This window comes from Ursus maritimus, unplaced genomic scaffold (genome assembly GCF_017311325.1).
Source record: "Ursus maritimus isolate PB19 unplaced genomic scaffold, ASM1731132v1 scaffold_22, whole genome shotgun sequence".
Classification (NCBI taxonomy): domain Eukaryota; kingdom Metazoa; phylum Chordata; class Mammalia; order Carnivora; family Ursidae; genus Ursus; species Ursus maritimus.
In genome coordinates, this window is record NW_024424675.1 from 44,042,262 (window position 1) to 44,185,498 (window position 143,237).

The 143,237-nt window shown below is 47.9% G+C and overlaps 1 protein-coding gene across 3 annotated transcripts; it reads left to right on the forward strand.

The window, feature by feature from the left end:
- Positions 1 to 14,539: 14,539 nt before the first annotated feature.
- Positions 14,540 to 109,911, forward strand: ZNF831 (zinc finger protein 831). 3 transcript variants are annotated; one of them, XM_040638538.1, is made up of 7 exons: positions 14,540 to 15,960; positions 39,590 to 39,761; positions 40,414 to 44,148; positions 45,281 to 45,417; positions 61,009 to 61,160; positions 103,651 to 103,814; positions 104,814 to 109,911. In XM_040638538.1, the coding sequence occupies exons 3-7, from the start codon at positions 40,450 to 40,452 to the stop codon at positions 105,657 to 105,659; spliced, it is 4,998 nt and encodes a 1,665-aa protein (XP_040494472.1). In that variant the 5' UTR covers positions 14,540 to 15,960; positions 39,590 to 39,761; positions 40,414 to 40,449; the 3' UTR covers positions 105,660 to 109,911. The 3 variants fall into 3 exon arrangements, with proteins under 3 accessions (XP_040494472.1, XP_040494469.1, XP_040494471.1); XM_040638535.1 differs by having other exon boundaries at positions 39,610 to 39,761; XM_040638537.1 differs by lacking the exon at positions 39,590 to 39,761.
- Positions 109,912 to 143,237: the final 33,326 nt, after the last annotated feature.

The following is a 143,237-nucleotide window of genomic DNA, read 5'->3' on the forward strand; positions in this document are numbered from 1 at the left end:
GCCTCAGGCTCACTGCTCACCACGTGGGGCATCCGTGAGAGTGCCCAGCTGCTACGTCCTCACGGCCTCCGCCGCCCCAGCTTCTCCCTCCGCCAGCTTCCTCTGCCAGCCGCAGTAGCAGCTGACTCCCGCGAAGGTTCCTTGGCGGGAGGGGGCGGGCACGAGGGCGCGTGCGCGGTGTGCGTGCGTGTGCGGCGTGTGCGTGTGGCGTGCGTGCGTCTGCGTGGTGTGATGGATGGCGATGCTGGTCGGTGCCACCGTGCTCTGTGGACTGAGGTCTTGCACACTTTGGAAATGCTGGATTAAACCAGTGAAACAGGATTCTTAATCGCAGGACTTCTCAGAGCCTTTACCTGCTAACGTGCTCTGTGACTCTCTGAGAGCAATACCGGATACAGCGGTTAGCCAAGTAACTTGACCGTGGGACCCTCTTTGTTTTCACGGACCATCTCGTGTCACCATTCGCAGGATAGTCCTTGAGGGGAGGGTCACCCAGCTGTGAGAGTGCATCTCATTTCCCTGCGTCGGCCAGTTCTCAGGTAGCTTAGAGACTAGGAGGGTCGAGAGGTGGCCAAATATGGAAGCCCCAAGCCCCCTTGGGTTTGATGGCTCCCGGTGGCTGGATTCCGAGCGGGACCCTGGAGAAGAGAGTCTTTCTCGAGTATCCGGGCGTCCGCGGAGCTGTGGGGTCTCGAAGGTCCGACGCACCTGTGCATGTCGGCGGGCCCGGGAGTGGGTGTGTGGCTGCGAGAGACGGGGCCCGGGGAGCCCATAGGGCCGTGCGCCCACCCTCGCCCTCCTCCGACGCTCGAGAGGAGAGGTGAGGGGGGAGAGAGTGCAGGAAGAGAAGGGAAAACAGAAGTTTCCATTTGTACCGGATGGTTTTGTTTTTTTATCTGTTTGCAAATGTTCAGTGTAATGGTTTGAAACCCAGCCGTGTAGCTGCCGCCGCCCACACACAGAGCTGCAGTGGCACAGAGCTTCAGCAGGCGAACCATTATCACCAGCGTCGGCCATTAAACCCGAACCCACACCAGGGCAGGCTGCACACCTACCCCCCGGCGTCCCTCTGCCACCCCCCACCGCCCCGGCACCCCCGACACCCACCACCCTCAACACACACAATTTTTTTTTTTTAATTTCCAGCACTCGGTTTTCTCTAGAGAAGGCATAAAGAGAAGCAAAGGCAGAGATGGGACGAGCAGGGAGAATACTCCTGCCTCATCGGAGCCACCGGTTTTCGGGAGAGCGCGGCAGCCCCCACCTGCCTATGGACTGAGCACATGAAGGTGAGAGAGGTCTTTGTGATTTCTTTATGCACCTGGAGGTCTGGGATGCAAGGCCAGATGAAGGGACCTTAATCATTGAGCCTTGTCTGTTGCCTCCCGAGTGATTATATCAGGCAAGCATGATGGATGCTTCCTTCCAAGCACACGTAGTTATCTCTGACACAAGCCCCCACTCAGGTCCCTGTGAGAGCTTTTGAACCAGGGGGCTTCTGATCCCCCCTCCTCCACCTTCCAGCACAGCCTCCTAAGCCTGAGATATGGAGTAAGGTCTGATCCTGCCTTTGGCTTGACCTGTTGATTTCCACCCGAGGCTGCTGACCCTTCCTCCCTGAAGTGAGCACTGACCCATTCTTTTGGGGCCGTGTGGAATGGGGCTCCATCCAAGGGGCTTTGGGAAACCTGTTTCCCCGGTGGCCCCAAGCCCAGTCATCAGAAGCAATCAGACCCAGCTGTCCAGCTAATCTGTATGAAATAGGCTTCCTTCCCAGTAGAAATCAACAAAGTTTAAAATAGAAGGGACCGTAATCGGAAACGAAGCTATGGAGTTCTGTGTGTGATGCAACAGGCAGAAGCATCCGCATGGGAAATATTAAGTACAGATTACATAGCTCCCAACCATGTGAGCCAGGAAAAGAGATGATTTCCTTGCTTATTAAGCATGTTTGTGGGTCGGAGGGTAGCCAAGTGGGGACATCTCTTCTGGAAGGTTTAAACCTCTCAACAAGAAGGAGAGACATAAAAGAAGAACAACAAAGATGGAGGGAGAGAAAAGAGGCCATAATCTAACCTACATGCGGAAGAGAAACAGATACAAAACCTCCGAATTCTGTGCAGTCAGGGGATGAATCAGTTGGAATAGGTCTATTTTTAGTTTCCAAGATCTGCTGTTACATTTTGCCTGGCATTAATTACTGTCACAGGCATGTTTCATCCACTGGTTTGGAAGGGCCTTAGCATGTCATTCAAACTGGGAGGGGCCGACCCTCATGTAGGGGCGCTCTCTGGTCCTACGAGCCTCTCTCTGACACACACGTGTCCAGAATGTTCTGCTCTCTGACCTTGCCCTCTCTGGGTGTATCCGTTAATCTCCTGGCTCCAGCCCTTGGATGTCTGGCCACTGGCCAAGGGAGAATTGTGATTGCTATGCTTTGTTTTTCAAAAAGGAAAGGCTGTACAAGCTGAAATTGGAAAAAAAAAAAAAAGATGTTGGATCATGGTTTGGATAAACAGAAATGGCTTTGGGGGCAACTCTACCGCCACAAAGAAGAAGAGTGAGGCCCCCCTGATCTCCAAACGAGGCTGATTTTGACAAAGTAGATTTCATAACTGAGAAACATCTTCCAATGTAGTTTAGACAAAGTGTAATATTTTAGCAGGAACTAATTATGGGGCTAGGTTGATCGCATGTTGGCTGAAATAGTGTGTGAGGCTAATTACCCTGAAAAAGCCTGTTCGTGTTTCAGAGCTGAGGCTGTAAATCTGAAGAGTGGTTTAAATGTAGGAGTTACCATGAGCGCGGCACCGTGCTTTCTGGGGTGATAACAGGACAGCAGCCAGCTTGAGCAAGAGGCAAGAAGAAGCGGAAGGCCAAAAGGTAGTCGAGCTGTTGGGACAACTGTTTCTGTACATTTGCGACAATTATTAGGTCAATAAGAAAGTGTGAATACATCATGGCCCCTAATGAGAAGAGACATGCCTCCTCTCTCGTACGTTATGCAGAATGTTCTCTTGCTGTCCTAGAGTCAAGACTGAGTCACTGCTAGTTGTTCAGTGCCATTTGTCAAGGCTTATGTTTAGTCTTTCTTCAGTTTACAGATCACTTCTGGCTGGCCCATCCAAGACAGGAGCGCGGACAATCTCTTCAGAGTAGGCAGGGAGAGTTCCCGGGGCACATGGCTGGCCTCTCTGTTGAGTAGAGAAACAGAATGTAGATGAGCACTGGCCATATCAGTTTTCAGTCCTGAAAAAGCAATGCCACCACTGAGTTTCTGAACTTCTCGAGAAGGGTCAGAGGGTATGAGTAAGGAGGGCACTGACTTTGGGTGTTAGGCTGTGAGGCCCCACCCATTCCATCCACCCAGACAGCTGATTCAAGGGGCCTGAGCCCACCAGTCTCAGTTATGTGTGTCTTCCCTCCTGACCACACCATGCTCCTTGAATGCTGCTGACCACGTGCTTCACCCAGGCTTTGGCCTGGCACCTTCAGCAGGCACACTTGGGTCGTTCTGGGCTGGGAAACCCTGTGTTCAGCCATGGCACAAGGTCACGAAGGGGGAGCCAGTGGATGGTCTCTCTATTGGTAATAAGGATCTCTGGCCCCTCTTAGGCCAGCCATGTCTATGGCCATAGATGTACAAGATGAGTGCCCGTCTTAGCATGTCGGAAGAGACAGGTGGCTTCTTGACTTTTGCCCTGTTTGAGACCTGACCACAGGCTGCCATCAGAAAATCAAACAAAATCTTCCTCTGGTGCGCAAAGCCTATAGAGTTCTTTGCCTCATGACTCCTTTATGCACGGGGAGGTCTCATATACACGATCAGATGAAGAGATCTTAATCGCTGCGGTAATCAGAGTCTCAATTAGAGACGGGCCTACTCTTGCCTGATGCTGTGCCAGGGAAAGGCTTTACCTACATTTCTTTATTCAGTCCTTGCAATGGCCCTGTGCCTGTGAGGCTGGCGTGCTCTCCATCAATGCTTTGAGAAGGAGGAAGCTGAAAGTTTTACGTTTTATTTTTATTGTTTTATCTAAAAATATGAAAAATTTGCATGGCACTCTATAGTATATCCATTGATCTTACTATAAAATAACACTTTCCTCTAAAAAAAATCTTGAAAGAAAATTGTCACCCACCGGGGGGGCACATGCTCACTTGTAGTGTCACTAGGTGGTACTTCTGTGGCGCTCTGCCCATTCTAGAAGAATAAGTGCCCCAGCTGGAGAAGCTTGAACTGAGCCCATTGGAGGGTCAGACAGATGCTCTGAGTACAGAGGAGACACTGTCCATGCACATTTCATGCCCGAGCCTTCTGCATTTGATGGCAACTCCCAGTGAAAGGTGGGACTCCCTGAGCCCTGTCCCTTCCTACAAAGGCCAACCCCCAAGCAAAAATTAGGAATTGGACACATGATCACCTCTGTGCTCTGCAAAGGGTCCCAGTCCACTGGTGTGTGATGGGGAAGCTGGGCAAAGGGCTAGGGGGAGGAGGCTTTTATCCCATGGGCGGGGGGCTCTCTAGGGAGCCCCTAGGATGAGAGCCTCCCTCCCAAGCAGTCTCTGCCCACAGGCCCTTCCTCTTCCTCTGTGACCTGCCATGGGCCTCACATCCTGAGAAGAGCCCTAGAAACGGGCCCTGTTGATGCAAACACACGTACCCTTCGCCACAGGAAACGTGGCCTCACGTTTGCAGTGATAACCACCGGGCTCCTCACAGAGACTAAAGAGGAACAGATTTTAGATTTTTAACTAAATTAGGAAACACTTGTCCCTCCCCTCCCTTCCCCCCCTCCCCTCAGCAGTTCTCAGTTCACCTCCCATGTAACCTCTGCTCTCCCCGTCTGACATCGGAAGCTGGACGCTAAGGAAACAAAGTCCGTGTTCTCTGGGTATAGGTAAAAGCGGTGAGAAAACAGACGATCGGTAACAATGGAAGGCAGTGAGCCTCAAGTCCCAGGTAGGATTGTCAGATAAAATACAGGACTCCCGGTTAAAATGAAAATTCCAGGTGTGCAACAGATACGTTTTTGATATGTGTCCCAGATGTTGCACAGGACATGCTTATACTAACATTTTATTCAGATTTAACTAGGTATCCTGCATTTTTATGTAATTGCTACAACTAGTAACCATAGCACAGGGAACCCACCCTTCAAGGCTCAGAAACTGCATCTGGGCAGAGTGTTGGGCCAGCTTCTCCACCCAGACTTGCTTTCTGGCCCTCGAGAGCAGTCGAGCAGCCTGCTGCTCTCTGGAGGGTGCTCGGCTGCAGGCACACCCCAACATTTTCTGTGCAGCAAGATCTCCTTGGTCTGCCTGGTGGAGGCGTAGGCTGTTATTTGTTGTTCAGGGGAGAAACTGAGGCCCAGGGCAGCTGGCGTGACTTGCCGGGCGCTCAGAGTCAGCTCTTGGCCCGTCTCACTGCATAGTACTTTCTGGCAGTGGGTGGTAAGCAGCATGAGTGCTGAGCAAAACCGGGCTTAGGAGGAGCAGTAATAACAGGTTAGCTTAGAAGTGCTCTGTGCAGAGATGGGAAGGCTGTGTCAACACATGCAAATTATATGCAAATATACTTGGCCCCCTCATAGGCTCACCTACCTGCTGACCCCCGGCGAGGTCCACGTTCCCAGGGTGCGCGGGGGCTGGGACAGGAGGCGTGCGTGTGCGTGAGTGATTGCACACACGTGCTCTCTCGGCGCGGTGGGGGATGCGAGGGGGCTGGCGTGGAGGTGGACGCGTGAGGCTGGAGGAGCATGTTGACGTGCGTGACTTGCTGCCTTGAGCTGTGCACGCCCGGCAAGCCGCATGGCTCCTGTCTCCCGGGATGACCTCTACTGAGGCAGGAGTCAGCCCCTGTCCCTGGGCATCCTCCTGCTGAGATGGCCGGTCCCAGAGACGACTGATGAGAACAGTCCTGACAGTGATGCCACTGTTGACGTTTGCTGAGGGTGGAGGTCTGCCTGTCCTCTGGTGAGCACCTTGCACCTCGTCCTCCTGAAGGGGCCCGTGTGCTGATTGTCCCTGCTCGACGCACAGGTGGATACACAGAGGCTGTGGAAGGTAAAGTAACTTGCTCATGACTGGCGAGACACCCAGCCGAGCTCACCCCCAGGTGCCACCTGCTCCCTCCCTCTGCCGCCTGGCCGGGTGCATCACTGCCCACTGAATACAAGACGGCATCCACGCCTTGATCCTGGGCATGGACTCTCTGAAGAGGGAGCCCTGTCTTGGAAAGTTCTTCATGGAGGTTTGCACCAGTAGAACTGAGATGCTTTGGGATTGGTGCTGTCGGTGTCAGTAGGGCTGGCCTCAGATGTCACTGCCAGCTGAGCCCCTCATGCTGGGAGATGCTCTCCAAGACGGCTCTGAGCACAGGGGGCACTGATGGGGAGTGGGTTGCGTCCTGCCCCTCCCGCTTGTTAGCTGAGCGAGGGAGCTTGGTTTCATGACTCCGCAAGCTGGTGGGGCCGGCAGCCTGGGTCTAAAGGGTGTCTTTGCTGATGCCTGGCTGAGTGTTTGGGTCAGGTTGTCTCACCTGTGCGAGCCTCCTTTTCCTCATCTGTGAAACGGTGGGCATGATGGCCGCCTACCTCACACCACAGTTCAGAGGTGTGGTGGCCTATTGCCCAATAAGTTTCTGCTGTTATGAGTCATTGCTGGTGCCACCCCAGGTGCCACAAGGGGCACGGCAATACGAAATGTGTGGCTCTCACCTTTGAAGGTCCTAGAACTCAGGAAACCAAGCTACATTCATTACAGTGGGAGATGGGTGAAGACGTACCCCAAAGTGCCACAGAGGATGTGCTGCTGAGGGGACTGCTTCCAGCTGGGGGGACCCCGAGGCCATTGTTGGGGAGGCAGCGTTTGGATCTATTCTGATGAACAGTAAGCTGTGGGAGCTCCAGGCTGAGGGAGCAGCGTAAGCAGGAGCGGGGGGTGGGGGGTGGTCTGAGCTGTCCACTTTGGGTAGATGATGCGTCCATTTACTCACTCATGCAGGGCCACAGCCTTGGAGCTGGGGACAGAGCAGAAGGGTCCCCAGCCTATGGGCTTTTTGTCATTTAGCAAGTCATGACACATGTAACGCGTCGTTAGAACTGTGGTGAGTGTGGGGTCTGGCTTGGTCTGGGAGTGGGCATCCCAGCAGGCTCCCCCTGAGGAGCTGGGAACTGACTGAGAGCTGAAGGGCTAGTGGGCGCAGTGACATGGGCTGGAGCGTGAGTTGCTGCCTGACCAGTGTGGCTGGGATACGGAAGCAAGATGAGAGGTTTGGGGAGGAACTAGGGAGGTGGTGGAGGCCGGCGCCCATGGATCGTGCAGGCGGAGCAGATGGCTGAGTTCCAAGAGTGATGGGCACCAAGGGGTCATCACCGGTGTGAGGTCATGGAATTGTGTGTTTGAGAATTGTCCCTTTGGCTGTGGAGTGGGGAGTGGATCTGTGAGGGACCAGGGTGAAGGTAGGGAATGGCTGTCATTGACTGTGGCCAGACGGTCTGACCAAAGTCCTGCTTGGCCACCATTGTCATCCTTAACCTGCTGAGTGCCTCACAGCTTAGCACCTGGAGCAGCATGTCATGCAGACCCTGTTCCTGAGTTCACCCCTCCCTTGGTCTCCCCACCACCTTCCTTGGAAGAACACGTGCGTTGGCTGCTAGCCCTCACGCTCTGAGTTCTTCCCCTCTGAGCCAAATTCTGTGCAAGTGGACCCAAGGAGAAGGAGTCCACAGGGTATTAAGCGTGCCCCAGAGCCACTGGCTGACTTTGGAGGAGGTCAGGGCTGATTTCTGTTTGGCTCTCCTCACTGGGCCAGGCACATCTGCACAGGCTGCGCTTCCCAGGGAGCAGAAGGTTTGGCAGGAGGCGCAGATTGCTTCACTGAAAGAGGCCCACAAGGTGAAGAGCTTAGTTGTGCTGGACGCTGCCCAGACAGCGTGGGTCTCCCAGCTGCCAAGCCCTGATTGGGAGGCTGGACGGACATGGTCGATGGTCCCGAGGGCCCCCCAGCACACCCAGTGAAGGGCAGGTCAGAGGTGGGGTGTCCCTGCAGAGGGATGAGGACTCTGTGGGAAGATGCCTGGGCCAGCAGAGCCTCCGGGAGGGACGTCCTGCCCTGCTGCTTGGTGCTGCTGCGAACTCGTTGCAGAAGCCGCGGGCAGCACTGGCTCTCCCTGCACAGCTGGGAGGCCTTGCTCAGCAGTTGCTTACCAAGCACCTACTTGGGGCTAGGCGAAGAAAGTGACGTTTTGTCCCTATTGTCAAGGAGTACATCGTCTAGTGAGAGAAAGTGATGCGTAAACTCATTGTTACGGCACGCAGCGCTGAGCGTGTGAGGAAGGATGTGCCCTCTGCCACGGGAGCCTGGAAGGGGAGGCGGTCCCCACGGCCTGAGCCAGTTGGTTTGTGCCTCATAGAAGAAGGAACATTTAAACAGCCTGGATCCATTCTTCCCACGCAGGGACAGGGAGACATGCGTCCAGTGTGTGGACTTCTCCACCGATGCGCACCCGTGTAGCCACACCTATTGGTACACCCCACGGATGCACGTCTGACCCTTTAGAATGGGCACTGTGCGGTCTAGTCTCCGAGCGGCTCTATGCGCACCAGGTCCGGGGCAGAAAACAGGAAGTGACTTGATAGTGTGCGCTTCTTTGCTTGGATTTTTTCAGCCCTGGGAGGTGGAAGCATGATCCACAGCAGCACTTGTAAAATTTCTTCTTTCTTTTTCCATTCACTTTCTCTCATGTAGACGCTATGGAAGTTCCTTCCTTTGTTCTGACCCTGCTCTTTCTCTTAATTGCTCTCCCCACCTCCACACCTTGTCTGATGCTTCTTAGAATAAAATTTTTCCTGTGGCCTAAAAAGCTCTGCATCATCTGTCATCTGCCTGCCCTCTGGCCTGTCTTCCAGATCTCTCCTCTTTGCTATTACCCTGCATGCCCTTAGCCTTCTGCTGGTCTTAACCTGCCAAGGGAGTGCTTGCCTCAGGGCCTTTGCACGTAGAGCTCCCTCTGTCTGGAACTTGGTGCCCTCATGTTTCCTCATGGATGAATCTTTCTTCTATTTCTTCTCTTCCCAGGCATGCTCCTCCTTCGCTTTCCCTCACCCCTCATCAAACCACTCCAGTTTTCTGCCTTCATCCCGCTCATTTCTGTCTGAGATCACTCCACTCATTGATGTGTTTTCGTAGTTATGATGATGTTTCTCATTGAAATGTCAGCCCCACGAAGGCAAGGACTTCGTCTGTCTCATTTTCCCCTGATCCTCTGATGTAGAACAGCGTTTAGAACCTGGCTGGTACTCAAGCATAGGTGGTGAATATGTACCTGTTGGATGCAAATTCCCAGACACCTGGGAGGGGTAATGGCTTCTTTTTTTCATTGGTTTTTGGGGGTTAGTATCTGCCTGTTTGGACTTTGTCTTTTTCCCACCCCAATTATCTTGATTATGCATCACATGAAAGAGTAAAGAGCTGTTTAGTGAAGAAAAAAGCCTCTCAAGACAGTGGGAAGTGAAGGAACAGATTGGACAAAGCCATGGGCACACGTACCTGGACGTGTGTCTGCATCTACACGTGTGTGCAGTTAACACCGTGACAAAAATAGTGGCAGCCAGAGTTTGGTGTTGGGGGAATGGCGTGGGCTCTGGTGGGAGGTGGGTTCTGGTCCCCCTTCTGTGATCTTTACAATGAGGAGGTGGCCGATTGGTTTCAGCTCAAGTACAGAATCTCAATGGGGATGATCTTCTAGAGGTCAGATAAAGAGGCTTCTGACGCCTAGCTCTGTGGAGAAGGTGCCGTGACCGAGTAACCGTGGGTGCCAGGAGGGGAAGGGACATGCGCACCCGCACTTGACGTTGCTGGTTTCCAGGATCGGTGAGGTAGCTTTATCTCTAAATTCCAGGAACCCTCATCCATTGGGAATGCTAAGAGATGGGTTGGGGACCCTGAGTGAAGGGGCGAATTCTCCCACATTGGGAGACTTCATCCTCAGAGCCTGGTCTTGAGAGAGGTGCTGAAAAAGCTGTCCTGTGGGTAGGGAGTGATGGCAGTCTGAGGAAGGTGTGGACGAGGCCTGTGTTTTCCCTGGTGCTCAACCAAAGCCCCTAAAATCCCCAGCACTTAAATGCAAGTCCTGCTGGGGGCTGGAGGCCTCTGTGCCGCTGGAAGCATGACCTCGAGGTCACGCCCGCTCTTCCCTCTGGATGTGGATGGGACTCTGGACTCGGGCTTTGCAGGGAAATTGGGTGGCTTACTACTCGAGCTCTACTTCCTTCCAAAAAGGCTTTGGGGGAACTTACAGTAAGAACACACCCAAAGGATAGGACAGTGGGAAATAAAGCCAGAACGTGAGATCAGAGGCCACCAAGAGGACGAGAAAACCAAGTCTCCAGGAAGGTCCAGGGTCTCTCAGGCCAGGCCTTGGATTCGAGGAACAATCATCATTTGGTTTCATAAGGACAAAAGGGTTCTTGGCTTGGAAAGGCAGCTGGCAGAGGCTAATATACAAATCTGTGTTTTAATCTGTTTATTGAAATGTTTAAACATATTGTTTTTGTAAATACATCCAGAAGACACTGATTAGCCAGTCTCCCAAGTGGTGGGGTGTGGTGGGGTCTTAACCCTGCCGTTTTGTTCCCCATCTGGACCAGTGAACTCTTCCCTTAAAAAAAAAATAAACAAAAGTCCTTACATAAGAAACTTTTGGAAGTGCGGGGGGTGGGGGGAGCCAGTTTTTCTTATTACAGCTGAAATGTAAGGCTTTTTCTTTCTGCTCTAAAAAATTAATCTACAGAAACAGTGGGTGACGCCAGCAAAATCACTTCAGGTGCTGGAAATGATTTCATTTTTACACTCTGTGATTAAAAGTCTGATAGCGAAGTGCTCCGGAGCCGCATCGCGTCTTCCTAAATAGGGATACAATTTGTAGGGAAACAAAACGCCCTGCCTTCCCCTCGCTTTTCATCTGTCACTCAGGCAGCCAGGGGCGATGGTTTGGGGACATGAACGGCAGCTGGCAATTACTGCAGGAGAACATCGGGTGTAATGGGCCCTGGGAGGCTTTGTACCTTTCCCCCGACGCCGCAATCACAGGCGGTGCGAGGCGGGAGCTGGCTTGATGGAGCCATCTCCATCAGCGTGATGGGAGCTGTTCCGGAAAGGGTCAGGGAAGGGGGGCACTTGTTCCCAAATAGCCTCGCTGCTCAGGGAGATGGGAGCAGGACGGTTCGGGGGAAACTGTCTTGTGAGTCACAAGGACGTCAGTGAAGTTCTGCTTGTTACCTTTCGAAAGACCCTTTTAAAAAAGCATAATGCTTATTAGGAAGTTATTTTAATGGACATCACAAAAATGTATGAGGCCCACGTCCATTATTATTATTATTATTATAGTAATGATACTGCTTGGGACATAGTAAGTGATGAAAGCAAGTCAGTTTGAAGAAATCTGTTATGACTATGCATAAAGGTGCCGTACAGCTCGGTGCTGAGGCGCTCTGCGGTCCGGCCCCTTCCCATCACAGCCCCCGAAGGGAAGGGCGTTGTTCCACGTCCCCCAGAAAGTCAGTCACAGAGTCCTGGCCAGGGCTGGGATGCGGCCGCCAGCCCAGCGCCCCTTCCACGGTCCCACAGCGCCTCTCTCCTCTGCGGAAGGAAGGAAGGAGGTGGGGGAGAGGGAAATTCTCGGTGGGAATCAAGTTTCCATTTCAATTATTCAGCTGATCCTTGACCCCCATTACCATGGATAATCAAAAACTGGCTGGATGCATCATGTTTTAAATAAAAACATTGTTTAAGTGGCCCCGAGGACGTGCAGACAGATAATTGCATGGGGCACTCGCGCAATTACCCTTCGGGGGGGCCGTTTTCTATCTGCACAGAAATGAGAACAGCAGCCGTCAGCACGAGGTCACACATCTGTGGAGTGCTCCTTTCCGAAGGGGCTCGACAGGTACACCTCATTTCCCAGCCCACATGGATTGTGATTACAAACCTCTTCTGACAGGATAGTGTGCGGAGGACGCAGAAGGAAGTTGATCCCCGAGACCACCGGGCTTGAATGCAAATCCAAGTGTGCATGTCCCCAGGGGGACTCGTCGTAGAGCCCCAGAGCTGCCTGTCCCACTGCCCCTTGCCCACTGGAGAGGCCAGCCTTGGGCTTCCCGTGTCAGGCGGGTCCTGCCTGGTGTGTATATTTGTAAGGCTCTCGGTGCAAGGTCTGGGTTTGGCCCAGGGAGCGAGGGATTTGGTAGGGCTCGTCACTCAGCAGGTGCTGCTTGAGGGCTGCCTCTGTGCCCAGCACCGCGCTGGCTATACAGCAGGACGTGCACGAAGCCCTGGCAGAGAGGAAGCGCTGGTGGCACATGGGGCACGCGGCCCGAGGAGGGCTGCACGTGCAGAGCAGGAGATGGGCTGTGCGTGTCCATCTTGGGAGAGTTTGCAGAGAGGAAGGGATGGCTTCTGTCTTGCTTAGCCTTGCGTGGCCTTGGTTCTTCGCATACCATGTTGAAACTAACAGACATTTATTTGGTGCATACTTTTGGGACTGTGACGCTGTGCTAGGTGGGCACTGTTCTAGGTCCATCCAGTGCTTTGAAGAGGGCCGCCGGAGGGGGGCCGAGAACGGCAGGTGGCAGGGCGTGGGGAGAGGGGCAGCAGCTGGGGACCAGTTTGGCAGCCTCTATTGGCTTGACTCAGGAGGCAATGGTATGACTTCTTTGTGCCCTGCTTGCCGGGGAGGCCGGGCCAGTCCCCAGGCAGTCTGGGATGGCAGGGGGCCGACTGCAGCCAGTGCCTCTCCCTTCCTCTTTCTGCCATGGGACGGCACACTCGGGGCCTGGGGAAGGTCCTGAGAGTGAACCCCAGAGGCAGCGGATCATTCTGCTCCCGGCTGCGGCTTCTCAGCAGGAATATGTGCATGTGATTCTTCCGCCTGATCTCACCGGGACCCCCGGGGTGTCCGGTGTCTCCCTCTGGTTCTGCTGCTGCTGCTGCCTGTAGCTGCACACGCTAGCTTTGTCTCAAGAGCAGTCACGGAAGACTGTGGCATTGCCAAGTGAAACTTGCTCCTGGCAAGTGAGGGATAGATCTTTTCTGTTTGTTTCCTTGGGGAAAAAAAGGCTGGAGAAAGCAAGTTCACCATTCTTTGGAAATTATGTTTCTTTTCTTTTTTTGGTGACTATTGCCAATGCCGAGCTCACCGGCTCTCTGCACCCGCTCTAGAGAGTTATGTCGTGGCTCTCTGAAGCTTGGCTGGGGAGTGATTATTGTTACATTGAGGCACGAGTCACACACCATGAAATCATGCTCTGAAAGTGTACAGTTGAGTGGTTTTTAATATATTCACACAGTTGTGCAGTCACCACTATGATCTAGTTCCAGAGCATTTTCAGCACCCCCAAAATCAACCTGGTACCCGTTAGCAGTCCTTCCCCCCACTCTTCCAGCCCGTGGCGACCCCAGATCCACTTTCTGTCTCTGAGGTTGCCTGTTCTGGACGTTGCCTAGAGACGGAAGCCCACAACATGGGGCCTTGTGTGTCTGGCTTCTCTCACTTAGCATAACGTTTCCAAAGGTCGTCTGCATGATAGCACGTGTCAGGACTTCATTTTTTTTTTTTTCTGTTGCCTAACGATGGTCCCTTGTATGGATGCACCCCCTTTTGTTGATCAGGTCATTGTCGACATTTGTTTTCAGTCAACTCCAAAGGGTTTTTTTTGTTGTTACTGTTTTTTAATCAATGTTTTAGCTCTTGTACAGGAATCTTCTTTGTTAGTTTATCTTAATGAAGTGTGTTCAGACTGTTACTTTGGAGAAAAAAGGCAAATTAAAGTCCTTTTAGGATATAGAGACAGATTTGTCCTTGAGGGCCTCCTTAAGCAAGCCTGGTCACACATCTGGGCCAGACCCCGCAGAGAATGGGGGTGGCAGTGTCCCAGGGAGCCTCACCCCTTTCTGCTTTGGTCCCTCCTTTTCCACAGCATTTAAGCTGCCGGGGACCTCTCCGAAGTCAGGCAAGGCCCTTGTCTTCACCATGAGAGCTTGGGTGTCTTATTGGCTCATGCCAGCTTGTGTTTCCAGTATCCCCCATGCTCTCCTCGTCCATGGCTGCCCGTGGCCCTCTCCCTGTTGGTCAGTGGAGCATGCAGAAGTCTTTGGCCTCTGTGAGCTTTCCGGCCTTCCCAGCTTGCCTCCTGCTGCCACTTCTGACCATCAAACTCTTACACATCTGGCAGTGCCCAGCTCATCTGTCATTTCCTCCAGGAAGGCTCCTGAAACCCTCTTCCTCTGGGCTCTGGCAAAGTTTTGTTTGTATGTCTGTTGTGGCCAGGAATCTTTCTTACAATATTTAACAACAGAAGAGGTGCAAGCACCAACAAATCAGAATGGATGGTGTCAGAGCCAGGCAGGTATTTACTCCTGGCTGCTGGGTTCTGGAGATGTCCGGTGGTCTCGGGGGGGGGGGGGGGGGGGGCCGGGGGGGGGGGTGGGGCTGTGTGGCCACAGCTGTTGTTAATAAACTTGTGGCTCAGCCACACATGCCCGCTGAGTTCCGTCTCGCTTGAGTGGACCGCTTGCATCAAAGTTGGCTCTGCGTCAGTCACTTTCCCATTTTGAACTGCATGCTCGCTGTGGCCTCTGGCACAGCCGGTGAGGTGCCTGCTCATTGATGTTGGGTGGATGGGGAGTGGAGGCCACGTGAATCTGTATCATTTGGTTCTTCCAAAGCCTAGATCACTCACCCAGATGAAATTTGCCCCCAAACCCTACCCAGCTGAACATGAGTCTTAGATATTTGACCAGCTGGACTTTATTGATGGTAGAGTGGGGCAAGGAAGCCTCCCTCTCCCAGTGAAAAACCGGCACATTCAGAGCAACGGGACACCAGCCTAAAGGAGTTAATACGCCCCGGTCCACGTGGCCAGAGTTGCATCCGGGCAGCCCTGTCTCTCCTTGGAAGGCACTTTTTTCCAGTAGTGTACCCCATTTTGCTCTCAGCCTCCACCACTTAGAGCAACTGTGTTTTTCCCCCTCCATCGCTGTCATGTTTGCTCCTTCCAAAGTTGTGGGGAGAGAGGGGGACTCACCGTGGGTGCACAACTTAAGGGGCACCCAAAATGCAGTCATTGGGAGAATAGTTCAATGCAGTGTGTTACAAATAAAAATGAATGCACAGAATTCCAGGTTGAACAAAATATCGAAGTTGTAAGTGGAGGCAGCACCACAGAGATCCTTGTGAGGTCTCCCACCATCATCACCCGCAGTGGAAATGCTTGTTCTGGGCCCTCGGGAAGCTCCGGATGTGCATGTGGAGGCTGTGCAGATGCTCTTTCCAAGCCCACAGCTGGGAAGGGGACCATGCTGGCTTTGCTTGCTACTAGCCTGCCCAGAAAACCACCCCCCCTCCGTAGTGCAGGGGGCAGGCTCTGTTTATGGGTTATTAGAGCAATAGTCACAATTACTAGATGTGAGCTGTGGCTCTGTTTTTTCCCCTGTCTGTGTCTATCTCTTCCTGTTTTCTAAGGGCTGCTACTGTGACATTAAGTAACGTATAGAAAATAAGGTACTTCCTATTTCTGAGCCAGCCCGGGTTTCGTCTCTGCTCGAGTCTCCTCCATGCTGCTCAAAATGCTGCTTTTCTCAGTTAAACACAGAGTTGACTCAAAGGCCAAGCAATGGGGGAGCCATCCTCTTTTGCTTTATTTTTCTGAGATGCAGGGAGCATCTCTCTGTGCTTTGAGATGCTGCCTGCAGAGTGGGGATGATGGAAGATGCCTCAGACACGTTCTCAGCAAAGAGTCGCAAACTCCCTACGTGTAGTGGGAGGAGGGTGTTTGATCCCCTCTGTCCTCGGAGGGGCCAGCCCCACGTCTTTTCTGGAACTATGGATATCTTCTCAGTTTCTGGCCGGGTCATTTGTGTTTGACTCGGAGCATCACTGGCTGAAAATCATCATAAAGGTATGTAACATGTCCCATGAGATAAGCATATTGAAGATGACAGCTTAAAAAAACCAAAAAAAAAAATTTTTTTTACCGTGTGTTCTTAATGGTATATTTATCTTCAAGCATGCAGTTAAAAAGAAATACCACATAAAACTGGGTCTGACCCAGTTCAGTAATTCTCTTGTGTGCTTAACAGCACTGCTGCTTTTGTCAAAATATTTATTGCAATTCATAATGGCTGTCGGAAACCAGGTCTACAATCCGTGTTTGACTAAATATAAAAACAACCTATAGGAAATTTGTGGCTTTGTAAGCAGTTTTTTCCAATGGTAGACCTAATTAAAATGAAGGTGTGAATTGTTTAGAAATATTAGTTATGTTGGCCCAAGAGTTTGCAAAACTAAGTGTACAGTAGATTCTAAAAAGGTATTTGATACAGATCCTATTTATAGCACTTGTACTGATCACCCAAGGGTAGCATTTGTCAGTGAGATTTACAAGGGACCATGGACCCTGGACCACGTATTTACACACATATTTGGCTTCCCAGTGTCCAAAATAGCTGAGAGCTGCAGGGTCTGTCAGATAAGCCATGGAGCCGTGCTCTGAGAGGTAATGTGCTTCTCTGTTCCCGTAGCAAATCTTTCTGTAAGAATGAAACCAGAGATGTTATCTACCAAAATGCAGTGAGGGACAGGATGCGAGCTAGAAAAATGATAGCGTCGGCTGGCTGGGAAAAGCAGAATCAACGTCAGGGCAGGTTTAAAATAATGTGCCTAATTCTACTGCCCCAGATAAGAGCAGGCATTTCGGACCCCAAGGCTGATGTCTGTTAGAGCGAGTGTGGAGATCCTGCAGCCATCTTGGGGGCTGTGGGAAGATCCCGAGAAGTCAGGGGATGAAGATGGGCTTCCTTAGTTGCACCTTGGCTGAGAAGTCGGGGGAGGTGTGCGGTCACAGGGGAGGAGATCATGTGATCAGGGTCATCCAGAAGAACCTAAATGATTGCTGCATGGTGGCCTATGGGAAATGAGGCCACAAGAGGCAAATGGGTACCGGGCAGAGACTTTTCTCCTGGTGGAGATTGTAAACACGTACACAGAGAACCAAGCTTGCAGAAGGGAGGTGGGGAATTCTGTTTGATTAAGAGGGAAATTCTAAAACGTGGAGTACCTGCTGTGCACACACCAATCACATCTGCTGTGTTTCCAGTTCTTTAAAAAGTGGACATGAACCCTACCTCTTAGGAATGCTCGCCTTGGAGAAGTTGGGTGGCTTATTCGAAGTCACAGGGTTTGTTGGTTGCAGCAGACTCAAAGACAGGTGTTGTCTCTGGAGTCTGGGGATTCCAGCAGCCACGTGGCCCTTCTGGGTGTGGCACTGCGGTGGTGGCCGAGAGGCCCTGGAATGACCACACCGGTGGGGAGTTTCTGCAAGGCCCGTTTGGGGCGTCAGGAGGTAGCCTTTTCTCTGCTTTGGCTTGCAACCAAGTAAGCAGTCTTTGCAGACCTTCATTGCTTTAGCTGTGGTTTCATGATGACCACTTGGTATTCAGAGCCATGGCGGAGCTTTTCCATATACGGTAGTGATGTCCAATGTCCTTCGAATATAAGAGTACATCAGGAAGAGGGGTTGGTACAAAGAAGACCACTTCAAGGGAAATGATACACATTGAGTCTGTTTCCCCAAGGGGAGCCTTGTGGCACTCCGGGCTAGGGACATGTTTTTTTAGTTTAGGGAAACTACAGGGGCTGCATCAAGTACATTGACTCACACACTGGAAAGGTGGTTCCTATTTCAGTTATTTATTTATTTTCTTACTTAGTATTTATTATTTTAATAAACTAGCCTTTGGTTTTGAGAGAATTGTAGATTCACGTGTGGTTGTAAGAATAATGCAGAAAGACCCATGTAGCTTTTATCCAGCTTCCCCCAGTGGTAATGTCTTGTAGATCACAACGAGGATATTGATGTTGGTCTGGCCAGGTTGCAGACCATTTCCATCATCACAGGTATCCCTCCCTCATGGTCATGCTCACTTTTCTCCTGCCCTCCTCCTCTTAACTCCTGGGAACCACTAATCTATCCTCCAGTTCTAGAATTTGTCACTTCAAGAATGTGACATGAATAGACTCACACAGCGTGTAGCCTTTGGGGATTAACTTTCCATGCTCAGCATAATTCTCTGGAGAGTCATCCCAGCCGTTCTGTATATTAATAGTTCACCCCTTGTTATTGCTGAGTAGTAGTCTGTGATGGGGATATACCACAGTTGGTTTAAACATTCGTCTGTTGAAGGACGTCTGTGCTGATTGCAGTGTTTTGCTCTTATAAATAAAGCTGCCGTAGATATTTGTGTACAGGATTTTTTGTGGACAGAACTTTTCCTTTCTCTGGGATAAATGCCCAGGACTATAATTCCTGGGTTGAGTGGTAGTTGTATTTTTAATTTTTTTTTTGAAGCTGCCCCACGCTTTTTCCAGAATGGCTGTACTATTCCACACTCACATGCCAATGTGTCTAGTGGCTCTACATCCTCACCCGTGTTTGGTGGTGTCACTGTTTTTTGCTCTTGCCATTCTGACAGGTGTGCAGTGATATTTCACTGTGGTTTTAATTTGTATTTCTCTGATAGATAGTAATGTTGAACATTTCACAAGCTTGTGAGTCTGTAGGTATTGTTTTTACTGTCTTATAGGTAGGGGCTTTCACAGAGCAAAGATTTTTCATCTTCAGCTCAGGTCTGAAAACTCTTTTTTTTTTTTTTTTTTTTTTTTTTAGAGAGAGAGAGAGAGAGAGCACAAGCAGGAGGAGGGGCAGAGGGAGAGGGAGAAGCAGACTCCCTGCTGAGCAGGGAGCCCTATGCGGGGCTGGATCCCATGGCCCTGGGATCATGACCCGAGCCAAAGGCAGACGCTTAATCAACTGAGCCACCCAGTTACCCCTGAAAAGTCTTTCCTGTGCCCTAGATCCTGAAGATTTTCTCCAGTGTTTTTTTCTAGAGCTTTCTGGTTTTACATTTTACATTCAAGCCTGTTTCACATTTTGAGTTAATTTTTGTCTACATAAGATGTGAGGTTGAGGCTGACCTTTATTTTTTGTACCTATGCATGTCAGTTGCTGAAAAAGTTACATACTCCCTTTACTGAATTGTCTTTGAACCTTTGTTCACAATCAGGTGGGTATATTCATGTGGGTTTAATTCTGTTTTTTAAGAAAATTCTGTTCTGTTGATCCGCATGTCTGTTCCTCTGAGAATACAATAGTCTTGATTACTGTAGCTGTGTAATACATTTTCAAATCAGGTAGACTGATTTTATTCTTTCCATTTTATTATCCTTTTTCAAAATTGCGTTATTCTAGTTCTTTTACCTTTCTATATAAATTTTAGAATAGTCTTGTCTATGCCCATAAAAAGTCTTACTGGAATTTTGGTAGGAACTGACTTGAGCCTGTGTGTCAGTCTGGAGAGAATGGACTTCTTTGCTAAGGTCAGTTTTCCACTCTGTGGACACAATATCTCCTTCTTTATTTAGACCTTCTTTGCGTTTTTCCATTAGTGCTTTGCACTTTTCAGCAGATAGGTCCTGTACAGGTTTCATTTGACTTATACCTAACTATTTCAGTTTTTTGAGTGATTGTAAATGACATTGTATTTTAAGCTTTGGTTTCCGGTTGTTCCTTGCTAGTTATAAAAGTAAAATTGACTTTTGTATGCTGAACTTTTATCATGTGACTTTGATGAATTTATTAGTTCTAGGAATTTTTTGGTAGATTTCTTGGAATTTTCTACATAGACAATCATGTCATCTGCAAAAAGGGACAGTTCTATTTCTTCCTTTCCTATCCATATGTCTCTCATTCCTTTCTTGCTTTATCACACTGGCTGGGACTTCCAGTACTGTGTTGAATAGGAATGGTAAGAGAGGCATCTTTGTCTTGTTCCCAGTCTTAAGGAGGAAGTATTTCAGTTTTTTGCCATTAAGTGTAATATCAGCTGTAGATGTTTTGTAGATGTTCCTCGTCAAGTTGAGAAACTTTCCCTCTGTTTCTATGTTCTGAGAGATTTTATCACATTTAGGTTTTGACTTTTGTCGAAAGCTTTTTCTACATCAACTGGTGTGATCATGTGATTTTCCTCCTTTGTTAACGTGGTGGATCCCATCGATATACCCTTGGAAACCTTGGCCATGGTATATAGTTCTTTTTCTGTTGTAGAGTCTATTTGCTAATATTTTTGTGAAGGATTCTGCCTCTATATCCATGAGGGATATTGCTCCGTAGTTTTCTCTTTTGTGCTGTCTTTGGTTTTGGTTTCAGGGTAACGGGTAGATTCGTAAAAGTAGATTAGCTTGTTGGAAGAATAAACATTGTTAAAATGTCTATGCTGCCCAGAGCAATCTATACTTTCAACGCCATCCCCATCAAAATACCAATGGCATTTTTCAAAGAGCTGGAACAAACAATCCAAAAATTTGTGTGGAACCAGAAAAGACCCCGAATTGCCAAGGAAATGTTGAAAAAGAAAAAGCTGGGGGCATCACGTTGCCTGCTTTCAAGCTATATTACAAAGCTGTGATCACCAAAACAGCATGGTCCTGGCACAGAAACAAACACATAGATCAGTGGAACAGAATAGAGAGCCCAGATATGGACCGCCCCTCAACTCTATGTCAACTAATTTTTGACAAAGCAGGAAAAACTATCCAATGGAAAAAAGACAGTCTCTTCAATAAATGGTGCTGGGAAAATTGGACACCTATATACAGAAGAATGAAACTCAACTATTCTCTTACACCATACACAAAGATAAACTCTAAGTGGATGAAAAGACCTCAGTGTGAGACAGGAATCCATCAAAATCCTAGAGGAGAACATAGGCAGTAACCTCTTCGACATGGGCCACAGCAACTTCTTTCAAGACGCATCTCCAAAGGCAAGGGAAGCAAAAGCGAAAATGAACTTTTGGGACTTCATCGAGATGAAAAGCTTCTGCACAGCAAAGGAAACAGTCAACAAAACAAATAGGCAACCCACGGAATGGGAGAAGATATTTGCAAATGATACTACAGATAAAAGAGTGGTATCTAAGATCTGTAAAGAACTTATCAAACTTAACACCCAAAAAACAAATAAGTGAAAAAATGGGCAGAAGACACGAACAGACACTTCTCCAAAGAAGACATACGAATGGCTAACAGACACCTGAAAAAATGTTCAACATCATTAGCCATCAGGGAAATTCAAATCAAAACCACATTGAGATACCACCTTACGCCAGTTAGAATGGCAAAAATTAACAAGGCAGGAAACAACAAATGTTGGAGAGGATGTGGAGAAAGGGGATCCCTCCTACATTGTTGGTGGGAATGCAAGCTGGTGCAGCCACTTTGGAGAACAGTGTGGAGGTTCCTCAAAAAGTTAAAAATAGAGCTACCCTCTGACCCAGCCATTGCACTACTGGGTATTTACCCCAAAGATACAGATGTAGTGAAAAGAAGGGGCACATGCACCCCAATGTTCAGAGCAGCATTGTCCACAATAGCCGAACTGTGGAAGGAGCCAAGATGCCCTTCAGCAGACGAATGGATAAAGAAGATGTGGTGCATATATACAATGGACTATTACTCAGCTATCAGAAAGGATGAATAGTTATCATTTGCATCGACATGGTATCATTTGCATCGACATGGATGGAACTGGAGGGGATTATGCTAAGTGAAATAAGTCAAGAAGAGAAAGACAGTTACCATATGGTTTCACTCATATGTGGAACATAAGGAATAGCATGGAAGCCATTAGGAGAAGGAAGGGAAAAATGAAGAGGGGGACATCTGAGGGAGAGACGAATCATGAGAGGCTATGGACTCCGGGAAACAGACTGAGGATTTCAGACGGGAGGGGGGTTGGGGAGATGGGCTGGCCCTATGGGTTGGCCCGATGATGGGTATTAAGGAGGGCACGTACTGCATGGAGCACTGGGTGTTATACGCAAACAATGAATCATGGAACACTGCATCAAAAACTAATGAAGTACTATATGGTGATTAACATAACATAATAAAAAAAATAAAGAGCCCTGCCTGCAAAAAAAAAAAACGCAGACACACACACACACACACACACACACACACACAAATGGCAAGAGTTACTTCTTGTTGTAGCTTAATAATAATCTGTTTATATATAAAAAAATAAAATTAGTTAGGAAGTCTTCCCTCCTCTTCTGTTTTCTGGAAGAGGTTGTATAGAATTGGCATTGATTCTTTTTTAAACATTATGTAGAATTCTTCAGTGAAGCCATCGGCCTGGAGACTTCTTTTTTGGTAGTTTTAAAATGACAAATTCAGTCTACTTAATAGAGTGCTATACAAATGATCTCTTTCATATTTGGTGAATTGTGGTAGTTTGTGCTTTTTGAGGAATTTGTCCATTTTATCTAGGTTATCAAATTTATCTGAGTATCATGTTTATTCACAGAATTTCCTTTTTATCCATTTGATATCCACAGGATCTGTAGTGATATCCCTGCTTCTTTCCTGATACTGTTAATGCATATCTTCTCTCATTTTTCCTTTCTCAGTATTTGTAGAAATTCTGAAGATCAATTTTATTGATCTTCTGGAAGAACAGACTTTTCCTTTCATTGACTTTATTATTTTTCTCAACCAACTTTATTTATTGCTTTCCTTTTCCTTATTATCTCCTTCCTTCTGCTTGCTTTGGGTTTACGATGCTTTTCTTTCACTAGGTTCTTAAAGTAGGAGCTTAGATTATTGCTTTGTGGCTCTCTTGTCTAATACAAGCCTTTAGTGCTCTACATTTCCCTCTGAGCACTGTGTCAGCTGCACCCCACGAATTCTGAGATGCTGTATTTTCACTGTCATTCAGTGTTTGTTGTTGCTCCCCTTGACACTTTGTCTTTAAACACGTGGTTTACTTAATGATATGCTGATTCATTCCAAGTGTTTGGAGATTTTCCTGTTACCTTTCTGTTATTGATGTCCAGTTTGATTTTATTCTGGGCAGAGAACACACTCTGGATGATTTCAGTTCTTACTAAGGTTTGTGTTATGGCCTGGGAGATGGTCTCTCTTGGTGTGGCATTCTGGGTCCCGGCAGGAAGTGGAAATTACACAGGTTAAACAAGAGAAGGTTAAAACAAGAAGTAATACTTTTGCAGAGAATGACTATAAGATGTAAGGAAACTTTATAGGGTACTTTAGAATTGAGAGGAAGGACAAACTTGGAAGAGGTTCCTACCTCATTGGAGAGGCTATGGCTTGGCTCTCGAACAACAGAGAAGCTGGCTGGTTTAGCCAGACTGGAGCTTTCTGGAGTTGCTGGGTGAACAATAGGGCACTTTGCAGAGTGTAGGCAGTCAGCAGGTTATGAACAATAGGAGACATGAGTGTACACTGGGAATCTGGGCACCAGTGGGGACAGAGCCCTTTGGAGCTAATGGGCTGCATGGGTGGGAGGTGGAGTGGTTCTCTGTGGACGCCCCAGCCAGGTTGGCTGTGCACAGGATGCAGATGGAGCGACACAGCCATGTGACTCTCTGGCCATAGGCGGGGTACATGCAGGCTGAGCAGGAGCTTTGGTTTCCATGTGTGGGGCTGCAGACAGCTTAGTGTCAGGCTGAGGCTGCAAGATTTCAGGGGCAGTGGATCTGGGGACTTTGGCAGGGGTAGGCTCCAGCAGATGTCCTTGCACCCACACCACTGACCCTCTCCTTGGCCCCTGCCGAAAATTGCAGGAAGCCTCTCCTTCCTGGAATGTCCCTTAACATTGTGCCCTCTTTAAAATCTTAAAGGAATTGCACTGTTTATCATATAGCATATGTCGAAGGGTGCATTTGGCGCTGACAGGCAATAAATTAATAACTGACATGGCCTGCCCCCGTGGCCACTCAGCTTCCATGTACATATTGGCACTTCCTTAACACAATGAAACAACTCTATATTTCTGCCTAACAAGATACATCTTTCCTTCCTACAATTGAAGAAGTTTTAGCTCTTTCAAAATGAGAACAAACAGTCGTTACATCCGTCATGGGCTATACTAATTACTACTCAAATTCAGTCAAGGGCTTCCTGAATATTCTCGTCCCTAGAGACCAAGTTATAAAGTTAACCTCCAATAATAACTCATGCATAAAATCTAAATGTATGAAGAAGGATAAAGAAGTAGAGGATGATTAGTGTATGTAAACAGACCCATCGGTACAGCGTGAATAGAGATCACACCTAAAGCTATTCCAGTCCTCATTTCTGCAGTTGGCTGTGAGGTTATGGTCCATTCCAGAGTTCCCATGCCCTTAGGGCAGGACCTCAGCTGCTCTGGGTTCTTTACCCTTGGATTATATAGTATTCCCTGAAAAGTTCGAGTATTTATTTCCTCCTCCAACTACTGTCACTCTAGTATGTGGCCATAGGTCTCTCTGGGGAAGGCTAAGAGGAAGATTGGCAGCGTGTCTTTGTGGCAATAGTGGGGGTCCTCTTTCAGGGGATCTAGCACGCCTGTCATTCAGGGGCCTCTGGCCTGTGAACTGACTTAGGTCTGAAAACTGGATGAAAGGCCACGATTCTCCACTTGGTGACTCAAGTCAGATTGTTTGCTACCACACTTAGAGTGCTTCAAGCAGTGTCCTAGCAGGCTGACTACCTTTTTCACTCTTTTTTTTTTTTTTTTAAGATTTTATGTATTTATTTGATAGAGAGATAGAGAGCACAAGCAGGCAGAGTGGCAGGCAGAAGGAGAGGGAGAAGCAGGCTCTCTGCTGAGCAGGGAGCCCGACACGGGGCTCGATCCCAGGATCCTGGGATCATGACCTGAGCCAAAGGCAGATGTTTAACCAACTGAGCCACTCAGGGCACCCCTACCTTTTTCACTTTTAGGGACACCATGATCAAGCATCCACTGCTAAAGATCTCTGAGGCCCAAAGAATTCTGATTACTGACACGTTCCCTACTGCTGTGTGGTTGACATGGCCTACCTGCCTTTGACGACTAAGTGCTGCTACTTGGCCTCTGCTGTACTGGGGTTGAGACATCACATTGAAATCAAGGAGCCTATCCCAAGGGTGGCATCCCCTACAGCCATACTTGGCCTGAAAAAACAGCAACCACAAAGGTTTTCAGAGACGCAAGTGGCTCCTCACTAATGTATTTCTCAGTGTCCTTAGAATCTGTTCCCACGTAAATAGCACCCATGTTTCTGTGACTGTGTATTAGCAAAGGCCTCCAGCTCTTTTGGTGGATAAGTTATTTCCTCCTGGGTCACAATGTATACCTGTCCACCTGATCATGCTGAGACTTGATTCTCGTTAGGGGTCTTCTGGCAACGGGGTCGTTAGGGTGGGTTCGGAGAAGAAGGAGGAGCTCCTTTCGAGGAGGGTATCACAGGGCTTTTAAGTTGATAGAGACAGGTCTTGGACATTGGAGGGGAATCTGTTGCTGCTGCTAAGAGAGACTCAGGATGACGCAGACGTCAACATTGTCAATTTCTTGAGGTCCAATAAGATGTCCTTATTCCACGTTTCAAGGATCTCATTTTTTCCCCCACTAATGACCTAATTTTCACATAAGAAATGCGGCAAGACTGTGAATTCAGCTGCCATTTTAATTCAGCAACTTGCACCATTACATTTTGTGTTTGATTTTCAGCAATGTCAGCCCTGCAGCTACGAGAAAGAAGAGATTCTTTTAGGGCTGTCTTGGAGGCTGTCTGCTTCTCAGACCATGACTTGAGGTGGGAGTTAACAGACCTGAGCTTGTCATTTTCTCTCCGTAAGCACTGAAGGGCATTCAGAAACATTCATCCCACACCACAGCCCTTGTAGTCATCATTACTGCCATGTGGCAAGAGCCCGAGCCACGTGAACTCCCGAGGCACGTGCTCCAGTCGGCACTTTATCACAGGCAACCACAGATGATAGCTTGATTAATTGTGATGGCACTGCGTGTCAGGGGCTACAAGCAGCACATTTCTCATTGGCAAGGAACTCAGCATCACACTCAAGTCCAGGGGCATGACCAAATCAGTCTCTAGATTCCATCTTTAGGGATCTGTGTCCTGAGACCACTCCTAGAATTCTTTAGTAGTCAGTGTCTAATTAGGAAGAAACCACAGTAGTTCACACTCCAGAAATTTTACATAAAAACGATGAACTGTAATAAAAGACCAACTATAAGATATAAGGCAAGTCTGTGTGGTACCCTAGGGTAGAGAGATTACCCAAGAAAGGGCATACTTGGAATGGGTTCAGACCTCATTGGAGAAGCTGTGGTTTTGCCATTGAACAGCAGAGAGGTTGACTGGGTTAACCAGACGGGAGCTTGTCTGGAGTTGCTGGGTAAACAGTAGGTAAATACCCTGGAGTGCAGGCAGGAAGCTGGAGATGTGGGTGTGCACTGGGAGTTTGGACGCCAGTAGGGACAGAGCTCTTCAGAGCTCATGGGCTGTGTGGAGGAAGTAGGTCTTCTGAGGGAGCAGCCACTTTGTGTAGACCGTCCCCCCCCCGCCGCCCAGCCACAGATGGGCTGTGCTCTGACTGCCGGGGCCCTAATTTCTCTGTCAAGAAGGCTACAGACACATCATCTCCAGTCTTAGGCTATACAGTTGCAGAGAGACCACATTCGTGGCCTGTGGTTTAGGCAGACTCCATCAGCTAGCCCCATATTGAGTGTGTGGTTGTTCTCTGTATGATGTCGTAGACACGTATTTCATCGGAGTCCACTGGTGTCACTATTTTACCATTGGGAGTGAAGTGTACCAACTTTATTTTCATCTACACTCCCCCATTTATGGTTATCTTAAATATTCTACATGAATTTAGAACCATATCAGACAGTGTTATTTTTGTTTCAGCCATCAAACATCATTGAAAAAGTTCTAAAGGAAATTTAGAATTTACCTGTATTTTTATAGGTATACTAATATTACCTGTATTTACCTTTATTTTTACTCTGTTACTCTTTTTCCTTCTTGATGTTCCAAGTTTCCTTCTTTTATTATTCCTTTCTGTTTAGAAAACTTCCTTTAGCTGTTCCTTAGGGTAGGTCTGCTGGTGACAAATTCTCTTGGTTCTCTTTTATTTGAGAATGTCCTGATTTCCCCTTCATTCAAGGGGGATTTTTTTTTTTTCTGGATATAGAATTTGGGTTGACAGTTCTTTTATTTCAACCCTTTCAAAATGTACCATTTTCTTCTAGCCTCCCAAGTTTCTGATGAGAAATCTGCTGTAACTAGATGGTTTTTCCCCTCTAGGTAAGGTGTCATTTCTTTCTCATTGTTTTCAAGATTTTTTTTTTTTCTTTAGAGTTCAGAAATTTGACTCTGGTGTATTTTGGTGAGGGTTTCTTTGGTTTTATCTTGTTTGGGGTTCACTATCTTCCTGAATCTGTAGGTTTTATGTCTTTTGCCAAATTGAATTTTTCAGCCATTATTTAAATACTGTTTGAGCTCAGTCCCCTTTTGCTTCTCCTGCCAGGACTCTGATGACGTGAATGTTACACTTTATGTTAGCCCCACAGGTTCCTGAAGCTCTGTTCATTTTTTCAGCCTGTTTTCTATCTGTTGTTCAGACTGGGAATTTCTGTTCTTTTATCTTCAAATACATTGATTCTTTTCTCTGTCCCTCCCATCCTGCTCTTGAGCCCATTCATTGAAATTTTGAAATTTTGTTTATAGTATTTTTTCAGTTCTAAAATTTCCTTTTGGTTGTTCTTTTCTTTTCTTTCTTTTTTTTCCTGAAACTTTCTATTTTTTAAATTTGTTTCAAGCATATTCATAAGTGTCCATTGAAACATTTTTATGATAGCTGCTCTAAAATCTTTGTCAGATAATTCCAACATTTCTTGCATCTTTGTGTTGACACCTATGGATTTTCTTGTTTTGGTCAGTTTCTTCTTGCTTCTTGGTATGACAAATGAGTTTTGATTGAAATGTGGCCTTTTTTGGTGCTATGTTATGAGAGCCTGGCTCGGTTAAAGCTTCTGTTTTAGCAAGCTTTCTCTGATACTGCTCAGCAGGAGAAGCAGGTGGGTAGAAGACCAGGTTGCTCACTGTCTCAACCCCCAAGGAGGAGCCTCTCGTTAGTCCTTTGGGAGGGTGGTAGTCTAGCTTCCCACAGGGCCATCACTGATATCTCCCCAGGAGAGAGCAGTGCCTGGAAGACAGAGGATGCCTTGTTATTGCTCCCCACATGGCTTCCACTGCCACCGTGGGCAGGGGTGGCCTCCTTCTGTTAGGCAGTGGTGAATGTCCTGACTGCCCCCCCAGACTTTCTCAGACACCACCCAGCAGGCTGGGAAAGTAACTAAACAAACTCCGGCACCCCCACACACTGGAATAGTACCCAGCAATCACAAGGATGAACTCATGAAATGCACAGCAGACTGCATGCATCTCAGAGGCATTAGGGTGAGCGAAAGAAGTCTGACTAGAAAAGTTATACAATTCCGTTTATATCACATCCGAAAAGGCAAAACAATAGGGACAGAAATAGATCTGTGATTGCCAGGCTAGGGAAGGGGAAGAGGCAGATCAGAAGAGGTGTGGAGTAACTGGGAGGAGGAGGTATTCTTCTGTATCTCCGTTGTCTTGGTGGCTACACAACTGTGTCTGCTTATCAAAATTCACGGAGCCAGACGCCAAAAAGGGAAACAGTACCGTATGTAAATTGTAGCTTAATTGACAAAAACAAAGTTCAGTGCAGGCTGGCACTGCCAGAAGATGGAGAAGTTGGAGAAGTACCATCGCCTTTCAGCCAAAGCGTCATCTTTGTGGGTCCTAATCGACATGCCTTTAATGAGTAGAGCCCACAGGCCCCTGTAATGTGGGTCTGTGCATTGCATTTAGTGCACACAGGATACAAACGAACAAAGAATGCCTACCCGTATGCGGCATTCCCAAACTTGGGATAGGTAGGGGCCGTTGAATAGGTAGGGGTTAACTCTTGTAATCTTCTGAATCCCATCAATCTATGGGACCCTGTGTCCTACTCTGCTTTGAATTCAGCACCACATCTGTTTGCAGTTTTCCTGCCTAATTAATATAATCATATAAAACAATAATCATCTCCAATACCATATTCTGAATTATGTTATTTCATACTGTAAACACACAAATCTGTTTATAGCCTGCCGGGCGATCATGAATTGTGGTGTTATGTACCATTTTATTTTATGTGTTCTGAGCTGCAAGGGTCATGATAAGCCTCCAGCGTGGCCAGGCCTGTGGTGCGGAGAACTGGTGTTGGGATGCACGACAGCTAGCAAAGGTGACCTTCGAACTCGTGTTCTGTGGATAAAGGGAGGTGGTCCTGGAGGACGGTTCTCCCCTTTGGGTTATCCCCATCTCTTGGCCAACAAGAGAGCTCTAAGCTGTGCTTTCTCCATCTGCCATAGTAGAGAGTAACAGTGACAACGGTGGTAAGGACAGGCGTCTTGTCATTTAACTGAGAAGGGTGCCTATAGCTACAGTTGTGGGTCATTTTATACCTAGACCTTTTCCTCCCCGCTTTGCAGTTGAGGAAACAAAGGTCCAAGGAAATAGATTTTCCCTGAAAGAATCACAAAATATAGTCGGGCAGGTTGGTATCCGTGAATGTATTTCCGTTTTATTTAGTGTATCATGTCTCAAGCCTGCCAGGCACATTCCCGCCTCAGGGCCTTGGCATTGCTGCTCCTGCTGTCTGAAACCCTCTCCCCAGATACCCCTGTGGCTCAGTCCATCACTAGCTTGCCGGGTTTGTTTAGGCATCACCTTCTGGGTGAGGCTCACCTGACCCATCCCACTTAAAATGGCAACCCTCCCTCCTTGCCTGCCTCCTCCCACACCTCCCCCACCTCACTCCTACCCTTCCTTACATGATTTATTTTTTTCCATAACACGTATTTTCTGATGCATTATATAATTTATTTAAGAAAACTCTCTCACCTGTCTGTGTCCTAGTGTATCGTAAGGGAAACCGGCACGTGAGATAGCACCTGGCATGGACTAGATGCCCCATAAACATTTGAACGGGCGAAAAAATGAATTTTCAATATGTGGAAATAAAATGGGGCTCCTCTATTTACTGTAACCCTGAGCAGTGCTGATACATTCTACCACTTTTTGTTTGAAATGTTCTACTAAAACTGAGTGCTTTGTTAATGTGAACGTCCCGGTCATTTTGGAACAGCGGCCAGCTGATGAGACCGAGGGTGGCAGAGCTTACAGTATTTCTAAGCCAGGGAGAGCAGGAATCCATGCTGCCAACTCGGCCAGTGAGAGCTCTCCTGTGTGTCCTGTGGCCTCTCTCCTAGCTGTTTCTTTTGCATTCCAACAAACAGTGTTGATCTCAAATGGATGTCAAAAAGCATGTGAGTACTTGAGCTGATTGCCTTAAGAACCAGTGGAAGATAATCTTGCTATAGGTTAAAATGCTAATTTATGAGCTGTCAAGGCCTTTCAGAGAAGTGGACAAGAAAACAGAGGGCAAAGATCAGACATACAGGCCATCATCAAAGCTGAGTCAGCCTGGAGGGGTGACCAATGGTGGGAAAAGGGGAGCTGAAGAAACTCTATGTCAAGACCTTTCGATATTTGAAGGAAACAGAGAGGACAGTGCCACTGCCAGAGGAACTAATCAATTCTGACCCCTTTCAATGCTGATGCAGTTGTCTATCCCAGCAATGCATCCCGGGAAAAGTGGGTTATCATGGAGTCAAAGTCTATGAGGGATATAGTAAGGCAAAAATCACCACTGGTCAAAAATCACCCTCAAAATTCCTCAGGTAGGCACCATGTCGCTATCGTACTATTCAGTTAGCTCTTGCTGCCTAACAACCCCAAACGCAGTGGCTTAAGATGACAACCATTTGTTTAGCTTATGATGCTATGGGTCAGTATGAGGCTGGGCTCTGTTGAGTGGGTCTTGTCTTGGCTGGGCTTACTCAGGTGTCTGTGGGCAGTAGCCAGCTCTGTGGGGGACTGGCTGGACTAAGGCGGCCTCCCCAGGAGGGCTTGTCTTGGCTCCCCGCTGTCTCTCGTCCTCCAGGTGGCTAGCTGGGGTTTGTTCTCATGGCTGAGGCAGAGTGGAAGCATACAGAGTTCTTGAGTGCTAGGCTCGGAACAAGATCATGATCACTGATGCCATGCTGTTACCCAGAGTCGAGGGGTAGGGGAAAAGTCTCCAGATCTTAATGGGAAGAGCAGCAAAGTCCCCTTGCAAAGGCTATGGAAAAAGGGAGGTGTGAGGGATCGAGGCTGGTTTTTGCAACCTGCTAACAGTATTTCTCAGTACCTCAAACTCAGTTAGTTTTTCCTTTGGTGTTAAAGCTTATCTTATTTCCTTGCTTGATCACCACATGCAGCAGGGGACTTGTCTATTTGGTGCACGGTACATGAAAATTACCGCTAACACTGGGGTTATGCTCAGTGGTGAGGTGCTCATGGCGTGAGAACCAAGTGAGTTTTACTCTACTGTTTCCTTATGGAGTTGACTTCTAGGGGCATTGCCAAGAGATTGAAATGATTATTTTCATTTTTGCTCCACCTCCTCACGTGTCGTGGCTCCGCTGAACAAACCTTTGGGGTTTCTGAGAGATGAGACACTAGAGCAGCATGGCTTGGTCCATGTCAAGTGAGCAGTCTCTTTACGCTGGAGTTTCGTGGACACGAGTCCCACCTGCCCTCATGCCTGACTGTGTGGGGCACAGGAGCTGGGGTGTCCTCTGCTTTCCTTGGGTCCTGACTACAGTTGAAATTCTTTCTTGGGGGAACAATGTGGGCAGTCACTGGATGGGTCACTGAATCTGCCATGGGCCTGACACAGCTCCTCATCCAAGTTAGGCCATTTTTTTATCGTCTTCTCCAATGCCACACCTCATTCATGCAACAGGTAATTTATTGAATACCCACTGTGTGCTGGGCCATGTTTGGGACACTGGGTTATCTGGGCCACTGGTTAATAATATACAGCCATTAAATGTAATGATTCCCATAGAGTTTCATGGCATGAAGAAACAGAGCTCATTCTGCAGCTCAGACACACATAGAGCAGAGAGCTCCTTTCCTTTGCCTGCAGTTGACTGGCTCTTCTCTAAAGCCCCACTCCTGGTTAACATGTATTTATTGACTCTCTTGAGCTGGTACTTTAGGCCAGGCACACTTAAAATCCATGTAACTCTCACACCACCCTATGGGGGAGGTATTACTGTTCCCCATTTTACAGTGAGGAAACTGAGTCACAAGGAGGTTGTGCAGGTCATCTGGGGTCACAGCACGAATAAGTGCAGGGCAGGATTTGGACCCTGCCTCCCAAGCCCTCTCTCTAACCACTCTGCAGAGCAAATGAAAGTAAATGTCCAGTCCTCTTGGGTCCCCTCATCTCATATCCTTTTGCCCCTCTTCCACCCGCAGTATTTCCAACATGGCATCTGGTGGTCCACTCAGCCCGTTCAGAGGGTTTCATCACAGAGCTACTCTTCCTACCAGGTGCCCCCCTTCCTGGCACCATGTGCCCCAAGCCAGACCCTGTCCAGCCTCCAAGAGGACCAGTGGCAGCTCAGGATGGCTCAGCCCCAGGGGCCTCCCTCTGCCCAGCCTTACCTTGCTCTGGCTTCAACAGAGAGATGGGGGACAGCTTGGTGTTGCCCAGGCTTATACCTTCTGTCCTACTCGCCTTACTCTTTGGGGCCCATGCCCCCTCACTATCTTTCAGGGCCAAGAAAATTGGAGCCTTTTCTTCTGTTTCCTGTATGGATGTCCTGGGGCTGCTGTAACCACGTCCCCCTGGGACACTGGGAGGTTTAAAACAATGGCAGTGTGGTCTCCTACGGTCCAGAGTCTAGAAATCTGAAATCCATGTGTGGGCAGGGCTGGGCTCACTCCGCAGGCTCTTGGGAGGCTCCTTCCCACGTCTTGCCAGGTGGCCAGGTGCCCTTGGCTTGTGGCCGCGCCCCTCTGTTTTTGCCTGGTCGCATGGTCTTCGTGTTGGCTGTCTGCAGGTCATTGGATTTGGGGCCCACTCACCTCCAGGTGCAGGTCCTCTCATATCGGAGCCCAAAACGTCAAACAGAGAGAAGGTAATTGTGAAAAACCTTTTGCCCTCAACAACAGTATCTGCTGTCAAGATTGTTGTCTTACCAGAAATCTGTTGTGCGAGCGGGAAGCGGAAGCTCGCTTAGCTTCTCTGCCTGTCTGCCTTCTTCAGGAGGGAGCACGCAGCCAGGCAGCTTGCCCTGGGGCAAGTCTCTCCCTCCCTCAGCATCCCCCTCCTCTGGAACCCTGCAACGCGCCTTCCGGAGCGGGAGCCTTGTGTGTACTGGGTGACTCAGCCCCTGTAAAGCCCTGGGGCGGCACAGGGCATGGGGTAAGGCTCAGCCGTGCCTGCTCCCGACCTGTGAAAGTCCCCCTCTCTTGAGGCTCATAGACGCCTCAGGCTGACCAAAGCGAAACTGATGAACTTGGAAAAGGAACAAAGAAATGTCAGTAACTGTCAGCGGATTGTTAACCCTTTTGCATTTAGGCTGTGATTAGAGCCTGTGGGGAGTTTCTCTCTTCTCCTTGATTGTCCCCATTCTACAAATGAGAATCCTAAAGTGAGAGGAACTCGCTGCAGCCTGTCAGCGGGTAAGCGGCGGAACTGCAATTTGAGCCTGGGAGATGGGTCTTTCTTCAGCCAGGGACCCCGGGCCCCAGGGATGCCTGACCAGAGATGCCACCTGGCGAACGTGCGGCCTTCAGAGGAGGGACAGAGCTCCCCCGGAACCAGTCCTGGCCCAGCTGTCCTCCTCCCTTGCACTGACCTGCTGGTCCTCACCAGAGGACCAGGGAGCCGTGGCTGCTCCTTTGGGGGCACAGGGCAGAGGGAAGAAGATCTGCAGCATCTAACTGAAGGTGTCCCAGGTCAAGATCTTAGATTAGAGGTACATTCCCCAAAGCGTGGGACCCTGCTGCTTGGTTGTGCAAGATCATCTGAGGGCCCCACAGGTATATGTTTAAAAAGACTGTTATATATTTTAGTAATAGCCCTAAGAAAAAAAAATAATCCTTTTTTTCCCTCCAGTTATTACAAGAATTTATTTATTGATTTATTTTATTTACTGTGATAGGCAAAGCATGGCATCACATATACCCCTTGTGTTTCTTGGCTGATAGGGGTAAAGATCTTTTCACGCGTCTTTTTAAACATTGTTCTGATTTTTTTTAATTTTAAAAATTAACAGACTTCATTTTTTTTAGAGCAGTTTTTGGTTTATGGAGAAACGGGAAAATACAGAGAGCTCCTGCATAGCACTCACCCCAGCCTCCTGTCTGCTTTGGCCTGCGTTTACATCTTGCCTTAGTGTGGAATGTTGTTACGGTTGGCGTGGCAGGATTAATTCGCCATTATTAACTGAAGTTCAGAGTTGACATTTGGGATCACTCTTGGTGTTCTGCATTCTGTGGGCTTGGACAAATGTATAATGATACGTATCTGCCATTACAGTATTAAACAGAAGAGTTTCACGGCCCTAAACCTCCTCTGCGTTCCACCTGTTCCTCCCTCCCTCCCTCCCATCAAATCCTGGCAACCACTCTTTTAACTCTCTCCATAGTTTTGCCTTTTCCAGAAAGTCATATAGTTGGAATCATACAGGACAGAGCCTTTCAGCCTTGCTTCCTCCACGTTGTATGCATTGAAGTTCCCTCCACGTCTTCTCACGGCTTGGTAGCTGATTTTGTTTTAGTGCTGGCTGATACTCCATCGTCTGGATGGACCACAGCTTATCCATTCACCTGCTGAAGGACATTTTGGTTGCTTCTAAGTTTAGCCATTATGATGAAAGCTGCTATAAACATCTGTGGGCAGGTTTTTGTGTGAGTGTAAGGTTTTGGCTTATTGGGTAATGATATAGCCCCCCTATGCCTTTTTTCCCCCCTACCTTTTGAAAGTTGTAAGATACACATAACATACGATTTATTGTTTCAGGTGTTTTTAAGTGTGCAGTCTAGTGGCACTGAGTACACTCACATTGTTGTGCACACAGCTCCCTTTTAAAAGTCACCGTATTCCAGGGGTGCCTGGCAGGCTCAGTTGGAAGAGCATGCAGCTCTTGATCTCAGGGTCTTGAGTTCAAGCCCCATGTTGGGTGTAGAGATTATTCAAATAAATAAACTTAAAAAAAAAAAAGAGCGAGAGAGAAATTAAAAAAAAAAATAAAGTAACTGTATTCCAGCAAACCCCAGTTACCCAGGGACTGGGAGGAAGTAAGGGTCTAAGAGGTCCCCACACCGCACAGCAGGCGACAGACTGTAGCTTGGGAAACTGTGAGCTAAAACAGTGGACTCAGCACCAGGTTCTTCCTGAAAAATTCAATGTGTTTAACACATTGGGTACATTTCTCCATAGCCTTCTCTTTCAGGGCCCCAAACATGCATTTTTAGAAACTATTTGTGGCACTTCCATGCCCTTTCTTTGCCCAGGCCCCTTTGTGGGTTGTTTCTGAAAAAAGGGAGCTTTGGCAATAGTCACTTTCCTGCAACTTTTGCCACCTTTCTGTTTACCTCCCTGTAAAGCTGCACACTCATTCCAAAGAGTATTACGAGCTTGGGGGCTCAGAGGAGGTGGGGGGCTGCACATGTGGCAGAATGGAGGAGGTGAGGGGTCCTTCAAGCTCTCTGCCAGGAGGACCCTCAGGATGGCAAGGAGACCATCACCTAGCAATGAGTCTTGCCAACCAGGCGGTCTTCCCAGAGACTTCCCCGACGTGCCTGCCTTTACCACCTTGTGCCTCAGCTTCCCCGTTAGTCCAGTGGGGATAATAGGACCTGCTACTGCCGTGATCCAGAGTGAGAAAAATTAGTGGCAGCCCTTCGAGGTTTCCCCTGAGAAAAGTGCCATCTCCCTGGAGGAAGGTGTTAGTTGGCTCATTATCTTGCCGGGAGGGCTCAGCTGCTCCTGAAGGGTGTCGACTTTGCTGTGATCACAGAACAGGCTGCAGAGAGCACAATAATCATCGTGGCAGGTGGGTCAGAAATGTAGCACTCTTTTTCTGGAATTTTGTTTGAAGCCCCGTGCCTCCCTGAGGCAGTCTGGGCTGCTTTTCTCCTTCCCGAAAGGGTGGGCTGATTTCAGGGGGCACGTGGTCATCAGTCCTCAGCTCCCCCAGCGGGACCCCTGGGACCCAACTGGAGTTTTCCTGGTCCCTCCGAGGCCCTTTCTGGGGCTCCGGTATTTACTCTGGGGAGTGGGAGCCCTGTAGGCTTCTTCCATCCTGCTTGCCTGGGCACGCACAGTGGGCTGTTTTTGCTCTGTCCTGGGCCCTCGCCTGATTGCCTCAGGGAGTGGGGTCCAGGTCACCCCTCTACCCAACTCCCCCCTGAAGCCAGCTTTGGAAGGCCTCCTTTTCTTCCCACCTCTCCTTCCCACCTCCTCCCAACTCAGGGACCATCATAACTGAGAATGGGAAATGGATTTCCTCCTTAGGGTTTTGGCTCTGGAATCCGGAAGACTTTGCTCTGTTTCTGCCACAGCAACTCCAGTGAGAGCCCTGCCTGCCCATCCCCCCTCCACATGTAGGAGCCAGCTTCGGGCAGCACTGTGGGCCTGACAGCATCTGGGACCCCAGAGCCGTCCGGTGTGTACACTTGGCCAGCTGCACAGCCCGCATGTCACCACTTTCAGGAGGACCCTCGATGCGTGACAGCTTCCTTGCCTGTGGGGTCCCTGAGATGTGTGTTCTGTGTGATCTCTCATCAGTCCCCTCGGGGTCCAGCTCTACCTGCCCCGTGACACACACTTTGTAGCTTCCTTCACCTCGTCTTTTTTCTCCCTTACGAGTGTTTCCTGGGATCACCTCCCAAATAGAATCCTTGTGATGACATCTTTTTTGGGGGAACCCAGCGTGAGACAGCATCTCCTCTCAGAAGCAATGAATGGGGCCTGCTGACTGATGGGGGAAGAGATGGGGTAGGAGGGAAGAAAGGGTGGGGGAGGATTCGCTAGTTAATAGTTCAAAATATCAAGGCCTATCTTTGGAAACCCAAATAAGTGGGTTACTTACTCCACGCTTGGCACCTCGCTCCGTGCTCTCACAGACTATTTCAGGAGCTCTCCCTGTAGCTCTGCCCGAGTGACCTGTTCTCAGAGCTGAGGGATCTGGGTCTCAGGGATATCCACCAGCAAGCCAAGGAAACAGGGACAGGAACTCAGTCTGATGGTTCCCCTGGGAAGCATCTCGAAATTCTTCAGCTAGTAGAAAGGATGCAGAACCTCGAGGTAAGCCATTGTCTTTCTTCGACATCGGCTCTGAGGAATTGCAGTACCCTCTTCTGATCCCTAAAGATTTTCGTCTTCAAATCTTCTCTTAAAAAATTATAACCTGTCGAATGTTTTGAGGCAGGTGGCATGGTGGCTTGAGATCCATAACGTTAGATAGGTCTTTGAGGAACAGAACAGAAGAGTTGGTTTCAGGATTAAAAAAAGACTGGCTTGTGGCATTTGCCGATTTCTGTGGTGTGAATACCCCCACCATGGCCAGTCCCAAGCTGTGAACACGACATCACTGAACCCGAAGTCGGGGCGATACCAGGATGTGGAGTGCCACACCATCACATGACATTTCCGTCATGGCGACACAGTCAACATAAATAACCCCTGGCTCACCGGTAACGGTGAGATGTAATAAAATAGTAAGTGAGGAGCTTTAAGGATTTAGCACCATTTTAATTGAGGTAAAATTCACGTAGCATCAAACTCACCATTTTAATTATTTTAAAGTGGACATCTTGGCGGCATTCAAGTATGTTCATAATGTCGAAGCACTGCCAGAACATTCTCATCACTGCAAAAGGAAGCCCTGTGCCCAGTCAGGCGTCCACCCCCTATTCTTCCTCTCCATCCCTGGCAACCTTGTAATCCGCTTTCTGTGCCCATGGACTTGCCTCGTCGGGCATTTTCATGTAAATGGAGTCACGCAGGACATGACCTCTTGGGTCTGGCTGCTTTCGCACAGCGTCACGTGTTCAAGGTTCGTCCCCATGGTAGCGTGTCAGCCCTTCACTCTCGCTGTGGCCGAAGAATATCCCATTGCGTGGACGGACTGCGTCTTGTTTATCCGTTCATCCGCCAGCGGACATGTGGGTTGTTTCCACCTTTTGGCTGTGTTGAATTGTGCTGCTACAAACGTTCACGTATAAGGTTTTATATTTTCAATTCTTTGGGGTGTATACCTAGACGTTGAGTTGCTGGGTTGTATCGTAGTTCTATGTCTAACTTTCTGAGGAGCCTACAAAATGCTGTTTGCCATCTTGCATTCCCATAAGCAGTGCTCACGTGTTCTGATTTCCCTACGTCCTCAGCAGCGCTTGTCCTTCAGCTGGTGGTTACTGCTGAAGACACGCTGGCGTGAAGTCCTATCTCACTGTGTTTTTGATTTACATTTTTCTAACGACTGATGGTATCGAGCATCTTTGCCTGTGCTTTTGGCTTCGTATATCTTCCTCGGAGAAATGTGTATTCAGGTCCTTTGCTCATTTTGTAGATGAATTGGTTGTCTTTTTTGAGTTGTGAGAATTCTTTATGTATTCTGGACATATCAGATACATGATTTGCAAATACTTTCTTCCGTTCTGTGAGTTGTCTGAATGAAACATGAGAGACTGTGGACTCTGAGAAACAAACTGAGGGCCTCAGAGGGGAGGGGGGTGGGGGAATGGGATAGACCGGTGATGGGTAGTAAGGAGGGCACGTATTGCATGGTGCACTGGGTGTTATACGCAACTAATGAATCATCGAGCCTTACATCGAAAACCAGGGATGTACTGTATGGTGACTAACATAATATAATAAAAAATCATTAAAAAAAAAATCTGAGCAGGATCTGCACCAAAAAAACAAGACAAAAAAACAAAAACAAAAAAAAAAAAAACTTATTATGTTGTTAGCCAACATATAGTACATCTTGGTGTCTTTGATTCACAGAAGTTTAATTTTGGTAAAAAAAATATTTTAAAACTTGGTATGAAATTATATAAAATGTGATTTTGAAAGGTTTTTTTAATTGCTTGTGCTTTTGATGTCATATCTAAGAATTCATTGCCAAATCCAAGGTCATGAAGATTTACTGCTACATTTTCTTCTAAGAGTTTTGTAGTTTTAACTCTTACATGTAGGTCTTTGATCAATTTTAAGTTAATTTTCATATATGAAGTGAGATAGGGAGTTCAGCTTCATTCTTTTGCATGTGAATATCCAGTTGTATACCTTTGTTTTTAATATAACTTATTTATATAATGTAACTTTTAATTATGGCCATGTTTAACACCTGGCTTGCAGAATTCCTGAAAATCAGCTCTCATGAGCCAGCATGAGCTGGTATGAGCCAATATGAGCCAGTACCCGCATGTGCCTACTTCTCCATTACCCAGCTGCAAAAAGCTGCAATATGTATTGTTTTTCTGAAGGAGCTGAGCTGGGGGATGATCGAAGTGTGCTTATGGAGCTCTTAGGGGATGGGTGTCTGAGTAAGAAGCATCTGGAGACCCCCATTCCTATAACCACGGACGTGTCCTTCCTTTTCCCATTGTATTTGGCTTTCCCCCTCCCCCTGCCATGGTTTGAAGAACATGGCTGGGTCTCTCTTGCAGTCTTGCCTAATATTTGCCCAGCTCTTCTCTCTGGCTGACAGGGAACTGATTGTGTCCCAGTTGGATCTGGAGGGGTTTTGGAAGCCTCACCTTTGAGCAGGGACCCAAGCCTGATGCTGAAGTTGAGGAAGTGCTCCTTATCCTGATGGGGTAACCAGATAAAATACAGGCTGCCCTTACATTTGGATTTCAGGTAAATAATACATAATTTTTAGTTAAGCATGACCTGTGCAAGATTGGGATATACTTATACTAAAGAATTATATGTTGTTTGTCTGAAATTCATTTAGCAGGGCATCTTCTATTCTCGTTTGCTAAATCTGTTAGGCTTCCCTTCAAGTCCATTTTCTTCCTTATTGCCCTCATCCAGCGGCATAGACTAAGAACTCCAGGGTGAAGAGGGTCCTAGGGAGGTGCTGATTCTCTGCCCATTTTACAGATCTGGAAACCAAGTCCTGGCATGGAATCACTGTGGACTTAGAAAAGTCAGCACATTTTCTAAGTGTCCCCTCTGCACAGGGCACTGTGCTGGGTGTTGGGGGTGACGGTGATAAGCCTACGTGTGTAGAGGGCGAGGGTCAAGAGTTCCTGTAAGGTGTGTGAAATAAGAGACAGGATTCAGACAGACCTGGGTCCAGATCCTGCTTTTCCATGTATTAGCTGCGTGTCATGTCACTTGTCTCTGAGCCTCTGGCTCCCTTTCTTAATGTGGGGTAACTACTTCTAATGTGGGGATTGTTACCAGGCTCCAGTGGGGTGATGAAATGCCAGGTGGGGCAGGGAAGGGCTTACTGCATGATGAGAGAAGAGAGGTACCTGCGGTGAATTTTGGTTGTTGCCCACAGGTCGCCAGGCATCCTGGACCACCCAGATGATGCAGGATGGAGGTGCCAGAACTCACTCGCCCTGCCTTGCCTGCCAGGCATCAGCCAGCTCCTGCTCCTGGACGCCCGGGGGCCCTAGGTGGGCAGGTCTCACCTCACCTGACCCTGGGCCCTGTCATTCTGCCACCAGAGCAGGGTCTGGCCCCTACCGTGTTCCTGAAGGCCCTGCCCATCCCATTGTACCACGCAGTGCCTCCGGGGGGCCTCCAGCCACGTGCCCCCCTCGTGACATGCAGCCTGGATGGGGGCGGCGTACCCTTTATTCTTAGTCCCGTGCTGCGGCCTGAAGGACCGGGCCCTACCCAGGTGGGGAAGCCAGCGGCCCCGGCACTCACCGTGAACATTGTGGGCACTCTGCCTGTCCTGTCGCCAGGCCTGGGGCCCATGCTGGGGAGCCCTGGCAAGGTACGGAATGCCGGCAAATACCTTTGCCCACACTGTGGCCGGGATTGCCTGAAGCCCAGTGTTCTGGAGAAGCACATCCGATCCCACACGGGTGAGAGGCCCTTCCCGTGTGCCACCTGTGGCATTGCCTTTAAGACCCAGAGCAACCTATATAAGCACAGACGCACCCAGACCCACCTCAACCACTCTCGGCTCTCCTCGGAGTCTGATGCAGGTGGGGGCAGCCTCCTGGAGGAGGGGGACAAGGCTGGAGAGAGCTCCAGAGCAGATGGCATGGGGGACAGCAGCAACCAGAGGGTGGGTGGTGGGGCCCGATCAGAGAGACCCCTTTCTCCAGGCACCCAGGGTCCTGGGCACTGCCCAGCGCCAGCCATGCACCTGTCTTCTGTTGCCAAGACCCTGGGTCTGAAGTTGGAAGCTGTTCCCTGTCCAGGGTCCACATGTGCTGACAGAGAGACCCCCGTGGACTCTGCCCACACGGCCTCCCCTGGGCTTGCCCTGGCTGGCTCCCAGCCGAGGTGGAAGCTGCCAGAGCAGATGTCCCCGACTGCTGGCCGGCCATGCTCCCTGCAGCAGCAGCAGGTGGCCACGTCCTCGGAGAAGCCCTGGGATGCCAAGGCCTCAGAGGGCCGGCTGCGGAAGTGTGAGAGCACTGACTCGGGCTACCTGTCCCGCTCGGACAGCGCGGAGCAGCCTCCAGCCCCCGGCAGCCCCCTGCACAGCCTGTCTGAGCACAGTGCCGAGTCTGAGGGGGAGGTGGCCCTGGGGCCCGGGGGGCCCGGCCTCCAGCTGGAGAAGAAGCATCTGGAGGAGCGCATCGCCTGGCTTATCTCCCACAATCAGGCTGTGGTGGACGATTCCCAGCTGGACAATGTGCGGCCCCGCAAGACGGTCCTGTGCAAGCAAGGCAGCATCGACCTGCCCATGCCCTATACCTACAAGGACTCCTTCCACTTTGACATCCGGGCTCTGCAGCCCGGCCGGAGGAAGCCTGCTGTCCTCAGCTCAGCCCGTTCCACCTTCACCCCCCCAGACAAGGCAAGGCCACTCTTTTTTCACTCCGTCCCCACCCAGCTCTCTACCACCGTGGCATGTGTGCCCATCACCAGGAGCAACTCACTGCCCTTTGTCGAGGGCACCAGGACATGGCAGGAACCCCCGGACCCCCAGGATGCCTGCCCCAGGAGGCAGAAGCCTCTGAGCCCCAGGCCTGCCCCTGCCCGACTGGTAGATGTCCCCAGCAGCCACCCCCGGGCCCTGGTCAGACAGGCTGCAGTGGAGGACCTGCCATGTCCCCCCACTGGAGACAGCCTGACCCCCGCAGAGGACCCGGATGGAAACAGAGCTGCTGCTGGGGAGGGGGCAGCCAGCAAGGGCAGAGCAGCCAGTAAGAAATGCAGCCAGAGGAAGCTGAAGATGTTCTCCCAGGACAAGTGGCAGGTGTATGGGAATGAGACATTCAAGAAAATCTACCAGAAAATGAAAAGCAGTTGCCATGGAGGGAAGAAGGCAAAGGAGGTGACCGTGGGTAGCGGGACAGAGCTGGACCTTCCTTTCCAGGAAGAGTTAGCAGGGAATGAAGGCACAGTCCTGTCCCAGGACGGGAGGACCCCTGTCCATGGGGACACATCTGTGGGGGCCAAGCCAGGGCCTTGCAGAAGTCCACTGGGCCCGGAGGGCTTCTTGGGGATGGAGTCCCCCAGGCAGAGGGAGATGGTGGCCAGAGCAGGAGGCAATGACCAGCCCAGGGTGAACAGGGCCACTTCACCCCCCACCCTCAGCTGCAGAGAACCCCCCTGTTCTGGTGGCAAGAGCCCCCTGCTTTCTCCAAATGGGAGGCTGAAGCTGGGGTGTCAGCTGCCCCCATCACCTGGTCCCCTAAAGGGGGGTGAACTAAAGGCTCCCAAGCTGGTTTTGTCAGACCCTAAGCTGGAAGGAAGCACCCGTGGTGGTGGGGACAAGAAGGAGACCTGTCAGTGGACCCAAACTGTGGCGAGACGGCCCAGTGGTGGCTCTGCAGAGCCCCAGCCCGCAGAGGATAAGCTTCCCTCAGAGAGAAAGAAGCTGAAGGTGGAGAAACTGAGCTTCCAGGAACAATCAGAGCCTCTGGAAACAGAAAGAGAGGTCCCAGGCGGCCCTGTGCAGGCCACGTCCCCGACATCTCAGAACCAGGACAGTGACCCTAGGGATAAGCCAGGGGGGCTGCATGAGAGTGCTGATGGTGTGGTGATGGGCAGGGCTGGGCAGCCAGGCAAGCCCTTGGAGCTTTCTGGCGCCGCCTCTACTGCTCCTTCTGTGGCCCCAAGGCAGGTGGGGCTGAGGGAAGAGATCTTGCCCTGTCCTACAGCTGCGTCCCTTGGGCATCAGTCCCACCTTGCCACTGAGGCCCCCAGTGTCCTCGCTGCCCTGGCAGACACTGCCTTCCCTCCCAAGTACCTCCTCAGGTTGCCTCAGGGAGAGACCCGCCCACCACTTCCCATCCCCCCGGGGCCCGGACAAGGCCAGGACCCTCTCTGCAGGAGAAGGTGGCCTGAGGAACGGGCATCCTTTGTTGGGTCAGGGCCGGGGATCCTTCTGCCTCCCTACCTGGCCTCAGGCTTGGCCCCCAGTGGGACAGACAGCTTCGAGGAGGACCCCGGCTGCTCTAGGCCGTGGGGCAGGAGAAAAGGGGTGCAGGGAGAGGAGAAGAGAGACTTGGACACTGGCACCCCAGCAGTGGGGCCGTCCCCTGGCTCATCCACCGGTGCCCCCAGGGAGACAGCCTCCTTCCTGCCCACCCCAGCGTGTGCCACCTGGAAGACTGGGCCCCCTGACACCCAACACCTCTGCACGGGCAGCTCTGTGGTGGGGACCAGGCCATCTGGGGGTGTCCCGAGTCCCTGTGCACTCAGGAGGGAGTTAGGGGGACCTCCTGAGAATGCCCTGGAAGACCCTCCCTCAGGGCCTCTGGCTGGGCTCAGTTCCTGCTGCTCCTCTCTCATGGCCCCCACGCCCCCCAGCTGGCCAGAGCTGGCCTCGTGTACCCAGTCGGAGACCCTGTGGAGCTTCAGGGCCCACGGCCCTTTCCCATCATTGAGGGCCGAGCCCCGACTCACATGGTGTTGCTTGAGCCGAAGCCTGCCTTTGCCCACAGAGCAGAAAGAAAAGGCTGCTTCTGTGTACTTGGCACTGCACTTCCTTGGTGGCAGCCCCCAGGACAAGGGTCCAGACACCCGGCCCGTGAGCAGGGCGGTGATGGGAGGACGGACGAAGACGGGCCTGGGAGAAGGAGGGCAGGTCCAGACGTCAAAGGTAACATCTTCTTTGCCCGGGGCCCCGGGGCTGGGGGCGTGTGCTTGGCAGGCGGGACGTGTGATGATGGAGACGGGGGTGGGGGGGTGGGGGGGGTGAAGCCACCCCGGGCACAGCTGCTGTTCGTGATACCGGCTTCTCAGCCTGCTCCCAAGGGAAGTGGGGCTGCCAAAGACACGGCAGGGTAGGGTAAAGGCCAGAAATGCAGCACAAGACAAAACAAAATCATGAAAAAGTACATTTCAAAGGAAAGGATTACTGTACCAAGACCCTAGATGAGATACTTTTTATCACTAGACATTAACTCTGAGCTTCCTGGTAACAGCAGCAAAAAGTGAAATGAAACACTGCCCAGGAGAGCTCTGTGGGTGACAGAAGAATATAAACCGGAGATTGTTACTGAAGATAGACTCCGGGTGGAACACCAGCTCTTACTTAGGAGGAGAGAATTTTTCAGGCGCCCGGCTGGCTCAGACGGTAGTGCATGGGACACTTGATCTTGGGGTTCTGAGTTCGAGCCTCTACATTGGGTGTAGAGATGACTTAAAAATAAGATTAAAAAAGAGAGCGAGAGAGAGAGAGAGAGAGAGAGAGAGAGAGAGTTATTGTGCCAGGAACTCGGGAAACAATTACTGTGATCAGATTAAACCTATCTTCCAAGTTCCCTGGGAGCGGCTAAAAGGGAGGGGCCGAGTGCTCTGGAGCTCTCACTTGGTGCCTAGTGCGAAGTTTGCAGTCCCATCTGGATAGCGAGTCCATGCGTCTGTATTATGTCCTGCTCTGGGAAGTCTTGGCCCCGGGCAGCTGAAGAAGGTCCTGGAGCCTCTCTTCTGATATAACCATAGGCAGCAGTGGCAGGGCCGGGACTTCAGAGCCTTGCAGGCTGTTCTTTATCCCGAGAGTGAGAGTGGTGATTAATAAAGAATGTGCTGCCTCCCAGATGAGGAGGTGGAGGAGGGTGGTCTGAGACCCAGTTTGGCCCTCCTTCTTCCAAAAGGCAATTAGGTACCAGGTGCGGGGGTTCCTGGAGAGGTAGAGTTGGGGGCTGGGAGGGGACCTGGCCACAGTGCTCCCTGGGCCTAACACCACAAGGCTTAGAACAACATGAGGCTAACATGCCTGGTATTTTCAGCTCTCCTGCCCAGTGGCCTCAGGGATGGTGTCCCAGGAGCGGGTGTCTGAGCCCGAACGGAAGAAAGGACTGCCATGGAGGAAGGCGAAGATGTTTCGGGGGAGTGGCAAACAGAAGCTGAGCATCCGTTCCAGAAGGTAGGGGGTATGACCACCTCTGTCTGTCTCACGCGTGCCCATTGTGTCAGGAGCTGCAAGGGGCGATTTGCTAACCCCAGGAAAACCTTCACAGGGGTTCCAGAGGTGTCTGTGTAGGAGTGAGGGTCTAGGGGTTTGTTCCCCATCAGCCCATCTGCACAGCACCCCCCCTCCCCCCCGCTGCCGACTGTGTGCTTTTCAGGGGCACCTCTCCAAGGCCAGGAATCCAGTGAATATTTGAAATAACTGCCTTGAGAATACATCCACCCGTTTAAGTCCTGAGGAGAGAGCGTGTTAATTATTTATAGCTTTTATTGCTTTTTTATTTATGCAAGCGGTACATGTCCTTTGCAGAAAAGTTCGGAAATACAGGCCAGCAGAGAGGAGGTGATAAATCATCCTGGTACTGCCACTGCCCCGGGGAGCGCTACTGGCATGCAGGGCGCTCCCTTCCAGACTTTTCTCTGTGACGTGTGCATGTGCAGCATTTGCAGACAACAGACGGGATGCACAGATTTTACTAATACCGTTCTTTCATTCTTGACGGTCTTGCCTCTTTGCTCTAAACTCTCTAGCCATTGGGGATGAGGGGGAAAGGCCACTCTTCCACCAGGCCCCAGCCCCTCTGTGCCGTCCAAGAAGCTGTTGGGTCTGGTTTTCCCGTGGCCTCCTGTCCCACTTAGGGTGACTTCATACTGCCTCCCTGTCTCCTGTCCTTGGATTCCCACTCCGAACCCAGAGTCCTGATGCTTTCTGGAAATCGCCCCCCCCACCCCGGCCACATCTCGGCCCCCTATTCTCCCCTTCCTGGAAGGCACCTGCCTTCTCCCCTCATTGTCAATATTGGACCCAAAGCTGAGATATTCTTCAAGAGGCAGTGCAGATTCCTGATTCTTCCCTGCAGCTGCTCAGAACCTCCATGGCGAGAGATGATGTGCCCTCTAGACAGGCTTTGAGATGAGACCTCTGCCCCTGTTTCAGTTGTCTGCCGGACCACGTGTCCAGAGCTGGCATCACTGAGGGCTTCCTATGTGCCAGGCACTGTACAGTGACACCCCCCCCCCCGTTTTTCCCTTGAGGAATCTGAGACACAGATAGATCAGGCAGCCTCTCCAAGGACCCAGATGTGAATCAGCAAGTCTTTTTTTTTTTTTTTTTTAAGATTTTCTTTTTTTTTATTCCGGAGAGAGAGAGAATGAAAGAGCACAAGCAGGGGGGAGCAGCAGAGGGAGAGGGAGAAGCAGGCTCCTCACTGAGCAGGGAACCCGATGTGGGGCTGGATCCCAGGACCCTGGGATCATGACCTGAGCCAAAGGCAGATGTTTAACTGACTGAGCCACCCAGGGGCCCCGAATCAGCAAGTCTTACTCCAGAGCCCATATGGCAGTTAGCAGCTTGCCCTGTGCTCCCCAGCCCGCGACAGGCATGAGAGTCACCTGGAGTTGCCTGGGTTTTCTTGTGGTGCTGAGACACATTCCTCAGGCCTGGGGTGGGGCCCGAGACTCTACATTTCTAACAGGCTCCCAGGTGATGCTCAGGGTGCCGGCCCCCAGGAGCACTCTTGCAGGAGCTATTCTTCATGCTGCCCCAAACCACATTTCATTCTTCCCAAAAGAAGCCCTGCTGTTCATAGCTGAGCTAAAGAAGGGTCACTGCCCATGTGACAGGGACACCCAGCCCTACCGCAAACCCCTGAGCCGTGCAGAGTGGGGGAGGGATGGCTCCCTCAGGAAGAATTTGGGTGCTGTTCTCAGATGGAATGAACACTAGCCACACCAAAGACTAGCTGCTCATGGATTCAAGGAGCACAGGGATGTTGGCAGGTGGCCTTGTGCCCCGTCAGTATGTCACACATTGGACTGATGCGGAAGAAGCACTAAATTGCATGGAGTGACAGCTGCCAAGCCTGTTTCTGGGCCTCAGTCATGGTCCCAGGAGATGTGGGGGGAGGGACAGGCATGCGTTCTTCACTGACTGCTCCCACCTTCCCAAGATTACATCTTAGCTAATACAGCAGATCGTCCCATGCACTTATTAGGTGCCAGGAGCTGCACGTGGAGGCCAGAGGGGAAATGTCTCCAAACCAGGCTGGTGGTGCCAGGCTGATGCTCCAGGAGGCCAGGACAGGTGTCTGTAACACCTCCTGGGCCAAGCTTAGCCCGGGTGATAATCTCCCGTATTGAAAGGTTTTGACTCTTAGTAACCAAATAAATACCAGGAGATTTCACATAAAAATCTGAATTTCTAGCTTGTCTTGAAATATCTGAAGCTCTGGAGAGGCTGGGCCTGTCTACTTGCATGGCCGCGGCTAGCTGGAGCTGGGTAGTGGCCGCCCCTGTGGGCAGCGCCTGTGCTCTGCACCTGGCCTCAGTTCCCAACCTCTCCATGTTGTGTTATATTCGAGTTTGCAGATCTTGGTCTTAACATCTGGCTTTGTGGGAGCCGAAACACTGCCTCCCCCGTCAATGAGCTTCTCAGCAAGAGCCCATGGGTGGGGAGGTAAGTGAGGGGGCATTGGCACAGGGATAGAATAAGGAGGGGTCTGAATCCTGGATGAGGATGAGGCCATTGAGATTTTTATGTCCATGGAGCGTTTATCGGGTGACCGTGATTGAGCCATCATTTGTGCCTTTATTGGCTTGTGACTGTCCTTTGAGTTCATTCCAGCTTCCCGGAGTGTCCCGCCTTGGCACGTGCAGACCCTCTGCCTCCTCGTGCACAGCTCACCTCTGGCTCCCCCTTGTTTCAGCACAGACAGCAGCACTGCCGTGGGACCTCCCTGACTCTGTACCTCAATGTTCTCCCTCCCATCAGCTCCCTCCCACCATCTGGTTTTATTACCTTCACAGCATGCGGCAGAATTCATGGTTTTGTTTTGTTTTGTTTTTTTTGAGGCGTAGAGTTCATGGTAGCTTGCTTCTTCAACACCAACAGTGGGGAGAGAGTGTGCCTCTGCTGCCTTAAGCCTCTGACCTCGAGATCATCTTCTGATGGTCTAGCCTGATTAGGTCAGGCCCACCCAGGATAATCCACCTCTTGGTTAGAAACTTTAATTGCATCAGCAGAAATACCTTTACCTTTGCCATATTTTGTTAGGAGCAAGTCACAGGTTGCACCACACTGAAGAGGAGAGGATTACACAAAGATGTGACTTGCAGGATCACCCTAGGGTGTCTGCCAGAAATGGTTTTCCCTGGCTCACCCAGCTGATGGAATTACGGCTGCAATCTGACTTTTCTGACCCAGTGTCTTCTGTCATACCATTCATAGTGGTTGCTAAGACTTGTCCTTTTAACAAAGGACACACATCTCTGGGGAGGTGTTCAGAAGGGAATACGATGCTGGGCTTAAAAGAGTTCCCTTTAACGGCAGATTTCTTACTAAGCCACTGGTTTGATAGCATTTGGCCTGTAAAGATTTGATAAAGGAGATGACCAATTTGTTTGACTCACACGAGTTCTCTGACTCAGTTCATTTTCTGGTGGTGGATGGCATAGTTGGATGGTAGGGCTTCTTGGAGAATGTTCTCTCCATTTCTTTCATATTTAGTCCATCTTCAGAAACGGGTTTGGTGCCCAGTCTAAGGGGCAGTGTTGGGGAAATGCTGAAACGTAGGGCCTCGTCTAAAGCGGCTTCGGCTTCGAGTTCCCTGTTCAGGAGGCCATTCACACAACTTGTTTCTTCTCTTTAGTATATTGAAATCCATCCGTTTCTCACATTGTAACTTATGGCCAATTTATAACAGAAGTTAATAGTAACATGGAATTTGTTGAACATATATTTACTTTGCAAATAACCAAACAGGAAAGCTTTTGAAGCGTCTATCATTTATCATCTATCCATCCATCCATCCATCCATCCATATCTCTACTCTCCCACCCCTGTACGTACCGTCTACCTAGTTTTCTGTTGCTGCTGTAACAAATTACCAGTTTCATGTAAATTTTGTTTTGAACAACACCAATTTATTATAGTTCTGAAGTTCAGAATTCAATATGTGTCTCCCTGACAAAATCAAGGTGTCAGCAGGGCTGTGCTCCTTCTGGAGACTCCAGTGGACAATCAGTTTCCTGCTCATTTGGGTAGTTGGCAGAATTTTGCTGCTGGCCAGTGGCTCCTCTTCCGTATCGCAAACCAGCGAGGGCAGGCTGGGTCCCTTTCGCGCTTCACGTCTCTGCTCCTTCTTGTGCAGTCTCACTTTCAGACCCAATCTTCTGCCTCGTCTTTCATCTCTACGGACTCCTGTGGTTAGATTGGGTTTACCTGGATAATCCAGGAAACCTCGTCTTCTTGGGGATGATGCCCTCGGTCACGTTCGCGAAGTCCCCTTTGTCGGAGATATCACACAGACACAGCTCTGGGGATTAGGACACGGACATCTTTGAGAGTGGGGGGCATTATTCCACACCGTCTACCTATCTATCCGTGTGTCCACCCACGTGTGTGTGATGTATGTGTGCAAGTATGCATCAGTTTATGTATCAGTCTATGCGCTCCGTGTGTATGTGTGTGCATGCGTCTTTCTGTCCTTTATCCACCTGTGAGTTCTCTCCTTGAGAAAGAGGCCTGTTTTCTTATTCATGTTCCCATTTAGCTTCAGTTGTCTTCACGTTCACCAGAAAATGAAATAATGTAGCAGAGACTCTCCGTAGGCCTTAGCTCCCAGCACATGTGGTGAAACCTGGGTAGCAGAATATCTGTTCTCTTTTACTCTTGTTTTGATCACATTTAAAAATGCAGAACAGTTCAGAAAATATGTAACAGACTCCTGGGTAATGATCCAGCATTTGCAAATATTAACATTTTGTCATACTTGTTTCTGAGCCTTTAAAAAAATGAAATAAAATATTACTTTATATTTTATATATAAAGTGCATATTATCATATATTTTATGTATATATATACACATATACATATACGTTATGTAGTTTTACATATTTGGCACTGATTCCATCTGTGTTTTCATACTTTGCAAGTCAGTGTACGTGCTAATAATATATACAATTGTTTTCAGTCTTTAAAATGTGTGTATAAATATCATACTGAATTAATCATTCTTCAGTTTGATTTTTAAACTCAGTATCGTGTCTTTGAAGATCTAGCCATGTTGGTCACATGCATTGATCGTAAGTGCTGTAGATCGTAAGTGCTGTAGACTGCTCCTTCCCATGAGTATAACACGTTCTGTTGTCCATTTCCCTAATTATGAGCATTGAATTATCTCCCAGTTTTTTTTTGTTTTTGTTTTTTGTTTTTTCCTAATTTGCAGTGAATGAATGCACATACATACCTGCCTCCTTAGGCACAAGGCAAGAGGTTTTCTCAGAAATACACCTGAAAATGGAATTGCTGGGTTATAAGGTAATCACATTTTCAACTTCACATGTTATTTCTGAATCACCTTCAGAGTGGATGTATCACTTTACACGTCCTCCAGCTGTGAGTGAAAGTTTGCCCTGCTCCCGTATTTCTACTAAGGCTTGTAATGAGCAGATTGTATGCTGTGCCCATCCAGAATTTGTAAGTTTCGGTATATGTTCTAGGTTTGTGTATGTGCTTTGCCATTACACACCCTGCGGATATTTTCCCAAGTCTGTTCTTTTGTCTTTTAAAACCCATTTCTGTATATTTTACCCACATAATTGCAAATGTCTTGTCTCTTCATTCTTTTTTGCATATCAGATCTTACTTCTGGGATTGTTTTCTTCTGTCTGAAGCATGTGTTTTTGAACTTCTCAAAAAGAAGAAAAATCTCTGTTCTCATTAGTCTGAAAATACATCGATTTCTTCCTTGTTGTTGAAAAATGTTCTTGCTGGGTATACAGCCTCAGGCTGACGGTTACTTTCTCTCCATACATCAAAGCTACTCCTGCACTGTCATTTGGCTTCTATTTTGTGGCGGAAAAGTTAGCTATTAGTGTACTCATCTGTCTTCGGAAGGTCCCTTATCTCTGGCTGCTTTTAAGATCTTCTTTTAATCCTTGGTGTTCCATAGTTTTACTGTGATGTATACAGATGTAGTTACCATTATTTATTCCATTAGGAATCCACTGGGTTTTTATGATTTGTGGATTGAGGTCTATGTAGAAAATTCTCAGCCATCATTCTTCAGACATTGTCTCTATCCCATTCTCGTTCTTCTCTTTCTGGAACACTGAAATACTGTATCTTAGATCTCTCTTTTATGCGTCTTAACCTCTATTTTCAATAACTTTGTCTTTCTGTGCTAAAATCTAGATACTTTGTTCAGATCTGTCTTTAAAATTTTACTAATATTCTCAACCCCCTGAGTTATTCTTTTAAAGTTCTATTAAGGTATATTGAACTGTAATGTTATGCATATTTAAAGTAGACAGTTTAGTAAGCTTGGACATAATGTACACACCTGTGAAACCCATAGCAGCATCACGGTAATACATAAAAAATCCCTCAGATTTCCATGTGTCCTCCCTCCTGCCATCGCCAGGTCCCCACTGATGTGCTTTCTGTAAAGGGAACTGTACAGTAGTTCCCTTTTTCTAGAATTTCATAGAAATGGAATCACACACTATATGTTCTTTATTGGGGCAGGGAGGCCTGGCTTTTTTTTTCACTTTTTTTTTCCACTTATAATTATTTTGAGGTTCATCTATGTTGTTGCATATATCAATAATTCATTCCCCCTTCTTAAAAAATATTTATTTATTTTAGAGAGCATGCACGTGGGGGGAGTGGCAGAGGGGGAGAGAGAGAAGCAGACTTCCCAGTGAGCGCGGAACCCAACACCAGGCTCCATCTCACCACCCTGAGATCATGACCTGAGCCAAAATCAAGAGTCAGTTGCTCAACTGACTGAGCCACCCACGTGCCCCAATAATTCATTCCTTTTCATTGCTAAATACTAAGCCATTGGGTTGATATGTCATAATTTGTTGATATATTTACTTGTTGGTAGACGTTAATGGTTTGTTTCAGTTTGGGGCTGTTACAAATAAAAACTGATAAATATCAGTACATAAGTCTTTGCATGGATATAGACTTTATTTTCTAAAATTCTGAGTTAGTTATTTTTGTTGTTGTTCAAGTACAATTAACATACAGTGTTGTATTAGTTTCAGGCGTACCATACGGTGATTCAACAGCTCTGTACATTTCTCAGTGCTCATCACGATAAGTGTGCTCTTCTCCCCCTTCACCTATTTTGCCCATCCCCCACCCGAAATGAACAAACAGAAGAAAAGAGACAAAGGAACTGACTCTGAAATGTATGGAGATATACTTTAAATTCTCTTGAGTAAATAAGAATGCGATGTCTGGATCGTGTAGCGGATGTCAGACTATTTCCCAGAGCGGCTGTATTATTTCACACCCTCTCTAGCGCTGCGTGGGAGTCCCAGCTTCTCCACAACCTTGGGGCACTTAGCATGGCCGTTCCTTCTCCTTAGGCATTCTGATAAGTGTGTAGTGGTGTCCCGCAGCTGGAATTTGCATTTCCCTCATAACTAACGATATGAAGCATCTCTTCATGTGCTTGTTTGCCTTTCATATATCTTCTTTGGTGAAGTATCTGTTCGAATCTTTTGGCCATTATAAAAATGAGTTGTTTTCTTATTATGGAGTTTTGAAAATTCCTTATACGTGCTTGTTTTAAGTCCTCTATCGGATATGGGATTTGTAAATATTTTCTTCCAGTCTGTGCCTTGTTTTCTAACTCTCTTAACAGGGTCTTTTAAACAGCATATGTTTGTACTTTTGTTGAAGTCCGATTATCATTCTTTTCTTTGGATTGTGTTTGGTGTCATAACCACAAAATCTTTGCCTAACTCATGGCCACAAAGGTTTCTCCTAGGTTTTCTTCTGAAGTTTTATACTCTTAGGTTTAATATTCCAGCCTGTGATCCATTTTCACCTAATTTTTCTACATTGAGTGACATAAAGATAAAGTTCTTGTTTTTGCATGTGGACATATAATTGTGTTGATACCCTTTGCTCATCTGTTGGTCTGTTTTGAGCACCACACACAGCCTGACTTTAAGACTTACTATAAAGCTAAAATATCCAGAATGGTATTTGCATCAAAGTAGACAAATAGATCGATGGAACAGAATAGACAGTACAGAAATAGGCCACTTGTATTTGGCCAATTGGTTTTCACCAAAGGTTCAAAGAAAAGTATAGTCTTTTCAACAGATGGTGCTGGACCTCGTAAATTCCTTCACCAGGAAGCTGAGCAGTGATGGGGTTTATCTGATCTGTTTATCTACTCTCAAGGGATCACTGCTTTCATTACTTGATGTCTCTTGTCCTGAAAACCAGTGTTTTATACATTTACCTAGTTTTTTCTTTGGAAGAATAAATACAGTTACTGTGAAACCATCTTGGTCAGGAGAAAAAGCCCCAGGACTATGGCAGTGGCCTCTTAATTACCCCCCATTACTGATTTATTGAGTGTTAAATTTGATTGTTAATATATATTATGCTTTATTTCCAAAAAGTTCCGCTTAATTATTTTTCAAATCTGCTTGATCATTTTTATGGTCTCTTGCTTAGTCTTCTTTTCTTTATTCAGTTATGATCGACATTCGTAAAAGCCTGTGCATACTTAATGTATACATCTTGAGGAGTTTGAAGATAAGGATACACCCATGAAACCATCCTCACATATGATGTCCTAAACTTATCTGTAACTTCTAGAAGGTTCTTTTCTCCTTCTCCTTCTTCTTTTTTTTTTTTTTAATCAGAACATTGACCAAAGTTCTACCCTCTTAAATTTTTAAGTATACATTACGGCATTGTTAACTATATGCACTGTGGTGTCCAGGAGTTCTCTGGAATTCATTCATTTTGCATAAGTGAAAATTTGTACCCTTTGATCAACACCTCCTAATTCCCCCTCCTCTGGTCCCTGGCAACCACCATTCTCCTTTCTGTTTTTATGTTTGACAGTGTTAGATTTCTGCTATCATCGGCATCATGTAGTCTTTGTTCTTCTGTATCTGGCTTATTCTACTTCTAAGTTCATCTACGTTGCAGCAAATGACAAGATTTCCTTCTTTTTTAAGGCTGAGTAATATTCTTTTGTGTATATACCACATCTTTATCCATTCATCCATCTATGGACATTTGGGTTGATTCCAGTTTTTGGCTATTGTAAACAATGTTGCATTGAACATGGGTGTGCAATTATCCTTTTGAGATCCTAATTTCAGTTTGTTTTGTGTGTGATTCCTGGATCATAGGGTAGTCCTATTTTTAATTTTTTGAGTAACCTCCATACTGTTTTCCATAGTGGACATACCAGTGTACATTCCCACCAACACAATACAAGGATTCCTTTTTCTCCACCTTCTTGTCAATACTTACTATCTTTTATTTTTATTTTTTTGATAATAGCCATCCTAACAGGTGTGAGGTGATCTTTCATTGTGATTTTGATGTGCATTTCCCTGATGATCAGTGATGTTGAGCACCTTTTCATGTGTCTGTTGGCCATTTCTATGTCTTCTATGGAGAAATGTCTACTCAGGTCTTTTACTGATTTTTTTAGAGTTTTTTTTGTTTTGTTTTGTTTTGTTTTTTTGCTATTGAGTTGCCTGAGTTCCTTAGATATTTTGGGTATTAACCTCTTATCAGATAAATGATTTGCAGGTATTTTCTCTCATTCTGTAGGTTGCCTTTTTATTTTGTTGATGGTTTCCTTTATCGTGCAGAAGCTTTTTAGTTTGATGCGGTCCCAGCTGTTTGTTTTTGCTTTTGTGCTTTTGGTGTCATATCCAAGAAATCACTGCCAAGGCCAATATCGAGAAGCTTTTCCCCTGTGTTTTAAGAGTTTTACAGTTTCAGATCTTATGTTTAAGTCTTTAAACCATTTTGATTTGATTTTTTATGTATGGTATAATATAAGTGTCCAATTTCACTGTTTTGCATGTGGATATCCAGTTTTCCCAGTGTCATTTACTCATTGTGTATTCTTGCCCCTCTTGTTGAAACTCAGTTTATAATAAATGTGTGGGTTTATTTCTGGTCTTTCTATTGCTTTCTACTCTGTCCCATTAGTTGGTATGTCTGTTTTTATGCCAGTGCCATAATATTTTTATTACTGCAGTTTTGTAATATATTTTAAAATCAATAAGTGTGGTGTTGCCTGCTCTGTTGTTCTTGCTCAAGATTGCTTTGGTTACTGGGAGTCTCTTGTGGTTCCATATGAATTTTAGGATTGTTTTTTAAAATTTCTGTAATCTTTACTCTTATTCTCAACCTTTTCTAAAAACACACTTAATATTTTACATCTGATAATGCCAACATAGGAAGTCATGGCACATCTGACTCTGTTTTATGTATTAGTAGCTCTCCGTTGCAGTAACTTATTTCCTTGTTTGTTTTTGGATTTTTGATGGTGAGCTGAGATTTTTGGAACTTTGAGACTTGGGTTGGAGGTGGGTTTCTCCAGTAATGATTTGTTTTGGTTCTGCTAGGTGCCTGAGGGCATGCACTGGGCACTACTTCAAATAAAATTCTTAGTTTTAGGCTTTTTCGTGTCATGTGTAGTGTGAATTCAGGTTACAAACCCATGAGAAGACTGTCTTATTGTTAGAAAATTAACAGAAGAGACTTTTGCCCCCTTCACTTAGTGATAAGATTGGAGCTTTTCAGTGTCTCCTGGGAAGGTGGTGGGGGTAGGGTGTATTATTTCTAATTCACCTATATGTTGAGGGTCCCTCTGAGGTCTCAGCTTTTGCAGGAGCAGAGGTTGGGTCTTCCACTTGATTTGCACCTGTGGTAGATTCTGGGTTTGAGTCCTGCTCCCTGCACCCCACCAGACCATAAAAATGGAAGGCCAAGCTCACTTGGTTTGGCAAATGCTCTCAAAATGAAAATCCTCTTACCTTTTCAGGTTTCAGTTTTCACTTGGTTTTTGAATTTTAAATACATCTTACTTTCTAATCAGAACATCAATACATTTATGTAGAAGTGTTGAACATTTTTATATTTTAATCTGCATTTTTAGTTGTTTTCAGTATAGGGGTGAGTACCGTGGTATCAACCAGAGTAACTGGTCAGCTGTACTGTTGGAAATGGACTTCTTTTTATCATCAAGAAGGTGTATAATTTTGATGTAGTCAAGTGGAGCTGCCTTTTCCTTTATGATTATTACTTTTTGGTCTTGTCTAAGAGATCTTTCCTTACTCTCAGTCTCCCAATGTCACAAACACAAAAATATATTCTCTTATGTTCTGTGTATATTAATGTAAGGAAGGGTTTATTTTTACTTTTGTCCATATGGAAAACTAGGGACCATGGGGTAGATTTGACTTTTGACCTGTTTTTATATGCCCTTGTGAGCTAGACAGGATTTTTACATTTTTAAAAGGTTATATATATAAAGAATATGTGGTAGAGATGATGTGTGGCCTACAAAGTCTAGAATATTTATTATCGGGACCTTTATACAAAAAGCTTGCAGACCCCTAGATTAATTTACTTTTTTTCCTCACTAACTTGCTGTATTTTAACTTCCCATTTATACCTGGAGTTTATTTCTGGGCCCTCCACTTGATTTCATTTGTCTCGTCGCTTGTTGCCAACTTCAAATACCACACTGTAATGAAAATGGCTATTTTCATTAATGAAAGTACATGAGCTAAAGGAGAGGGATTAGAAAATGCAGGATCCCTTTTCAGAGTGGAAATGGAAAAATGTAGAAAATTCATACTTGGATGCCTAATTGCCCTGACATTAACTAGAGGCGTAGAGATTCAGAGTGCCCACAGACTACGCCTCTGCTGTGCCCAGAGCAAGCACTGGACCATGGAATTGGATTTTATTGATTAATTTGTAACTGTGTACAGTGCCGTATGAAGCATGAAACGCTTGTTCTAGGAAGCTTCTGACAAATGGAACAATGAGTTGTGAAGTCCCAAGTGGATCAGAATGAGCGAGGAAGAGATTGGGGGTCACATGGGAGAAGTGTGCACGGTAAACCCTAAAATATATTAATCATTGAAAGTCAGGGAAGGAGAGAAAACCAGGCCCTGAGAATAAAAGCTTTCCTTCTGAGGCAGATGTTTGTCTGTCTGAGGTCCATGTCTGCTCACTTCAGTCGTGACGCGGTTTACCTGTTCAGTGAGGTGGCACTCTCAGGGGTGACGGCACAATCTCGGAGGTGAGGTGGAGACCACGTAAGAGAGATGGTGGCTGCCAGCACACCTGGCTGAGACATTTGTCACATTCACCAAGGCACCAGAGACTTTGAGCGCAGTCCTGCATCCTGCTTAGTGGGATCCTGAAGGTCTGCACGCCTCCACTCTGCATCCTGCTTAGTGGGATCCTGAAGGTCTGCACGCCTCCACTCTGCATCCTGCTTAGTGGGATCCTGAAGGTCTGCACGCCTCCACTCTGCTTCCTTTTGCTTTCTTATTCCCTGTAGGGCCAAACGGGAGGAACAGTGTGACGGCACGTGTTTCCCCCGAGACAGCATGTGTGACAGGGCCCGACCCTGTCCTTGGACCCACCTCCCTTCCCTGAGACTTGGCTGATAAAAGGAGCAGTGAATGTATGTGGGGTGGGGGGCACGGCTGGAGTAGGCAGGTGGCAGCTGGCTTTCTGCCAGCCTCAAGATACATGACAAGAACTTCACCCTGCCTGCTCTGGAGAACTTCTCACTGAACTCTAGTTAAAACCAGTGTCTCCTGAGTTCTTGACCTTGGCCAGCTAATCACTGGTGTCTCCGCTGGAGCTGATGTGGGGTAAGAAGGCTTTTTTCTGATCAGTTTTCCATGAGTCCCATCAGCAAAAGCATTGTGCTGATCTTACGTGAGTGTCAATAACGCAGGCTCTTAAAGGAAGACCTCTGGAGAGAGGCGGAGAGCACAGGGGGTACACCGAGGGTAGGAGTTCAATTTAAAATCTGGGCTTTAAATGGCAGTTTATTAAGAACCCTGTGAACCACTCTACAAGTCAGCTCACAGCAAATTAGACATAAGTACGGGCACCTAGATTGATTGTAAAGATAACCTCCAGTACAGCCACAGTGAGAAAAAGAATGGCTCTTGTGGGACGATGTCATGCACAAAAGCGACAGGACCTATTTATAAGGGTCCTTGTGTATCTGAGGGTGTTTGTCAGACATATTTGAGTGAGCGTGTCTCGGGGAGATAGGCCAATGGGAGTCAGAGGAGAAGGGAAACACTAGAATCATGTGTCTGGGGTTGGGCTCCCCAGAAGCAGAGCCTGAGATGGGCATTCCTGGACAGGTGATTTGCAGAGGGAGGCCTCTCAGGAGTGAGGGAAGCAGACCAGGGCACGGGAAGGACTAAGCAAGATTTGGCATTGAGTATCCAGTCCTGTCTGATCCTGTGGAAAGGTCTGGAATGTGCGATGTACCAGAGATTATCCTGCTCAGAGAGAAAGGGCCTAAGCTGTCACCCCCTGCAACAGTCAGTCAGCAGCTAAGGGTCCTTCCTCGGAGATGTGCAAGCTCCCCCAGGCCTCTTCAGGCAAGATGGCTCCTGTCAGCCAAGGGCAGCCCTTTTGAGAAGGGGGTAGATACGAGGCATTAGCAGTCAACATCCCAGCATCTGGAACACAACATGCAGCCGGGTAAAGTGCTTGAGACGGGTCTTCCTGGCGTCTGCTGACCTGCAGGAGGTGATGCGGACAAGCTTGCCTCCTCTGCTGCACCCTGCATGTTCCTGCCCGAAGTTGATGCTCCGGGAGGGGCTGCTTGCGGAATGTTGTGAGAGGACCCAGGAGAGGGAGCAACAGACCCTGCCCATGACCGAACAAAATGTTGTTTGAAGGCAAAGCCAAGATCTACTTGGGCTCCCCCAAGGGCACAAGGGCCCAGATTCCACCTTCTGAGACCTGAATTCAGGGGCCGGGACTCTCCCACAGTCTCCTAGTGGTTTTCATTGAGCAGAGTCCGTCACTAGGCCGTTTTCCAAAAGCAAAACCTCCCAGCAGTTCAAACTGTGCCATTCTGAACACCTGCAAGCTTGTGGCAGTCACCCACTGACTTGGGGTAAAGGTGACCCGGCAGCACATAGAAAAGAATTCTCCCTAAACCCTCCCCACCCTCCTTCCTCCCTTTGTCTCTACACTTTGAAATCAATCTCTGCCCAGGCCCAGCAGGAGCCCTGACTGGTTCAGGGGCTTGTGATTAGCTCCCTACCCCGCTCAGATAGCTCTTTCAGGAACCTGTGGACTTGACAAGCAGGGACGACTGCTTCAAAGAAGAAGGCAGGCACCCCCGGGGAATGACAGCTCCTGCCCAAGGCCAGGGAGGCAGCAGGGCCATGTGAGCGGAGCCTCTCCCAAACATGGACTCCAGGAAGGATGAACAAAAAGTCACTTTCTCATTGTTTGGATGCCATAAAAATCAGTGCCTAAGAGAATACAGCGATCTGCAGATCTTATTTAAAATTCTGTGAGCAGCCCTGGCGATTCCAGGGGACTGCAGCTGGAGGCTGGCGGTAGCTCAGACAAATGAGAAAGGAAAATGGCCAAGCAGGTCGCCTCACCTTCCCCCCAGGCTGAAGAGAGTGTCTGGGAGTAGAATTCTTGTAAACTGAGGCTTGTAAAAGAAAGGGCGTTCTCGTGGCTTCACTGGGCAGAGAGAAGCAGCACAAAGGTCTCTTCGAAGAGCTGACCGCTGATGGCGGCCTGTCGCAAAATGGTACGGAGCACTGGATCCGGGGCCTGGCTGCACTTGGCTACACGGTCTTGCACGTCTTAGGGCTCAGAGCAGCTGCTCTGCGTCATGGTGCTTTTGCCTGCAACATGGTGGCACTGGGGCAGCTGGCTGGTCTGTTTTTGGTTGCACGTTTGGTTGCATATCCTAATAAATGCATAATTGTTTACTCAGATTACACACACGTTCTCCTCTACTGATGTGTTATGTATATTATAAAGGGCATACAGCAACAGATACAAGAAAGTCTAGAAGAAAAATATAAATATAAGCTCCAGTATTTTCTTTCTCAACTTTGCCAGGCCCTCCCACTGGGATGTGAATACTGTTTTGGAGATTAGACCAGATGTTCCGAAACGGCTTCTCTAGATGGAAAGTCTATGGTGCCCATTTTTTCAGAGTAGACCCTCTAAGCCTACAGTGTCCAGTATGTAGCCACTGGCCACACATGGCTATTTAAATTCATTAAAATGAAATAAAGTAAACCCCAACTCCTCAGAAACACTAACTACGTGTCAAATGCTCAGGAGCCGCACGTGGTCAGTGCGATTGTGGAACGTTCCCGTCATCGCTGTTGTACGGAGCTGCGTGTTTATTAAGTCAGAACTGTGTGATTCAGGATTTAATGACAGCCACTAGCTTTCAGTAAGCCCGTGCTGTGCGCGAAGTAGCACAGGAAGCCCTCGGTGCACGCCATCTCATGTGGTCCCTCCAGCAGCCCCACGGTCAGGTCCCACTCCTGTCTCCATGTCCTAGAGGGGAAAAGGAGGACAGGAAGGATAAGGAGTTTCTAGGCTGACCCCTCAGGGGCTCGGGGTTATTGTCTGAGCGTCGCCTTTGTCGCCTTTGTAAACGTGTGCGTGGGCCTCCGGGCGTCTATCGTCAGGGCGGGCTGCTGCACACCTGCTTCTCTGTCCCGCAGGTACAAAGGGAGCTTCTTACAGAGCCGCGTTCAGCTGAGAGGGAGCGGACCTCGCAGGCCACTCAGGGTGCTGAGAAAAGACCGCCACCTCCCCCCACTTGAGGGGCTGGGCCCACGCGGGACCCGCAGGCAGCCTCCTTCAGAAATGGCAGGTAATGTTCTCCTCGGAGGTGAATCCAAGCTGGGCACACAAAGGCGCCGGGCCCCTCATAGAGGCTGGGGATGCGAATGGGCGGGAGCCAGCTGTCCTTGCCGTCGGGAGCCTGACGGGATTATGACAAAGGTGTGATGTCTGTGAGACTGTCAGCGTGACCCCAAACTAGTGGGGAGAATACTGGGCGAGAATATGGAGAAGTCAGGACACATCCTTCAGTCCTGGCCACGTGTGCTGGGCCATGTGCTGCGCCCTGTGCCGGGCACAGATTTCCTCCAGGACCTCGGGAACAGGAGTCAGAACTCTTGGTGCCTCCGCTCTCCCCCGTCTTTATAAAGGAGGTTCATTTGATTCTTTCCACAGGGCCATGGCAAGGCTGCAGTGGGTCATTGGGGGACCCGAGGGTCAGTGTCGGAATAGAAAGATGGGCAGTTAGTGTGCGTGGGAGCTGCAGGGAGCGTTGCTTACGTGGACGGCGTCAGAGGCGCATGCTTCGTCATGCTCAGAAATAAATCATGGATGAACTAGTGCAGAGTGCTTCCTGGAAAAAGGACTATTTTCAGCTGTAATCACTGGGCAACCAGGGCAAATTGCTGCACTTCTCCAGACCTCCATTCTCTCCCTCTGTCTCTCCCCCTCCCTGGCAGCGATGGGCCCAGCCTGAGCCTCCTTTGCAAGGTGTTGACTGGGAAAAATGAAGAGCATCTGTGAAAAGGCTACAGGGTCCCATCTGGCCAGTGGTGACTGAATTACTGTCCTTTTGTGGCTGATTATTTTCTCTTTGGCTCAAGGGCTGACCCTGGGCTGTGTCTGATAGCTGAGGTTTGGGTTCCCCGGGGACAGTTGGCTGGGGCGCCTCCACCTCCACCTTTGTGTAGCTGCAGTGCCCCCTCCCCCCCCCCAAACCCTCTCCTGTAGGCAGGGACAAGGATTTGTCTTTTGTTTCTCTGTGATAATTTAAATCAAGGTAAGTATTTGCTCTGTGGGTTGGCCAGGAAAAGCATTGTCTTTGCTAGGACCTCTGAGGTTTCAGATGGTGTGGGGGAGGCTGGGGTGAGGTGGGGGGTGGTAGCCCAAAGGCCCCAGGGAGCCCAGCTGATCCTTTCTTCACTTCTGAGGCCCACATCCTCAACTCCTTGACTTTCCTCCTTCTCAAATAGATACAGCCAAGGGAACTGCCCAAGGGGTTGCTTGGGGATACCCACTCCCCAAACAGAACCAACTGGAATGCTGCCAGTTGTCCCAAACGGCAGAACCTTCCCACCAGCTCTCTTCCCACTGCCTTAAAGGGGCTGAATCAGGCTGCTGCTGGAAGCTCCCAGCTGCCACGTTTATATTCCTGAGCATTGTGCTGTGCGCTCGAGAGGAGAGAAATAATCCCTCTGTGGTACAAGGTGAAGACAGACCGGTGGACTAGCTCTTCACCCTTTGCGCAATCACATGGGGGATTACAGATGACACAGCAGGTCAGTTAGCTGCCCCCTCGGGATCTGTGTCTGCACAGCGAGGCTGTTGGTAAAGGTTTTACCTGCCCAGGGGCTCAATGTGCGTGTCAGGCAAGCCGCTGTACGCGGCAGGCACCGCGAGCCTCTCCAGTGGATGATGGATGTTGAGTGTTTCTGTCTGCTGAGCGTGATAAGCATACCTGCATAAAAACGGGCAGGGGCTGAGTGCCAACTGAGTGTGGGGTTTCTGTGGTTGGCAGAAGACAAGGTCAGTGTTGGGGGAGGGACCCAAAGGTGGAGTTTTCTCGAGAGACATAGGGCTTCGTCTGGAAATGCAGATGTAGGGAGATTAAAACAGAGGCTTGCTGGACTGGGGACTGGTGAGTAGGAGCTCAGGGGCAAGAATGCAGACTCTGGAGAGGCAGTTGGAGCCCAGATGGGCCAGTGTGCTCTGGGGCCAGTGGGGACCAGGGGCAGCCACTGAAGCTGGCGCCCCACTTGGCTACCACCTGTGCTAGTTTGCTATGGCTGCGGAAGAGATTGCCACAAACTCGGTTTAAAACAACCAAAGTTAGTTTTCTCACGGTTATGGAGGCCAGTTTCCTCACACTCTCTCCGAAAGCTTTAGGGAAGGAGCCTTCCTGCCTCTTTCAGCTTTTCGTGGCTCTGAGCATCCCCTGGCTTGTGGCTGCCTCTCTCCAGCTTCTGCCTCCTTCTGCACATGAACTTCTCTGTGTATTTCTGTGAATCAAATCTCCCCCTCTTTTCCCTTATAAGTATACTTGTCATTGGATTTAGGGCTGATCCTAAATTCAGGCTGATTTCAGAGTCTTAATTTAATGACCTCTGCAAAGATTCTTTGTCCAAGAAAGGCCACAGCCACAGGTTGTGCAAGCTAGACCTTGGACGTATCATTTTGGGGGTCACAGTTCAATCACTGTACCACTTCTTCAATTTTTCCCCTCTCTGTGAACCAACAGAGGTGACCTAAAAACATGTTTCTAAGTGAGAAAAGCAGGGGCACACATGGACATTCAGTGTTCAGCGAGGCACATTGTCTGTGCTCTTACTGTGTGCACAGTTTGGGTGGGACAGTTCTGTTTGAAACCAAACCAATACATAATCATTAAGCCGGAGTCAACCAGCCCACCACCAGCAGGACATATTCCACACTTGGGGGAAGAGTCGTCCAGTAGCTACGAGTAACATCAACACCAGGATGCGTGTGTTGGGCTAGGGGACCCATTAACTTCTTTTTAGGGAGAAACCCGGAGGCAGGAGGGGTAGGGCGTGGGCAGGCCCTCCAGGTACGGCTGTGTGGATTGTGCTCACAGGGCCCGTGGTCCAGTTCCCACCCGGTTTGTTCAGCCTTGCCCTCTGACTATGGTGCTGTTATCCCAAAGCACGGGAGCCCCAGCTCCTCCCTCCTTCCCTGCCACAGCCGGCGGGTGGAAGTGGGTGCCTCTTCCTGATGTGCACAGGGGCTCCTGTGTGAGCAGAGACACCAGGTGGGAAGCCTCTCACCTGTCACTGTCCTTTGCACCCCCTTCTTCCCTTTGAAAGCTTCTCTCGGCCTGGGGGGGGTGGTCCTGCTCTCCCCTGTGTGGACTTATGGAGGGGATCTGGAGACCCCCTCCATGTTGGGTGAAATCCTACTTCTGTCTACTTCTTATCTCAGCAGCAGCTTTTCATACCAAAGCCTCAGAGCAAACTGGGGCACAGTGAGTGGTGGATAAAAACAGACCCAAATAAACAAACAAAAAGAATCAGAAACACAATCTGAACGTGGAGCTAAGAAAGGAGAGGCAGTCCATAGTTCAAACGCCCCCTGGGATGTGGCCCCACACAGGGGTATTATAATGCCCCGGCAACAGCCCAAGTGGTGACAAATGTCTCTGCTTTCGTGTTTATTATTTGAGAAGCAGATTGAGCCAGAGGCCTGGGTCACTGGTGCCCATTTTCAAAGGGCTCCCTCCCCCGCAATTAGGAAGAACATGGAGGATGTCCATTAAGAGCAGGTGTGAGCCTGCGGGATGTGGACTAAGCATTGGCCCAGGGAGTATTAATCATCCCCTCTCCCTTATTGAAGTGTCAGAGTGGGAATAGGGCCGGCTGGTTGGGTAAACCAGCCAGCCCAGGGTGGACAGGTCATGATGGACACCGCATCGGAGGGTGGTAGAGTGCATTAAAATAAATACCTCCTGGAAATCAAAGGGGCTCGGGGATTTTATTGCCACCACTTGCCCATACCAATATTTCACAGTGGAGTGACAGGCACTCTGAGTGTCGGGTGTTTGAAGACAAAGTGCCATTACTTCAAAGGAACCCAAGGATGGGCCTCGGTCACCCACCATTTTTACAAACAGCTTTCTTGTATCATTTGACCTGGCAGGTCCTGCATGGAGAGATCAGGGCTGGCTTCTGAGTGAAGGAGCTGACCTCGCCACGTCCGTGTGTGTGTGTGTGTGTGTGTGTGTACGTGTGTGTGTGCGTGTGCGTGCGTACCTGGGCACGAGTGTGCTTGTGAATGTATGCAGCTGTATCTTTTTTGCTGGAGGTGTGTGTGGAGGGGAGGACCTGTTTTCCACAGCAGGACGATGATGGAGTTATCTATATTGAGTGACCCGAGGGGCTGTAACTTTGGGGGAACTTGACGAAATGCAACAAGGAAATTGAGAGTGGTCTTTGGGGGGAGCGTCCCCATTAAAAGATAGGGAAAACCTTTGGCCCTGATCCTTATAAGTCAGCTAGAATCAGTGACCCTCTCCAAATAAATAGGCATGAATACATGTGTCTGGGGGCGGAAAGAAGGTATCATAACCGAGTCTTTGTCCTCTTCAGTTTTGGTGAATCTTCCTGTCAACAATTTATAAAGATGAGAGGAAGAGAATGTTTCTGAAAAATATTTTTTAAAAGGATGCTTAATTTCCCTCTTCTTTAAACTATTCTGATAGCTTGGTACTAATCATTGCAATTAACAGATGGCTTGGCAGTGAAGTCATCTGCAAGCAGAAGGCCAGAAGAGTTAGGAAGGATAAAGACCTAATTTATAAGATTTCAGAGTGATTGGAGTCTTTGAGACTCTCCTGAGAACTTAGTCTGTTTTTAAACCTGAATCCAGTGGTCCAGCCCATCCAAGTTTCCAGCAAGAGGGTAGGGGAATCTAGAAGTCTCTTTTTAAATATCAAGTAGCAGTGAATTCCCAGTAGCAGCGGTGACCATCGGCAGGAGTGTTGCTGTTTCGGAGAACTTCCTTCCTCGTTGCCATGTGCAGGATCGCGGTGGAGGTATGGCGTTAGGTGGCTTTAATCTCAGAAGCTCAAGATTCCTCATCGAAGGGATTCATAAAAGATATCAAGTCATTGAATATCCCAAGAAGAGCACACATCTACTTGAGGGAAGACCTTTTAATCCAAACTTTCTTATGGGACACCCCAGTCCAAGGTTGCCCGGGGAGGCAAGGATTGCCACAGAATGAGAACATTCTCCAGTAGACTGACTGCTTATAAACTTAGACCCCTTTTAAACACCATGTTCTCCCTGTCTCTCTCTCTCTCAGCATTAGCTTTCATGGCTGCCCTTCAGATTAACTTTCACAATATAATGTAAATTGATTGCCAAGTGAAAGCACAAATGATAGTCAGTCCGTGGAATTTCATGAAGTTGATGGAAGCGAGCACTGCATCGATTGAAGCTCATTGACAGAATGACTGACTAGGTCAGTCTGACTCGGTGACAAATAGATGAGAGAAATCTGAGGAGGCTAATTCCAAGAGAGTGAGGTGCATATTGGAGAGTTAGGAAAAGCCCCTTGGGAAAATTGAGGAGGCCCTATAATATTGGCGAGGAGGAGTCCCTCTTGATCTTCCTATGAGAGTAAATGTAAACTGAAGAATAGCTCACGGAATAGCTCTACAATTTTGTGTAAAAATGTAATTTGCCCCCATCAGCACTGGATAAACCTCTTTTGATTTCAACAATTAGCTCACAGTTTGCCAGGAAGGCTTATTTTTATTTTATCTTTGTTGGTTTATCAGTTTACTTTTGCAGCTTTCGGTTTCAAGATAAGTTTTCAGAGTCCTTAATTCCCCACTATTTATGGTGAAATTTTGGTCCCCATGGTGAATGGATTTGTTTTAGGTGGCCTTTCCCCAGTGGCAGTGATCTCCGTTAATAAGGGCCCTGTTTACCAAGCTGGTGGGTCATCTCTGCCTTTGCACCCGTGCCTAGCACTGTGTCCGTGAACAACTGAGCAAACAGAAGGAAGTCACCTTGATCACCCAGTTGAAAGGGTGATCAGAACCAACCCAAAGGCTTCTTGGAGAATGAAGGAAGGGGCAGGCAGCCGGTGGGTCTCATGTCCGATTGTGTTTGGAGAGGCATCTACAACAGAAGAGTCCAGTGGGTGTCTGGTTTGGATGGCAGTGAGCTAAGCGGCATAAAAGAAACTTTTTCATCTAAAAAGAAACTCCCTTCTCCCCCTAGCTTTGCTGGACGCAGTTTTGTGGCACCGCCATCTTCAACCTGGAGGGTCACCTGTCAGTATAATGCCACCTCTGTTGTACAGATAGACGCTCAGGAGAGGTACAGACAGTGACTTTGAACCTGAGGATGCTCCCTTGGATGTCTTGTAACCTGGGATCCTCTCACACAACGCTGGGACCAAATCTTAAGTGGGAGATTTGCCAAAGCCAGCACTTTAGTTAAAACAACCTGTGGGCAACATGATCTTTGAAAATCCTGTAACTCAGTTACGAGAGTGTGCTTGGTGTCTGTAGCTCTGAGCAGAAGTTCTCATGCACAAGATGTTTGAGGACCCCTGAGGTAAAGGACAGAAAGAAAAGAGGCAGGCTGTGTGTCCTGGCTGTTCGAAGATCAAGAACAAACCCTCCCTCTGGGGAGGGGAATGAGGAACCATGGTGTCCTTGCTTTGCCATGCAGTATATGCCATTTGGTTTGAGCATTAAGCCTCTGAAACTGTTACGCCGTCTGGATGGAGTGGTTTGTTGTAGTGGGGAGTAAGATTTTGGAGTCGTGTCTTCCGGGCGGCACATTGGTTTCTTTACTGTTTACTTCCCAAGTTGGGGTCTCACTTAAGAGGAGAAGTTTTACAGGTGTGTGTGGTGCACGTGCTCGCACTCGAAGGTTATTTTTCCATTAGAAAAAGCAATTGAAAAACCTACACATCCATATAAAGTGGATGACACCCCCTGAGCGAAAGCAGCTACTGATTCTCTTTTGTTGTGGTTACCCAGTTCCCGATGCGTTTTTCCTAATGAGGTCGCTGCTCTGAAATGAATATATTTCTTTTCAGAATGGAGGGCGCAGTGGAGATGAACACAACATCATTGAATTCTGTTTGCATTTCAAGTGGGACTTTCTAGTCTCTGGGAGCTTAAAACCCATGAGCATGCAGCCCTGTTACCGGTTGCCTAATATCACAGTTATTGACCCTGGGCTGCAAAAAAGAATCTCATAATTAGGTTTGCCCTGTTTTCGTGTTTATATGCACATCCCTTTCTCTGTAGCTGATGACATATCAGTTTTTATTTTTTTATTATTGAAATCCTTTGTGTTAAAAGGACCTGCTCCATTAACTAAGACCTGTTCTATTTACTCTGATGCTGGGATACATTAAAACATTCTGTGGTATAAAGAGTGCTCTTATATATTTCCTTAGAAATATATTTTGCAGAACTGAATGGGGAACATTGATGTGGTTGAGGTTAATTATTCGGGTTTTGCCAGGCATATTGGTAGTCGTGCCACTTCTGCCGGTACACAGACTAAAATTGGGAACTGAAGAGGAGCCGAGCGTGGCCCTGTGCCCGGATGACACATCCGAAGTCATGTTGATTGAGGGGAATGTTTTATTGAACCATAAGAACTATACTGTGTTTATGGTTTTGCAATTTCCTGCAGCTGGCATGGCTTACAACTGTAAACACGGTGAAGTTCGGGGCTACATTTCACAGTGAGATTTTAGAAACTCTCCCAGCAGACTAGTGATAAGGGACTCTTCATGTCCTTTGCAACTGGAGAAAGGAAGACCCAGAGGGGCGTCAGCGACTTGCTGGGGGCCGCCCGCGTGATAAAGCTGGTGGTCAGCAGTGTTCCCTACATTCACATAATTCACGTGCCACCTCTAGAAATGTTGCGTCTGCATGTCACCTGTGTGAATGTTTGCTCGTGTTATCCTTACACTCACTCACCAAAAACGCAAATACATTTATTTTAAAGAGAAACTGTTTCTCCCCCCTGAAAATGGAAAGCCAACATCACATGCCATTAAGAGAGTACCACAGGATAAAAACACTCTAATGTTCTGTGGTAAATAAATTCTAGCTCCGGTCTGCTGTGGGCAGAGGGCCAGGAGCCCTAGGAAGGCCCCCTCTGCTGGAAAGAGTGTGTGAAGTCTTGAGGGGCATTAGAGGGGCGTTAGCACCCAGTTGAGACGTTCTTCTTTCCTTGATTAGAGGGACTCCAAGAGCACTGTTCTCTCACTGTGTGATGCAGTTTTATGTAACTCTGAGCTGTGAGTCTCCTCTCCCTGGGACTTTGCTGGCTGTCACACCCCTTCCTTGACAAAAGGAAGGACCTCCATTGGCGGCTTGTGTTGTCCTCATCTGGTGTTCCCTTAACTTTTATAAAGCCTTGACCTGTATAGATTTAAACTCTGCATTCACCAGCATCCGCTGCAGAGGCCATGGGATGACCTTCTTCACAGACCCTCCTTGAAGCCCGTACCTTCTCAGCCTCCTTGGGGGGGGGCCAGGGGCTGCCAGGGGCCTCCCAGGCAGCTTCAAACTCTGCATTTCTGAGATTCCCAGACGGCGCCCCAGAGCCTATCACTAGGAAGGTGGTGGTGAGAAAGTCCTGGGAGCCCAGGTGCCATGAGAGGATGTGGGAGAGGGTGGGTGCCCTTTGGGGCTTTGCAGACATTGGGGTGGGGGTTGATCTTGCTTCTGAGGAAGATGGGGACCCGCTGAAGGATTTGGGTGCAAGGAGGAGGGCAGCAGGGAGACTGTTTGCTGGAGGCGTTAAAAAGATCACTCCAGGCGCAGAGTGGAGCAAGGATGCTGGCAGATGGGGTGGACCCCAGGAGACTGATTGGAAGGCCCTGGAGACAGGCTGGGCACATTTGTGTTTAAAAAGATCTCGGGAAAATTGATGCTCCGCCTAGAGGTATAAAATAGTGAATTATTAATGTTTAATTATGTGTGTAAGCATGAATGATGCTTCCTTTAACGCATCAGGGTGCGGTAGGTAAGGCTAATGTTCGCTTTGACCGCCTCCCCCGCCCCCATTCCCAGTACCCCTCAGATAAAACTGCTGTTTGGAGTGCATCTGCCAGCTGGTTATCTGTGCAGGTGCATGCGCGTGTGTTTAATGCAACGGCCACATGTACGTCTCATTGTGCAACTTGCTGCTTGTTTTACTCAACCACATTTCATAGTTTTCCACACTGTTAATAAATACACAGAGACCTATCTGTTGCAGATAGGGATCTTGCAGATAGGGACAGAGCCTCTCCAGGTGGGAGTGCTCTGAGTTACGGGCCGTGCTAATGGCGGTGGGGGGAGGGGGGGTGCGGCATCACCAGCCTTTCACTGTTGCATCCCGCTCCTGGGACCTGCTGCTCAGATTCCTTGGCCTGAGCAGGGGTTTCTCTAGGGAGACCGGGGAAGAGGGATTGCTGGGTCTCTGGGTGCGGCGTTGCACAATTCGGATAGATCTCCCCAGATTGCTTCCCCGTTTACATGCCCAGCTGTAGCATTTTAGAGTACGTCTTCTTTCCCTTGATCTTCTCCAACTTTAAAAAAGTTCCCTTTAATGGGTACAAGGTGCTACCTGTGGTGCCTGTGGTGAGCGTGGCCTTCCCACCCCACGCGGAAACTCACTGGGGGGCCACTGCCCAGATGGACCGTGTGGAAGGCTGGTCTTATCCAGTGGGGAAGAACATGGAGGGATGACAAGACTGTTTTTGTTTTTGTTTTTTGTTTTTTTTAAATCACAGAGAAGTGAGTTTCTCTTGACCAAACTTTAAGTCCACTGGGTTCAATTTGATGTTCTTTCCCAATATTAATAGATTTGTTCCTCAGTCAAGGCACGACGTCTCAGTCTGCTCTGAGAGAGCTCTGTCACTGCAAAGGACACAAAGCCACGCAGGACTTCCTCTGTGCCTAGCCAATTCATTAGACCCGGTTAGCAATTTGCAGAAGAGATTAATTGATTTGCAGGCTGCTGAGCCCTGAGTGTTACTCAGCTACCTCCCAGAAAGCTCAGGCCGCCCGGGAGCTCAAGAGAGCAAACAGTAATATGTGAGGGCTTTAGTGAGAGGCCGAGCGGCGTCTTTGCTCTGCATTATAAACAGAAGGCAGAGAGATGGATTTCTCAGTCCTTTCTGGTTTAGTGTGGGATTTGGGGCCACAGTCCAGACTCCCAGGATAAAATGAGAAGGCTCACAGAATTGCGTCTGCCAGTACGATAGCAGTGTTTCTCTTTGCAAGCTTTTATTATCCCCAGACAGACACCCTGGTTGTCTTAGCTGAAGTGCTGCCACTGGAGGTGGCGCTCTACGCTCTGCACGCAGGGGTAGGAAGGACTCTGGGTGTAGGAAAAAGGGACTCCACTGAAACTGGCCTGAACAGAACCCTTCATTATCTCATGTAAGGCAGTGGCTGCTGCAGGCTTGGCCGGGTCCAGAGGTATGGGTGATGCCATGAGGACATCGTTTCTTTCCATCACTTGGCCCCTCTTTCCTTTTGGTCATCAGCTGCAGCTCCCCTGGGACCTTCCCTGCCTGTCCACACTCTGCCCGACCCTCACCCAAGTCCCCAGACTGAACTTTGGTGGCCTGGTTGGGGTCATGTGTCTCTTCCTGAGCTAATCACTGGGGATTTATGTGGCCAGATCTGGATCCTGTACCTGACCTTGTATGGAGGGACGGGCAGGGCACAGCAGTTAAGGGTCAAGGAGAGCTGGTCTTCCCAAAGAGAGGGGGGCAAGGCAGGTAACTGTACGCATGTCCAAATTACCCAAATTATCTCTTACTCATGGTTTAATGCAGTTCAGTTTCTGATGGATCAGTCCCCTTATGCCCCTTGAGAGGGGCGAGGGGGAAGATGACGTGTGCCCTCTTCTCAAGGAGCTTAGGGACTGTTTGGTGGACAGAGACACCTTTGTGGCACCGACTAGAGTCACACGGCCTGAGGTTCACATGCAATTACTGGGGCCTGCTCTGTGCCAGGCAGTGTGTGGGAGCAGGAAGAGAGGCAGATAAGAACATGACGCGGCCCTTGTCCTTAGGGAGAGCCCAGTCTGGCAGAGGGAGCCGGCACAGACTGGTAAACAAGTCATTACAAATGCAATGCGGTAAGCTCGCTGATATGATTAAGCTTCCAAATGAGGGACTCTGACAAGGCCGGCTGGAGCGAGAAGGGAGAGTAGGCTAGCATAAATAGGAAGATAATGAGGAGGGGCCGACACGCTTCCGACACCCATCCCGGAGGCCCCTCCATCCGGGCCCCCACCGCAGAGGGGAGTGATGGCAGCACGCGGCCGACCCAAAGGCTGGCGCTCTCTATCATCCCTCTTTTCCTCCTTGGATCATAAAGAAATTTTGCCATATACACTAAACTGCTGGAAATGGAGGCGCACAGCACTTAACTACTATTTACTTATTTATCTAAAATGCTAAGTGTTTCCCTTGGCAGTCACTAATAGATTCCTGTAGAAACGGAGCGACACGTTCTGAATTCTGATTTCTGCGCCAACGGAAGTTGGGAAGGCAGACGTGGCTCATGCACTCGTGGCTGGTTCAGTCGGGGAGGTGGGAGGGCAAGATGATACAGTCATTTAAGGAGAACTTGGAATATGGGTATTTGAAAGACAAATGTGTGTTTATATTGAGAGTTTGAGACAGAGAGAGACTACCTTCAATTCCAAACCTGAAATGGAAACTGTTCTGTTTTTGAAGGACCTTCTGAAAACCATTCTTAACCTTGAGTTGGAAGAGCCCCTTCTTAGCAGATCCCACAAAAGGAGTCTGCATCTTAGTCTAGAATTTTCTATGTGAAATACTGAAGCCAGTAGCCAAATGGAATCAGAGGATGAGGCAGAATGAAAAGTGATGGTCCCTGGCATGGTGTTCAAAATTATCAGGGATTCAGGGCTCACCTTGTTGGGTCTTTCCCTTCCCACTTCCACATCGTACCTGCTCTTCAGAAGGGTGGGTTTTGGAGACGGGCGATCCTTTAGGATTAATTCTAGCCAAGATGTTAGTGGCAAGTTGAGGCAGAATAGTGGCACCAGTGGTGAGCCTAGAGGAGCAATAATCCTAAGTGATATGTAGAGTAGCATTAAAATACATCAATCAGAATGAGAAGGTAATTCTCTTCTTAATTCCCCTCTAAGTCTCTTGATTACATAATGGAGGAAGTCTTGTTTTGATGCTACTACTTAATGCCTGCCTAACCAACTCTTTACTAATCTCCCTTTTAAACAGAGAGAGGTTAGGTTTCGAACCTAGCTAGAATTTGAGAACACAGTTCTGTTTTTATTATATTTATATTTACAGGTACCCTTTTATGCCAGACATCTCTTCTTACCCAGCTGCCTTATACAAAAGACCTTAGAAAGCCAATAATCCCAATACCTTCTTCTTAGCCTTTTTTAGGCCGAGACTGGTACAGGGGAAGACATTTTGGTTTGGGTTCACAAGAATTTGTTCAAGTCCTGACTTTTCCTCTTACTACCTTCTTGGGCAAGGTCACCCCTTCCCTTTGCTTCACATCCTCATCTATAAAATGGGGGTGTGGGTCTCGGAGGCGTTCACTTGTACTGATTCATTTAGCCTGACCCTTGAAAACCCCACGAAGCTGGTCTGGGAATCTGCCCATGGGGCTGTTGAGAGGCTCAAGCTATGTGCAATGGTGAGTAGAAGGGTGCTTTGTCAACCATAAAGGACTCCGTAGCTGTGGTATTTGGGTATTTGAAAGACAAATGTGTGTTTATATTGAGGTGGCTATCATGACCGACAGGGGGAGGCTGTATGCCAAGCTTTCACCCCAGGTCTGGAGAAGACATATACAAGTCACATGAGTCAATGAATGGCGAATTTCATTGGTATTGGGGAGATATTTGGGGGCACTTTAAGCCACATGGTTGCATAGGTGCTCCCCTCCACTGCCCTGCCCCAGGCGAGACCCTTTGAAGTTAGAAAAGCAAGAAGGATCAGAATAACCCTCTGTGCCCCAGCCCCAGCCCATCTCCCTGGCAACCCCCAGCTCGGCTCAGGGGTGCCGCCTTCCTCTGAAGAAGTATATCCTTCACCCCAACATTGGATGCTGGCAGGGAGCACAGGAAATCTGCTCCAGCAACAAGCATTGCTTTCTGCCTGAGCATTTGGAGAGTTTCCTCCAAGTGTTTTTCCTCATCTCATTTTCAGTATGGCCCCGTGGGGTCGGGAGGGGGGCGTCGTGGCTGTCCTCCATCCCAATTAGGAGTCCTGCCCGAGTTCAAACATCGAGGACAAGAAATGCAAGTTCAGCTCCAAGATTTTTCCTTTGCTAAAGCTCTAAAAATTTTGGCTTGTTTACTTCCTTAACTTCCAGAGATGTGAAAAAGTAATTGTTGTACCCCTCCACATAGACATTAGTGATCATTTTCAGTCATTGTCAGCTCTCCCTTTTCTGCTACGAGGCACCTGGCGTGCCGGGAATGGACAAAAGCCATTTTTCTAAGTACTTGCATTTGAAATTATTAAGTGTTCATTAAGCACCCCCGGGTGCAAAGCACTCTCGGAGATGTTTGTTTCTCAATTTTCTATAATTTCCTTATTTTTTTTCCCCTAGCTAAAGGCAGATTGAAAAATGAACTCAGAGCATTTGAGTCTCTGAATCATAGTTAATGTGCGACGCCCCCTCCCTTAACTGCACTGTTTTCCTTCTGCCTCCTCTTGTCTCCTTTGATTTCTTGTGAATCCGATAAAGTTCTTATTCTTTTTAACCCCTACTCAGGGACTGGAACTTTTGCTTTTACTCCTGACTACCTGCCAGGAAAAAACGGGTGCAAAAGCCCCGACCAGCCCTTGCCCTGGACTGCGGGTGAGAGCAGTGAAAAAATCAGGAAGGCGGCATGGGCAGCCTTGGATGGGCAGTCTGGGCTGCAGGGGCTGCCATTGGCATTAGAGGGCGGGGGCACCATTTCTCTGCGTGGACCCTTCTAGAAGGAACAAGAAAGCCCAAAGCCCCCCTCCTATCCGCCCTCTTGGGCTCCGTGATTCGGGTGCTTCCACGAGTAGAGAGAAAGGCTGTTTTTTCTTTTTCTTTCCGTTTTTTTTTTTTTTTTGACAACAACCTCATATAACCTCCAAAGTTACCCATGAATTTACCAAAACTTTTTATGAAACTATTTTAACCTCTGGTGGGGGTTAAAAAACAAGCTCTGCGAATTTATTACCCGGAAGAAGCGAAGCACGACTTTTTATTTGATGTGAAACCGTCTTCCAAACTTCAAGGGAGCCCCCTAGCGCTAGTCTGCGATGAGCAGGCAGGCCCAGCAGCCGTTTGCAGCTCTGCTTTTCCCTGGTGCCCGATCACACCCAGGTGCGGGTCTGGATGTGGACCGGACTTCGCTTCACCAGGGGGCCTGGGCACATGGGGGGCTGCTCTGGATACCAGGGGGCCCCTCGTCACAAATTGGCCTCATGCTCTTAGGAGCTGGCTGAACTAGTGTGCAAGGCTGCAGTCAGAAACAGGGAGAGGAGGGTTTAGAGACGGGGAGCCCTGGTGCTTCTGGAAACAGGCTGGACCCCTGCTGGAGAAGGACCTGCCGTTATCAGAGCAGGAAGACCCCGGCTCTTCTACGTGACTGTGTTGCTTGCACTTACATGCTGCCCATATGTGCGAGAACAAAATGATTGTCACAAGAGAGGAGCTGAGCCCCAGCTGAGCCCCAGCTGAGAACAGGAGGGTCGTAGAGGGGAAGAAAGGGGGAGCATGAGAAGATGGGGTAAGAGATAGGAAGGACCGCACCGGGCACTCAAGCACCTTTTCGGGACTCAAGGACCATTGTGAGGCATGTGATGCAGAATCCAGGATCCTGCTGGGAGCTCAGGCTCCCTGTCTTTGTATACTGAGCAGGACCTCTGAAGCTCTGTGCTAAGTAGGAGACGTTTCTGTCCTCCCCAAGTAGGAAACGCACTGGCTCTCTTTCAGATTTGGCCATGTTTTTAAAAAGCACATGCAAAAATGTTAAAAGCAAACCTTCTAAAGCAGAGCTGCAGGAGAGGAGAAAGGCTGCAGCAGCCTGCCCAGCAGGGCCACAGTGCCACAGCAATCAGGAGGGCACCCTGCGGGGGGGGGGGGGGGGGGGAGTTGCCTGGCTCACATCTGGTGGCCACTGTCCCTCCTCCTCCCACATTGCCTACTCTCCGGGGAGGGTCTTAGCTCCTTCATGTCTCAGTTTACCCATCCGTAACATGAAGCTCATAATAGCAGTAACTGTTTGCTGTTGAGTTACCATTTATATCATATATATAATTTAAAATTTAATAATTATAATTTATAATTTAATCAGATATAATTTAAAATGGAGCTGTATGGTGAGCATGCCAGCTCATTGTTATTAATCTATCTTCATAGAGAAGCCAGAGACACAGAATTTTCCATTAAAGAAAATCTCCCAAGTTTTACATGATGGTTAATGAATTCACATTTAAACACACATGTGCACACTGGTGGATCCCACATGTACTCAGGTAGTTTGAGACCTTTACCTTACAGGCTGCCAGGAGGAATGGGGGGCGGAGGGTGGAGGGTGCTGGCTGCCATCTACCACCCCGGGCATCCAGGGCCCTTGAGCCAAATGCTGAACCCAGTGTGGTCACGCTTCTATTGGGGTGAATGGATTTTGGAGAAGTGGGCCCATTCTGCTGTGCCTGGGGGAATATGGAGGGCACCCACTGTGAGTACAGGAGCATGAGGAAATCTTCAGGAGCCATGTGGAACTCCGATGGTATGACCTCGTCCTTGTCTCTGGAGACACTACTCTCTCCTTCTGACAGGTGCGTGCTTTTTGCCAGCCCAGACACCTTGGTCTTTAAGGCATCTCTTGGCTTCTGTCAGTGCCATCTGTTCCCAGGCTGGCTTCTCCTAAGTTCCAGGGGACGACACTTCCCTGTCCCCCAAGAGGAGAACACGGGGGCTGCCCCTTCTGCCTGCAGTCCCTTCTGGGTTTCCTTTGTCCCTTCTGCCCCGAGGATGGCGCCTCTCGCGCACCCACTCCTGCGGCCCTGGTCGTGGGAAGTCTGGCTGCTCTCGTCCCTGGCCCAGGGCAGGGCAGCTCCCTTCACTCGGGTGTGCATGCGCTCGTGGCTGTTTAGTGAGCACTTACTGCGCGTCCAGCATTGTTTCCTGAGGGCAGGTCAGGCACACTTCACTGCATTCCCGCCATCTCCTAAAGTGTTCGACTTTCAAGCTTTCCCAAGTTGAAAAGAGAAAACAACAGACATTGCATGCTACGGCAATCCCATTAAGTGTTCTAGTGAGCTCTACTGAGAACCAAGGACGCGCATTCCCATTTATCTTCGTTCAACTGGATTAAATGTAATATGTTATTGATTTTTAAAAATCCACACATTAGTGGTTCAAAAGAAATCAGTTTTGTATGTTTTAATATGAAAACAATTATTTTCCTTTTAAAACTGCTTCCCGTGTCTATAGGGCCCCCACCCTTTCTACTCTGTAGACCACCGCGCACGGCTCAGGGGGGAGGGGGCATGTATTTCCACTTACTAATCTCAGTCCACTTTGCCGTTTAAAGTCTGTGTTATCTTTAATTTCAACTAATTTGGATTCGTTTAACATTTCATTCTAGATCAATGCATGGTTTTTTTGTTTTGTTTTGTTTGAGTCAAGAACTGGGGAACGTTTTCAGTGAGTTCTAAGTAATTCTGCATTCATGCTAAGAACCTGCTTAGCCTGGTTTGCTCCAGAATCTCCCTGAGGAGGCAGAGGCTCTTTCTGATGTTGTGTTTGCCCACCCCACCTCTGCCTGGATGTGCCTCAGCTGGTGTGGCTTGGGTCCTGACACCTCAAGGCTCTCGAAGCTCGTGAGGACACAGGACATATTTCTTCTTTGCTTCCAGTTTTACCACTCAATAAATTTGAGGAGTCACGAAGCAGTCATCTGTGTAGTTAGATAAGGAAGAAAATGATGATTTCTCTATTATTTTGCTTAGAAGAATGGGAAACTAGATTAATCAATGTCTGTTGGAAATGTCTCTTTATAAAAAAGACGAGCTTCTTTCATCAAAGTCATGATTGCGGCTCCTAGGCAAACACATTAGATGGTTTTCCAGGGGCTGGGAGCAGACAATCAAGGTTTGAATTTTAAATCTGTCATTAGGTAACGATAAGTAAATCTGTAATCCCACCTTTAATATTACGAGGGTATTCAGGGTCAGCAGGTATTCCCGGCACCCGCCCCTCTCATCCTCCGGGGCTCAAGGAAGGTGAGTACGTCTGGAGGAGTTAGGAGGGTGTTTGGGTATGGGTCACGGTTCTTGGTAATAAAGGACTGAAATCCCACCTCAGGAAAGGTTTAAGCACCAAAAAGACTTGGCTTGCTCACGTAATGCAGAGCCCTTAGTAGCCTGGGCTGGGACTCCAGCCATGTCACCAGGGCTCTGATTCTCCACCTTCCTATAGGAGTTGGCTTTCCTCTGGGTTGCTTTCATCCCTTTTCATCCCATTTGCTGGCCCCCAGGGGCCCTAGCTTGCATCCTACCCACTTAGCACTAGTGGTAGAAAAAGAGTACTCAGACTGAAGCCCTGGCATTGACTCTAATTTAATGAGGTTTAGGGCCCACGCCTGGCCCTGAACCTTCTGTTTGGTCAGATGGGTAGAACATGCCCACAGCTGGAGTTGGGAAAGGTGTTCATAAGCCAGCTGACTTCTGTTGGGAAGGGATGTTCCGGAAGGAGAATTAAGGTGGATGAACTGGCTGCGGAACTCAGAACAAACTCAGATGTTTGTCACAGCTCCTCTTGCTTCTTCGGTGTGGGAGGTCAGAACCAAGAGGTCAGCTTCCTTCTCCATGCGGGGTGCTGCAAGTTAATAGTGGTGGCATCGGTGGCAGGTGCTGTTGGTGGCCTACCCAGGTCCCCCTTCAGGCCAGGTACCCACCCATCACCACATGCTGCTTCCTGCTCTTATCTATGCCCTTCTGCAGAGGATTGCCCTTGGCTGATGGGACCTCCTTGCTGTCAACAAACACATGGCACGGCCTGATGGGGGTTGCCCCGCCTGGCCCTTGGCCCCCCCCCGAGACACACCGCAAATGCAGTTCACACTACAGAGCTCCCTGTGCGCTCAGGCAGAGGCTAGATTTCTCCAGAAGTCTCACTGCTAACTTCTTCCTGCTTCTCTAGCTCCTGTCGGGTTTCTCCCGGGAGCTCCCTCTCCAGAAATCACTTACACGAGAACCCAGGATAGCAGTCGACCCGCAAATGGCATGATGCAGCTCCCCACCACTCACGCCCTAGTGACAGGCCCGAGTTTGGGAGCCAACCTGGAAATATAGTAAGTAGAGATAGACATGAAGTAGGCAGTTTCTCCTCACCATGCACAGTTTAAATCACCCGTGCTGTGACTGTTAGCTTAGCCATCTTGTGTCTTCTCCCATTGCACGAGCCACTCTTGCCGGACTTGGAGCGTGCGTCTTTGTGTGGGCTTTGTCACCATGAGAGCCACCTGCCTGAGTCAGGCAAGAGTTTCTAGAGCATAAGACCTGCACTCTCACCTGGGCCGCTCGAGACTTGGTGCTTCTGGAATGGAGTGCGATGCCAGCACAGCCGTCTACCCACCACCCCTTTCGTTTCTCCTGGCCCATGCCTGTTTGCACTTTACACCAAATCAGTGGGGCCTGTTTTACTTTGTAAGGCAATCCTCAAGAGACTTATTTACAACAATATCCGGTGCTTATAACCGTGTCCCAGGTGCCCACGACTAGATTTGTGTTAAAGTTCCGCCCTCCTGTGGCCTTTTTCAGTACCAGTTTTATCCATGCTGCTGTCGGTGACCCAGACTGCCATGGGCCGGCATGGTATCAGGCCAGCACCTTCCTAAACAGTATTTTGTAATTCAGCGTGAAGTAACTGGGTGAGTTCCTCATACAGTGGGAAGATTTGATTGTAAGGCAACTCCGTCTTTTCTGAAGGATGAACTGGGGGCACCCTCCACCAGTCAGGCCCGTGCAGTCCTCAGCATAACGTGCCCTCTGCGCATTGAGCAAGGGGCTGAGGTGGGACCAGCGGGTCTTGCTTGACTCAGATATGACATTCTGAAAGTACAATATTTTAGTACAAACATACAGAAAAAGACCCAACATCTGAGTGATGAGTCAGTCGGACAGGGACGTTCGCGCCAATTCTTGCTTCCCATGTGCTGTTGTGAAGAGTCACTCGCTTTGTAGCCTTCTCTAGTGTGAACATCTGTATTGCCAGACTCTGGTTCTGCTTGGTCACATTGTGATTTGCTCATAAAGTCTTATGTTATCTAATAATTATCCTAGGAATAATCGTTGCTTGTATCATTGGGGCACTTACCAGGGACTAGTCATTATTCTGAGCCGTTCTGTCGTCTCCTGGAAGCTTCTGAACAGAAACACAGGTGCTGTAATTGTCTTCATTTTACAGATGACAAAATAGGCACCGAAAGGGTAACTGACTGGTTGGTGGTCATACGACAAACAAGCAGCAAGAATGTAGGCAGTCTGACCCCCGTCCCAGGTCCTGAACTACTGTGCTGCTCATTCCAGACCTCACCAGCTATCTCACCAGCTATCACTGGAAGCCCAGAAGCGTAGTGTGTTTATCTCTGTGATTTCTAGACAAATATTCTGAAAGAATTTTAGTTATCAAAAAATATGCATAGCAATCATAAATATATACATAACATCTTTTTTTTTACTTAGTTATGCATCTTTTTTTTTTAAGATTTTATTTATTTGAGAGAGAGAGACAGTGAGAGAGGGAACACAAGCAAGGGGAGTGGGAGAGGGAGAAGCAGGCTTCCCGCCGACCAGGGAGCCCCGTTGCGGGGCTCGATCCCAGGACCTTGGGATCATGACATGAGCCGCAGGCAGATGCTTAATGGCTGAGCCACCCAGGCGCCCCAGTTACTCATCTTTTAAAAAAACTTTAAATCTAAATTTTACTTAGTTAACATACAGTACAGTATTGGTTTCTGGAGTAGAATTCAGTGATTCACCACTTACATACAACACCCAGTGCTCAGCCCGACAGGTGTCCTCCTTATGTCCATCACCCACCCAGCCCGCCTCCCAGCCACCTCCCTCCAGCAACTCTCCATTTGTTCTCTAACATTAAGAGTCTCTTACAGTTTGTTTTCCCCCTTCCCGTATGTTTGTCTGTTTTGTTTCTTAAATTCCACATATGATTGAATTCATATGTATTTGTCTTGCTCCGGCTGACTGATTTTGCTCAGCATAATACACTCTAGCTCCATCCACCTCGTTGCAAATGGCAATGTTTCATTCTTTTTGATGGCTAATAGTACACTATATATATATGTGTGTGTGTGTGTGTATGTATATATATATACCACAACTTCTTTATCTACTCATCAGTTGATGGACATTTGGGCTCTCTCTGTAATTTGGCTGTAGTAGATAATACTGCTATAAACATCGGGGTGCTTGTGCCCCTTCGAATCTGTATTTTTGTATCCTTTGGGTAGATACTTAATAGTGCAATTGCTGGATCGTAGGGTATTTCTCTCTATATATCTTATATCAGAGGTAATCATACATATATCTACTGTATAGCAGTAGCTAACTTAAAATGAAATATATGTTTACCTGTGGTTTAAGTTAGCTATTGCTGTGTAACAAAACACCCCAAACTCAGTGGCTCATAGCAGTAAGTATTAATTATTGTCTGTGTGTCTTTGGGTTAGCTGGGCATTCTGCTGACTCGATCCTGGCTGGGCCCACCTTGCCAGGTTTGTTCACACATCTGTGGGGTCATTTGGGGGAATGGCTAGGAGATTAGAGGGCTTCACTCACATGCATGGAAGTTGGTTGAGTGTCAGCATGGGGAATGAGGGTGAAGGAAAGAATGTGTCTCCTGACCTGCATTGATTCCAGAGAGAGTGAGAGTGAGAGCGAGAGAAAGCAGATTCACGCCAACCTCTGGGACCTAGGTTTGGAGCTGGCACATTACTTCTGTTGCATTCTACTGGCCAAGGAGAATCACAAGACCAGCCTAGATTGAAGGGTGAGGAAATTGACCCCACCTCCCACGAAAGACCTTAAAAGTTATGTTGCAGAGGGTGTGGATACAGGAAATGGTGAAGAATTAGGCTGTTTTTGTGTGTGTTTTATCATCAGCCAACCATACCTTCTATTTAGAGCACATGTAGCAATTTAGAACACATTTGTCAGGAGCTCTGAAAAAAAAATGGTTCATCTTTCCATAGAACCAGTAGGCTAAGGACAGGAGGTCTGAGCTAGGACAGCTGGCTGGGGAGCCCACCAGTGACTCGGGGTCCTTCTGTTTCTCTGCCACCCTGTGCCTTTATTCTGTGGGTAGCATGACCTCTGCAGTGCTTGCAGACCTCAAGATTGCACTGCAGGCAGGGGAAGGGCCTAAAGCCCGAAGGGGAATGCCTCCGAAACTTTCCTGAGGGCTGCCAGCAGTCCTTACCTGCGTCTCATTGTCTATGGGTGGCTGGGTCACAAGGCCACCCCTGGCTGCAGGGAGTCCAGGAAAAGAGTATCTTAGACGTGAACTAAACAACTTTGGGGTTCCGTGGATAAGAGAGAATGGAGAATAATAGTGGATAGACAGTTCGCAGTGCCTGCCCCAGAAGTGATAACCAGCATCCCATCTGAGGTGGTAATACAGTTTATTTTAAACAAGTAATCTAATTTAAGTGAAAAAGGGAGTTAACCAAGCATTTTTATGTAATTAATAGTGTAGATTGGGAGTCTGCAAACTTTTCTCTATAAAAGGCCAGATACATTTTTTTTTGTAATTTTTAAAAATTTTCCTAGCCATGCAGGCCCTGTTGCAACTATATGACTCTGACGTGATAGGGCAGAAACAGCCATAGACATTAAGTAAATACATGGACATGGCTGTGTTCTTTTTTTTTTTTTTTTTTTTTAAAGATTTTATTTATTTATTCGACAGAGATAGAGACAGCCAGTGAGAGAGGGAACACAAGCAGGGGGAGTGGGAGAGGAAGAAGCAGGCTCATAGCGGAGGAGCCTGATGTGGGGCTCGATCCCATAATGCGGGGATCACGCCCTGAGCCGAAGGCAGATGCTTAACTGCTGTGCCACCCAGGCGCCCCTGGACATGGCTGTGTTCTGATCAAACTTTATTTATAAAAATAAGTAGAGGGCCGAATTGGCCTGCAGGCTGTAGTTTGCTGACCCCTGGTCCAGATAATTTGCAGATATGGCAAAATGATGAAGGCTCAGTACTTTGTGCAGTCAGCAGACATGGCAGATTCACCAAGGCTGTATGTGGACAATCAGAATTTAGACTTTTGCACTATAGTGTTTTTCATTGCCATGGTATTAGCACAATAAAGCTTTGGCTTCTCTCATGAATACTGAAAATAACAATGATTTTAAAAGATACATAGTTTATTTCTCTCACAGACAACCATCAGTGTAGGGAGTCTGGTGTAGTATGGTAGCTCCAAGGTGTGGTGGAGACCCAGGTTCCTTCTGTCTTGTTCCTCTCCTCTCCTCTCCTCTCCTCTCCTCTCCTCTCCTCTCCTCTCCTCTCCTCTCCTCTCCTCTCCTCTCCTCTCCTCTCCATAGGTTTTCCTTCTGTTGTGGTATAGGGTGGCTGCTCCAGCTCCTGCCATTAGGCCTGCATTCCAGCCCACAGAAAAGAGAAAAAAGAAAGAAGAAGGTATCTACCCTCCCCCCCCTTAAGGGCATGCCTTGCAAATTCCATGGATCACATCCTCTCACATCTCTTTGGCCAGAACTTAATTACCTGGTCATACTTGTTTGCAAGAAAAATTGAGAAATGTAGTTTTTAAGCAGAGTGGTAGTGCACCTCACCTAGAAAGTGGGTTGTTGTTACTAAGAAAAAGGATCAGGGATAAGGAGGCAACTGAAATGCTCTGCCACATGAGCTAGAGATACTGGCAGACAGGAAGTTCAACAATCTTTTCCTTGTAAAGAGAAATTTCAGTTAACATTCATGCAGTAATGCCATTTTCCACATTCTATTTACATGCGTAGATTTCCCTCTGTGCCCTGACCACGTGCCTCCCTAGGCAGCAGTAAAATCTTGTTCGTATTCTCTATCACAATAGCAAGTCGAGTTAAAAAAAAATTCCAGATAGAACTTTGAAATGCTCATTAGAGAAGAGCATGTTTTTGTCTGTTTATCTGCAGAAGGCGAGCGATCCCTCAAGTCTTGTTACTCAACAGCCATGTGCATGTTTACAAGCTTGGGGACGTTCCTTTCTTTCCTGAGCGTACGCTTTTGGATGCTTCTGTTTCGAACCCCTTTTGCGTGCTCCCCCTTTCTGCCCCCCGATTGTGAAACATGTTTTCTTCCTTTGTCCCCAAGATTCTAGGCACTGCACCTGATGGTGGCTGGTTTCATCCTTGTCACCTCCATTCAGTCCTTGCTGTTTCCCACCATCGCCCACTGAAGAGATCTCACATTATACGGTGAGCTTCAGAGCAGCTCACAGTGGTGGAAACACCTTGCTGTTACTTACACAGAACCAGGCGTGAGCCTGTCATAACCGCAGGAGAGCGTCCCATTATCTGTACACATTCCACTGCTCCTTCCCGGTGCCCCCCACCGATCACCCAGGGAGCGCGCACGGGTACATTTGTATACCCTCTAAAAGAAAATTAATATCACGTGTAACTGGGAGGAGAGAGACGCTCTGGAGCTGGCTCGTCACCGGGGAAGCCGTGCTTCCCTGCATGGTGAGGCTCCTTGCGGCAACATGGCTGAAAAACGTGGACACCTTTACTCTTCTTCTTCAAACTCCCTTCAGACATAGGGGCTGTCACTTTTGAAATCCAGATTTAGCCATTAAAGAGCACTACCCCTTTAAAGAAAAATCCTTGATGAATGCAAATTGACACTAAATGGAGTTTAAGAAAATGATCAGGGTTTTTAAATATGATTATAATCAGTGAGAATAGTAGAGCAGAGTCAAATCATTATTGATCTCACTCGTGGGGGTGGGAGGGAAGAACTGCTGTGAATTAATCAGACGAGATTTTCTGGAAAGCCTGTCCAACTGTGAGTCCTCCCTGGAGTCTGCCTCCACTGTAGGACCGCCCCCTCTCCCCAGGATGCCGGACACTTAGTTAACCCTCGATAAGCCTCCCCCAGGATCTGTAGTCACATCAGAGGGGAAAGTCTCCATGCAGATTTTTGTTCATGATCTTGAGGAATGAAGTGGAAAAGCAGGGTAGGGTTTGCGTTTGAAGTCAGACTAGTTTTCACTCAGCGATTTCATGTAACAGATTGTTTATTGAGCACCTATTATGTGCCACTCACAGTGTTTCAGGTGCTGGAAAAGCCTACGATCAGGACAGACCAGGTCCTGTCACTCATGGAGCTGACCGTACTGGAGGGAGATGGGTGCCAACTGCAAAGCCGTGAGTCAGGCGACACACAGACGTTACAGTGGTGATGGTATTGGCAGCGCTAAGGGCCGTAGCAGCCCCACATGTTTGAGGCATGACATCCCAGGCCTCAGTGTGGTGAGTGTGCTATTGGCTTGTTGAATTCTCTCCACCACCCTTGCAGGAAGGGCTAGAATCGTCCCATTGCATAAGTGAGGACACTGAGGCACGGAGTGGAGGTGGGAGGCAACAGCTTTCTTCACAGCTCTGAGGTGCTGGGCTCACTGGATGTCACCCTCTCCTCCCCCTGGGCACGGGTGGTGGCTGTCGCAGCGAGCCCCTCTGCTGCGGTGGGGAACACGTGCGTAGCGAGGACACAGGGGAGCTCAGGTGGCATCTTCCTGCACAGTGGACAATGGGAGAGCCACGCAACCAAAACCAAACTAAACAAAACCCCCTCAGATCTGATCAAGAAACAGCCAAGAATTTAAACTCCACCAAAGCGAAGGCCTCGAAAACAGTCCTTTCAGAGGAAGAAGAGTAGCCACCCCTGTCTCACCCCCACCTGGATCCCTCCGGTTCTATAACCGTTGAAGTACCATGTGCCCCTTTGAGACCTGGGGTCGGATGAAAGTTTTATTTATCAGACCTAAGCTACTCCTCTGCTTTATCCTAACGACGTGACAGGAATTGGAAGACACCTTGTGGGATTTTCTGAAGCCCCTTTCCAGTGTTTCTGAGGATGCAGACTGACAACAGCAGTCCCTGTGTGCCGGCTGTTGAGGAGTTAATCCCTCTCTCAGGGAGAGTGTGTGTGTGTGTGTGTGTGTGTGTGTGCGCGCGCGCGCGCGCACGCACGCGTGTGAACCCACCCCCTCCACCCCCCACTCCACTCCCACCTCCCACTCCACTCCCACCTTCTGGGAAAGAATAAGAGAGAAAACAACCCAGATCACCGTCCCACCCTCACTGCCAGCTCTGGTCGTGAGCAGCTTTTCCCACTGTGGGCTCTCCCGTTTCTTCCTGAGGTCAGCTGGGGGTCTAGGGGTCTCCCGGGAGTTACAGGGCACAGAGGTATCGGCTCCTGCAGCTGGCACGCCTCGCTTCCTTCCACGGCAGGCTTTATAAGCCTCCATTCTTCCTGTCGTCTGTCCTCCAGGCGCTGTTCTGTGGGTCATCAGTGCTGGTACTGAGGACAGCTTCATGTCAAGCTGTGAATACCTTCCACCACAGTCCTCACGGTGTGAGCCATGCAGCCGGTCAGAGGGCCCCACGCTGGGGCCTGGGCTCTGCCAGGAGGCTGGAAAGGCTCAGTCCTTTTGAACAAGAGCCTGCCTTTTCATTTGCATGAGGCCTGCAGATGAGGCCATGTGTCTGGACAGCACAGTACCCCGAATTCTGCTGAGAAAACTGGCTGGACAGGAGAATGGGGGCAAGGGTATGTTTGCTTCAAGGCCCATTTGGGAGGAAAGAGGCCCTCTCATCAAGTTGTACAAACCCTGGAGAGTAAGGGAGAAAGTGTGGGCTTCCAGAAGATTCTCAGATTTTGTCTAGGTTGTGAGACATCTAGAGCAATGGCAGGGGAAGACCCCCCCTTCTACCACAAAGCTCTGCCCCCAGAGACAGCACCTGGCACACTGGCCTTTTCTTTTTTCCCCAATAAACCTTTTATTTTAGAATAGTTTCAGATCTACAGAAAAGTTGTAAAGATCATTCAGAGAGTTCCCATACAGTCCACACCCAGTTTCCCCTGTTTTTAACACCTTACATTAGTAGGGCATATTTGTCACAATTAGTGATACATTAACTGTGGGTAAAGAATTATTAACTAAATTGTATAGTTTATTCAGATTTCCCTATTTTTTTTTCACATTTTTTTTTTCCAGCCCAGGATCCACCCGGGTACCACATGGCATTTATCATCATGTCTCCTTAGACTCCCCTTCACTGTAACAGGTTCCCAGACCATCCTGTATTTGATGACCTTGGCAGTTTGGAAGGAGGACTGGCCAAGTATATTGTAGGATGTCCCTCTACTGGGGTTTGTCTGATGTTTTCCCCGTGATTAGATTGGGGTGATGGTTTGGGGAGCAAGACTCCAGGGATGAAGTGCCCTTCTCGACCCATGATATCAAAGTGCATGCTTCTTGGCATGACTCACTGCAGTTGATGTTGACCTTGACCATCTGGCTGAGGTCTGTCAGACTCGCCACTGCAAGGTCACCTCGCCCCTCTGCCCACCCTTCGACTTTTTACCTGGAGGAACTTGGCTTCTCTCTCCTATTCCCCCATTTTTCCATGGGTTTCCTTTGGTTGCAGACTCCGCCCTCTGCCCTCAAGAGTCTCCCCATTTACCAGATTCTGTCCCCTGTGATGCATGGCGTAATTAGAATTTCTGAAACAAAGATAACCCAGAGCTGCTCTGTGAGACCAAGTTCATATGGTCTTTGACCTGAACCCAAACATTATTGGAAAAGTAAGTTACTTTTATTTTCCTCGAAAATATTGGATCGGAGCTGCATTAGAATCCTCACTGCAAACACATACACAAAACCTATGATCAGAGGAGAGCTAGTAACCGAAAAATAAATAACCGTAGGGTACGTTTCCACACTGAAACCTACTTTAAATTTTATTATTTACCCTGTGCTATGTCACGGACTCCCCCTTCCGCTCCGGGAATTTATTAGCAGGTGGGCAGAGCCATCTCAGCCTCAGTGACCTGCATGATCCTAGAGCGCGCGTGTCCTGCTCCCTTCCAGGGAGCACAAGGCAGGCAAGTCGGGCGATGTTCAGTGAGAAAAATGGATAGCCTTGGGTCCTCATATATGGGGCAGAAATATTTCTGAGGTAAATAGACTAATAATTTTTTAAAATAGAATTTTTGAAGGCTGTTTTTGCATAGTGAGGTTAAAAATGTCTTGAACTGACAGGAAGGCTATGGGATACTGATTTTTCAGCCTGGCCATCCATCAGTCCCTTACTTTCTGTCTGTGCGTGTGGCCTTCCAGGTTCATTTGAAGTCCGCGCAAACTCATTCCTCCTTCTGGCCCTGCCCAGACCCGTGCAGCATCAAGATGTTCTCATGAAGCGGCTGGTGCCTTTCTCTGCTGCGTGTACCCTTCTCTGCTGTGTGTTCCCATGTGATGGACCCAAAAACGAATGCTTGGATCAGACATTCCATTGTGTCCTTTTGCTTCCTTCTCCCTCCTCCCACAGGTGCAGGAGGGGAAATGAATACCCAAGCATCTCTCTGGGGTGCTCGGTTTGTCCCTTCAGGGAGCCCTCCTTGAGGGCGGAGTCCCCGCCTCTGGATGGGGCTTATTTGCCTGTGAGCCCTTTGCCCTCAGGGGAAAAGAGATGTTCCTGGCAGGAAAAAGCCAACTCTTGTTCCTTTTCTGAAGTAGATGCCATTGGTGAGTTTACCAATAAGAGCCAAAGTTTGTACTTTTTTTTTCTCTTCCGGCTTAAAAAAGAGAAGAAAAAGGAGTTTACTCTTTCTCTCCCCTACCCCTGAGTTAAAAGGTCTTGCCGGAGAAGTTAATGAGTACAAAACTCTAGAAAGTATCCCCGCACCTGCCAGTACTGGAGTGTGGCCACCTGGCTGGGAACTCTAGAATGCCTCTCTGCAGCATGCCCCTTCCCAGTGCTGTTATCTGCCTCATGCCATTTCTGCTGTGCTTGTCCTTCCCTCTCGCATTTGTTAGAGGCCAGCCATGGTCTCTCACCCAGAAAACCCGATAACCAACTCTACCTATGGCTTTTCTAGTGGGTGTGGGTTAGAGGACCGTCTAGGGAGGAAAATGAGTGGCTTGCAGTCCTTGGATACACAGGAATGGGAGAAATAATGAGATCAGAGTGACTAATAATTTTCCAAAATAGACTGAAGTTTGTTTTCTCGTGGTGGTGTTAAAAAATTCTTAAAAATGGGGGAAGAGGGGCGCCTGGGTGGCACAGCGGTTAAGCGTCTGCCTTCGGCTCAGGGCGTGATCCCGGCGTTGTGGGATCGAGCCCCACATCAGGCTCCTCCGCTATGAGCCTGCTTCTTCCTCTCCCACTCCCCCTGCTTGTGTTCCCTCTGTCGCTGGCTGTCTCTATCTCTGTCGAATAAATAAATAAAATCTTAAAAAAAAAAATGGGGAAGGGCTGTGCAATGCTGGCTCTCTTTCCATGCCAGACCCTGCTTTGGCCTTTGCCTGTGGGCTGGGCTCCTGAGTGTTTTGGACCCATAAGCAGTTTCTCCATCAGGAGCAGTTGGGGCCAAGGTGCTCAGTTGGGTAAACATCTGCCTTCGGCGCCCCCATTTCCCTTTCCCTGCATCCTGTGGTGGGGTGGCCAGAGTTGGCAAATGGAAATACAGGGCACTCAGTTAAAGCTGAATTTCGTACAATGAGTATATTTTTTCAGCATAAGTATGTCCCAAACATGGCATAAGACATGCTAAAATGATCCATTGCTGACCTGAGATTCAGATTTAACTGGGCATCCCCATTTTATCTGGCATCCCTTCCCTAAGACCCTCAGAGCACTCTTTCTGGCTTAGGCCTCCCTGGGGGACTCCATGTGTTTCAAAATTTACCCTCAACTTTCTTTCAAATCTGATTTCACTTTGAATCATCATCAGTTTGGGGGGTGCTGCTCCTTCCTGCCCCATCTGCCTGGAGCCCTTCTTGTAGCTGGGTTGATTTTGGGGTGGTGGAACTCTTAATTGATTACCTTGTCAGAGGGGTGAGAGGCTGGTTCCAGTCCTGGGCATTCGGACCCTCTGGAGTGCCCTGTAATCAGTCCATGTTGATCCCACTCGGTCTCTTCGCTTCTCTGAGTGTCTCTGTTGGTCTTCCCTCTGGGTCCTTGGCTCAAATATATGGGGCTTCCTCCTTCTTCTCAGGGCCCGAAGCCTCCCAGCTGCACACCCCAACCAGAGGGCAGATAGGTGGAGGGGTCCTCCTGGGCCTTCCCCCATTACTTCGCTTCCTTCACCACCTTTCTTTGCAAAGCTAAACCATGGAAAGAAAGGGGTTAATTTTCTCTTCTCTTTGAAATTTGTGAGGGAGAAAGCATCAAAGCTGCACCATTCTGGCTCAGAAGATGTACTGGGAAGCCGTAATCCATGGCGAGCTATGATCTTGTGTACAGGGTAACATTTCTACACTAGAACCTATTTTAAATTTTATTATCTACCTCATGCTATTTCACCTCCTCTTGTCCTCTCCCCCTTGTGTTTAATAGAGGCTGGATATGGATTTCTCTCCCTGAGAGAACTTTCATAATAATGAAGTGTACTTGGCAGCCGCTCACAGTGAATACAGGATTGGAGGGTATTCTGCAAACAAAATGGATAGCCTTGTTTTCCTCTGTGAGAGAGAAATGTTTGAGGTGAAATAGACTAATAATTTCTCAAGATAGAAGTTTCGAAGGTTGCTTTTGCATAGGGAAGTTGGGAACTCCTTGAAGTGATAGAATGCGTGTAGGACATCATAATCACATGTTTCTCTCTCCCTGGCAGGCTGCCGTGGGCTCTCTGTCTCTGTGTACCGGCGTCCTTTGGGGCTGGAGCCCACTTGCCATTTTTCTTCTGCTTTTTCCTCACTGACTTTTTTCAGTTTTCATGAGGGGCCTGAGTGAGCAAGTCTACCAGAACCCGCTCTTGGTGCTTCCAGCCCGTATTCTTTGATGGATGTTCATGCAATTTTCTCATTATTTTCCTGTCAGCATTCACAGAAACAGTGTAAACTACTTTATTTCAAAACCATTATGTTAGTTTACCCCATGATAATTTAAGCTGTGTATTCTTTCTCTGATTTGAATTTAGTAATAACATATTTTTAAAGACAAGTCAAGAGGATTTCTTGAATGATTTTTCAGTGACAACGCTCCCCCCCCCACCTTGAGTCTCCTTTTATTGGACCCTCATTTTCTGAACTTAATTGAATTTTCATCTCATTCTGCACGCATTCTAAACAGACCCTGTGCCTTCTATGGGGAGAAGATTTTGGAGAGCTAATCTTACCAACCTAGCTGTCTTTCTTTCAAGAAAATGAGCAAGTAGACAGCTTATGTGGTGAGGGGTGCCAATGCCCCCACCCCGCTCCTGCCCAGGGCCACTACCAGGGAGCATTATGGGAGCTGAAGGCAGGAGCTCCCACAGATTGTCCCCTCTCCCTCTAGTCGGTTTGAGTGTTTTAAATTCCATTCTTGCCACACCCCCCTCAGCTCCTATAGGTCATTTGTGCAGAACTGTGTATCTGCCCCAAGATTCGTCTCCCACTCCACTCTCTACCCCTTCTCCGGGTGGAATTTCTGGGTTCACGATGTTGTTTACCATCTTTTCCAGACAAAAGTTGAAGGGTACCTCCCATTTTCTCTCGGACCACGGATCTCCTTTCCTGTATTGCTTTAGAACTACAAAACAGATGCCTTTTTGGGGGGTGGTGGAGTAGAAGTCTTCAAGAAAGGTGTAAAGGTTTTTATTTTTATTTATTTTTATTTTATTTTTATTTTTTATTTTTTTAAGATTTTATTTATTTATTCGACAGAGATAGAGACAGCCAGCGAGAGAGGGAACACAAGCAGGGGGAGTGGGAGAGGAAGAAGCAGGCTCATAGCGGAGGAGCCTGATGTGGGGCTCGATCCCACAACGCCGGGATCACGCCCTGAGCCGAAGGCAGACGCCTAACCGCTGTGCCACCCAGGCGCCCCAGGTGTAAAGGTTTTTAAAATGCCTCAAAGTTTGGACTTTCCAGATGGTTCCACTATGTCAATGGCTATTTAAAAAATCTAGAAATTCGATTTCTTGATTATTGGGATTAAAAATGATTTCTGGGGCAGTATTCTCTCTTTTTATTCTCTGTCTTTCCTTCCTGTTGCATTGGTGGTCTTACCCCTATTTCCAGGTAGGCTTTTGGTTGCACATGTACATGAGCTTTTGAATTTCCAGACTGATTAAGTTCAGAGAAGGCTAAAGGTGCTACTCTCAGTCTGGGAGAGTTTCTGAAGTAAAAAGAAAAAAAAAAAATTTTTTTTCTGTACCTCAAGTTCCACATCATAAAAGGGAGGATTTTTAAAGCCAGTATGAGGACAAAAGAGTGACTTCATAGAATTCTGTGAGAATTTGGCCCATGTCTTCCTATTGTTCCTCCTTCCCTCTTTGTTGCCCATGTCTCAGCTTCCAAGGCACAGGAACCTGTGAGTGCAAGTGTCTGCAGTCTCCCCAGGCAGGGCACAGGCGACTCTTGCCATTTCATTCCCCACGGGGTCTCAGAGAACTTGTGACCATCCCCCTGTATTTTTATATCAGGATCCAGAGAAACCACGCAGAGGCTGTTGCTCAAAAGGCACTGCTTGAGCCACGTCGCTGCAGGGTTGCAGTTACAGGGGTCCATTTCTTTAGAGATGGGGATCTTGAGAAAAGATGAAGCCAAGTTGCAAGTATTTCAGTGACTGGCATAGTCCACCCAGTCCGGGTTCTGCCATTATTAAGAAAACCACACATTCTTGAGTGAACTTTGGTATGAAAGTTTTTAAAGAGTATTTGGGGGTCACTTCTCTTCTTTCCCTTTATCCCGGTCCCCTTGCTCTCAAATAGTATGTAAGAAATGCTATTGAATTCTGTCTGTGTGCAGGACTTTACATTACTGGAATATTTTAAACAGACTCTCCCACTAATGTTGTTTAGAAAAAGTATCTGAGTGGAAAAGGGTTTCCAGCTTTCCAAACACTTGCCTTTCCTCAAGAAAGCAAAGAGCACCATACTGGCAGGTGTTCCGAAGTCAGAAATGACCTCCGTGCCACACAAGGTAGCGAATCTAAATATGCCATGGAAACAGAAGAGTCTTCCCTCCTCCTCTTTCCCTGATTTTCTTGTCAGATTAGGTTTTATTTGTCTACAATTTAGGATTGAGAGAAGAGCTAGATTCTCCCTGACCATTTATCTTTTCACAGAGACTGGGCTGAGAATGTTTTCTTTCCTAAGGTGATTAGAAAACTAAAATTGATGAGGCCAACTCCAATATTTTCTTTCTTGTCTTTGTTTCTAGTTTGAAATTAGTCCATTTCCCCCCCTTATCAGGATTAATGAAGTAGAAAAGGGAAGATCTTTCTTCCCAGCTATTATCATTGAAATGGATCAATTTCTTCTTTTTAAGGATGCAAATCTTGAGAAAAATGAGCTCTCTCAAATACCTCAATTATATTTCGAGAAATGGACTGTCTTGTATAGACTCATTTAGTAATGAGTAGCATTGAAAATAATAATTCAAAGAGTAGATACTCTTGATTTCAGTCTTGGCATTATAGATTTCAAATGGTATTTCCAATAATTGTATTTTTTCCCCCTTCACCTCCTTGTCTGCATTTGCTCTGTAAATTTTAGGTACATGATTATGGTTTGGGCATAAACTTCTAACTTAAGGATTGATTTTAAACATGACTTTCCACTAAATATCTTTTGGGGAAAGAAAAATTCTCTGAGAGGAAAATCTTACATTGATTACCTTTCATCAAAGAAACAAAAAAGAAATGAGTACCACTAAGAAAAGTAGTTTCTGAAATAAAATATATGGTTACTTGGAAGAGACAAACTTTCAGAAAATTGCATTAGGAGAGGGAAATACTCAGACATGTCGTGAGGTTTTCAGGCAATGTATTTTCCTGTCCCTCTGATGGGTCCTTCAGCCATGTTCTCTCTGATGAACCAGATAAAGAGCCTTCTTTATCACATTGGCTCCTTGGATGGTTTCGTGAGGTGATATTTTAGTGGGTCTGTAGGCTGGTCGCTCCCGAGGCTCAAGCCAGTCTAGATGTCCTTGTGGTATGATTCATAACTCATCTCCTTTGTGGCATTTACCACAATACCGATCATTGTGTAATCATGTCCTAATTTTCTTCTCTTCAGCTACGGGTATGCTGCATCAACTAGGTAGAATTGAGCTTCTTCGATCATTGACAATAAACCTGTATTTAATTCCGGGGTGAGGGAGCTACTCTATTCTTTCTTTTTGTCTCATTTACTTTCTTTCTCACTGGAATTTCTTCCTTTGAATTCTGCACATAACTAAGCTTTTAAGTGGCTGAAATATTTTAACTAGATTTTTTTTCCCCCACGAGCATAGTTTAGGGAAGATGCCTCTGAGGCTAACATTATCAAAGCAGCTGTCTTTCATTGAAAAAACAGAAAAGGTAAAGAGAACTTCTCTGACAGCTACTTTCTGAGATAAAAGGTTTACCTAATCGTGTTGAAGAGGTAGAATAGCTAAATATTATGTGAGCATGGTGATGTAATTCTCTGAAATTAAGCAGGTTCAATTTTTTTTCCCTTTTTAGCCTTTAAACTTTTGTTAGTCTGCCATGAGTGGAATGGGAGAGGTAGGGCTCCCTTGGTGTTGGTCGTGCTCTGCTCCCTCTGTCACAAATCACCTCAAAGTGTTTTCCTAAGAGAAACAAAATGGCAGCCTGAACTCCAGGGTTCCAAATCCATGAACTCCCTCCCCGCCTCTCTGACGAGAGCTAATGGCTCTGTACCATTATTTTTCCTGTCAGAATTAATGGGGAGATATTCTTTTCCTAAAGCCATTAGTTAAGTAATATTGCTTACAGAATTGCTGAAACAGGATAACACCTCCTTCTCCAGGGTGTAAATCTTAAGAAATGATGAGACAATTGCTTAAACACATCAATTATATTCCAAAGCCTGAACTTTTTTCTCTACGGTTTCATTTAGAGTTAAGAAACTTTGAAAGTAATGGTCCATAAAGTGGATTCTCTTGACTCAATTTTGGCACTAAATAATTCAAATAATATTAGCAATTTTTTGTTCTCCATTTAGTTTTCCTTCTTCCCCACAATTTGTCCTCTCTTCATTTTAGAGCATTCTCTTATTGTCTGAGTGTGATTAAAGTTTCAACCTACCAAAAGATTTTAAGCATACTTTCCCACTAAATATGTTTTTTTTGGAGAAAATGGTAAGTGAAGTGTTCTCAAACTGATTGCCTTTCATCAGAGAAAGAGAAGTGAAATTCGAACCATAGAGAAAAGTGGTTTCTGAAAAAAAAGAGATTGAAAAATGATTACTCAGAAGAGGCGAAATTTCAAAAAAAAATTAGGATAGTGCAGAAATGCTCCAGATTTGGTTAGAGATGGAAAAATGTATCTTTCTCTTCTTTGGTGAGTCTTCCCTATTCTCTCCCTGAGAAGCAGAACTTTCATTACACACACCAGAGTGTGAGGCTTTCGATCCCTCTATTAGCAGTTGTGTTGTGTTCTGACTGAACTGACCTGATCCTTAGCTTTGCCCGAACATGCCGGGCACACCCAGGGGCTTTCCCTTGTGATGTTCAGTGTGAATTTTAGGGCCATCATTTGTCTCTCATTTTTCTTTCAGATGAATAAAGCAGTACCATGCTTGTTGCAACAAAGCAATACCTGAGGAGAGCGTGACGATCCCCAGCCTCCTGGCCCCCTGAGGCTGCCGGAGTTCCGCTCATGTTCCTTGCACACCTTCTTCTGTGTACATACAAATAAGAACAGACATTTCAGTCTCTTCTTGTTTTTTTCACAAATAGAGTCATCCCATATGTAGAAATCTGCAACTGCTTTCTTCTTCATCTATCTTGTATAAAATTCTAGGCCTATATTATAGATAGATTGATTGCTCATTTTAATAATGGTATAAAGTCCCACTGTATAGCTGTACCATATTTTTTTAATTCAACCCTGGCCATATCCATGGACGTTCCTGTTGATCACTCTTGTTTTTCTACCACAACTATTGCTGCAGGAAACATCCTGGCTCAGTTTTGTATTTTATAACTATATATTTCACTATATAAGATACTACCGAAGTACTTTCCAAAAACCACGTTTGTTCTTCCATAGTTTTCAACAGCATTTTTTTAAAAGAAACTTTGCTCCCGTTAAGAGTGACGCTGGGTGAGGCCTAGAGCCTTCCCGTCATTGTTGGTGCACTTGAGCTTCCCCTCCTTGGCCAAATTTGGGCCATGGGCACATTGGTTAGCACATTGGTTAGTGTTGTGCTTGAAAATTAGTTCATTATCAGTATTTACAAACACATGGAATCCAGTTTTTTGGTTTCTCTTGGAAAATGGGCAGGTGTGGCACACTGGTCCTTCCCCGTCTCAGTTGGCGGAGCTGAGGGTCAGCTGTGCCCTTGAGCCTGGACGTACCCTCCACTCACCACAGGCCTCAGCCCCAGGCAACCTCCCTCGTTTATGTGATTTGCCTGACCCCTACAGCGTTTGAGTTTGTGAGTTTTGGTTTAAAGCGGGGCGTCTGCACTGTGACTGCTGACCTGTGTGCCGGGTCCCTCCTTGTGGGGCCGTCCTGGGCACTGGCTCCCTGGCCTCCTTCTCCTTGTATGAGACACCAGGGGCATGCCCCACTCGAGTCAGGATGACCACAAAAAGTCTCGGCACATCACCCCCGGTTAAGAACCACTGGTTCAGACAGATCACAAAACCCATTTTCCTCGGCCAGTTTGGAGGTGAACTTTTCAAAGGGTGGTCCTGAGGCATCTTCATTATGTGTCTTTATTACATAGGCCTGTCTTTCACTTTATGAAGGCACATTGTTGAATTCTGTACACAACCAAACTTTAAAGTCCCTGAAATGTTTCAAACCAGCCCATGCACCGAGTTTGGAGAAAATATCTGAGAGGAGAAAGTGATCAAAACACAATCCTTTCATCTCAGGAACAGAAATGTAGAGATGCCGTGATTACAGGTGGTTTCTGAAGTAAAAGCTTTCCCTAATTACACACACATAAAAGGTACGATTTCTAACTCCTGTATGAAGAGGCTGAATAAGTCCCTGGAATAAACGTAGCTGCTGCCTTTGTTCACTGGACACTTGGCAGTGGTTTCCTCTTGTGAGTTCATGGTTGCGCCTCTGTAGCTAACCTCTCCCCTCCCCGTTCTCACCCGGGTGCCCCTTGGAATGCGATCCCAGTGTCAGGAAGACACAGGAGGGTTTGGAGAGGGGTCTCTCCAGGGCCTGTCTCCCCCCGTGCCTTCGCTCTCCTTCTCTGACAGGAGCTAATGACTTCTCTACATCTTTTCTCGTTAGAATTAATAGAGAAGTATTAATTCTTTCCCGAAAGCTATTAGTTAAGTCTTAGTGCTCCGAAATTGCTGAAACAGAATAATTCCTCCTTCATTTTAGGGTGTAAATCTTGAGAAAAGATGAGAGGATGTTGCGGGTGTATCAGTTATGTCCTAGGGAAGAGACTTGCGTAGACAATTCTCATTTAGCAACAGGAAAATTCTGGAATAACGATACATGACGTAGATCGGCTAGGGGCAGCCTTGGCATTTATAATGTTCCAAATGGCATTACTTTTATAATCTTCTTGTTTCCTTTTGTGATTTCATAATCTTATTTTTGCCGTGTGTCTTAAAGTCACACTCCTGTCTGGACACGATAAAACTTTTTAACTGAAAGCAAGATTTTTTTTAAGGTTTTATTTATTCATGAGAGACAGAGAGAGAGAGGCAGAGGGAGAAGCAGACTCCCCACTCAGCAGGGAGCCAGATGTGGAACTCGATCCCAGGACTCCAGGATCATGACCTGAACCAAAGGCAGTTGCTTAACTCACTGAGCCACCCAGGCGCCCTGTGAAAGCGAGATTTTAAACCACACTTTGCACTAAACATAGTTTAAGTGAAGAATTTCCATGTGGGGAGGATTCTCATCCTGACTGATTGCCTTTCATCAAATATATAGACAAGAGGTGCGCCTGGATGGCTCAGTCGGTTAAGCGTCCGACTTTTGATTTCAGCTCAGGTCGTGATCTCAGGGTTGTTGTATCGAGCCCTGCGTTGGGCTTTGCGCGGAGCATGGAGTCTGCTTAAGGTTCTCTCTTTCCCTCTCCCTGTGCCTCTCCCCCCTTCAAAAAAAAAAAAAAGATAAAGACAAGAGATGAAAACCACAAGGAAAAGTGGTTTCTGAAGTAAAAGATTTGTTTGTGAGGCAAACTCTCACCAGACTGCATTGGGGTGGCACAGAGACGCTGAGACTCTGATGGAGGTTTCCTTGTGGTCCTCCCTCCCATCCCCCTCGTCTGCGGAACTCAGGTCTTTGGCTGCCGCCTGCCGGCTCGTGATCACTTTCTGATTAGGATCGATGTCACCCAGGCTCTGCCTGAGAGGAAGAAGTCCTGTCTCCCATCACCCTTCCACAGAGCCCTTACCAACAAAGCTTGTAGTAGGATAGAGGAAGTGGGTGAATTTACTTGCAAAAATCTTTTAGTACAATGTCTGGCATGAAACAGAGCCTTACAAATTTTGGCTGAATGATAACATGAGTGAATGGTTGAGACTTGGTGGAGAGAACCAGCCTGCACAGGTGCAGTGTCCACACATGCTTGCAGTGTGTATGCTTCTGCTATCCTCCACAGGTCTAGGTGGGTCAGGGCCCCGTTTTCACCATCTCATGGCTCCTTCCACTTTTCCCTTCATAGTGTTTACCACGTTTGCTTGGTGAATTTTCTGTGTCATTATTTGCGGGCGGCATCTCTCCCCCATTAGATAGTAATTTCCATGAGGATGTCTGCCTCGTTTGCCACTGAATGCATTGCCTGTGTTCAGCATGGCTCTTGGCACAGAGTATTAGCTGTACTCAGTACTCGGTAAATACGGGCTCAGTGGATAGTTAGGCTTAAAAATATGGGCTCATAAATGGGCTCAACAAATAGGGACTCAGAAAAATGGGTTCAGCAAACATTTGAACAGATGAGCAAACATCTGCCAATATAGTGACTACTTTTCGAGTTCTTCACAGCCTTTCTTAAGTAACTGCAAATTTTTCTCGCTAACATATCATGCATCCTTCAGTGGCAGGGACGCTCTTAAACAAGGTAGTCGCAGAGCAGTTCATCGTCTAGGAGATCACTCCTGTGCTCTTGTTTATGGTTGGAGCTTGCTTAGAAGGCCAACATGCTAGACTCATTTTTACCCCTTCCTTATATATAGTTCAGAGTCTCTGGTCTCCAGGTGAGTGGAGTTTTTGGTGTATTGGGGCAACCAAAGGAAATGTATTCATTTACTTACATTTTCTAATAATGACGTTTGAGTAATATGTCTATTAGCGTTTCCATAATTGAGATGGTGGGAGGAGGCTTGTCTCTGAAGAGGTCGACAGTTCTGTGAGTTTCATCAGCCTGCTTCACTCATTTTCTCTTCAATTATTTTACAGTTTCTGGTAGCCTTTTCGAGATGGCTAAATTTAAATTTGCTACAACGTTTTAAGCAGTCTCTTCCTCTCAACGTGGCTTGGCAATTATTTCTGAGGGAAATGATTAAAAGCGCAGCCTTTCATCAGGGGGAGAACAGAACAGCATGTGGAGCTCAGACGAGGGGTGCTTTCTTAAGAAGATTCACGTAATCGTGCGAGAGCGGTCGAGTTTCTGAAGATTGTGTGAAGATGGCAGAGTCCATCATTTCTGAAGATGTAGGAAGTGAGTCACAGTGATGCTGTGCCCTAAACAGGATCACATTCTGTGCTTTAACATTCGGCCAGGGTGCCACTTACTTTTCAAAAAGGGCCATTCATTTAAAAGCGAGTTAGCATCCTTCTTCAATAATCCAAATTAGTTTAACACACTTCAGTGACATTATTTGGGCATTTTTCACAATTATTAAAGATAACTCACTTTTCTCTGTAGACTGTAGGTCAAAAGCAAATTAAATCAATGGATTTTCTCCCTTCACGCTCTCAGATGAGTCAGAAAGTATTGGTCAAATGCGCACATGGCCTTTCCGTTAAGCTTCAAAACCCAAACAACCTGCTGAGAAGACATTTGGCCAATCTGATTATTTTCTCTATACTAATTGGTTTTCCTTCTTCATTGAATTGAATGAATTGCCTGGTTGTTTTGTCACTGTGGGGACCCAGCTTAATCCACTTAGAGTGAGGTGCAGCGCTTGGTAAGCCGGGGGGCTATAGAAACGTTTATCATCATTATGATCTTTTGGTGATTTTTCATGGGGGGAGGAATGAAAATATAGCTTGAATCCATCCATTTTCTCTGTTTCGATGTCCACGGCCTTTGCTAACCATCCCATCTGGCTGCTGGATTGCCCTGGTCCCGACAGCAGCCGTGTATGCATCTTGAGAAGATGGGGACCCCCTGCTGGAAACAGTGGTTTCTTCACAGTGAATGTGGAATAAAATCTAAGCCCCTTTCCACAGCTACCTGCACCCTACAAGATTGGAGCCCCTGCGGGCATCCCCACCTTCATTGTGACTTCTGCACCCCTGCCCACCACTCTTCCTCCATGATGACCTCCCACTGGTTCCTCAACCCCCAGGCTCCTTCCCACCTCAGGGTCTCTGCATCTGTTCTCCCTTTACCCGGAATGACCTTCCTGGCTGGTTCTTTCTTGCCCTGAAAGTTTCATTTCAGACATTGCTTTTTTAGAGAGGCCTTCCTCAATCATGGGCAGCAGTCACCCACCTACCACTCCCTGACATGTGCCCCACATTGAACATGACTCTCTGTAAGAGCCCCTGTTTACAGTGACAGGAACGTGCTCCCCTCCCTGTTTACCGTCAGTCTCTGTCATAGCCCCCTATTGCTATTTACTGTCTGAGACAGCCCCACCCTGTGCTCATTTCCTTCATGACCCCTGGCACAACTGGAAATGATCTTAACAGTTGACTGGTCTTCGTTTCTCTTCCCCACTGAAGCAGAGGCTCTCGAGGGCTGGGGCACCTCCGTTGTCTTCTCCAGTGCTTTGGGGGGAGAGCAGCATGGTGCCTGCTTCACTGAACTGGCCCAAGTCATGTTTGTTGAGCAAATGAATGGAATACCAAAAGCCTGGTTCTGTGTCGATACGCGGGTGTTCAAGTGAAAATTGTATTAAAGGAAAAATGACTACTTCCTTTCCCAAACCGTTGCACTTTCCTATAGATTTTCAGAGTTGATTTGCTCAGGATTAATGCACTTGCTAATCTAGTAACCTACCCCTCGAGATATAAGAAGTAGGTCTGTGCTTTCCAGGCAGAAGATTGGAGGACTCCTCGCACAGAAGCCTCCCAGTCCTTGCCGAAGACCCAGAGAGTTATTTCAGGGCTTCCCACTTAAACGCAGCAAGCAGATAACCCTGCAGGGTGCCCCCAGTTGACAAAGTGCACATGAAAGAGGTCCCAGTCCATTGCGTAGTTTCTGTTTGCCAAACGTGGGCGGATATTTAAGATTGCTGGATACCTCAGGACAGTCTTTTAATATGAAAGGGAAAGATGAATACAAGTGAGAACAAAAGGAACTTGGAAGAAAGACCATGTAGGGAGAGGCAAACTTCAGCAAGAAAAACAAGTGGCCACAAATCATTATTAATATTGCCAGAGATGCAATGGAAGATATTGGAGCCATGAAGGAACAACAGGGTGCTCTAAAGAAGGAAATAGTCGTAGGCTCTTAGAAATTAAAAACATGGTAGCAGAAATAGGGAATTATGAGTTGGTACAGAAAATCCTAAAAGTAAAATAAAAAGACAAGTAGGAGATAGGAGAGAAAGGACAAGAAAAAGAGGATTAGACAAGGAAACCCAATAACTTACCTAGAGAGTTCTGGAAAGAGAAAAAAGATAAAGCAGGAGAATAAATATCAAAGAAAACAGCACCATGTTTTCCCAAAACTGAAGGACATGATTCAGATTAGATTGAAAGGGCACATTGAATGCCCAGACAATGAATGAAAATAGACCCAGGACCATGGAGACACTGAACAAAGAAGAGTCTAGGAGTTTCCAGAGAGACAAAACACAAAAAGGTTTTGCCCAAAGCATCATGAATCATAAATCATGTTGGCTCCAGACTTCTTAACAACTAGAACTCAACAGAGCCGTGTCTTTGGTTCTGAAAGCGAATTAATTCTAATTCAGAATGTTATACCCCAACAAGTGGCGGACTGAAGTCCAAACAATTATATTTCACGCACCCTTTCTCATGAAGCCGCAGGAAGCTTTGCATTAGGAAAGCAAGGAAACAAGTGGGGGTCTCCAGGAAACAAGGAGGTGAGAATAGCCACAGTGGGGTGAAGGGGACCTGGGGGCACAGCCACACCGTGGGCCCAGGGAGCAGCACGCCACTGAGGGCAGGTCAGAGAATTTGAAGAGAGATCTTTCTAAGGAAAAGAAAGAAAACCTCAGACAACTGAGAAGGAGGTGGGAGGATGGTTTTAGTACTAGGTCTGTGGACAACCAAGCCAAATTTAAAAACGAGGGGGTTGTTAACTCCAGGGAAAACCGTGTTGGCCAGAAAGACCATGTAGTCACGGCACATTACGTGGTCAGGAGTAAGAGACGTGGTCCTGAACACATAGACACTGAATATTCTCCTAAACAAAGTTATGACATCATAGCTGCATAACCGTTGAGAGGAGACAGGGTGGGAAGCATGCATACATGGCGCGTGGTGGTGGGGGGTGAAGGTTTTTGGTCCAGGGGTGCTGGAGAAAGAGGTGAACGCTCCTCTCCCCTCATGAGAAGTCACACGCTCTCCTCCACCTGAAAAAAAAAAATCAAGAAGTGATGCTATAAGCATGTTATTAAAAGGGAAGGAGATAAATATCAAAAGAATCCAAAGCGGGAAAAGACGAGTGGGTGGGCAAGCGTTGCTCTTTTTCTTAATAAGTAGAAAGCTTCGACTTTTTGAAATCTGTGCGTATGTAACTTTAATCAACATGAAAGCAAATTTGAAGGGGGTCTAATGCTTTTCTCTGGTGGCACAGCCGTTCTAGAACTTTTTCTGATCTCATCTCATGATGTAATCCATCCTCTCTACAATTCCGTGGTGCTTCTGACCTGAATCCCAGGCACTATGATAAAAGGAGAGTGAGTGCGGTGAGGTGGGAGGGGAGGCCGCTGCCTCCTTGAGGGGGCACTGCTGTTCGGTGGATGCTGTCAAGGTCCCGTCTTTGTCGCCCCCTCCCAGCCCAGATCACAAGAATAACCACCACCAAAACCAACCCGGCTTCCTGCTGCCCGGTGCTCTAATGGAGACAAAACCTCATTTCCATAGGGACGGAAATTTCCATCCTCCACCCTGGTTGCATGGCCAGAGAATCCATGCCAACCTGAAATGAACTAACCTGGTCTAAAGGTGGCCAGGAAGATGGCTCTGATGAAAAGCATCCATGAAAAAAAATATGTAATTTAGGGATTTTTCTGCCTTGGGAAATGGTTTTACTATTTCTTAGTGGAATTGGAGACATTTTATTGGACTGTGTGAAGTGGCTCAAGGTAAGCGGCATTCCCCTGCACATTGTGGGAGATGCGGGTTAATGAATCCCGAGCTGTGGAGGAAGACAAAGTCCTAGGGAACCCCCATTTGCTGATACTATCACTTTGGGTGTGTGTAAGTGTGCCTCCCCGTTTTAGGTCTGAATCTGCAAGAGGAGCCATCTCGTGCCTCTTCAGAATCTCCTGTTGGTTGTGGGCACAGAGAGAAGGGGGAGGAGGATGGCTCCAGACAAACCTCGGGAAGCTTCTCTCCCAGCACAAGTTCAAGGGCCGGCAGTGGAATAGACCAAGTTACCATGAAGGTGAGACCACAGTTCTGAGCCGTCTCTGTCCATGGGATGTCTAGATTCATGGCTCTCCTTTGCTTGTTGTTGGCGTCCCGGGTGGCAGAACTCACACCACCACCCAGCACACAAAGTCCAGTAGGTGCACAGACACCTCCAGACATCGTGCACTGAAAGAATGGGATGGTCACTGAAAGTCCTCAATACGCTTTTACTTCGTACCTGAGTAGGACAGAGATGCGGCCGTGCTGCAGGGACCACGGTGACATGACGTCACTGGGGGGGGGGGCGTGGGTCGAACAGCACAAAAATGCTGATCCAGACCACGCTTCAAAAGCTGCTCCTCTGGAGAAACTGAAGTTCGAGGCACTAGAAAGTAGCGTGTCTTCCTCACGAGCGGTGGTAACTTACCATTGGAGGCTCAGAACTGGGGGGGGGGGTCATTGAGTAATCTGGTTTTTCACAAAGCCAGATAAAAACATGTAGCAATCTCAGCAACCTATTTATTTTATTTTATTTTATTTTGATGTAAAGTTCGATGATTCATTAGTTGCGCATAACACCCAGTGCAGCATGCAATACGTGCCCTCCTTACTACCCATCACCAGCCTATCCCAATCCCCCACCCCCCTCCCCTCTGAAGCCCTCAGTTTGTTTCTCAGAGTCCATAGTCTCTCATGCTTCATTCCCCCTTCTGATTATCATATGATTTCTCTCATCTATGGAACATAAGAACTAGGAAGATCGGTAGAAGAAAGGAATAAAGGGGGGGGGGTAATCAGCAACCTATTTTGTGTCGACAAGGAGTTTTCCTCGAGTTAATGCACCAGTTAGTTATTAATGGAAGCTGGTTGAGGGCATCCTGTTGAAGTTCACTCTTGGTAAAGAATTGTTAAGAACTCAAGACCTAGTTTCATTGAGGACCATGTTTCTGACCACAAGTTGTTTTTTGTTTTTTTGTTTTTGTACCAATTAACCTTTTATCCCCCATTTGTTTTCCTTGGCACTTTCTTGTAGGCGGTTTCTCCAGCTGCTGGTGGGCATGGTGACCACTGCCCTCAGAACACTGCTGCCGGGTCAGGCCTGTCTGAGCACTCCGACTCCTGCGTGGCTGTGGCTGTGGCTGATGACAGCCTTCTGTCTCGAGGCAGACGTCTAGGCCCAGGATTGCTGGAAACCCAGCCACTGCCCTCCCAGGAGCAAGGCTCAGTACATCCGACACCATACATTTTCTCAGATGCTCAGGAGCCTTCTGCCTTTGAGTCCAAAGACACTTCTCCCCGCCGGGATGTTGCCCCTTCTGTGGCTGCCATTTGTGCTCCGCGGGAGAGAGCAGGTCACACAACCCTGGGAATTCACAGTGCGGAGCCACAAGACCACAGACCTGCAGGGGAGGCTCTGACACAAAGCTCCCCAGACAGAAAAGCTAGAGCAGAGGGCAGGTCACCACCAGTCCTGCCAGGGAGACCTTCATCCGGGCAAAGAATTTCAGGTTTGGTTCTGTGGGGGTCAACTGGAAAAACTCATCTTGAAATTCCAGCATCAGGACCAGGCTCAGCTGGTTCATACCAAGAGGAAGGGGAACACAAGACATTTTTTCCTACTGGGGGACACTACGGGGGTGGGGAGATGGTAGTCCCCTACCCTCCTTCAGGAAATGACAGTAGGAAATGTCAAGGCTCTGGATTAACTGCTCTGAAGGATCGTGTGGTTCCTTCTAACCCCGGGCAGCCCAGAGAGTCCCCTGAAGCCCCTTCAAAAACTGTCAAGAGGAGGGGTCTGGAAGGACTGAGAAAGCAGACTCGAGTGGAGGTCAGTGACACCAGCAGTGACGATGAAGACCGCTTAGTGATAGAGATGTGAAGCTTCCAATGCCTGTGGTCAGAGACCAAGTGCTGTTAGGCTGGTTGAACAGCAGAACTCTCTTTTACCAAGCACCTACATCCGAGGAAAGCCATCTGGGGATCTTTCCAGGGCATCCCCAGCCAACTCCAGCCCCTAATCCCCAGAAGCCCTTGCAGTATACCAGGTGCCAGGCAGGGCAAAGGTAGCAACAGAGCCCAGTCTAAGAATGCTTGGCGCACAATGACTGCACTCGCCTCCCAGCCACGTCCTCTGCATCAGCCCCCATGGCCTCATCCCATAAGATGACATTAACCAGGACAGCCACCACCGGCATACTTATGTGCAAGGGAACCCATAGAGTCAAGTCGACCAACTTCCTCCATCAGTAAGCTGAGGGTTTGCTTCAAAGGTGGTAAGCACGCTTGGGTAATTGGGGTAGCTTGTAGAGGAAATGGGGTATGAATGGGGCATCAAGATACATCAGTTCATTCTGGAAACAAAATCCAGATTCATTAAAAACTACAGTTTGGTTAGAAAAACTTGAGTCCTTAGTGGAAGTTGTAAATACACTTCAAAATGCCTATGATCTAGTAAAATGCTGATTATCTTTAAATGTTACACCAGTGGTCAATGCTTACGTATGATCCAGTGACACAAGCATGTACTGCTCTTGGGCCCAGTGCCTTTTCTGTTGAGACCTCTGAAACCCTCAGTTTTTTTAGCTCTTGCAAAGGAACGCTGTGTTAAAAGTTAATAGAACAGTCTCTGTAATGAGTCATTTTTCGAGGGGGAAAAATTCGCTTATTTTTCTCTGATTCTTTCTGTCATATTGTGCTCTGAGCAATTTCAATTAGAGGGTTACATTTTAGTAATCTCTACAGCTTAAATTGATGCCTGCTCATCGTGACGGGAGCCTTTTAGATTTCCTCCAGAAGCTTCAAGGATACAAAACTAATTGGAGTTTTGACGCTGTTTTACATCTCAGTAATTTTATTTTGGGGGCTTGGTGTTACTTTGCTGTCAAATTAAATCAGCCTCTGTATTGTGCAAGTCAGAACAGTACAGATAAAATTCCCCCGTATTCCAAGCCAGTGCGCCCCTGTGCAGAAGAAAATAGCTGATCGACGTCAGCCAGCTCAGTGAGCGAAGCCTCAGATTTACTGGGTCCTTCTCCTTCTCCTTAAATGGGAGAGGAAAGACTTAGAGATTTACACTGCTGCATTTCAATAAAATTTTATACTTGCTTTTGGTATGATTTTGTACAATTTGAAATTTATAGCCAAGCTCTTTTGGCTTAGCTTTTGTTGTGATGATGCTCATATGACATCTTGTACCTTCAGAAGCAGCAGCAATGCACAGCATCTCACACCCGTGAACACACTAACGCGTCCTTGCCTGGGACTAAAGGTGGGCAAGTTTCAAGTATCATCATGTGAGTTTTCCAATTTTGGAGTTATTCATAGGAAACTTCAATGCAAGACCAGCTTCCCCTGGTGACTTAGCATATATGAGATGCGCTCATAAATATTCAAGTGATTTCAAGCCCAGCCAAGTAAAACATAAGAAGGGAGGTAAAAGGATGCTAGGTATTCACTTTGTGTACTTTCTTTTTCATTGTGTACCTTTTAAACCAAACAAAAGTGATGTGGTGGTTATCTACCTTTGAATGACCCATGCCCTTGTAATGAGAGAGGAGGTCTAGGAAAGTGGCTGAGTCTTGGAGAGAGATTGAAGGCCTGACTGTGTCTTTACTGAGCTGGGAAATCTTGGGTAAGACACCTATCCTCCACACCTCAGTTTCTCCAGATGAGAATCAGAGTTGGACCAGATGAGCTGGATGCGTCTCCAGGCTCTAATCCTTGTCAGGTGAGCTCCCTCTCCTTTACTTGTGGAGGTTTGGGGGCTCCGAGGTGGTCCCATGGGGAGGGACCTCCCACACAAGACATTTCAGGGGGGACCATGAAGAACTGAAGCATCAACACCTTCAGCCAAGTATTGCCATGAAGAACGTGAGCTCAGAGACGCTCCATATGATTTTTTTCCTCGGAGTTGCAGATTTGGGGTACAGTCATCCAGTTTATACACTTGGCTCATAATTCAAAAATTGAAAGTGAAACCAGAACACTGCCTTGTGAGGGGAAGACATTGGCTGTGGGCTGGATTGACTACTTTGGGGACACACTGGTTAGGAGAAGAAAACTATCTTCCAGATACTTCTTCCCTGATGGCTGCTAAGCTGTCAGCAGGATCACTGATCTAAATCTGTAAGTCACAGCTCCAAATAGCACTGACCTCCAGATGGTGGTGGGAGCTCTGTCCTTTTAAGAGCCACCATTGCTGGCTGCCACATCCCATCCTGGATCCAATATGGTGGAACATTGATTCCATCTCTTTGACTTCCTGTGTCTCTCACCAAGGCGAGCAGGTTGCCAAGCCATCCTGTCAGTTGGTCATTTAGCAATGGATGGCAGTGTTTACAAGGGTACCTTACTTTATAGATCAGCATGAATTTGTAAAAAGCTATATTCCAATGGATTTAAAAAAAAAACAAAAAAATATGTTGAGTGACTCTAGGGGAGTTGGCTATTGGAAATCATCCTAAGGTATAATTTTTTTTATGAAGAATCCTTTTATAAAGCAACAAATACTCTCTGATTTTATAAATCTTAATTTTCCGGTGGGGCTTCTTAAAGAGAAATGCAGTCCTAGGGCTACATTTATCAACAATCTAGAACCCAATTTGGGTTATTGAAAATAAAATTTCAGTATTATCAATTGAAAATTGCTACAGTTTTTACTCTTCAGGTGTGCACTGTGTCATGGTTAAGGAAAAACAAATTCATTTCAGAACAAGGCAAACTACAGTTTATAGATCAGGGACTCCTCCCTCTCCCTAGGGCTGTAAATTTTATTGTACCTTCAGGTAAGGGTCTTAACCAATGGTGCTCAGCCTCTTCCGCTCCAAGGACACTGGCATAGACTAAAGTCAAGTGCACTTTGAATTCTTTGCTGTTCTGTCAGGGCAAGGTATGCAAGTGCCCTGGCCCGTAATGCTCAAGGCTCACCACCTGGTTTATCTCTCCAGCTGTACCTACACCTGGCCAGACATCTCTTGTTAAAGATGCGTGGAGGAAAGAGGTTTCACCTTCCCCCTTGGCAATCTGTACTGTTAAATGACTTTTGAAGTCACATGGTGTTTAACAGACAACCTGGATCCTCTTTGTTGTAAGGCATGATGAAGGACAACTCATCCCTTCTGTTATGTATAACCTTGGAGATTCTGGATGAAGCCACTATCCCTTTGATTCACAACCCGAGAGAGCCTATGGTTCATTTGCCGAGAGATTAAAAAAAGATGGGTGAAGGTGCCTCTGGATTCTAATCAAACCCTGCCAGCAGCATGATGGGTAACTGAGGGCAAGTTACACTTTCTCTTCCTAAAATTCCTCTTCTAAGGCTCAGATGGGAAGGGTAGCCTTGCAAGAATGCATTGCGACCACAGTTCTTGGCATGAAAGATGAACGAGTTGCAGCCTTATGCCAAAAAGTATTTCCTTGCATTTACATTCATTACTTAGAATGATCACATTATTCATTTTTTCCCTAGCATAGAAATTTGCATTTTGCACAAAATTTGCCTGGTGCAGCAGATTTTTATAGTTATGGAAACTGTCATCATTATTGGAATGTGCTGCTGCTCAACTCCCCAGACATAATTTAATATGGTGAGGAGAAAATGGTCTGCCCGACTCCATGGTGATCAGATTTCTACAACTGCAGCAAACAGAACTCGTGTGTTTTTCCTCACTTCCGTTGTGATTTCCAGAGTTCTCTTTGGCTTTTGAAACACTACATTTCTTGATATTTAAGCACAGTTTTATGTCTTTATCTTTCAGAACTCAGTAAATAGAGGTGTCAGGACCCAGAAAAGCTTGTGCGCTAGATTTGCACCTGTACAGTTTTCTTCACCCATGCTTTGTTCTTATGCGGGCACATGTATAATTTGATGTGAAGAAGTCTAGGAACATTTGAGCATATAGCTTCACCATTGGAAGAAAAGGAGCCAGGAAAAGTAGTCTGTCTCTGTCACTTGGAGCCCTAGAGGATGACTCAACATCTCCTATATGCAGTCAACTGTTCAGAACTTACTACTCTCTTGATTGTTCATAATCAGGAAAGCTATTGGCCTCTCGGTTGTTTGTTGAAATTTATCTCCTTCTTTATATGGTTAAATTATTTTGTTTTGATAAAAATAAAATTGAAAAGAAAAATGTCTTGTGTGATTTGTTAACATTTTAATTGAAACTATCACAGGTAGTATCCTGTATGAATAATATCTGATTATTCCCACGTAGTTAACCAGACATCCAGTCCGCCATATTGGTATCCCATTCCACTCAACAAAAGGATTGGGTAATGGCAAATTACCACATTTTCTTGTGCGGTTTCCATTTCCCACGTGTCTCATTTGTCATTGTCTGCCATATTTTAGACTTCTTAACTTAAAAACGTGTTTTTAAATTCTTAAATGTAGCTAAGTTTTGAAGCCACATGAGGGCACTATCCACAGTGCAATAATCCAAAACTTTTCCCCTCAGAATTGATGTTTCTTGGATATTTAATATTATTCATGAACAGAAAAAACATTCTTAATTCAAAACAATGCCTCCTTATGAAGATAGTTCATGTATTCTTCACAAGAATAAGTAGAGTTCTTTTACATACCAATACAATCTAGTCTTCTACACCGATACCTCTGGAAGGCACTTGAAGTCAATGGAGACACAATGCATTGGGAGAAAAAGTACGAATGGAAATACGGAAGGCACAGATATACTTATTGATGGATCTGAGTTTTTTGTTTTTTTGTTTTTTTTTGCTAACTAGTCAAACTCTACTAGTAATAACCCATTATTTCCAAACTTCAGTCATTTGAGAATCATCTTAATGCTTTTTGCCATGTGTCCACATGTGGGTATATTATTTACTTAATACTTCTGTTTAACTCATCTTGTTTTCCACATGCTTTTACTTAAGGAAATTTTTTTGTTGAAATATAGTTGACATGAAATGTTATATTAGTTTTAGGTGTACAATATAGTGATTCAACAGTTTTAAGCAATTCTCAATGTTAAGTGTAGTCACCATCTGTCACTATACAACATTATTATAATGTTATTGACTGTATTCCCTATGCTGTGCTTTTTATCTCTGTGACTTACTCTTTTATAACTGGAAGTTTGTACCTCCCAATCCCCTTATTTCTCCCATCCCCCTACCCACTTACCCTATGGCGACCACCCAGTTTGTTCTCTGTATTTTAGAGTATCTGTTTGTTTTTGTTTTTTCGATTTTGTATGTAAGTGAAATCATATGGTGTTTGTCTTTCTGTGTTTGACTTATTTCACTTAGCATTATATCCTCTGGGTTCATCCATGTTGTCACAGATGGCAAGATTTCATTCTTTTTTTATGACCGAGTAATATTCCACTGTGTATATATACTACGTCTTCTTTATTATTCCTTGTCTTCAAGAAGTGACTATTGACCTAAATAATAATATCGGCGAAATCTCAGCCTGAATTTGATAGTTTTGCTTATTTTCTGATCCGCAGTAAACTTAGCTATTAAAAATGACTCACCCATGTACCAGTTAAATATCAAATTTACACTACCAGTGGTATATCCCTCACACTTGCAGAAGCATTGAGTGAATCTGAAAGGTACATGCATTGTTAGTGTCTTTAATTATTCTAGTTCCTGGTAAGCACAGCTCTCTCCCCATTTTTTCTCCAAGCCAAAAGAACTGGTGACCAGAAGTAGAATTGTAGGTTTATCAGTTAAGTTTCATCAGTCAAACTTTATAGATGAGTAATTAACATTCTAAATCAAAGGATTATCCCATCTTTCAGTTGCAAAGGAATAGTTACATAATATCTTGTGATAAAAACATATTTTTTTTTTATTGTTTTGGTGTTTGGTTGGTTGGTTGGTTGATCGGTTGGTTGGTTGGTGAGTACCAGATGATATACAGGAAGGCACAGTTAGGGATTCGTGCCCAACTGCAAGGACTACCATCAATTCTGCTGCAGGACCTGCTTCCATACTTTCGGATTTGAAGCGAATGGATTTGGCTGCACCAAGAACCATGGAGAGCAGCTTTCCAGTCTCCTGCTTGGTGACAGCCTGTTGGTCTTCGGGGCTGTGAATGCAGAAGGGCTTGCTCTGTGGCGCCTAGGACCTTGGTCTCCAGCTGTGACAGACATCTGCTTTCAGTCTCCCTCCAAAGGCAGATTCAACACCCTTTATGATTGAGCATTTGGTGACTTCTGCCCAGAAGTAAGTGAATTGTTTTTCTGTGTAAATGCATGAGTGAATGGATTCCTATAAGAAGTTGGTGGTTTTATATGTTTAGCATCTGGAGCAGAGTAACCCAGGCCTGTCTCTGGCCACAGTAGAGATCTGGTTGTCTTCTGTGTGTACGTAGTGTGAAATGGGATATAATTTGGCAGAAATGAGGCCTTGACTCCATTATAAATGAAAGGCTGGATATCTAGGCTTGTTTTTTCTATATGCTAGTGTTCAAGTCAGACACATTTGCTCTAAGGATTTCTGCACACACGTAGAGGCCATACATTGAGGACCTACACAAAAAGTCTTCTTTTTGTTCGAGAACTGAGTGGAGCGGGGCCAGTGAGCTAGGAAATGAGATGGCCACATATGTTGCCCAGGAGGGATCTCCTTGGAGCTGGGTGTTCTCAGCAGCTGAAACAGTGCCTGGCTCCCAGCAGATATTAATGCACATTTGTTAAGTAAGCGGATGAAGTGGCTCACTGCTAGTCAAGGAGAGGAAAGAAAGACTCTAAGATGAGTGATTTGGCCCAGCCCCGTTCCTTATTATCAGAGATGAACAAAAGCATATAGTGAAGTTTCTGTCCACCAATTTCAGAATGTATCAACACTTTCCCATTATCTTCTCCATCCTGTTTGTTCAACCGATGTTTACTGAGTGCTTAAGTATGTAGTAGGCATCGGAGGCTATGGGATTGAAGGCAGGATCTATGGAGCTTTTACTTGGGATGAGGGAGCGTCCGTTCAGTAACCAACCAGACAGATGAATATGTAAACAATGTGATATCAGATGGTACTAACGGGGATATTAGAGAGGATCTGTCTCACCCTAATTCAAAACGTTTAATGCAAATAAACATTTTTCTCTTACTGTCCTCAGTAAAGCAGGAGAAATCATTTCTGTATTAGGATCTATCCCACTTCGTGCCAGCCCCCTCAGTCCTTCTCACACGAAGCAGAGAATGTTGCAGAGTGATCTCATGAGTCTTGTGTTTGTACATTTCCTTACTTTCTTGGTCGCTTCAGTAAGTGTCAGTGGTATATCCTGACCCAAGGATGGTGACTTCATGCTGATTTATAAGTACCCAACACTTAGGGGTGAATGCCTCTTGGATCAGTAGCAGGTGGGCACTGTTTTAGACTCATTCCTTTGACAGAAGCCATCAAATATTTGATGCCTTGATGATCTCAGTCCTGGATTCTTTTTCTCAGCTGAGGTTAAGCGATCACCCTTAAAGACAGTGGTTCTCCAAAGAGGGCGATTGGATGAAAGGGGAACATTGGACAGTTTCTAAAGACAGTTCTGATTTCTTGGCTTGGGGCAAGGGGTGCTGCTGGCCTCTGTCCTGTGGTGTGCACAGGCTGGCCCCATACAAAAACGTCCAGTCCACCAAGCTAGTCCTGAGGTCGAGAGCCCAGGGTTCAGGACGTGAGGTTACAGTCCACGAGAGACCCAAGGACAGCTCGCTCCTCATACTGGTGATGACACTGGACCTGAAGTAGAGTCCAGGCTCCATGTCCCAGGCCAGCACACTTGCCACAGCATCACGGTGCACGAGGACGTGCTTACAGAGTCTGCACACAGTAGGCCATCTGTTGGTTACAGTTCGGTTTACCCTGAATCTCATTTGCTTTTTCTACTCTTCATTCCACCTTGAGGAGAAAGAACCAGGACGTGGGAAGGTAAAGCCATGTGCACAGGTGTTTGAGTATTGAGTAGACATTCAGGAAATATTTCTAGATCAAAAGCTCGGATTTTACTGTGAGGGTGAATGCAACCCAAACTCTCATACAGTCTTCTTGGACCTCCAGAGCCAAAAAGAAGGAAAGGGAATGGATACTGATGTAGGCACCAGGAAGCTTTCGGATTTGGCTAAGCTGAGCCGGTTTGTTGGCTTGTGCTTTCGTCTTTTTAGGGAAAACTGAGAACCAGAGGATTTTGTCCTAGTTTGAGTCAGAGTTAGCTGTGACCACACCTGGGCTTCAGTCCTGAAATCCAGCATTCTTGCCATGACGCGATCACCTTCTGCCTCTGAAATGTTCCATTATGTTCATACCGTCCTTACTAGAAGTACAAAGAAGAACAATACATTTTATAAAGATTCTCTGCATCAGGGTTTTAAAATACTGATGAATTTCTGGTTAACTGGAAATTACCCAGAAAATTAAATTATCCTGACTATCCCATTCCCCAAATGTTCTGGTTAATCAAGGTTTGATTGTGTTTGTTTTGCAAAAAGAAAACTTCTGTCCTAAGACATTTAGACTCAGAGATGTGAGCAGCGCCTATGTGGTCTTATAATTTATGCACTTGAGTTGCTGTTCCGTGGGCAGTTTGGCAGGGATCACAAGCGTAGACAAAGAAGATGCTAACAGCAGAAAGACATCACCAGAAAGCCTGTGGAAGACAAACACTTCACATCTTCAATTATAAGACAACCTGATGCAGAGAGAGAATAAATTAATTTAAAAACCTCCTGCACAAAGAAAATAATGGAAAAATACATCACAAGTAGTTATCCCTTTTGTGCTAAAAACAAGTGATTTGAAGAAAATAACTGCATGGGGCTGAATGTGTTAGTCTTATTATCTTTTTCTGGTTTTAAATTCTTAGGGGAGAAACAGAGAACAAGGAAAAAAAGAAGCTTTCATTGTTTCAACAAACATTTATTGGGTATTTGGTATGTTGCCAGGCACCAGGCTACACTTTCTGTGACTTTTTCTACTTTTAAAATTACTTTCAATCAGGTGAAAGAAACTTCTAGATGCCTCATTGCTGATCCAGTGGTGGTTCCAGAAAGGCTGTTTCTTCTAAGGATTTTGCCAGAACTGTTACGGTTCAACTTAGAGGAGCAGCTGGGAAATATCACCCGGATTTTCCTCACTGGAACCTGAGTTTGAGGGGCTGGCTCTTCCTAGGCTTTGAAGAGCATCCATTTGCAAAGAGAGGTTTATGAGAGTTTCAGACTGGCTTTCCCTGGAAGCAGACTCTGAAACAGAGTTTAGTGTTAGAGGTTGGTTTGAGAGGGCCCTTGGGATGACCGAAACCTGTGTAAAGTAGCATAGAGAGCAGAAAAGGCAGAGGGAGGGGCTGAGCTCTAATACAAAGAAGTCAAGGCCAATCCATGGGGTGCATTGGAGAAGGGCTGTGACCCTGGGGGAGGTGGCTGTCTGTGGCCCAGGCAGGCCTTGGAGGGACCAGCAGCTAAAGGCTGCCTGCAGACAGCGCTCCAGCAGCTGGGGCAGCAGCCCTTCATTAGGGGGATTGGGGTGGCACACCGTGGTGTCTGCTCCAGTAAGCTTCCCTGCTGGCCCATCCTCCCTCATTCCCTTCCCTTCCCGCTCTCCTCCCTTCCTTCCTCCCCCCCTCACCCCCTCCCCTCCTTTCTTTCCTTCCTTCCTTTCTTCCTCCTTTCCTCCCTTCCTCCCTTTCTTCCTTCCTCCCTTCCTTCCTATCCAACAAATATGTACTGAGCATCTGCCATCTGCCCAGCACAGCCTGGTAGAGAAGATGTCATTAAACAAAATATTCTATATTATTTACTTACAACTTAACAAATGCTAACAAGGGACGATGCCAGGTGAGAAAAGAGAATAATCTGGGGGGATCAACAGAATCAGGGAGCCTTTGGGCTGAACCCAGAAGGCTGATCTGGGATGAGGGTAGCGGTGCTCCCAGTGAAGGAGCTCTCAGCTGGAGGAGGAGATGACAGGTGTGGCACGTGGGCCACAGGGAAGCAGGAATGAAACTGTGAGACAAGGCTGAATCTGGAGGATTCCATGGGCAGAGTTAAGCAGTGTGCTTTTATCCTGAACAGTATGACCTAAAATTTCACACCATGCTTGGGGATCTAGGAAAGTTCTTCTAGGACTGGAAAGCTGGAAATTGGTTTAAAATGTGAATGGCAGTCCTGCCGAGAAAGTTGGTATTGTTTTTGAGAATAGGAGGTACCTAAGATTAAATTAGCTTCTTTCAGTGTGGCCCAAGGGGGCACTGTGCAGAGCTGTGCAAAATTCCGTACAGACCTGTTTAGGTTTCCATCATCCCATTGAAGCTGGCCACTGTAATTTCCACAACAGACCATCTACATGGGATCCTCTAAGCTATAAAACGAAGTACTTAAAGGATCAGTCAACCACGGGATTTGAGAACTGCAGTCTGTAAACCTTGTAATTAAGGAGTAGGTGGCTTGAATTGCCTTGCAATTTTTGTGTTCATCTGGTTGAAAAGATGAAAGAAGAAGGTCACTTTAACATCCAGAAGATTCCAGATGTCTGCCATCCAGTGTTGTGTCTTGCGGGACTCATGGAGTAGGAAGTTTCTCTTCTGGCTTCATGTCGGAACAGAATCAAAATCAATTACAATCTGATAAAATTCCAGAAGGGACTCCTGTTTGGAGTCTCTGTCCCTCGTTCTCTCTTCATTCAGAGAGAATGGTGAAGAAGCATTTGAAAAACAAGCCTATTTTGGGCTTGAGGAAGAACGGGCTGTGAGGATTGTGGTCTTGCTCAGGGTTCTCTCCAGCGCGCCCCCCACCCCCCCACAGGGGCTGCTTTATTGCTTTCAGCAGGCTGAGTCCTTATTTAACATAAAGTTTGAAAAGCTTAACCTTTTCAATTAGTAGCTGAGCTCTCCCCCATAGAGATCATCCAATTAAAAAACCAATTCCTGGGTCAGTGTAGATGAGCCCTCTTTTACTCGGCACTCACAAAGGTGGTCCACATCCGCCAACGAGCGCATCAGGGAAAAGCACTTCAGAATGCGTGGCCTTCAGTGTCGGAAGGCCCCACGTCAGGGCTGGGAGCCTGGGAACTGACGGTGCATATTGGTCTTAAATTAAGGAAACTGTTGAGAATGAAGAACATCTAACTTCTTAAACCACCGGGGGCTTAAAGGTGGCGTGGAGCCCCTAGGTCACAAAGATGGGCTGCTTGTCCCAGCTGTCCCGGTACCTGCCTTGGCCTGTGCCGCTGACCCAAATTAAGCGCCGCCCAGCAGAGGGGATTAGAACCACGGTAGGCTCCTCACGCTGGGACAACTCAGTGTCCACAAGTGGCCAAGAAAGTAAAGCTTCAGTCCCCTCCCGGGGGACATGTCTGCCACAAAACATGAACAGGGCTGGAGAAGTAAGAGCCCTCTGCCAGGAGAAGCCCGCAGCCTCGGGAACATGTGAGGGCCACGCACGACCAAGGATCAGAGCCTCATTGTGCAGGTTTCATCACCATTTCATCTGGGGGAGAAAGAAACTATAGGAGGATGGATGGAGGGAAAAAAAGCCCTACAGATTGTACTTTGATTTTATAACCAGATTGTTGGAAATTACTGACAGATTCAATAAAATAATATGCTTTGGAGCAGCAGGGAACTTAAAGGTGGAAATCTAATTGACTTCTACTCTAAATCTAGGAGCTGGGGGGTGGGGTGGGGGAGGCTATATTATTAATCACCACTGTGGTCACTGCTTGGTGGTTTCCTGCGCTGCAGGAGGAAATGTAGCTTTCAATTACATACATATGAATTTCATATGACTACCTGGTGTATCAGAGAGGGGGATTCACGTGGATGGGGCACTGCAACCCATGTTTGTATGCATTTGAGCAGAACCACGCCACCCCATAAAATGATGCAATTAGAGTATTGGGGGTGAGCACTGTGGGGGTGTAGAGCCCCAATCTGTAAGGGCCACACCTTGCCAGCCCTCTGCTGAAGCACGTGTTAGTTTCTTTCCTACAAAGCCCTTGCAATGACCCTGGCCTGAACAGATTTCAGATGTCTTGAATAAGAAATACCTCTGGATGCATTCAGCCACTTTCTACTCTGAAAGTCAGAAAGACAAAAGGCAGATTGTGTCTGACTTCCAGTGATATCTCAGGAGTTCACTAATGTCGAGATAAAACGAGGGACCGACAGGAAGGCTTTTCTGAATTAGCATCCAAGTTTAGAAGGCCCTCTTCTGTTAAGCTTCTGGAGTTTTCCTCTGGTATTCAAACAAAAGACAAGGTTTTGGTTCATTGTTAGTATGGACACCGGTTTCCTTTAACAAGAAAGTCTTTTGCTTCCATGGAGAATAGACCCCCCCAACATTCACCTGGGCTGGCCGATTTGCACAGCAAATAGCTACTGGAGGCCCACCGGTGTGGGCCATCGAAGACTCAGAGATCAGGACAGGCTTGTTCCTGCTCTGGGGAAACCTGTCTTAGCCCCAGTACATGGCTGGCATGTGGTGGGTTCAAAACAAGACGTGCTTGGTGGTACTGTGTAAGCCGCAAGGCTTGGTCCTAGATTCATTCATTCAGCACGCCTGTCCGGAGCCTACCGTGTGCAGAGCCATGGCCAACCAGTCACTAGAGAGCACAGAGGATTGGATGAGAATAAGCTCAGCATCTGGCCAAACACACCAACCCGGGCTAGAGTGTGCCTCTGCTCTGAACCTCTGTCTGGCTTGGAGGCCTCTCTGTGCCTCAGTTTCCCCTTCTGTAAAGGGACAGTAGGAAGCACCACGCAGACTGATTACATTAGGTGAGCGCTTTACTTGTATTAGCAGTCTGGCCTCGGGACTCTTCGACACCCTTAAAAATGATGGAGAACCCTGAAGAGCTTTTGTTACAAAATCCCTATTACAGAAGAGCAATCGATATTTATTGTATTATAAATTAACACTGAACACATGCAGAATTATTTATTAACTCATTTAAAAATAGAAATAATAAACCCACAAACCCATATTTGTTAATGGAAACCAGTGATATTTTCCAGAGTATTTAAGGAAAAGAGGAGCATTATTCATTTTTGCCCATCTCTTTTAATGTCTGTTGCAGTGTCACATGCCATATAATTTCCAGAGAACTCCCCTGTGTGGTCCTAACAGAATCTGAGTTTTGTTGTTTATTATTTATTTTTTAAAAAAATTTTATATGAAAGAGAGAGCGCACACGAACGGGGGTGAGGGGAGGGGCAGAGGGAGAGCAGACTCCTGCAGAGCAAGGTGCCCGACTCGGGGCTTGATCCCAGGACCCCAAGATCATGACCTGAGCCAAAGGTAGATGCCCAACCGAGCCACCCAGGTGCCCCTGAGTCTTACTGTGAAAATAGGGTCAGACCCTTGAAAGGGTCTGGGGGACCCCAGACCACACCGTGGGCTCCACTGGGAAAGTCATTAGATTTTCACTGCAACCCTCCAGGACAGAGCTATTTTCATCCCCATTCTATAGATGAGGAAACTGAGGCATAAAAGGGTTAAGGGGCTTGCCTGATGCCACACAAGTGAAGCAGCAGAGCTGGCATTTACACCTAGCTTTCTGCCCCCAGGGACTTCCCACTACCACCTCCGGGGCAGAGAGCCCAGAGCAATGCATGACGCAGGGTGCTCCTGGGAAATGGGAACCCTGGGACAGCCCTGAGGTAGTGTGACGTTCCTCTGTGGAACGGGCGACCCCACCCCACCCCGAAGAGCCAGATCATCTCAGGGCTCAGAAAAGCGGACAGAGGGAGGCCACCGGCATCTAAAGAGGGGAGGCTTTGGAAAACAGTACCATTCTGACCATCCCTGAAACACCTGAATCCTTTCTACAGTATCTCCAGGGACCAGAAGTCGCTTGCAGAGGAAGAGTCAGATCACCTGGAAGGTTTCAGAAATCACCAGCCGTGGTAGCAGCTCTCTCCCACCGTGGTTCACCTGGTGGTGGGGCCAACCCACCGCACTCATTCGTGCAGGACAAATGAGGCAGGTACGTTTATGCATAGGGGCAAAAATGTCACGTCAGGTCAGGTCTCTCACGCTTCGACCAAAAATGTGGGTCATTGATCAGAGGGCTTGCAGCTGGGGGCAGGCCCAGGGCCCTTGCAGCTCCGAGGCCAAGCAAATGCAGAGGAATGTTTCTCACGCCACACACCTCCTCTCTTTTTTTCTTTTTTTTAAATCCATGGACCATTTACTCTTTTTGGCTGAAAATACCCCAAAGACTTTGCAACTCACCTGTTTCCATTTGCCAGTTAAAAAGAAATAAAGATGAGGGGGGAAGAAACCAGCCACATTAGAATTCATGGGAAGAAATAAGATTGTTTTTGAGACACTGGCAACTGGATTTCTTTGTTTTATTAGCATAAGTGAATTATTAATTCAGCACAGAAAAAGCATAGATCTTTGTCATATAAAAAATCATCAATACCACAAGGGCCTTCACAACCCAGGGTAATAATGATATCTTACTTACATTTGCATAATGCCTTACAGTTTACGAGGCCCTGTCATATACCCCACGGATTTCACTTTGATAGCTGCGCGGAATGGAGAGGACAGCGGGAGAGGACAGGGATTTTACTTCATTACTGTCATGCCCCAAATCACGGACAAACACTCCAGATCCAATCAAAGTGCCTGCAGGGGGGTGGGTGGAGTGGGGGGGAGGAAGTCATTAATAGTTAACATTTCTTTTATTGTATTCTTAAACTCAATGAAACTTTTCAGAACTTGCTTTCCAGAACAAGAGGCCCAGGCCCTGCTTTAGGGAGTGGTCCAGGCTGAGCCCTGTTCTCCCATGCTAACCGGGTGGAGCCTTTTGCCACGAGGACCACCTTGTTCTGGTTTTCCAGGGGGCTTTCCTGGTTGGGAGTGCTGAGAGCCCAGTGTCCAGACCCCCCTCGGGGCTGGGCACAGCAGCACAGCTGGGCACCCTACCTTTGACAGTCCCCCAGCACGGCACACACTCTGAGCCTGCCTCCACCCTGTCCTCTCTGTGGCTTTGCTCTGGGCGGCTGCTTGCTCAGACCTTAATGTTCCACAAGTGCCCTTGGTCTTACCGGCCAGAACTGGCCTCACAGCCTGAACCCGGAGAACTGCTCTTCTTGCCTCCGCCCTCCTCTGCTGTGTCAGAGCAGAGGCAGGAGTGGGTGCTTGGAATGGGAATACCCATTCTCTCTGGGGGAAGTCCCCTTGGGGTGGCCTTCCTGCATCACTACAGGAACAAAAGCGTAATGGAGGTGCTGGTTCCTTTTCACCACCCCATGCGACTCTGGTTTCCGCACATGTCCACGCTTGGCCACCGTATGCTCTCAGCCAGGACTCTGAGTCTCGAAGGAGACACACGAAGTCTCCAGGATTATTAAAGCCTGCCTGCTCGAGACCCGGCACCCGGGTCGTCTCTGTGGCCAAACCTCTGTGCCTTCTCAGCTCCGTTCGGGCTGGCTTGGTTTCTGAGCCCAACTCCCCAGTTCTGTGAGCTAACCAATGTGATTCTGATCAATTTGTTCAATGCTTCTGCTAGCTGGAGTTAGCTTCTGATGTCTACTACTCATGCCTACTGTGGTACATCGAGAGCGATAACATTATACCTCCCCACCAACTAGCTTTATCTGCCAGTTTATCCCCATCCCTCCCTCCCTCTCTCCCCATCTCTGTGTCTATCAGTCCTCCCATCCATCTATCCACCCATCTATTCACCCGTTCCTGTATCTTTCTCTTAATTCACCCACCCATCCCTCCATCCATCTAGCCATTCATCCTCTTTTACCACCCTATTCCGCTCCCCTTTACTTCGACCCCACTGACCAACATACAAATGTAGTAATTATTTTGTTTGTATTATTTGCAAAATATGTATTATTACTTTATACGCATACGCACATATAAATACAAGTCTGAAGTGTATTGCTCATTGGACTTCAACGTGTCTATACTCATAGCCAGCACCTGGATCAAGGTACAGAAGACCTCCAACACCCAGAAGTCTCTCCCATGCTCCTCCCAGTCAATTACTGCCCCACCCCGCATCCCAAGGGAACCACTATTCTAACTTCTATTACCATAAATAAATTAGGTGGTGCATGTATTTCCAATTTATAGAAATAATCTTGTTATATATCTTGTACTGTTTCTTGATTTTTAAAATTAAGTCCTATGTTGTTATGATCCATCCATGTTACTAGATATTCACCTTACCCATAATTTTTAACTCATATATTTATTTAATGGGATGGCCCTACTTGGCACTGCAAATGGCTCCATTGTGTTTATCCATGGGAATGTGCTGGGTTTCTTGGTTAGCTGATACTTTAGAAGGTCAAGTTTTAAACCCCGGGGTGGGAGGATGAGGGTTTACAAGGTGCATCTTTTATATATGTTATGTCCCTGATGCCTTTGCTAAATTTGTCAGTGCCTCCCTCCCAACAGACAAGATTTTGTTGGGAGATGTGGCCATCCTTTCTAGGTGTAGAACCTTTCTCTCCTTACCCCCCACCGCCCCGACAGATTCATGTCCTCTGAGCTACACCAAAGTGGCACAGTCATTCCATGAGATCCACCCTTCTTGCCTGCCGCTCAGCAGCCCAGAAATTCTAAGTGAAGAATTTCTCCTTCCTTTGGAGGAAGCCTCGGGGAGGGAAGCAAGAGTGAGAGGACAGTAAAGCTAGTTTGTCCATGGAGTCTTCTGCTGTTTCCCGCTGTGTTACGTCCAACCAGCGGCCGAGGAACACGGTGGCCCCAGCCCTGGAAGACACAACTTGCTTTCATTTGGCTTTAGACGTGTTCCATTTGTGAAAGAGTTTATGTAGGTTTGTAGACAGGGTGTTGAAGAAACGCGTTTTCCCTGTGGAAACCAAAAGTTTATGGACAAAAGAGCTCAAAAGACAGAGACCTTGGAAGCACCCTCTGCCTGTGGGGCCGCCTGACCCACCCTACGGAGCAGACTTGCTTAGGACACAGTAAAGCCTCCTCATCCTGTGCAATTTTAGGAAGATCCGGAAGGTTATACTGAGGCGGATTTAGTCACTGCAGCTGATAGAAAAAGAAAATAAATGAATAAAAGAAAATAATCACTCTCCTCCGGGATGTAGCATGAAAAATATCAACATAATCCTGATTTCATAATAATTCAAACCAGATGAAGAGAACTTCATATCCAACCCCACCCCAATTGCTCTGATTTCTAATCGATTATTGTGGAATGGCATTAACAGAGTTCAGGAAGCAGAGCAGACTAGGAAAATGTTCCCAGCTCCAAGACACACAGCCACCGGGAGGGTGGGGGGAGGGTGACAGGCACAGGCTTTGAGTTAGGCAGGATTGAAGCCAAATCTGTACTTTGTGTGTATCAGTTATGCAATTTTAGGCAAATTCCTTACTTTCCCTAAGATTCAATTTTCTCATCTGTGAAGTGGGGGATCTGTTCCCGCTTTTCAGGGTTAAGTGCACAGAAAAATTCTAAATGCTGAGGGATGCATCAGAAACCAACCCCCAGGAGTGCTCACTAACGATGAGCCCTCTGCTCAGGGGGTAGCCATGGAGAATGGGGCCATGCTGAGCAACGAGGAGCCATTGAGGTCAGTCCACGGTGTGGTCATTGCACACATTCCCTTTCAAGTAATGTATCCACTGCTAGATGTTTGTCCTATAAAAACACGTTTATGAGGCCACCAAGACATCTTTACGAGAAGGCAGTGCTGTTTGCAGCAGCGACATCGTGGGAACAACCCACATGCCCGTCAGCATGCCAATGTGAAATACACCGTAGTACCAGCATTTGGTGGATTTCCACAGCATAGAAAAGAAGGCGTCGATGGCAAGTATGACAGGGAAGGGTGACCGAGTCCTGAAAGGAAAGGGTGTAACCGTGTTTGTAGAATGCCTGCTATTTGTGCAAGAGTAAGCAAGAAGCAGCACTGTCTTCGAGTTGAGTGTAGAAGAAAACAGAGGAATATGAGTCAGACAGTTGATGGTGACTTTCTCAGGGGCAAGGTGGCACCATAAGTAACGTAGTCGTATAACTGATTGGTCAATGTGGGCGCCGTGAGGGGGAAAGGGGTGCTGACCCGAAGCCATGCAAGCCACCTGGAGCACCTCCTAGGAGCTGTCCTCCGTGATGGAAAGCACTGAGGACTCTCCATTGCTGGAGACAAAATTTAAGAGCCCCCTGGGTTTTTGTTCCCTTTCTGGAGCCCAGCTTTCACTGCAACCGTGATTAAGCCAGGCCTGGACGAGGGAGGTGGGGACCTCTTCTAGCAGAAGCTCAAGGACAAGAGCCAGCGCCTGGGGACATAGCTCTGCCCGGGCTCTTCTGGGAGGAAGGGAGTGTGGCTGCGCTCCCCGCAGTGGAACCCGCAGGCTCTGTTGTAGCCCACTGCCTGTCTGCGGCACTGGAGGCTGCGTGCCTGCGTGCTGTTCGGGGAAATCCAGTGGCAGGTCGAAGGCCTGGAAGAAAGAGTACCTTCCGGGAAATCCCTGTGGGGGTTGCTGGAGGCTACCGAGGACTCAGGAGGAAGGGAGCGCTGGCTCTGGATCTTGAAAGGGTGCGTGTTTCCTTCCTTGTGCTGGAGTGAGAGAGCGGTGCTTGGAGCAGCCAGCAGTGGGAATGTGCAAGAGCGTGGTGCTCCAGGATGCGGCGTTCGCCTTTCCTGATTGCAAGCAGCTGTGGGCCTCGGACTCTGTAGACAGGCAGAAAGGTTGGTGCCTTGATGGTGTTAGAAGTTACTCCAGATGATTTCCTGCCGCGTGGGCCCCACTGAATTGGAACCATTTTTCAGCGACTCAGACATCTGAGACTTACCGGGTTTTTGAGGAGGTCTCAGAGCATCCCTCTAAATCAGTCTTGCAGGGTTTTTCCCTGGGAGTGCTCAAACGATTCAATTATTGTGTGAGCCCCCAGCACCCAGACCGTGCGGACTCATTCCCCGTCTTCCCCTCAGAGCGATTTGGGTTGCTCATGCTTCCAAGCGGAGAAATTATCCCTTCGAGATCCCCTCCCATGATCTAATTCTCAGGAGCCCTGGGAGGGTTTCTGTGGTATAAACAGGAGCCTAGAGCAGGGTCTGAGAAGTTGCTAGAATGATAATCAGGTTAGGAGACAATGATTTGTAACCCCTCTGGACAATACCCTCGCCCATCTGACTGGGGCAGTTAATGGTGCCTACGATGAAGGGTTGGATTTTTTAGTAAGTTTTCTAGTTTAAGTAATTTTTCAAAAAAATTTTTTTAATTGTTTTAGATTTACAGAAAAGCTGCAGAGTGAGTTACAGAAATTCCTGTAACCCTTTCACCCAGTTTCCCCGATTTCTAACATCTTACATTTCCATGGCACACCAGGGCTGACACTGCTCATGTTGATGTGTTACTAGTAACTAAACTCCACGGTTCACTCAGATCTCAGCACTTTTCTCCCAGTGTCCCTTTGCAGGGACCTAGGACCCAGGACACCACATGACAGTTCCCATGCCTTCTGGGCTCCTCTGGGCCGTGCCCGTTTCTCAGGCTGCCCTTGGTTTTGATGACCTTGGCGGTTTGTCGAGGACTGGCTGGGTGTTTTGTGAAAGTCCCTCCATTTGGGTTCATCTGATATTTTCTTCGTGATTAGTCTGCGGTTGTGGGTTTGGGGGAAGAAGACCACAAAGGTGAAGTGCCCCTCTCATCCTCTCCTCTCAAGAGTGCACACCATCATTTACCTTGGACACACAGAGTCCTTTGGAGAATTCAATGATACGCTTGCGGGAAGCTAGGAGAATCCCTGGCCCATAGCAGGTGCACAACGATTGGACAAATGGAATAATTGAGCCAGTGGTTAGAGGATTTTCACTTTCTCAGGTTGTGTGTCTGTTTCACATAAAGGTGAATCAGCCCCGATTCCTGCCCTCCGGGACCCCAAGTCTGGGGTGTGGACGGGGGCCTCCACCCCCAATCCTAATGCTTTGTTCACTTTGCTTTGTTCTGCTTCTTCCGAATTAGGGCTGTGGCTGCCGGCGGCTGGGGTCTGTGGGAAACCCGAATATGAACCAGTCCAGCAGTTTCTGGCCCAGGATGAAGAGCCCAACCGACAAAGGGACAGAGAGGCTCAGAGAGCCACAGCTCAGCATGTAGTGGGGACAGCGAGCCGCGAGCAGGGGGAGATTCTTTCTGAATAGCTCCCAGAGGAACCTCGTGGCCAAAAGGAACACTTGTGGTAGCCCTTCCACGAACTTCCCATGTAAACTCAGAAGAATCCCTCCAAAATGTTGTTGGCCTCCCTGTATGTAAAATGGGGACCGCAATAGTTGGCTGGCCTTTCTCCCAGGTTCTCCTCGAGTTCAGCCGATCAGCCTTGGGCACACATAGATATAAAGACCAAAAAGTCTCCGTCCTCAAAAAGCCCAGTCTTAGAATACTGTGAGACTCAAAGGTACAAAACACATCACAGGTGCTTTTAAATAGGAAATGCAACACAGATGTGAGGGGCTTGAATTATAGGCTGGAAGGACCTCATGTGTCTTTCTGTTGCTTTTCCCTGCATGCCCTGGGGACACCACCGCCAGGGTCATCTCTGGGCAGAAAGAACACTGATGTGGAAGTTCCTTGCCTCCAAGTGGCCAGCCACACAGAATGAGGGGAAAATGTCCATCTTTCACCAGAAACAGGCAATTTTTAAATGACAAGCTTTCAGCCGAGTCACAACCTGGTGAGTGAGACTGCGTGAAACTCAATCCATCCTCTCTTCCCTGCTGAAAATCTTGCGGGAGATGGTTCAGCAACTTTGTTTCAAGTCTGCAAGCTTGATGGCTTTAAGAGAAACACCTAAAAATAACCCAGCACTGGTTTTCTTGGGCTCTTTAGTTGCAGTAAATGTCCACCTGAACCCAAATGAGTTCTGAAGTTTTTGGTTGAGGAGGAAGCAGTGATGGGTTTGTGTGTGATTTGCCCTTTGCTCTTTGCAACTATCAAAACATTTTCATCAGGGGCGCCTGGGTGGCACAGCGGTTAAGCGTCTGCCTTCGGCTCAGGGCGTGATCCCGGCGTTATGGGATCGAGCCCCACATCAGGCTCCTCCTCTATGAGCCTGTTTCTTCCTCTCCCACTCCCCCTGCTTGTGTTCCCTCTCTCGCTGGCTGTCTCTATCCTGTCGAATAAATAAATAAAATCTTAAAAAAAAAAAAACATTTTCATCATATCGCCCTGATTGTTAAAGAGCTCATGGCACTTTTGAGATCACGGGTGAAAAATGGATACTGGGGAAAACAGGTTATTTTTTTATTTTCGAGGGCAAGGGGAAGATGCTAGCTTAGCACAAGGCTGGGCCCCATCCTTTAGGATTTACAAATGCTCCGGAACTTACCAGATACCCTCTCAGTACGGTGCTGATGGGCAAGGCTGCACAAAACACCTTGAGGTGACATGATATTGCACAAGGCATGTGCTTAAGCTCCAGCTATGTATAAGTTACCTTTATTTTCCCCACTGTTTTCCAGAGAAGAGTCCACACCCCAGAGAGATGCCAACGAGTTCTATAGGAAGTCTGGAAACAACAGAAATCAAAGGTCTGCAGGCTTCCCTCTCCTCTACCCCCACAGATAAAAACAAGCCCTGCCTGGGTCAGACAGGTGGCCTCAGAAGGATAAAGCAGGTGCAGTTAAGGTACACCTGACGTCGGGTTTGCAGACACGTCGGTCCGTCTGATCAGAGTTCGTGCGAAGGCACCGACTGCGCTCAACCCATTAGCGGCTCCAGCCGGAGATGTGAGTTGCTAGAGCCTGTTCTGCCTGAGCGTATCTGAGCTGGGTTTCGCCTCTGACAGTCTAAAGAGTTCTCTGATTTCTAAAGTGTGCAAAGGAATGCTCGATAAGCGTCTGTTGTCTGACCGACTGAATGCTTTAAAATGTGTGGTCTTCTGGATCGAGGTTTCCCAGCCCTGGCGCGTCAGCATTTGGAGCCCAGGGGCTTCTTTGTAGGGGCTGCTGTGCGCCTTGTAGGACGTTAGCAGCGTCCCTGGGCTTCACTGGCTCGATGCCAGTCGCCAACATCCCTCCCCCCAACCTGTGGCAACCAAAAGTTTCCAGTCACTGCCAGATGCCCCCCGGGGGAGGACGGGCAGATCGCTCCCAGCCGAGAACCACCAATGCAGACAAACCTGCAATACCTCATTCTGAAGAACTCACTGAAGGTCTCCTTCGAGAAGTGCCACGTGGATGGGGCAAGAGCACCAAACAACAAAATAAGATAAGGTGACGTGAAACGAAACGTGTTACCTAAGGGTTAGAAGAGGCTTGCTGTCTCCAAATGCAGGTGCTGGAGCCCATCCAAGCCGTCCACATTCCAGGAAGTTCTGGGAGGTAAGTCGGTGTGTCGTTTGCCCGAGGCGGCCCGTCAGCACCGCTCACCCTCTGGTCTGCTGGGGACTCATTTAATTTCTTGCCAAACACTCCCTGTCTTGCTCAAATTTACACCCTGTCTCTGTCTTTCTCTCTCTTCATAATGAAGGGGTTTCAAGTGTGTAGAACTTTGCTTATCACCCTAATCACGCTTATTTATTTACAATGTCAGGTTCCCCTCGAGATGACAAGTTTGCTTTCTGTCACAGTTACGCAGCTGAATGTTCAGAGCAGAGCCTGTAATTAATTGGGATCTGTCACTAGAATGCATGTTTCCCTTTCCCTTGGTTTGCAGGTGTGAAAAATCTCCGAAGTGGTCTTGGAAGGTGAAGCTTCAGCGGGTGTCGGCCCGAGGGGACCGCACCTTGTAGACCAGGCCCGTGGCCCCCCAGCTTCTGACATCGGGCCCCCCTGATGATGCAGTCTTCTCCTCTGTTGAATCTGGACAGCTTTGAACATCGTTACACCACAGAACTGGTCTTGGCTTATTCCAGAATTATTCTTTTCCAAAGCTTATTTAGACAACCTCTGGCCTCCCGTTTGGTTTGTGTAGAAGTGTTTTCTCCAGAGACCCATCCATGGCCTGCTTCCCTGGGTGTCTCTGGCTACTTCAAACTGTGAAATCTCCTTCACGACTCCATTGCGCTGCAAAAGAAAGGCCCCAAGTCTAGGAGACCTCAGCAGAGGTAAGAGGCAACACTACCCTCAGCCAACCTTTTCCCACACTGCTTCCCAGAAAAAGTGTCAGACTTCCTAACTCTGCTGTGGAAACGCACCCACAGCAAAAACCCAATCGAAGAATCTTATAGCGGAAGGCGATCTTCCTCAGTTTCGCCTTTAATTTCCTCACCCCGACTTTGCCAATTGATTTTCTTTTTCTTAATCCCCTGAGACAAGTTCCCAGCGTTCCTCCCACTGCTCTGCCTCCCCAAATACACAGACTTTGGGGAAGGAGGAGGGCGGTGGTCACGAGGTCATGTCAGGCAACAGGAGGAGATGATCGTACATTCCTCAATGACACAGAAGAAGGTTGAGTTCAAATCAGTTTAATTAGCCCACGCAGGAAAACGAAAAACCAAGCAAGACCAATTGCCCAATAAAATATGCTAGGTTTTTAAACCGGTTTGATCAAATGGATGGATGATCTGGAGGTCCTGCCTGGATGAACCCGTGTAAACATAGATCTAAAAACTGGTTCTTTAAAAGGAAATTTAAGAGACTGATACAGAATAAATATTGTAGGCAAACAAACAAACAAAACCTGTGCAAATAGCAAATAATGCTGTTTCCTGTCACTGACAGCTCCGCAGGGCAATTCACTCTTTATTCTGTCTGAACGCCACAAGGATCCTTTAGTTTGAAATATTTTCCAAAATGTCATTAAATAATGCCTCTCTTTCCAAACAAAGCCCAGGCTGGAATGAAAGCCTTCATTTATGTAACTGTTGGGATCTGACATCAGACCTCCCCTCAGCAGAGAAACGGGCCCAAAAGAGCCTGGTTCTGTTCAAAGGCCAGGCAAGTTTGCACATTGTAACTCGGGTGACCCCAACACAAAGGAGAGAGTCTCTGTCACCAACGGGCACAGACGCTGCTCTTCTCAAGGCATGGGGGCAATGGCAGCGCTTCCTCGCCTCTGTGTAGAGAGACCCCTCCTCCCAGGGAGCCAGCCTCCGACTACCGTGGAGACATGACCCAGGGTTTCGATGTTCCTCCCAGAGGAAGGAAGAGTTTATTCTAGAAAAAATTGTGTCGTTCAGACTGTTTGGGCCGCAGCCACATCTGGACCGCCTGTGCCCCTCATCTCCAGAGCGCCGATGCTGGCTGTCCGGTCCCGGATTCAAATGCAGCCTGTGGCCATACTGGGGTCCATGCCTGCCCACGCCATTGTCACATGACTGCCCTTCTCGGTCCTTTCTCCTGGTATTTATTATAAGAGATTCAGAGCAGCTCTTTCCCTGCAAACTTCTATTACCTCAAAGCCACCAGCTCTGACCTCCCTGAAGGTGCCTTTGGAGAAACTGCAGCCAACCGTGCCCATCACGCACACAGGGGTTACTGTCACCTTCCAAGTGTCCCGCTCCTTTCCGGGCATCTCATGGCCAAATTATAGTGGCAGCAGGCCGAGGATCATGTATCAGGGCCCTTCCCGGGTCAGACACTGGGCTTCACCACCCTTTCGAGAGTGGTTGGGAGGGTTTCTGAGCGGGTCACTGCCGACCAGCTGTTCTTTGTGAGGGCCTGGGAGAAGAAGAAATGATGGGCCTTAACTCCTTCTTTTCAAAGACTCGCAAGAGTTCCCGCTATGCCCTTCTGGTCTAGACTAAAGGGTTCCCGCCACCTCACTTGGTCACTACTGACGGCAGGAACTTGTTTTGTGGGGGAGGGGAGGTTTTTTCTCCTCCTTTTTAAAAAACGTATTTTTTAAAACTGGTTTAAAATGACAGAACATAAAATTTATCATTTTTAAGAGTACAGTTCAGTGGCATTAAGTACATTGACATTGCTGTGCCACCAACCCCACCACCCGTCTCCGGGACCGTTTTATCTTGCAGAACTGAAACCCTGTCCCCTTTAAACACTAACTCCCCCTCCCCCTCCGCTCCCTCCCCCGCAGCCTCTCAGCGCCCCACCCCCACCAGCACCCACCGTTCTGCTCTTGTCTCCAGGAATTTGGCGACTCCAAGTAGTTCATGACCATAGAATCATGCGGTATTTGCCCTTATGTGACCAGCTCGTTTCCCTCAGGGCAGTGTCCTCAGAGTTCATCCTGTGGCAGAGGGGTGAGGACCCCCACGTTAGGCTGAGTAATCTTCCTTTGTCTGTGTAGACCACGTTTTGTTCATCCGTTCTGCCATCGTGGACGTTCGAGTTGCCTCCAGCGCTTGGGTCTTCTCTCGTGAACGGTGTTGCTGTGGACGTGGGTGTACAAATATCTGTATGTATCCCTGCGTCCAATCCTTAGTTCCCAGTTTTTCTGATAGTAACCATCCTAACGGCCATGAATTGATATTTCGTGAGTTTGGTTTGCATTTCCCTAATGATCAGTGATGTTGAGCAGCTCGGCATGTGCCTATCGACCACGTGTCTCCTTGCTTCGGAGGAATGTCTCTTTGCGTCGTTTGCTTTTGAATCCGTTTGCTTCAGTTGTCGAGTTGGGCATTCTCTGCATGTTTGGATGTTAATCTCTTATCAGAGACATGACGCGGATATTTCCTCCCTTTTCCTGTGTTGTGTGTTCTGCGTGTGGCCTTTGCACTCTCTTGGTGGTGTCCTCTGATGCACAAATGTTTTTAATTGTGATGAAAAAGTCCAAAGTGTCTGCTTTTTCTTTGTTGCCTGAGCCTTTGGTGTCATATCCAAGAGATCATTGCCAAACCCAATGCTATGAAGCTTTTCCCTCATATTTTCTTCTAAGAATTTTACAGTTTTAGCTCTTCTGTTTGGGCCTTCCGGCCGTCTTGAGTTTGTTTTTGTACGTGGTGGTACATAAGGGTCCAGCTTTATTCCCTTGTATCCAGTTTTTCCAGCATCGTTGAAAAGACTCTTTTGCCCATTAAATGGTCTTAGCACCCTTGCCAAAGATCATTTGAGTACATGCAGGAGGTTTTCCCCTGGGCTTGTCATTAGTGACTTTCACTGTATTTGTATATGATTGGAATTTGCCATGTTTTCACGACTTCTGTGTGATTTTGGTTCTTGTCTCGCTGTCCCACTAGATGAGAAGCTTCTCTAGAACAGTGCTCAGATTTTCTTATTGTTTTGTGTCTTGGTGTTGCCTGGTGGCCTTCTTTTTTATTTATTGGGATTCTCTGACCAATGTAGTCAGGTGTGCATATACCTGAGTGATCTGGTGGGTGGGTCTCCCTTGATCCCTGTTTGAAACTTGCTGCTCTTGGGCCTGTCACAGGCTGGCTTTACAATATCCTAATGACCTGGTGCAGCCAGCCTCCTTCTCCGGCCCATAGGCACCTTGGTGGTGCCCTGCCCGCTGCTTACTTCTCAAGTGTTGAGCAAAGAGGTGAGCCACTAGATAGATGGTGTTGGGAGTATGGGAATGACCACTGGTCTCTGGACCCTCCCCCTGTTATCAGTGGGCCAGTGGCCCGGTGGGGATCACAGTTGGGCTCTGTTTTCAGTGCCCCTTCCTCTGAATCTCCCTCTTTCCAGCTCTAAACTCTGGATCACCTCACATCTCAGTCTTCAGGTGTCTTCTCGATCCACATGTATTTCCAAGGTGAGCTTATCCCAAAAGCTATAAATGCAGCCCATCACCTGACAACTTCCAAGTTCAAATCTCCAGACCCAACCATCCCCCTTGTAAGACCATGGTTAAGTGTCGGAGCCTTTTTGAGCCTCAGTTTGCTCATCTGTAAAATGGGGATAAAATGACCTTCCTTATTGCCGTGTCAGTGTTTGGCATACGGTAGGTTTCCAGGAAGTGGAAAGTTTATCTTATTAAGGTTCTGCTATAGGACGCTCCCAAGATCAGTTATATTATCAGATGTCCCTAATAAGGAACATTGGGGAAAAATGAAAACAAGAACTAAACTATGGTAGATCCCAGCATCTCCTGGCTGTTCTGCACACGGGGAAGGCAGCTCAGAGCCACCCCTGGTCACCTCGAAGTGTGAAGTATGTGTACTGTTTGTACTTTTTCTTGTTAGTCTGTTTTTCCAAAGGTTTTCATTTGTCACTTCCTTTTGTCTTCAATCGGTTCAGAGCAGGGATGTTAACAGACTCCAGGATTGTTTTGAGCCATTAAGGACTGAGATGTTGTTGAGAGACAGTGCTGGTGAGAATGAGGGGGTCAAGGAGCCAATGCCTGGCGCCCGTCTGGGGGGCTTTCAGAGGCAGGCCGCAGTGGCCCAGCCTAGTGCAGCGCCTGCCCTGGAGGGTGGTGGGGGCAGAGCTGGAGGGAGGCCCTCCCAGGACTCTGGGTTACGGGGTCAGCCTTTGAGGAGAACTTTTCTCTTTTTGATCCCCAGGACTCTTGTCCGGGAAACATGCTCTGAGTTTGAAGCCGAGTTGTGGGTAGAATAAAATAGGACGTGGTCGAGCACTCAAGGAAAGGCCTTCTAGTCTGAGGGCACAGGGGCTGCCCACCCCCCGGCTCCGGCAGCGGATGGGCGTGCGGCGTCCCCTTCACTCAGACAGAACTCCCGGGGTCCCCAGTACTCCCACTGCGTCCCCTCGGACCGAGTTTAAAGCCCAAATCCTGGAAGGCCTTTTGTGTCCTCTCCATCATGCTTCTGCCTCCCTCTCGAGTTCAGGACAGCAGACCCCCTATCTGCGGTCTCGCTTTTCATGGGGCCGGTGACCCGTGGACGACCCCCCGTGCAGTGCTCAGGAAGTCGGTGGCAGCCTCGTGCTGTGTCACATGCCTGTGTCACATGCCTGCGTCACTCACCGTGCTCTGTCTCGTCATGGAGGCAGCAGGTCCTTGTCTCCCATCCTTGCAAGAGGAGGGGACAACAGCCCAGGAGGATGATTAGTGAGAGAGAGAGAAGCCACGTCCACATAACTGCTGTTCCAGCATGGGGTCACTGGCCCGTCTCCTTACTGACGCCGGTCGTCTCTTACCATGCCTGGTTTACAGGTTACGCTGTATCATAGGTCAGTGTGTATGGGGAAAAGCATGGCTATGATTCCGTGGTGTCTGCGGTTTTAGGCATCCAGCGGGGTTCTGGGAACATGTCCCCTGCAGATAAGGGGGAATTCCTGTATCACAGAATCCAGTTGGCTCTGCCCCCAAAACATTCTCTGAATCTGATCACGATTCTTCATTCCTGCCACCGTGATCCTCATTAAACCACCAGCATGTCCTGTTTGGTCTACACAAGCATCCCAACTGATCTCCCTGCTCGATCTGGGCCCCTACAGTCCATTCTCTGCATGCTGTTTGAGGGCCCAGGGGGCAGAGCCCAGATCCCCGGAGGGTTACTCTCAGGCCTTGAAACCTAATGGTCTTGGCACTGCTGGTTTTCTGACCTGCGTGGAGCCAGCCACCCCTGTACTTCTCAGCATCTCTCTCTTGTGAAGTGGCAAGGTCTACCTCGTGCCTGTCCCACCGTTGCATTCAGGGAGCGGGTAACCGGTTTCCTGAGGCTCCATCCACAGGTGGAAAGTAATTTTGCCCCAGGTTGGATCATAGCGAACGTCTCACCCATCCCTGATTTAGATGATGTAGATTGTGAGATCTGGATTTTTGAACCTATGGTATTTAGATGAGGTTTTGGACATAGTGCCGATGCTGTAATGGGCTGAGACTTTGGGGAATTTAGGTTGGGGTGAGTATGTACTGCATGAGGGATGGATGTGAATTTGGGGAGCCAGAGGCCAGACTGTAATGGGTTCCATGGTGACCCTCCCCTAAACACATGTCCACATGAAACCTGTGGATGTGACCTTATTTGGAAAAAGGATCTTTGCAGATGTACTGAGGTTAAGAGATGAGATCATTCTGGATTAGTATGGGCCCGAAATCCAATGCCGCATGTCCTTCTAAGTGGAGAGGGAGGAGCGGACAGGGAAGAGAAGGGCTGAGTGAGGGCCGAGCCAATGGGAGCTGCGCTGCCCCATCCTGGAGCTGCCAGAATCTGGAAGGTCCCAGGAGTCTCCCCTAGAGCCTTCAGAACTTCATTTCAGACTTCCGTGAGAGAATACATTCCTTTTGTTTTATGCCACTAATTTCGTGGTAATTGGTTACAGCAGCTACAGAAATCTAGTGTGCTCTCCTTCATCCTTCTGTCCCTCCTTCTGTTTGTCAAATGCCAGGCTTGATTCCACCCCTCTGGGAGCTTTGCGCTGGCTCTTTTCTTTCCTGAAACACCCTTCCTCCAGATCTGTAAATATCTGCCTCCCCTCCACCCCCATGTGGGGGTCCACTCCAAAATCAGCTAGCTACCGAGACTGGCCATCACCAGCACCAGTGTGAATGGCTTCCCTAGCTACTCAGTAGTGTTTGAGGGCTGGAACTTTGTTCTTTAGAGCCAAAGACAGTCCCCATGTCCAAGATGGTCTTTAGTAGATTTGCTGAATGAACAAATGGATGGATGGATGCATAAAAGGCAGTGAAGGACTCTGGTCTTGCAGACCTCATATTTTCTCACGTCGTGAACAGAGGAGAAAATGGGGGGCTCCAGGCCACCAGCAAGCCTATGACAGCGCTCATAGTATACCCTGTGAGACTGTGAGCGTTGGCAAGACCTCTGCCCTTCACTTTTCTATTCTTTCTTCTTCTGGCTGGAGACTCTTTTTCAGGGGGATGGGGTTTCCATCTTGCTTGGTCTCTGGCTGTCCTGTGCCCCCATCACCCACCTGGATGCCAATGGTTGGGCCCAGTGAGCTCATGCTTCCTTTGTCTGCTCCTTGTCCCATCCTGGCCTCTGCCCTTCCCTTTGCTCTTTTCCTTTCTCTTCTTTCCAGTCCAGAGCATCTTGCTTAACAAGTACACAGTGATCAAGGAACATTCTCTCCCAGGCAGTGTGGCTCCCAAGTGGGTGGGCCTCTGTAAGGCACCACTGTTGAACACACACGTGAGTGTTAGATGAACCAACAGGCCCATCAGCCCCAGCAAATAACAACATGGCTGTTTGCAAAGAACGTGTGCATGCTTTTTAGACTTATCTAAACTTGTGCATGCTTATCTAAACTTGTGACTCACCCACCTTCTATCTCCTGGAGAGACCCCAGTCTGGGCAGATGGTTGGGGGTCCTCGGGCCCACATAGAAACCAGTGGCATCTCAGCCTTCCCCATTGGCTCCTAGCCTTGTGGCTGCCCCCTGGGTGGCCCGCCTTGCTTCTGAGCAAATGGGGGAACTGAGGAGGAGGTGGCAGCTGGAGATCCCTCACAAGGTCTGGTGGCATTGCCGGAGGGTCCTGTTAATCCCACCTGGCATGTTCCCAGCCTCTGCTCCCAAGATGGTGAACATGGCAAGTCCGCTCCTGATGGAGACAGGCACACAGGTCCCTGAGGCCAGAGGATTCCTGCCTTCTCCTCTAGAGAAGGGGTTGGTTGGATTCACTTCCCTTTAACATAAACCCTCAACGTGAGAGCACATTCCAAAACCAGCCATTCCTGATTTCCAAATTGCTGGATGTCAGCTCAGTTCAGCAAACTCATTGGATGAGCTTTAGTTGGTTGCCAACACCAGCCAGGTCCTGAGAGAGGCTGAGGATATGAAGGTGATAATGACACGTACCTCACCTTCTCACCTTCAAGGAGTCCCCCCCCCCCGCTTCTATCACAGGGGACACATCGGGGCAGGGACATGCTACCATAGACAAGGAAGCATGAGAATATGATGGGAAACCTAGATGTGGTGTCACACAGACCTCGATTCTGGCCCAAGACTTTCATTTGTTTTGAGCTTTAGGCCCTAAGGCCAGTTACTTAATCTCTCTGTGCTCAGTTTCCCAGATGGTGACAAGGGATCATAAGAATACCTACTCCATGGTTGACAGGAAGACTAAATGAGATGAGATACAGAAAGAGCTTCGCACGGTGCCCGGCACACAGCGGAGACAACAAATGACCGCTTTTAATCACAATCGACGATTTGTTTATAATTCTGCAGACACCCCCACACCGGGGTTCATATCTGGCCACGTGGAGGGTAAACCGCACCCCTCCCGTGTTTGCATCACTGTTCGTGTTGTGGTGGAAAGCTCTTCCAAATTACATTTGGGGAGCCAAAGTAGCAGTCTTGGTTTTGAGCTGGACTGTCTTCCAGAATCGTCTCCAGACTGTCTCCTGAGGTGCCCCCAAGTCTCCTTGAAGCAGACATGATATATCAAAGTTTTCAACGTTATCAATAATTTCTACACTTGGAAAAAGGAGTGACTCTGGGGTTGCCTTATGGTCCGTGTCTGGGAGTGCCTAGCCTCAGGTTCTGTTGCTGTGTGGTAGTGAGGCGCCCGTGTAGGGGGAAGCAAGGTTCGCAGGGTGAGGGGAATGGAGGGTGGAGGCAGTGCCTTTCCTGGGCGACAGCTGGTTGACACCCAGGCAGCCCTTTGGAATGAACACCCTGCAGCCCAGTCTGGCCACACCCTCACAGATGATCAACCCGCGCTGGGAGGCCCGCCAGCCTTTGCCCAGAGGGAGGCTGAGTGGAAATCCCCAGAACTGATGGTGAGACTGGCCCGGCAGGTGCTTGCAGCTGCTCTCCCATTGGCTGCCTGGACCTGCTCATTTGCATGCGTTCCCTCGTTCCCTCCTCCCTGCTCTCCCTCACCAGCACCGGGGACCTTCTCTGGGGGCTTTCTCTGATTCCCAGGCATGGGTGGACTGCCCCATCCCAACACCTTGAGCTCAGCCTTGCGGCCATTATCACAGCTGTCACCTTGCTTTTGTTGTTGCTCATGCCGTCTCCCCAGCTAAAGGATAAGCTGAACTGAAGGGACGGGGTCCATGAACACAGCGTCTGAGGCCAAGGACGCACTCAGAGTATGTGATGGATAAACAAGGCATGAGCAAGCTTGGGCCACTCCACGCGAGGGGGTCCAAGGTCACCCTCATCAGCAGCAGCACTGCAGCAAAAACATCACCTGTGTAGAGCTGTTAAGATGTGTGTATCATTGCATACATGGTCTCACTTAGAATCCTCCCAACAGCACTGTGAGCCAGCTGGCTGTCACTGCTGTCACCGTTTTTCCAAGGAGGACAGAGATTTGGAGAGCTGCGCAGGGTCTCACAGCCAGTGTGTTGAGTGGCGTCTGAGCCTGAGCTGGGAGGCGGGGGCCCGTGTGCGTAGCTCCCCCGCAGGCGTGCTCCAGTGAGGCTCGGGAGACAATTCAAGTGGTGCAGGACCATGGCATTGACACTTGTCCCATCATGTAAGGCCACTCCCTAGTTCTGCCTTGATCCTGATTGTCTCCGGGACAGTCTCTCTGCAGACAACATACCTTGAACACCTCCTTAATGATGACAAACTTTTTTTTTTTTTTTTTTTTTTTTTTTTTTTTTTTTTTGCATAAAGAGAAGGGAGCCAAGAGCTGAGAGGCTTTGGCACACAATCATATCTGGTTAGATGTTCGATGAAGGTGTTTTGTGTTTTTGTGTATTTAATTTTATAGTGACTTTCTCTTAATGGCACGTGAGACTGGTTTCCATTTGTGTAACTGACATCATCTCTTTCTAAAGTGAGAATTTTGAGGAGAAAGGTATGGGGTAAAAGATATTAAGTGAGTAGTGGCGGAGGAGTGCCTGGCTCTGGGTGGAAGGGTGTGTGTGAGGGGTCTGCTGCACGGTCTGCAGGCGGTGGTCAGACTTGGCCTCGCCTCTCATCAATGCCCATCACCCTACAGACCGCAGGCACCCTACCCCTTCATCACAGCTGTCTGGCTTTGTGCTCTAGTGGCTGCCACCTCTTCCTTCATCTGCTCGGCAAGTCACAGGCTTCTGAAGTGCAAAGACTGTCGCATTTCTGTGTGCCCCCAGGCACCAAGCACACTGCTCCCTGGTTGCTGGTGACTGATGGTCTCATATCTTGTACTGCAATCCCATGACATCATACTGCAATCCCATGACATCATACTGCAATCCCATGACATCATACTGCAATCCCATGACATCATACTGCAATCCCATGACATCATACTGCAATCCCATGACATCATACTGCAATCCCATGACAGTACCTGGCTTGAGCCCTTGGCATGAATTAACCGCTTATTCACACATTTGAGAAAAAAGGCCAGCACGACTCAGAATTTTCCTGTTATCAGCACCTCTTGCTTGGCATCTCGTTCCTTCTGGGGCTGTGGTGGCCACAGCAGGAGTGGGGACAACTGCTCTACCCCCCCCGGGGAAATTTGGGCTGCCATTGTTGGGGAACATGGGACGGGATGCAAGCAGTAGTGACCTTTTTAGAAAAAATGAAGTGTAACCAGCTCTGGCAAAATGTGTACATATTTATGTCTTGGTTTCTTGTGTGAAACAATAAGCCCGTAGTGATAGTGATGACCAGTTAGAAAATAGTGGTGCTGTAAGTGAAAGAAGACTGGCGTTGTCCTAAAACATAGAGACTTGGCTGTCCGGATGCAGGTCCGATTCAGGTGGGGCTTGATTCAGCGCCTCAGAGGATGTCACCTGGACCTGATTCTCTCAGTCTCACTCACCTCTGTCTTCTGTGGTGTTGCTTTCAACGTTAGTCTCCACGGCGGGGGGATGATGGTTTTTCTTCTCGGAAGCCAAGGCAAACATTGTCTGACATGTCACTGGCTCTGATGGGGTGCTGTGCCCATCCCTCAACAAATTATAGAGTCAAACAGGCTGGAATTAAATTCTGACCACCCCCCCTGCAGCTATGTGACCTTTGGCCAGTCATTTCCCCTCCCTGAGTCTCATCTGTGCAATGGGAATAATGATGGCACCCGCTGGGTTGGGGGATGGGGATTTAAATGAGAGAATGGAGGGGAGACATGGGTACGCCCCTGGAGCATCTACTAAGTGTCAGGTACTGGGGCCACGGCAGTGATCAGGGAGACTTGGTCAGTGCCTTCTAGCAATGTCATGGATGTGGGGGGCAGACACTCACTGGATCTACCCAGAAACAGGCATTTTGTCCCAAGTCTGAAGAATGTTGTAAAGGATCAGCCCTGGGTCTTTCCAGCCTTAGAGGCCAGGAGAGTGAACCAGCCTTGGTCTGGGGTCTAAGAGAGGTCAGGTGACGCTGAGACGAGTCGCTCTCGCTGTCGCTGGGCCGCACCGTGTCCATCCCGCACGCGGTTCCCTCTGTCTGGAACACTCGGCCGTCTTTGTGCAGGCTGACCTCCGTCAGCTGCCTGGGTCTCGGCTAACCTCCCTCTGCACTCTGTTCAAAATGCGGCCCCTCGCCCTGCCCTCCTTGTCACTGTCTAGCTCTCCCTTCCTGCATTGTTCCTCATGGCACTTGTCCCAACCCCCAGTTACACTAGTTAATTATTTGTGGTTTTATTGCTTATTGTCTTGCCCGCCAATTGCATGTGGGCATCACGGGGGGCGTGGCCCTTGCTCACAGTGCCAGCAGCAGGGTCTGGGATAGAGTCTGGCTCCTCCTGATGGGGGCCCAACAGAAAGTGAGTGAATACAGGAGCAAACTTCGAACCTTTAAATGTGTTCTCTCTGTGCTACCAGTTGACATCCCTGGAAACTAAGAGTTGAATCTTAAGGTTAAAAAAAAGTCCCATGATTTCCTTCTTCCCCCAGCCATTCCTGCGTTCGGGCAGGAGAGCTGACTGCTCTCTGGCCCTGGGAAGGTATCAGGTCAAACCCTGCCGTCTGTGCATTTCGGAACTTGAGTTATGATTTCCAGACCCCATGGCGTTGCTCTTTTGTTTAACTGGTGTCCTGCTGGGGGGCTTCGCTTGTCTTTTAGAAAAGAAATCTTGCCTAGACGAGAAAATGTGGAGCTCATTAAAAACCCAGATTGTGAAATTTCTTTCAGAAGGAAATGCATCTGAGCTACAACCAGGAGGTTCTGAGGAATCCCTTCCTTGTTCTAACTTCTGAAAGTTCTGGAATAGGGGAATCCCGAGTAGGATTCTGTCCTGCCCTTCCCCACTCTTTGACCGTCCCCCTCTTTTATGCCGTGTGTTTTCACTTCTCTCCCGCGCTTTGTTTCTGTCCTTCTCCCCCAAGTCTGGACGGTCCCCACGTGTGAGGGAGACTGAGATGGGGAGGAACCGGGAGGGACACACCACGGAATGTAGGCAAACCTAAGAGATCTTTTTTCTCTGACCCTGGGAACAAAAGCTTAAATATTTCCATGTAAAGGAAAGGAGTGAGCCGCGTGAGGAAGCCCTCCGCAGACCTCAGTGACAGCGAGCCAGCCGTACCCCGCAAATCCCTGTTTCCGACTGCTGCGGGTTCCGACGTTTTGCCACTTCGGTTTGGGGCCCAAATTCCCGTTCAAGGCAGCCAAGCTATACAGATTCGTCTGGATCAAGGTGCCATTTCATGCATGTTGTAGGATTCCAGCCCCTGCATGGGCTAGGTTTTAATGGGCCCAGTTTTAATGGGCCCAGTTCTTTACAGCCTCCTTACCATGCCCTCGACCCCATACGCTTGCTGTGCCCCCAAGGCCCAAGAGCTTGGCCGTGGGAGTTGCTTTGGCCAATGGGATGTTCTCAGATGCGGTATGGACAGAGGCCTGAGAAAGTTCCGTGTGTTCTCTCTCTGGAGCCCCTCCCACTGCCATGGGAAGGACACGCCTGGGCTGACCTGCTGGAGGACGAGAAACGAGCAGAGCTGAGTCATTTCTTCATCCTGCCCAAAGTCAACCTGGATCCCCCAGCAGCCAGCTGATTGCCAGCGAGCCCGGCAAGATCTCCGAGCTGCTTAGCCAACAAATGCTCTCACTCACTGTCGTTACGGTTTGGGGGATGTCAGTGATGCACACTATTGTGGCAGTAGATAACAAATACACCCCCCTCCCAAAAGACTTCCCATCTATCAGGAGAGAAAAGTACGTGTACAATTACAACCGCAACCACGACTACGGCTGGGTAACATGTATTCAATGCTTATCGACTTTGTGTCAGGCCCTACCTTCAATACTTTACGTACGCTCTCTCATTTAATCCATACAGTGACCCACTAGGTAGTTACTACCATTATCGACATTTCAAAGATAAAAAAATGTAAGGCTCAGAGAAGTGAAGTGACTTGGCCATGGTCACACAGCTAGCAAGGGTGGGTTAGTCAGGATTTCCATCCAGATCTGTTTGGCTTCAAAGCCCGTGAATGTTACCATTATGCTTTACTACAACTCTGTAGAGGCCATACGAGGTTGTGAGAGAGCCAGAAGGTATTTCCTTTAAACAAGCAAATCAGGTAGAACTTTCTAGAAGGGGTAGCATTTGGGTTTTGAAGTGGCTTTGGACAGGATTCATGCAGAGGTGGAGGGAATGGAGGAGTGGTTTTGTGAATATTTTTATTCTGCAAACAGATCAAGCTAACATGTGATAGCTGCTGAAAGCAAGTCTCCCAAATCCAGTGACTGGTTGCATTTGGCGGACACAGGAAATCACCATGTTGGGAGCTCTAGAAGGATACCCTTTGTGAAAAATTCCTCTGATAAGAGTCAAGGCTACTTCACGGTAGGTAAAACAGGCAGGTATGCTGCGCGTGTTGACTTAACTTGCCCCAAAGCATCTCTCCCATGAATCTGCGAGGATGCCTGACATTCCCACCTTTGGGAGGCATGGAAGGCGCCCGCTAAAGGCACACATGTTGGAGATAAGTGGAGAGGGCGTGTGCATGTGAGTGGTCTGGCTGGGAGCCCCTGGGGGGTGGGAAAGGCATGAGCTGGAGGCGTCACTGAAGGAAAACCTGAAAGGCAGGCCCTGAAGTGTAGGACAGAGATCCCCAAACTCCACCTGCTTCCCCTGAGGGCTGATGCTGTGGAAGACGGAGCCTCTGCGCCCTTCCCTCAGGAACTGGTCCCTCTGTGGCATGTTGCCTTCCAGGCAGCCGCGAGGCTCCGGGCTGGCGTCCCATCTGATGGCGTCTAACATGCTGGTTCAGGGTTGGGACGGCCCTCCCTCCCCTCCACACCGCGTCATTCCTGCTGCCACCAGAAATGGTTTTGCAAGAGCGCTCGTGTCTTGCCTGCGAGAAGTGTGGAACCTCAGATTTTCTGGACAAGGTTTAAACATTTATTTTGGTAGCACTTCCCATCCCCTGACCAGGTCAACCGGCATGCCTGCCCTGCTGCTGTTCTTGAGACAACTGCCAGCAGATGAGTCTTTCACCAGCTGAAACCGTGACCCCTTACCGCTGCACCAGCCGCCGTCACAGGAAGTTGAGCCAAAACACCAGGATGTTTTTGACTGCAGGCGGCAGAAATCTCATCTGAACTGGCTCAAGCAAAGATGAGAATGTTCTTAGGGTGGGTGGACATGAAAAGTCCAGGGTGCCATGTCGGATCCAGGGGCTCAATGCTTAGTCTCAGCTCCCTGCTGCTGCTTTCTACCTCCGCTCTGTATTGGACGGACTTTTCCCTCATGGTGACAAGATGGCTGCCAGCACCTTCATGCTTCCCTCTGGTCCTCTCAGCAGCTCCATGGAAAGACATTCAGAGTCCCAGAACCGAATGTCATTGCTCTGATGGGGCCAAGCTTGGCTCACAGCTCCGTCCTCCAACAAATCATTGTAT

Excerpts from the sequence above, each read along its gene's own strand:
- ZNF831 (XM_040638538.1), top strand. The coding sequence starts at position 40,450 with ATGGAGGTGCCAGAACTCACTCGCCCTGCCTTGCCTGCCAGGCATCAG. Across the intron at positions 61,161-103,650 it reads GCCTCCTTCAGAAATGGCAG|GTCTGAATCTGCAAGAGGAG; the intron begins GTAATGTTCTCC and ends TCCCCGTTTTAG. Across the intron at positions 103,815-104,813 it reads TAGACCAAGTTACCATGAAG|GCGGTTTCTCCAGCTGCTGG; the intron begins GTGAGACCACAG and ends ACTTTCTTGTAG.